At 41.2% G+C, this 144,179-nt stretch overlaps 1 protein-coding gene across 7 annotated transcripts; it reads left to right on the top strand.

Moving 5' to 3' along the window:
• The first annotated feature begins 75,764 nt into the window (after window positions 1-75,764).
• Window positions 75,765-126,000, top strand: ELAVL2 (ELAV like RNA binding protein 2). 7 transcript variants are annotated; one of them, XM_009979691.2, is made up of 8 exons: window positions 75,765-75,790; window positions 77,948-78,038; window positions 80,482-80,722; window positions 102,769-102,872; window positions 118,908-119,061; window positions 121,577-121,802; window positions 125,155-125,193; window positions 125,670-126,000. In XM_009979691.2, exons 2-8 carry the CDS (start codon window positions 77,967-77,969, stop codon window positions 125,998-126,000), a joined length of 1,167 nt encoding a protein of 388 aa, XP_009977993.1. In that variant the 5' UTR covers window positions 75,765-75,790; window positions 77,948-77,966. The 7 variants fall into 7 exon arrangements, with proteins under 7 accessions (XP_009977993.1, XP_086484799.1, XP_086484798.1 ...); XM_086628673.1 differs by lacking the exon at window positions 75,765-75,790 and having other exon boundaries at window positions 77,967-78,038; window positions 80,485-80,722; window positions 125,673-126,000; XM_086628672.1 differs by lacking the exon at window positions 75,765-75,790 and having other exon boundaries at window positions 77,967-78,038; window positions 80,485-80,722.
• The last annotated feature ends 18,179 nt before the right edge of the window (window positions 126,001-144,179 follow it).

The raw sequence follows: 144,179 nt of genomic DNA, 5'->3' as shown, positions 1-144,179 counted from the left end.
ATGCAGGCTGTCCAGGCCAGGGGGAGCCAGCCCCGCCGGGCAGCCGTGCGGAGGGGAGTGCCGCTGGTGATGGCAGTTGCACCAAACCAATTAATTGTCTGCGGGAGAATGAGGAGAAAGGGGGAATATCTCTAGAAGAGCTTGAAATAACCGGGGATGCTCAGATCCGACGAGGTGAGCCCTAGACAGCCAGTCGGTCGCACGGCGGGCTGTGTCGCCAGGGGCGGCGGCGACCTGTGAAGACCGCGGGTCCCGGCGGCGGTGCGGGCTCCGGCGACGGCATCCCCGGGGCTCGGCCGCCGCGCAGACCCGCCCCCGCGCCGGGTCTGCGGGCAAGAGCGGCTCACTCCGCATGCCGGAGGGTTTTGCCGGGTTTTTGTTTGTTTGTTTGTTTGTTTGTTTGTTTTGGTGTTTTTTTAGGCGGCCGCTTCCTGCAGTCGGACGGGAGCGTAGATCCCTCCCCTCTTCCCGCGCCTCTCCACCCACCTCCCTTGCTTTTCCTGTGCAGTCTGCAGAGCCGTGGGGGAGTGTTTGGTCCGGGCTGCTCAGCTCGCTCTCCTTTTGTGCGGTGATCTGTAGATGTACTTTACAGCGCCGGCAATTCTCCCTCCCTTCCCTCTTTGACCCTAGCACAATTAGGTTTGAAAACGCATAAATACGTCTGTGTCTGTGTGTCTGTGGTTTGGTTTTTTTTTTTTTTCCTAAGGTTTGTCATAGCACTATGAGGTCAGAATGGTAAGTGCATTTTTTTTTTTAAATTGTTTTAATTTCTTCTAGAATCGGGTTAAAAAAAAAAAAAAAAGGCAGCAAGCACCGTCGGTGGGGGCGAGCGGAGGAGAAAATCCTCGCACATAAACCTCGTGTCTCCCCGGGGTACAAGCCTTGATGCAGCCGAGAGAGCGGGAAGCTCCGCCGCTGCCCTGCCGGGCCGGGCCGGGCACCCCCGCGGCGGCAGCGGCCCCCCCGTGGGCGGCGGTACGGAGGGCAGGGAGGCGGCGGGGGCTGCCCACGAGTGCGGATGGTACCTCGTCGAAGCGGGCTCCGCGCCTCGCCACTGCCGTTAAATTCCGGGAGGGATCGCACCTTCCCGACGGCACGTCGGGGATCCCTCCCGCTCCGCCGCCCTGCCGGCCTCCGCCCCCCGGGGATTTTGGAGGGTGGGTCGGGGCTGTCACGGTCTGCAAGCGACCTTCACGTCGGTCGTCTGCGCTTTAGAGACCGCTGCTGAGGAGGGTGGGTTTAGGAAGAGAACCTTTGCGCCTGAAACGTGTATTTGTGCGGCAAAGAAACCCGTCTCACTCCTGAGGAGCAGGAGCTCACAAAACAAACCGGGAAGTGTAATTTGCTGTTTCTTTTCTTTTTCTTTTTTCTTTTTTCTTTTTCTTTTTTCTTTTTTCTTTTTTCTTTTTTTTCTTTTTCTTTTTTCTTTTTCTTTTCTCTTTTTTCTTTTCTCTTTTCTTTTCCTTTTTCTTTTTCTTTTCTTTTCTTTTCTTTTCTTTTCTTTTCTTTTCTTTTCTTTTCTTTTCTTTTCTTTTCTTTTCTTTTCTTTTTCTTTCTTTCTTTTTCTTTTTCTTTTTCTTTTTCTTTTTCTTTTTTTTTTCTTTTTCTTTTTCTTTTTCTTTCTTTCTTTTTCTTTTTCATCAGATTTTAGTTACTTTAAAATAAAATAAGCAGCTTATTACAGCTTACTTACAGCTGCTTGAACCAGCAGGAATAATAAGGAATTTTCCTCACGTCATGATTACCTGAGATAACTTTCCTCATTGTAACATTTAGCAATAGGTTAGATTTTACGTCGTATGGTAGGCAGAAGTAATTAACTTGCACTGACTTTTTTCTGTGGATATCAGAATCATTTCTATAGAAAGTAGCTGTAAGTCTGTATTTGACTTCACCATTACTTAAAGCAATACAGATAATTGTCAGCAGTGGTAAATCTAGTCACTGTTCTGATAAGACTTTCAGGCTCTTGCCTGTTATTGAAAGTGTCCAGAACTTACATATAGTCTAATATGTTTAAATGGGGGACGGGGGGGAGAAAAAAATAATTGACATCTGCAATGGTTGAGGAGAAGCTATAGACTTCTAGCTGTAGCTACAGACATGGTTGGGTTTTTTTCCTAAGATCATTTCATCATTAATAAACAAGGTTTTCATCCTTTTTTTTTCAATATTGTCTGTCCAAGGGCAGTAATATTTAGGTTAATATTTCCCACAAATACAGCTAGATGAACATACAGAAATTCCAGCATTAGCTTGCCTCAAACTGTCTTCGTTTCTTTTCAAAAATATTATTCTTTCTCTGATGAAGTCAATAATCTGTGAAATATAAGTAGGTGAGAACATTCAGTTTAATATTCGTTAGGGACAGTAACTTCAGTAGATTTTGACCCTGAGCTGGCTGCAGTTAGCTGAACTGTTGTAACAGACTTCAGGTGGTAAACTGTACACGTATTTCTGTAGCTGGTTGTTTTGTGGTTTTTTTTTTTTTTTCTCTGTCAGAAAGGCTGTTTTTCCAAGGAAACTGGATCTGCCACATGTATTAATATTTTCCTTTCATAGCAGCCACACAGAATATAAGTTCTAGAAGTATTATGATTTTGAAGTCTCTTTCACTAATGGCTCGCTTAGTCTTTATGTCAATTATATTTTAAGCATTGTATAGGAGAAAAGTGGTGAGCATGGAGAGTAAAAAATGTTGAATTTGCCAGGAAACTCCTCTAACTAGAAGAGAACTCACTTTTCTTGCAGATATTCTCCACAAATGCCATTAACTTCATGGGTAGGGAGTAGATAGATTTACTTGTGCCCACCAGTCTGTTTTCTCATCACCTCTCAAGCAGGTGCACTCAGCCTCTGTGACAGCAACCACCCACCGATCACGCAGCCCTTTCATGCTTTCTGCCCAAAGCCCACCCATTCTGCCGCAGCGCAGGGGCACAGAGGGTACCTTCATTTACGCTCACCTGCATCTGGTTGCTGAGATATCACAGGTTATGCATTAGTGACACTGGACATTAAAAAAAATAGTAATTAAAAAGTGAAGAATGCAATAGATCAAATTTAACCCAAACTGCTGATTAAAGGCTTTGACAACCAAGCAAACTGGAAGATTTGGGGATCCAAGATTTGATAGAATTATCTTGCTTGACCACGAGTAAGAATTTCATAGCCTGGGTAGATGACAGTAGAGGAAAGGCTTTATGTTCCTCTGTGATGAGAAATACCTGGGAAAAAAAGCCTGTGTGCTTGTGCAAACACATTGTGTACGTTACCTTCCTGAAGAAAGTAGGTATGGATATTCTGACGGAAGTGTTACTGAAAATTAGGACAGTGACTGTGAGCAAAATACACACAGAGACTTCTATGTGAAATCACAAGGAGTGGGGTGGGAAAACCATGTGTACACCTTACATCAGACGAGTAGGAAATGAGCTGAAATTCTTTCAATCCGTGTGGATATCACACTTTCTTACTTCAAAGTCCAGCCTTAGTGCTAAAAAATGAGAATTCAAGTTGAAGGGCAACAGCAAAAATACCCAAACTACATAAATTAGTAAAGATTTTCTTGAAAATTTAAAGAAAAGGGGATTGTCTGGAGCTTCCTGGGCACCCTCTTCTGCTTCCTCATGATGCTCTGAGATTATTTCCTTATGAAACCACCCAAAAGGTGTGAAAGTCTCTGTCAGTTGCTAGATATAAGAGCCAAAAATGCACAGAAGACATGAGATATTTATTCTGTTAGTAGAAAGAAGTTATTTACGGAAACAGTTTTATATTTAAGACACAGAACTAGCTAGCTAACAAGCACCTCTTGTTTTAGCACCTTAATATAGTTGTTCATTTGTTTTATCTTGAAGGGTTATGACTGTAAAATGATTATACAGAAAGATATTCATATCAAATAAGCACAGTTCAAATGCTTTCCTATCTTCCAGAGTATTTGTATGACTTTATTAGGCCTCGATTTGTGATACTCTTCAAGTTTATGTTTTGCAGCTTATATATAATCAAGGCATGATTTCATATCAAACTACTTACTGGTTCAACTACTAATTTTCAGTAATGATTCTCCTCCTCAGAAAAGAGTTTGAAATTTTGGGAATCAAAGTTCTAAATGAGATTCCTTTGCCCATTTTTACAAAACAGTTTGGAAGTAATGGAAAAATAAGATTGCAGTTGTTGCGGGGTCTCTGTCTTCAAATAATGCAGAAGCCTGTCAGTCAGAAGTGTGAGAAACATTTAAGAATTTATCTCACCCTAATTTAGGAAGTCACTGCAGCACCTTAAAAATTTTAAGCTTAGTTAATTGCATGCTTAAGTCTTCCATCTTCCAGGATTTTACATGTGGAAAACTGAAAAATAAAAAAAATCACAGTTTTGTTTAGAAGCTATCTATCTGGGTCTTTTTGGACAAGTATTGTTAAAGCCAGTTAACCTTCTTAACTTGAATGTTTGGTAATTCATGTAAGGAAAGCTGTTGACTCTAACCTTGCAAATAATTCTGCATGCCTGTAAAGTCAACGGAGCTCTAGAAGTTTTCTTAGAGAAATGTATATATCTTTGATGTCCCCACCAACATTGTGAGGTATTCTGAATTTGCTTCCATTCTATATTTATAACAGGATATTGGCAGATATACTTGCATGGATACACATGCCTTGTATTTAGTACAGAGAACTAAATATTTGTAATTTTGCCTAGTCCTTGGAATTAAATTTTTTTAAGCATCATAGAATTGCAAAATGCATTAAAATATATACTTTAGGAAGTAGTCTGTAAGTCACCAAGTCTTTTAAAACCTCAATGCTTAAAACAAACTTTGCTTTTTTAGGCGTTGGTGATATTAGGATTAGTACTTCGGATTTCAAGCATTCAGAGACCTCTGGCATTAGAAGAAAAGGTACATAAGTATCTGTAAAGAAGAATCTGTATTGAAAACGAATCATTCAGACAGCAGAGTGACATTCATCAAAGCTGTGTTTTTCTTGAAAGTTGGCTTCATGAGTTGTGTTGCTTGCCCTGGGTGTTGTTTAGTGACCTGGTGACACAGATGTCAGGCTAACCTACCTCAGCAGAAATAAAGCTGTATTTGTTAGAAATTACGGGTATAAAAATCAGGGTTAATGTGACCAGGGTGTTATTCTAGTGAGCAGACACTAAGTAGTTGTTTTTATGGATGGACAAGTTGTTTCTGTGAAATGCACAAGGTGTTTCTCATCCTTTTGGTAGTGTTGCGATGTTGGTCCCTACGCTTTTTTCAGGGTTATGAGAAGAAGACTCCCTTCCCCTGTTCACCTGATGCTTATATTCAGTCTGGGAGTTTAGACTTATATCTCTTCCAGAAATGAAATCTACACAGTATTCTGTGACCACAGAAGTGAAAAATTGGCACATTTCTGAGAACTCTTTTCTTCTAAAGTCTAATGTCTAAAGTGACATCTAAATACTTAATGTCATTAAAAATGTCACGAGATATGGCCACATACAGCCTAAGCATAGGGACAAATCTGCAAATATTCCCATTTCAAGCCTTTTTTTATTCCTCCAACAGCATAATTTAATGTGAATAAAGTGTTTTCAACTTCAGAGATTACTTTTTCTACATTGTCTTAGCTGCTGGGGTCAGCATGGTCTGAAGTAAAACTGGTTATTCCCTCTAGGCATGATTTCACACTTTCTTGTTCCTATAGCCCTATGACCATTCAGACAATCTGCAGAAGTGGTAATTTATAAACAGAGTGGCAGGAGTGGGCATTGAGGCCCAGAGAGTACAGGATGCTTAGTTTTAGCCAATATTTACCAGTAAGTCAAGGTCTCGATTCTTCTGAGCTATATGAAACTCTTAAAGCTCGTTGAGTTCATTTTGTCTCTCTAGTTATGAAATATTCGTTAAAGCAGGCTGGGTTACTAAATCCAGATGCTGTAAAATGTTTAATATATACATTGAAATATAACAATAAAAAATACATATAAACCAAGACCAAAAAATTACATAAAATTTTTAAAAATTACAAGGGCTTTTTTTTTTTTTTTTTTTTGTGAGGTAGGGGGAAGAAACAAGAGTAAAGCTAGTTCTCTGACTAGTGTCCCACCTTCAGTTATGATTTCTTTAAAAATGAGTGACCATTGGATTCCACATTAAACTGAATGTGCTGTGATGCTTTTTACATCCCATGGTACACTATGTTGTTCAAAGTGTGCAGAATATGAAACAGATGGCTTGGGAAGACTGTCAAAAAGACCTGCTGGGCCTTCTCTGGTATTACCTTAAACCAAGAGAGAGGATGAGTAAGTGTACTGTAATTTTTGGCCTTAACACAGCATTCAGGAAATTCAGGCTTCTGAAAGAATGCTTACTCAATCACAGAAACACATATAAAAACAAGTATCTATTTGAGGATCATGGAACAATGACAAGTATTTTAAATTAAGATTATAATGAAAGGAAGAAAATGGAAAATTGCAGTGGAGGAGGGGGGGAAAGGCAAATATTTGCTTAAAGATGCTCATCACAGGGCTGAGCAACACAGAAAAATAAATTTATTCAGGAGCTTCACAGGCCATTTATAAATATTTTTATGCACAATGTAGTAGAAGATAAATCCTGCAATCTTTGATTTTTGTTTTTTAAAATATGATTTCAGAGGTCTTCTTATGGAAATAACAGTTGTGCCTTCAAGACCTACTTGGTTTTGGTGTCAAAATCTCTAAGCATGTAGTATTTTCTAATCAAAGGCAAACAATGTATTTTATGCTAGAGAACCTTAGGCATGAAAATCAGACTCTACTGTATAAACTTGAGTTTGCAAAAGTCTCTTTTTAGGAGATATTTAATATACTGAGAATACATGCTTGCACTTTTTTGGTATTATAAATAGCAAGCAATCTAAATTCTTCATGTTCTTGTCCACAAAAAATTTTTGGAAGAAGTGGGTTTTTTGGAATCTCATTGCTGCAGCTGCACACTGTCTTATTTAACCTTTGCTGAGAATAAGTAAACCTAGTATTTCAAGTCAAAATTACTAAAAGCACTACATATTCAGCAGTATTAAAAAAAAAAAAAAATCCATCTTTGAGTTCACAGTTTACTGAAATGAAGATTTATTTCCAGAAGCTCAAATTGTTAGGTAACAGTTTGAACTGTGGACATTGCAGCATAAGGAAAACAATTTTATTTACTAATTGCTGGATTTGAGTTAACTATAAAAATGGCCATCTAAAATGATCACTGAAACCTTCAGATTTTTTATGCTACACAGTTAGTGTCATCGTTTGCAACTTATATTGCTGTCTGTTGTTAGTTTCCTTTAGGTGTTATCATTGTTTAGTTGTCTGATAAAGCTGAAATGTGTAACTATCGGTCTCAGCAAAGTTGTTATTTTTCAGCTCTGGAGTATAGCACATGGCTTTGCAATACGGTTATGTCAAGAGCTTTGGGAGATTAATACCTGCTAAAGATGGTGTTACAATACCTAAGTTTATCTGTTATTTTGAAAATACACCTTTAGCCTATTTTTACTTGGTCTTTTTCTTGGTATTGGGTTTTCATTTCCATGTTTTAGGAAAATCCTATAAATGTTGTTGTGTTACTACTTTGAAGAGGAAAAGAAAGGAAGAAACATGTAAAATACTCTTGAACTCATTTTCCTTGTGATTTTGAATAGCTTTCAAATTAGAATGATTTTCCCAGATTTTTATAGGCTTGCCCAATCCAGCTGTATATTTTATATGCTAATCTAAGTTCTATTTTTGTTCCCCTTGGGATTTTAAGTGATTATAATTGTTGCTCTTCAAAAGCCAAACAGATGATGATTGCTGCTTCAGGAATATACCAAAAGAAACTGGCTTTCATTAAACCTGCTCATCCACTTCATAATTATCTCCATTTTATCTCACTAAGAAGCAGGAAAATGGCAACTACAGTTCATTGAAGCCAGTTCAGTTATTTAAACATCACTTTACTGAGATAACAGGAGGTGTTAAAGTGGGGAGGCTTTTCCCTTTCAAACACTAAAATGTAGCCAGTACTATAATAGATAGGGTTGCCAACTGGGAGACCAGACCCTCGGTGTCAGCTTGAAATACAATCCTAGAGGCCAGAGAAGGCAGAAGATACTCTGGTCTCCACTGTGGTTGGGGCCGCTTCTGGAGGACAAAACATAAAGTAGATTGACAAGTATTTTGCAAGGCATCTTCTGGTCTGACCTCTCCACAAGAAAAGGTAAATCAAAGCAGAAACATGCAGGAGGAGGAAAGGAGGTTAAGAGCAGGCACAAGCATAGAGGCTAAAAAAGATAAACAGTAGTAAAAAGACCTAGAAACATGTAACACTTTAGTTCACATAATTGGTTAAAAACCTCACACTTTCAAATTTCTGCATGTACCTTCTAATGTTTTCCTTCTCTTACAAATGTAAATAGTTTTTTTTCTACCTGTTCTCTGAAGTGAGCCTCCTGCAATTTGCAGGAAGAAGTCTGACCATATGTGTTGCCATTTGTCCTCCGATGCTTTCGTCATGCTGGCAATCAGTGCAGCATTTTTGTATAAATCACAGCTTACCACTCAAGGGGACCGTAAAAACCTGGTACCATCAAGTTTCTTCTTCAAAGATAGACCACAGCAGCTGTCTGAAAACTTGGTTCTTTAATCAAAGAAAGTAAGAATCTTTCACAGCTTTAGTCTCCCAGATGACACACTTATACCAAGGAGATGACCAGGAAAAAAGTAGGAATTCTCAAAGGGATGAATATGGATTTTTATTTCTTGAATGTAAGTACCTATATGAGAGCAGAGGTTAAACTTGGCCAACCATCAAAAACTCCTTTCCATCAATTATGGAAGCAAAGCTTTTGTCAACTTGTGTCTTTCTAGCTTATCGAAAACGTTCCTAAATTTTGGCTACAGTCAAATGTAAGCTGAGAGAAAAATTGCAGGGCTTACAGACTGGAGAAAAAAAAAAGTCTGTTTCAAATAGAGAGAACAGAGCTGAACACCCACTCATCGCAGTTTTGTTGGTACAGCATTGGGAGTCAGGCAAGAGTTTATCAGAGCTACTTTTCATTCATTATCAAGAAACGATTGGTTACGTCACTGCTGCCTAAAAACCAGAGCTCAGGGGTCAGGAAATCCTGAGCTGTGAATCCCATCTCAAAGTTTTACTTCTTTGCTTTGCTTTCCATTCTCTCTCATCTAATATGAATTTCTATTAAGTCAAGCTCTAAGTGTATTTAGGAATCAGTTTTCCCATTGCTGGGGATGCAAATTTGTATTTGCAAAACATCATGCACTTAACAAGGAAAGGAGCAGGAGGCACTTTTAGGAAAGCAGATCAGAGAAAGAGAATTTTGCATTCATTCTTTTTACAAATGCTTTATTAAATGAAGCACTATATCTAGGTTCTAAATTTATTAGCTTTTCTAAGGTAGCTTAATTGCCTATCTGCTTCCTAAACTTTTCAAGATGTGTTTCTATGCTAGTGAGTTTATAGCATAACGATGTGCATTCTGCCATTTCACTCTCAGATCAAACTCTTTGTAGACAGTGCATTTTCACAATGGCAAATGTTACTTCATAGTCCTCATTACGAACTAGCCACACTACATACTTGTAGCAACAAAGTGTTCCTAGATTCTACAGATGGGGAAGTATTTATGCAGTTTCTGTAATGACTGACTTAGATTTACTTCTTGTTGCATTATCATTCAGAATAAGCATCTTATGCCAAATTTACAGGGACGGTATTGGAAACATATGCAAAATAAGCATGCAAAGAAAACTGTGCGAAAGTAGAATATTTCATAATGAATTGCAAAATACAATTTTCCACATTAGGAATACCTCATTAAAATGGAAAACAACTGTAGTTTGTCCTTGGCTTTCTTTTTATTAGTTTTCAGGTTTTGCTTTATTTATGATAGATACTTAATCTTAACCCTGCATTGTCTGCTTCTGGTGTGATTACCTTGTTTAATGAAGAACTGAAATTTGCAGAATTAGAAAATATTCTTACAGAACCAGTAAACACTAATAAATTAGAAGTAATGTTACAAAGAAATTGATTAAGACAATGCCTCAGTATTTACAGCTATGAATATAAACTGACTATATACGTTGTTGATGAGGGTTTATTTTCAAAGTATGGTATCTTTATTCTCAAGTCTTTTTTGCCAAGTTCTATGAATTAAAAAAAAATAAAGAAGCACAAAAAATAAAAATCTAGTACAGATAATGGTAATAAAACCAAGAGAAGAAAAAAGAAAAGGCTGAACTGAAAATTACCAGCATAATAGGAGTTAAACAATGTAAGACTAGAAAGGATTCTTCTTTCCTCTGAAACCTAAGGAAAGCACAGTTAAGTATAAAAAGAGATGTTTCACGGTACCTAATGTCAGAATAATTCATGAAAATGTCTGTTTCTGCTCAAACAATTCAAGAACATCGTTATTACAATTTACATTAAGGCATTTAGCTTATGATTACTAAAGCGGTTCCTAAAGCAACAATAATATTTCATTTCTCATATGAAACTGCAAAATGAATGTGGTGGTGTTTTTGGTGTACATTGCTATTCTGTTTGAGAACAGCTCCTACATACAGTACAAAAACTATCTCATGCAAAATAATACCTGTATGATATTAAGTGATACATGTTCTTGGCACTTAAATAGACGAGAAGTGTTCTGCATGTTTGACTTCACACGCTATAAATATTTTAATTTATCTCCATAAGATTACCATAACAAGGAGAGCAAAGTTGAAGTTTCCATAGTTTCCATAGCTCTACAACACCACTGCTAAGCCTTACCCGACTGGAAATGACAATAGTCATTTTCCACAAAAGCAGCAAAAGTTATAAGCAAGGAAGAAAACATTCTTTCCACTCACTGGGATTATGGAAACATTTTCTGTGTTTCTGTCTTTGTTTTTAAGGAAAAATAGAAAAGCATGAAATCCTGTAATTCTCTCTTTTTTTCTGTCCAAAGCATTTTGACTACTCAAGACAATACTCGGGTACAGCTGAACCAGCACTTCACAATGCAGAGTTGGAGGAGGGAATAGATAGATGGGAGGGAAAGTCAAGAGAAGCAGCAATTATGTGAAGACTAATCCCAGTTTTGTTATTTAAAATAAACGTGCTTCTCCTTGTCTCAATATTATCAAGAACCAGGAAAGCCATAGCCCTGTGGTTTGATGGTAGATGTTAGGAGATGTCTCCAAACAGCAGAACTTGATCAATTATTCTCATGTGCTCTGGAGATGTAAGAAAGGCTGAGCCTCCCCTCCCTCTTTTATTAGCTTGGGGATGAAGTTTCAGGGAAAAATTTCAGTTCTGAGGAATGAAAAAGATCTATTCTGAATTCAATCTGTGCTTCTCCACCTCACTGACGTAAATCTCTCCTGCACAAGCTTAACTGGAGTAACATCTCCCTTTTAAAAATTTGTTAGGTAACTCCTCACATATCGAGAGTCTCTATTTCTTGCTGACTTCTCTCTTGTGTGTAAACAAGGCAGTCTGTCCCAACTCAGGTAACTACAGCCTAAAATACTTTCTTCACTAATTTATTTTCCTATTCTTGAATATCTTAATTTTCTCTCCATGGAGAAGACATTGCACGACCTCACCCTCGCAGCCCACCCAGTTGGTGGTGTTGCTGGTTTCCTGCCCACACATCCCAAGCTGATGCAGCCTTGCCACAGGTCCGCACCAAGTTACGGCAAACCGGGTGGTGATGCTGTGTAACAGGCTGTAATGAGAAACTCTTTTGCTTATGGCTTTAACAGCCTTTTTATCCCATGTTGTGGATGTGGGCAGCACGTTAATAAACCATCGAAGTATGCGTTTAAATACTGATTCTCTTAAGATGTACACTATATCGAAACTATGGTGACTCTACACAGGTACAAGATATAAATAGTTCATTCCTCTGTCTTAGTCTTTCCACAGAAAATGCAATTATTCCAAATGGAAAATGCTGCAGAATTAGTGACTGCCCAAACATCACTTTACACAATGTATTTGCATGACACAAAATGCTCATTTGCATAGTTATTGCATAGTAGGCTTTTCAGACCTGAACCACTAAGTCAAAATAGAAAAATACAAGAAAGTATTAGCCTGTCCGAACACTCTAAAGAAACAGGGAGATCTGAATACATAAAAGAAAGACTGGAAGAACTAATAAGATTCCATTTGAAGGCACACAGGTATCACACATCTAAGTGGTATAAAGCGAGAAGATGGGTGTAACTTTCACAGTTCAATTATTATACTCTTGTTCTGAATGCTCAATGGCAGTTACAGGGATGTTTTACAAGGATTAAGGAGAAACTGTAGCCAAAAAATATTAAAAAATTATTTGAAAAGTAACTTGATATTTACCTTTTGTCTTACTCTAGCACCTAGGAACACTGATCAAGTGCTTAGCTAGAATAAATACATCTGGTATAAATCTTGTCAATTTCAAGATTTGCCATATGGGGAAAAAAGAGGAAAAGGACTGTGAATGGAAAGATTAAGTAAGCCTTTTTACAGGATTTGTAATAATTAGGGCTTAATTGGTTTTGTTGCTTTCATCCTCTTTCATGCATATTGGAAACATGGACCTCATCTCATGCCCTTGGGAAGGAGCAACATGTTTTCAGAATCTGAAAGGCAATATCCAGTCACCTTGTAATGCTAATTGTCTCTCTTTTTGGCCTGTCAACACTTTTTTAAAAATAAAAATAAATTAAAAAAAAAAAAGAAGAAAAAGTTAAGGTCTATACAGTTAAAGGTGACTTGACGGAGGAAGGCAGGTCTTAGGTTTGGAATGCAAGTTTGAGTAGCAAGGCATGTTTTACAGCTTCGTGACACATGTCATGACTTTACTTTCTGTTTTGTGTTAAATATCACATGATTTAAATTAGCTTTAGGTCTCATAATGTATCTTCAATTTCCTGTAAAGGGTGAAGAAAATAACCTAAGTATGATTGTGGAAACATCTGGGAGGAAAATCTAGTAGAGTTTTGCACTATCCAGAAAGTACTGTGGAAAACCAATTCCCGTCATTAGGACCTGGTTTTAGACCATGAAAATTTAATCCTGACCTTTAATCACATGTAATTCAGGATTTTGTTATTTGAAGGTAAAAATCCTTCATTGTAATTTCACTTTCTATAGATTATAGGTGAATCTTTGGCGTTGTTGATAACTTCTGATAATCATGTCCAAAATGTAGAATTTTTCCTTCTTATGGAGATGGAATTTGGTAGGTCTGTGCATTTATGCTACCGATGCAGTGGAGTTTAGCCCAAAGATTTCATTAGTAAATTCATATGTCACCGTTTTTAAGTGCCTAAATGGCAATTATGACAGGACACATGATTCTTCGGAATGCAAATTGTCTGCAGCTAGCTTAATTCTGGATTTCCATGTCTCAAGTGGACCAAAAAAAAAAAAAAAAAGGCAAATTAAAAATCAACAGCCAAACGCTGAAAGGCACTTTGAAGATAGAGGTCCAGGAGATCAAAAAAACAATCAGTCTTTGAATTCATCTGGAAAAAATGCTAGAATGCAAATGGCTTTGTTCATCAGACTTGTATTTGCTTGGTTTCAGTGCTTATTGACAGAAGAGGAAAAATGCGTGGGGAACTTATTTAGTACTTTACAGCTTTTTTTTCCTTGGCCTATTAGATCTATTCTTTCTTGGGGTTTTTTTTGTGGATTTTTTTTCTCAGACGTTCAATTCATTATAAAAGACAAAAAGGGAAAAGCGTGATTTAGAACTTGAGTCATTTTAGTGGTGGGGAATGATACCAATCAGAAGTGTAAATCCCTAAGGAGCTTGAAGAGATCAAATAATCTGTCCTAATTCTCTGAGGAAAAATAAAGCGTGTATCTAACTTTGAACCTCAGCAATTTGCTGAAGTAATGTAGTCCAGTACTTAACTACTCTGAGGGAATGTTTTCCAGTTGTTAATCTAGATTTTACGTGTTTTGAATTAAGCCATTTTCATATTTTTTTGAATTACAATGCACATGAAAACTATTTGATCATAATCTGCCAATAATTATTACTTCTAAAAGCAATTTCATATATCCTTTGTCACTGTTCCTGTTTCTAAACAATTTCACTCTTAAAATATATTCATAACTCATGTTTTCTAAAACCTTTACTTTTAAACACCCTTTTATGGGCTTTCTCCAATTTTCTTAAAATGTGGAAAGACTGGATACAGCGTTCTGGTTTTGGTTCATCAATGTCAAATAAGAAATGTATTCATGTAGACCTTTTCAAATCACACTCTTGTTTAAACATCTCAGAGTGAAATCTCTCTTTCTTACAAAATCATAGTCTAATGGCTCTTTTAATATCATGCATTAGTATTCTACAACCTCTTATTCAGTACTGCTGCTATTCTATGGATTGTATTTGCACATTTGATGATGATATTATTTTTCTAAAAATCACAATAACTTGCCCCTTTTCCTCATTGAGCTTTATCTTGCTGGTAAGTTTCTCTGTTCCATAAATATCATTTTGTATTCAGCAATTAACCACCAAATGTTTATAACCATTCTGCTTGCTGCAGTCCACAGTTTTCACAATCATTCACTATGTTCCATCTTCCAAAACATGGACAGAGATACTACCTTGACCTTAAAAGATATACTCCAGTAGGTCCTTATTCGATACAGCCATTCATTTGGCAATGAACTATCACTAAGTATTCTCTAGATATACTTTTGCATACCCTTCTTACAGTAGTTTAATTAACACTATGCTTCCTTTCTATCCCATGAGAATGCAATGCAGGTTGGCAACAAGCTTTTAAAAATCTACATATACTACTTCTCCACCTTAGGTGACACACTATGATTGTAGAAGAAAATAGGATTTGCCCAACAAGTTGTCCCTGGCAGATCTATGTTTCCTAGCGCTGTAATTTTGGAGCCTTCTTTTGAACTAAAAAGCAGAAATAAGACTGAATAGTCTCCCTTTTCCTGAATCTCTGTTTTTTTTAAAAAAAAGAATATAGTACCTTTAAACCCATTCTACAGCGTATATATATATTACCTAATGACCAGATATATAGGAGAACTTTCAGCAATGAGTAAATATCCATGACATCATCAGAATCATTTGCTGTAATTTTATCAGGTATTTTATTCCACTAAACCATATTACAATGCAGTACATTACTATTAGTTTGAATAACCTTTTCGATATTAGCAGGTACATCATAATTTACAGTCTGGATTTTGCTGATGACTCATTTCCAGCAGAATCAAAGTAGTACAGAGCTACGCATAATACTTCTGATGCAAAAAAAATGAGTTGTGTAAGCAGAAGAAACAAAACCTCCAGCCTTTAAAGACAAGAAAACTAGGCCAGTACCAGTGAAAGACCACTAAGTCATCCACAAGTGAGTAATTTTGACACTCAAAAGAGGAAAAAGTAGCTATTTAGACAATTTTTAGTCTGATCCTTCAAAGTAAAATCTTTATGATCAGTGTAAGATAAGGGAACTGCTTTTTTAGAAGTGAGATTTGATCTTCATAGCTAGTAATTGCAAGGAGTAATCAACAAAGTCTAATTCTACTGCTTTCAAATATTGAGCCACTTCCTTAAAAACTAATTGTAACATATGTAACATATAAAAGAAAAGTGTGAAAAACTGGGTGAAGTTATGTGACACACATGAAGGGGTACATATGAAAAAGGAGATAACTGCCTTTAAGGTTATGCTAAGAAAAAAGCTAAAAAAAAGAAGACCTTTATTTGGAGGAGGAGGAGAGTATAGTACTTTTATACACCTTCTAAACTCCCACCCTTACACCTTAGAGCAGAACACCACATGTACCCCTGCTGAATCATAATTGCCAGCTGGATTCGTATTATCTTAATTAAACAAAACAAAAGATTCAAGTTGATACTTAAAATGATGTGGAATGTATTTAAAGAATTGCTTTACAAGATCAAAACAGAAAAATCCATCTACTAAGCGTGTGATCTGATTATCTGAAAATGATCCAATTACATATTATACAAACACTCAGGAATTTATAAGGACTTTTTCAATAAAATAACAGTAACAACAGCCACTATTTTACTCCACTATGCTGTCAGCAGGAAATATGCTGGCATACTAAAAAAGCTATCTTAGTAAAATATGTGCTTTTCCCTCAACAAATGAAAACAAATACAGGCTTTTGAAAAAGTAAAATCCATCTTTTAAGTCAATATTCCCATAGCTTTAATACCATGAGAGGATTTACTAATTACAGTAAGTTTATAACTATACATCTCTTTACTGGAGAAACCTATCGTTCTGGTGGAAGTCTAACCGAATTGACAGTATTTGGGATGATTCACTGGAGAATTTCAAAGGACTTGTTACTTTTGGATAACAAACAGCATTAAAAATATTGATTACATTTTTGCCTTTGATTGTCTCTTTTACACAAGGTTACTTCTCCTCACATCCATACAGTGCTTCACTGGCAAAGATATCAATCGCTTCAGGCTCTGGTTACATATTCTCCACAAATTAGAAGGGGCAAGGGAGAATTGTTGTAGTTGAGTTCTCTGGCTTGTGACCTTCATCAGATTATCTACTTACTTGTGAACTACTGAAATGCATCTTAAAAAACAAGTGGTTTTCTGCTTTTGGAACAGCCACTTGGCGCTAATTCGCATGTGTTAAAACCGCACAGTCTACCTAAGTCACTGAACAAGTTTGACCTTATCCACACCTGCCTTCTGCTCTCTCCCAGTCACCTTGTGGTTTTACTCTCTGCCACATCATTAGACAAGCCCCAAATTTCAGGGACAAGCGAAAAGGTGTTTCCAACAGAGCGCATGTTCCAAAGACGCCTTCCTTCCCACCCCACTCATTTCTGCCTTTCCTCTTGACTCTGAGAAAGCTTACTGTCTTAAAACACGAAAGAAATGAGTCATCTTCTGGGTCCTTATTATTCCTCTTCCTCATCTTTCTTGATAGCTACCACTGCCAGATATGTTTAAGTGACAGGCGAAGGCCAAATATATGAGGTTAGATTATCAGGAGGGTAGAACTCATCTCACATCTCTGCCCTCCATTTAACAAGTCTGACTGGTAGGTCTATGTTTCTGTTCAGGCTTCAGGCTCCTCTTCACATAAGTGTCTAGCAACTTGTCTTTTGTTAAGAAATAAAGTTAACCTTGTCTTAAATTATTATCCAAAGAAGATGGAAAGTTGGCCCTAATGGCCAAAATTAAATAACATAATGGCTTACAAACCCATACAGTTACTTGGCTCTTCAGGAATCAATCACAAGGAGTTAAGTGAATGTAGCCATCCCTTCTTTACAAAATAATGCTCTGTGACCTCAGGTTATATACTCCATCTACATTGCTTTTAATTGCATTTTCCACAAAGCTTTGTTCAAAAAAAACCCAGATCAAAGGTAAACTGAACTCAATGTAAACCAAGTATTTCTGCTGGAAAACAGTGGAGCTACAGTATTTTAATTTGACGACATTAGTCAATCAAAAACCAGTTTGAAACAGACTTCCTGCTTGTATACAATATTTTAGCATGTCCTATGGCTTATGTTTTGTCAAGTGAATAATTCCAAAGGTCATTATAGATCCTTTTCACATCAGCAATTAATTTTTGTTTATCTGTGCTCACAAACACATGCTTCTATTGTCTGTTACAGAATTGAGCTTGTGTGCTTTAATGTAAGCTTGACTGTTGTTTATTAAAAATCACAGTGCAGTTCCTTCTCCTGCAGAGGAAATGGGGAATTGAAAATAAGTCACTGCAGTTTCAAAGTGGAAGTGTTTTGTCCTTTGTAAAGAACTTGACAGCTAAATGGACAGTTTGCTCTGTCTGACTCAAAGACATGTCACGACAATGAAACAGATGAGGAACCCCCACCCCAGTTCAGGTACTGCTGGGACAGCGATTTGGGATGGGGATGTTAAGGTGTTTTTATTAAAGCAGCATCGAGTAAGAGAAACCTATTTCTCTTTGCTGAAAACATCCTAATGACAGTTTACTTCACTGGATTATCAGCAACATGCTGGCTGTGCCACCTGAATTTCAATTTCTTAATTTACAACACAGATAAAACAGAATAGAGCTGGATCTCTGCTGCTCTTTACACTGGGCTGGTCTTCTCAAGCGTGAAGTTTGGCGCATTGCAAACCTATTCAAGTCATTATCTGTTGAGGACCTCTTGAGCCATCTCCATCTCTGCAATGTGCTGATAAGACAGCTGTTTCTGTAGCTGCAGCATCTCTCTGGGCCTCTGTCTTCTTTTGGTGCAAACTACAGCTTTGTCACTGTGCCCTGATGCTGTCACTTTCTCTGTTGTGCAAGCGTTTGATCCGAGCACAAAAGAGGTTGATGGCAGCGATTGACTAGCAGGTGACACAGTCTTATTGTTTTACATTTAAACGTGCTGTACACACCACTGGCCATATAAATCCTCAATAAAAGAAGCTACCTAAGCTGCGGTGCAGCAGAAATCTGCCTTTGCCTGTTCACAGCAGGAAACAAGCAAAGATACAATAATTTTAATAAATAGACAGCTTCTTTCAGGTATTATATTTATCTGGATTAAGGTTCCACAGTTGTCTGTAGAAAATCTGAGCAGTTGAGGTCCCGTTGTGTGTAACTGAGTTTTTAGACACCTTTTTAGTCTCAACCGAAAGAAGTGAAACACGACCCTTTCCTCTCCCCATCCAAATGCTAACCTTTTTTTGAAAAATAGTTTTTATTCATATTCAGACACTGCTGCGTAATAGAATAGCGTAGAATATAGCAGCCACAGTCGCAGTGTTCATACTATTGTAGTTTTATACAACATCCACATCTTATGACCACAGAGAGGATCAGAGAAGAAGGAGGTAAAACAATCAACGCACCTATACTGAAGTGCAGACTCCATGCAGGTATGTTTTGTACCAGGAAGTGTCTGTCTGAAGTCTTGATCTGAAGCCTTCGTGCCCGTTACCGTTTATTTGTTGAAGTAACGGGAACAAACAGAAGCTGGCAGCGCAAAAATGACCCGTGGAGTCCCCCGGGGTGCAGTAACACACAACACACACACACGTACCCGTGTGAGCATACATTTTCGCGCACAAACACCCTCAGGCAAGAAACATTTGTCCGAAGAGCCTTCGAGAGAGCCAAGCCCACAGCGACATCACATACCTTACGGGATTTTTTCCTGGGGGAGAAGGGGGGGAAGGGGGGGTAAATTCCCGTTTGGCGCCATGCTCTTGGTTGCCGCCGTGCCAGCAAGCAAGCCAGCCAGTCGCCGGCTCCGGGAGCGGACCCCCGCCTCCGCAGCAGCGCCCGCCGCCGCCGGCAGCCGCGGGCCGAGCCGGGCCGGGCCGGGCCGGGCCGGTCCGGGCCGCGCCGTCGGGGCGCGCCGCTGTCCGTGGTGCTGACGCGGCGGCCGCGCGGCCCGCTCCCGGCCCGGCCCCTCCCGCGGGGAGCCGCGGCTCGCAGCGCGCGGCGAAGCGGTGCTTTGCTGGCTTGATTCCGTCTTTTTCCTGCTCCCCCCCGCTGCTCTCCCCCTCCCCCCCCCCCCCCCCCCCCCGCCCCTTTACGCTAGTTGTTGAAGCTCTTTTCGCCAGCACGTTGCAATTGCCGCTTCCACTGCCGTTCTCTGACCTCCCAGTCCCGGTCGGAGGGTTCAGCATGCCTAAAAGAGCAGTCCCCTTCCCTCCTCCTATGGCTTTGCCATGTCCGAAGACTATTTAATAAGCCATACACGTTTTAGCTTAAGGCTATGTCCAGACAACCAGCTACCGCTAATCATAAAGACTTATTTCCAGACATATTACCTAAGCAAAGGGGAACTCTGCAGAAAAACGTGCTTTCTCCTGGGAAAGGGGAAAATTTCGCTTTCCTCCTTCTGCCACTGCCGGCATCAAGGGCCTCTGCAAAGGCACCGGAGATGAGAAGGGCCGATGACAAGACAATTCACTTTAACAGCTATTTTCTGCCTAATTTCACTTTACCACCATGTATCGACAAACATGACAGATGTGAGTGCATTACTGGTAGAGATATTAAGCCTTCAAAGAAAATGCATGAAGTTTGGCTTTTGTCACTAAAAGCTGGTCACTAATTACAGCTGGAGTATTGTTCCTCTGGGGGAGGCGAGTCAGGGGCAGGACAAAATCACTATCCTGAGTATCAGATCTGACAGGGAAGCTGCTGCGTTTCTTAATTTCCTGAAAGTTCAGAAAGACACGTTTCTGGTTTCTAATGTAATACATTTTGGCTTCCCCTGTAAGCCAAGTTTATTTAGCTGTGTATTCATGCAGTCTAAAAAAAAAAAAAAATATTTTTTGGGGGTCAATGCATTGAACAGCTTAAGAATTTCAGAGAGCGTATTTATTTCCTCCTCTCTTGTGCTTTTTTTCTTCTCATACATTGCTGACGTTCTGCTAAAGAATGCTTTCATTTGCTTAAACACATTCAGCATAAACTGGACTAGCCAAGAAAGTAACCAGCAACTATATATAGTGATTCCCAAGACAGCAACACAGCGCACAGGCTTTACAGATGTTTTCTACTTGGTCTCTGCTCTAATCAGTGCTTCAAAACTCAGCCTAGAACAAATAATCACTTTTTTTTTTTTCGAAAGGTGTATACAAAACTTGTTGATGTATGTACCCACAGCATAAACGACACAAGCAAGTTCGTTGTTAATGCTGGTATCATTAAGAGACTTTCAAAAGCAGTTTTGCTGTATCAAAGGATAAAAGTTGCCATAATTTGTCAAAAGTGAGCATCAGACATAAGCTGAAGAACAGAGTAAACTCAAAGGACCTTCTTGAATACTAACAGGCACTGTTGAGAGCACAGTTTACACACACAATTCCACAAACTGTGTGTGATTAGGCATTACTTCATGAAGGAATTTTGTATGAGCAGCTTTGAGGGAGTAGCCACCCCATCCCGTTCTTTATTCAGTCCTTCGAGCCACTAGCCACTAGCCACTACTAACACCAGAGAGTTATTCCCTTTTTCCGAGTGCTGCTGATTAAAAACATTGGTGATAGATTGTAAATAATCAGCTAAAGACTGCGTGTTCTAGAAAAACATCAGGCGCATTTGGCATATATCTAATTACATAAAATGTAAAATCACGCCCTGTGTAACACTCAGTTATTGTCACAGTGGTAGGACAGGGAGATTATAGGAAACAGACGATACATAAACAAGAATGTTTTCTCTTTCATGGTATTAATCATTTATAAACACTCAAGGACACTCTCAAGGAACACTTTATGTCTCTATTTGAAATCACATGCCTCTCTATTTTTGCACCTTGCTACATCCAAATACCAGAATATTCTAAATAAACATTTCCTTTTTGCAAGGTTTAAGTGCTTTGCTACTGGAAATACATTACGCACACTTGCATGTTCTGTGTCATAAAAGACACAAAAGAAAAACCATGTCTAGGAAGCACTTCGGATTCTAAAAAGACATTACAATCAAGTGTAATGAAGGACAAGTAGTATAAGGAATAAAAGGCATGTTTCTGAATATCATGCATAATTTTTTTCTTCCATACAACAGAACCACCTTTTTTCTGTGAACACTTATCATCTGTGCAAGACATAAGAATCGATCACATAATGAGCACAAGCTCGCTCTTTCCTCTCTTTCCTTCCTCTTTCTTGTCCTTTCCTCTCTCCCTCCCTCCCTTCCCTCCTCTCCTTCCTTTTCCTTCCTCCCTCCCTCCCTCCTCCCCTCCTTCCTCTTTCCCTTCCTTCCTTCTTTCCTTCCTCCATCCTTTCTTCCCTTCTCTTTCTCCCTCCCCTTTCTCTTCCTTCTCTCCACCGAGAATGCTTGTTACAAGAACTGCCACTCATGAATACGTCCACTCTCGGAAGGACAAATCCTAAGAGCAGTCCCTGGGCACTGATATAAACTTTACACGCACGGTGCCAACGCACGTATGGACAGAGCTGCGTGGAGCGGAAAGGGGGGGGGGGGTGGGGGGGGGGGGGAAGGAAGGAAGGGAAAGGAAAAAAAAAAAAGGGGAAAAAAAATGAAAAGCGCTGCTTTCCTGTCATCCCCTCATGCGAAGGCACTGTCCACAGCAAGCCGGCCGTTCCGGGCCGTACCGTGATACACCGCCCCGCTCCCACGTGGCTACCCGAGAAGACACGGGCCGCCGCTTCCCCACGCAGCTCCTCGCGCTGCCGGAGCAGCGCCCCGCCCGCCGCCCCGCGGCGCGGCGTGGGAAAGGGGACGCGGGGCCGCTGCGCCGCGGAGACACGCGTGACCGCGGGCCGCGCTCGCCCGCGGAGGCGGCCCGGCGCGCCTCACCGCAGCCTGAAGCGAGGCGCCATGGGGCCTGCCAGAGTGGCGGCGCGCTCGACCAATGGGCGGCCGCCGCCTCGCGGGGGCGGGTCGAGTGGGCGGTGGCCGGGCCAATGGGAGCGCGCGGCACCGCCAGCAGGCTACGTTGCGCCGGGGTGCGGAGACGCTGCCGCGCGTGGCGCCGGGGTAGGCGAGGGGCGGCTGCCGGGCGGCGGGGTGGGGGTGGGGGGACGCGCAGACGCCCGCGGACACGCGCCCCCTGCGCGCACCCCCACGGCCGCACCGCCGGGCGCGGCACGCAGACGCACGCACTCCGGCGCGGCGCGGCGGCAGGCAGGGAGCCGGGCGGCGGGGCTGCTATAAATCTGCGGAGCGGTCCGCCTCCCTGCGAGGCACGGCACGGCACCGCACCGCACGGCGTCCTCCCCCCGCGGCCCCGCGCGCACTCCGCGATGCAGCAGCTGGCTCCGGCAGCGAGCCGCTAGGAAGGGACCGGCAGGCAGGCAGAGAGGGAGAGAGAGAGAGAGAGAGAGACCGTCCGTCTTTAAAATCGCCCTTCCGTCCCTCTTTTCTTTGTTCCTTTATTTCTCCCTCCCTCCCCTCTTTTTGTTCGGTTGGGTTGCGAAAGGAGGGTAGTCCTGTCACAGTCTTTCTTTCTGAGTTATCCTTTTTTATTTTTTAATTTTCCATTTTTTCTTTTTTTTTTTGTCCCTCCCCCAGTGTTGGACTGTTGGGGGAGGGGGGGGAGAGGATTTTTTGGTTTGGTTTTGGTGTTTGTTTTTTTTTTTTTCCTTCCGTTTAGAACTGTCCCCAATTTAGCTCTTGTGTGTTGTCTTGAGAGAAATATCCATCTGCCTCTTACTCCTCTTTATTGGGAGAACTGCACCGTTACTTTTTTTTTTTAAGCCGAGGATAGGAAGGTAAGTCGTGGCTTCATTCTGTCCGTGATTGTACGTGTGGGATAGGGTCCACGCGAGCGCCTGAGGTGCATGCCGTGTAGAATTGCGTTGATTACCTATCTTTGCTCCATATTGACACCGTTCGTGCCGGCGGCGCTGGGTAAGGCAGTTCGTGCCTCTCGCACCGTGCCTGCGGAGCTGAGTTGCTGGAAGTGTTTGCAGCCGCGGAACCCGGCGGACCGCACCGCGCCCACGCAGGAAGGCGAGCGCGTCCTTACCTGTCCTGGCCCAGCTGCAAAGTTCCCGACACCGCCGTACCCTTCCAGCTCCGGGATGCGTCCCCTTGGTGGGGAGCGTCCGAAAGGACGGACCCGCACCCCGCGGGCGCAGGGAGGCGTATCGCTTTGAGGAGATAAACCTGCATTTGCAGATTAGCCGGGATAAGACCCCCGCGCCTAATTGCATTAGCCGCACGGCGGTCCGTGGCTTGCTGTGGGGCGGGAAGACGGCGGCATGTCACGGCGCACAAAGACGCGGCCGGCCGGAGCAAGAACGCGCGGCGCGTATTGTCAGCGGGTGCAGAGAGCGGGCGGCGGGATGAGGAGAGCCGGTGAGCTCTCCCTGGGAGAAGTTGGTTACCGTCACGGGAGGAGGGGGACACGACACTGTCTTTTCGTGGAGATGATTAACCCACTGCGGGAGAGGGGCGCGTCCCTTTGTTCGGGTCGTCGGGGCGCTGCGCGGCGGTGCACGGGCGGCATAGGCGGGGCGGCGTGCGCGGTGTTTGCGCGGCGGCTGCCCCGATCTCTGTCCGTGGTCCTACCCGGGCGGCGCGAGGAGCGGTCCCCGGTGTGTTCGGGGGGAGTTTACATCCGGCAGCCGCAGAGGGGATCCGAGCGGGGCTCCAGGCAGAGGGACAGACGGGGCGTCCCGTCCTCGGGCGCATCTCTCGTCCTCTCGCCCTTCGGTCCCCCCGGCGGTGGGAGGGTCCGAGGAGGAGGCGATGGTAAACGCTGGCGCTGCAGCGTGGGCTCCCGGCAAAGACCGGCCCCGGGCGCTTCCATTGTTGTTTAATTTATGCCCAGCACGTTGCTCCGTACCCACCTATTTCACAGACGAAAAAAAAAAAAACCGTGAGACCTATACAAGCGGGGCACATTGGTAGTTGGACGTGTTCTGTCACCTTCTTTCCAAGGACCAGTGGTGATGCCGACGCTCTGACGGTTTGATTAGTCCTTAAGCTTTAGAGCGCCGGGAGGGCGGAGGGCAGACCCCGGGCGGTGTCCCCCCCCCCCCCCCCCCCGCCGGGAAAGGGAGCCTCCTCTCACCGTGACACGCCCTCGGGCGCTCGCTGCAGGGGGGGCAGCGAGTGGCCCGCAGGAGCGAAACCTCGAACTCCGGGAATCTCCGCCGTCGGACGCTGCCGGGAATCGGGACGGTGCTGTCGCAGCGGCTGGTGCCCGCCGCGGGGTCTCCGAGCCAGCACGGCTGCCCGGAGAGGGCTGCGGAGCGCTCACTGCCGCAGCGCCCCGTCGGGCGGGCGGTTTGGGGGTTCGTCCGCACCACCGGGCCGCTTTCGGGGAGGACGCAGCGTAGGACCACCAGGACTCGGCATTTGGCAGGGAAAGGCATCAAGCCGGGGAAACGAGCAAGCACTGTGGGGGCCCTGCACCTGACCCCACCGGGGACCCGACGCCTGAACATCGGCGGGAACGGGGAAAGCTCCCCCGTCCTGCTCAGGGCAGCCCGCTACCGCGCTGACCTCGCCGCCGCTCGCAGGTGCGCGGGGGCGGGGCGGGGCGGGCCCGTCCGGCTTTACCGCTGCGGCCGGGAGCGGGGCGGGCGCCGCAGGGTGCCCGCTGGGCCCGGGGGCGCGGCCGCGCGGGCACGGGGCTTCTTGAGTGGCCGCCGGCGGCGTCACTCAGGCGGCGGCCGCGGGGGCGGGCGGTGGGTTCCTTTATCAGCCTGCCACAGCAACCCCCATCTCTTCTAGCGGCGGGGCGGTTCCGGCGCGTTCGGTCGGCGGGCGGCACCGGCACCACCACCCCCCAGCAGGTGAGGCACCGGCGGGGCGCTGCGCAGCCCCCTGGGGGCAGCGGGTCCGCCGTCCGCTGCGTGCCCCGGGCGGTGGCAGCAGCCGTGCTCCGAGGGACCCGCCGCCGGGGCGGCGGGCAGGGCAGCGCGGGTCCCGGGCTACTAAAAGGAGAGCGGGTCGAGGGGCTGGGAAGGGCGCGGCGACTTCCGGGGAGCCGTCGGTGCGGTCCCGGCAAAGGGGTGGCGGGACGCTGGGCCTGCCCACCGAACACGCGTGGAGGAGAAGCGGATCCGGAGCGTGGCTGGAGCTCGCGCAGGGAGTACGGCGGGAGGAGGGGCGGCCTGGGCGGGGGGAGGCTGAGTTAGGGGCCGCCGGTGCCTGACCGGGGCCCCTCTGAAAAAGGGGTGAAAACTCGGCGTGTGCGGAGACCTTCACCCTCGCTGCTTGTTGTAGGTGACCGATGGCTTTCCGTCGATGCCGGCTTGTTGCACTCCCGGTTGCAAACTCCAGGGTATTTGCAGCGTTACATCAAGAGGGTCTTCTTGTTGCAAATTGCTTCCCCCCCCCCCCCGCCCCGTGAACGGCTCTTCTCTCTTCCCCATCTCCCTTTCTCTTGCTGGATGGGCTTCATCGCTTTTTGTTTTACCCTTCACGATTTTCCGAATGTCTCTTCTTCCACCGCCTCTCTCCCCATTTTCTATCTGGTGCTAATTGGGCGAGTTCAGCACCTGTTCTCCCTTTGTTTTGTCTGCAGCATCCATCTGAATGACTTTCTCCCCCACTTATTACCTTAGCGTGACCCCACCACTTGAGCGTAGCTCCCATTCTTCCCGCAAGCTGCACCTCTCTTTCCCTCTTGTTTATGTCTGGCCTTGCTCTAACCGGATTGCTTGTGCCTACAATAGTGCATCTGCCGTCTTCTGACCGCGCCGTCTTGTCTGGCGGAGGAGCTGCTGCCGCCTGAGCCCCGGGGGCAGCAGCGGGGCGCGGGTAAAACTGCTCGGGGGCCGTCGCTTGCTGCAAAGAGGCTGCACAGGGGCGCTGCAGCCGCAGGGGTGTCGCGGCGGCCCGCAGCTCCCGGCGCACCTGTGCAGCTGCGGAGCGGCGGGGGCGGGGGACGCGGAGTCGCGCGGCGGGCGGGGGGGACCCGTCGGCGGAGCAGCGCTCGCAGGCAGGGCCGGCCGCTGGCGGGACTTCGGGACGCGGGGCTACCGCGGCCCGTGGCGGCACTCCTTCCCATGGAGGAAGGCGCGGTAGCCCCGGGCCGAACACCCCGTCTCTCGTCTGGTCCCGGAGGCGGACGCCTGCCTTGGCGGCGCTGGGGAGAGGTGGTGCGGAGGGTCCCGTCTGCGTCCCGACTCGCCGCGCTGGGGAAGGGAGCCCGGGGAGGGTGGGAGCGGCTGGGGGCTCAACTACGTGCACGGCGCGTTCGTCATCTTACTTCAGTTTATTTCGGGGGTTGGTTCACGCTCAAGATGCAGAGCCTGTCGCCGACTTGTCGCGGCCGACGTGGGCCGGTCTGAGGAATCACCTCGTCACCCCTTCTTTTGGCAAGGGGGGCTCTACCTAGGGTGTGTACAGTATTGCCCGCCTTTTCGGTTTGTCCTGCCCTGGAAAAATGAAGTCTTCCCGTTCTGGCGTTGTGTGCGTGGAGAGTGAGGTGGCTTTGTTTCGTCTGCATAGCGCTGGTGGCAAAGTAGCTGGTCCGAGCAGCGAGGCAGCTCAGTATGCCTTTCGCCTCTGTAACCCCCTGCCTACAGCTGTTTAAATACAGGTATAATTTGTTAGTGTAGTAAAACTGGTCTTTATTTAAATGAATAATAATAATAAAAAAAAACAAATACAAAAAGATACCCAACAGAAGCTAAGTAAAATAGTCTTATTGTAGTTGATTTATTTGAAGTCTGCAAGACTGAAATGCGTTGGTGTTATTTATGCAGTTTTGAAGACAACTTTGGTAATACGGTTTAGTAGCTACATAGGACTTCAGTGTCTGACTTTCTTACTGGAGATATTTGATAAAGTAGTGATGCCTGATGAATTGAGTATTTCACAAAACACTATGAGTGTTTTCTTGAAAGATAAAAGCTTCCCTTTTTTTGTGCAAAAGAACCTCCATACCGTTTGACTTGGGTATTTATCTCTGTCTTAACGGCCAATGTTAAATTAAAAAATTAAACTGAGGGAGTCTAAAAAATACTCCAGTAAGTGGGACTGTTGAGAAAAGACAGGAGGGTATTAGCTAAAGCTTCAGTTTTACAGTTTCCTTTTGATGCCATGGATTCTGAATCCTGAAAATACTTTCAGTTTTCCTGCTCCCTCTCTTCCCTGGCCTTTTTGAAATGATGTATTGGGGGTGATGGTTTTAAGAGTGCATTTTGAATCTGGTTTATAGCTGTTACACATAAATAATTTTGTTTGCAAATACAGACTTGGTAATTCTGCATACTGTATAGGTTATTACTTAGTCAGAGGAAAATGCAGATATTTGAAGTTTTTGCTGTGATATATTGAGAGCATTTGCAACTATGGACACATCCAAATGACCTTGAAAGTGCTAAGGAATTTTATCACATTTGCTAATACCTGACAAAGCACATCTTTAATACCCCTTTGTCTTGTGGCTGTACCTGAACTGATATTTCCACTCAGCAATATCTGTCTTAATTTTGTATGGTTTTATTCTGGCGAAGTGGTTGATCTCTTCTGTACGCAGTAGAGATTTTTAATTGCTATAGTCTTCACGACGGATACCTCTTCAATATGTTCATATTTGCATAAATCTCTTCCTATTATTGGCTTATCCATACTAGTGTAATATTTCTGCAAATAAATTTATTGGGACTTTCCCATACTAATGTGAACATCAATTTTAATTCTTCTCCCTGGATTCATTTTAAATGCTGTTTTTCAGTGAGATGGGAAGAATTTTTTATCAGTGTGGTTTTTTTATCATTAATATATTTATTGCTGCTTCAAAAATTGAACTGCCACACCAGATTGAGCTGGTTGATCCAGGTGTAGTGAGTTGAAATTGTTCTAAACAGCTGCTAGATCTGGAGTATCTTGTTGTTTGGTTTTGTTTTTTTTTTTTTAAAGAGAAGACATAAAGGCTTTCAGATTATTTCCCAGGTTTCTGGATGGCAGTATTCAAACTATAGGGAAGCCCCAGGCTGAATTTATTAAAGCCTGCCTATAATGCTAAGCTAGATTTTTTGAGGGACAAAGATAAACTTGCTTTATTGGGGAACTAAGTAGGAAATATGTGATACATGATCTAGTGTTCTAAAAGCACAAGGAATACTTCAGCTTTCCTGTGCTTCTTAAAATAAGTCAATGCGATTGCAGAGGTGGACTTTGCAGGTAAAAATAGTACAAAGATGCAAGTGCAAGCTCCTTCCTAGTAACAGTGATGTTGAAATGCTGCTTTTGTTAAGTAAAACTTTTGCTGTCTTACAATGATGGCTTTTGATTATATTTGTTGCCACTGATGTTCTTGATAGCAATAAAACCTATTGTTAGCTAGTGGATAAACTTGATCTGTGATGAATATGCATTTCAATCTTGCTTTAAAGCGATCTTTGCTTTTGCTGTAATGCTTTTCTGATAGACGGTAGTATCTACAGAGGGCAGTGAATGTTACCAGCTGTTGCTAAGACCTCAAAAGTGAGAAAATGTTGCCTTTGTGCACAGAGCTTTCTTTTCTTGACAGCCCCCAAATCAATTGAAAACTCAGAATAGTATCCAGCAGGATTAGCTGATGGTACTTTGGGTTTCAACATCTGTAGTTCCAATTCTGAAGGAAGCCACTACATGTTTTTTGATCTGTTGCCTGTGTAAATCTACCTAATTTGACTTACTCAGAAGGATTAGTTCTGGAGAAGCTGGTATAACGGAGTTAGAATTCATAGCTTTTAGCTACTACAAGCAGTGGGCCAGATCAAGATGTTTTGTTGCCTAATCCTTGTTGTTGAAATTTAAAAAAAAAATGTCATCCTGAGTTTCTGGTGGCAAAATAACACACAGAGGCAGGCTCTTTGATTCCCACTGAACCTCAGAGAAACTGCCAATATTGAGCAAGCCGCTTTGCCCAGTAGGCATTGCTGTTGATTTGTAGGGACTCCTAGTATCTAATATTTTGCCACTGAGTGACTGAAACACCATGCTAAATTCGACAGAGGTTTTGGCTGGAGAACAGCTAATTGTTGGTCTTCCCTGCATTTGGAAGTGCTTACTGTTTCGCATAGGCTTTTTGGCATACAGCTCTGCAGAAAGTAAACCTTGGAAGGATGACCTCAGTGAAACGCCTGGCTTTAGTAGTTTGTGTTTTTGTAGGGAGTGCAGGTTTTCAGCTTTAAAACTAAGTGAAATAGTTACAAACAGCTTATGGCAGAAATATTAAGGAAAAGCATGCTTTCTCAGAAAGAGACTTAAAAATTCTAAACCCACATCAAGTTTTTGGAATAGCTCACAGTCTAAATCTGACTTCACTGGCAAAAAGTCTGGAGTTTTAGGAGCAGTAATTATATAATGACAAAAATTGTAATGCGAAGGTCTTACTTGCATACATTTGACAAATGCGAACTGGGAACAAGCTGAAGCTTTCCAGATGGAGCTTGAACTACTGTCACACTGTTTTCTATTCTGTTGGAGCCAGTGTTCCTTGTGGTACTCCAGTACTGAAGCAATAGGGGTTTTCATGTGTTTTGATAGTCATGGTAAGCCTGGACATACTGCAGGTTTGGAAGAAGCTATAGTTTCCTAACATAAAGTGAGCATTAGGTGTTTACATGTCTTAGCAATGCTTCACAATTGCGAGTGCACCAGCCTAGGATCAGAATGAGAATAGTTCTAGACAGTCCTAGGCTTTACTTCATAAAACACTTGTGATACTGATTTTCCATTCCCTCATACGGTCCTGACATTGCTGATGATTCCGCTGGTGCTGCTGCTGATCATAAACTGCACCAACAGATGCTTAGACTAGATGAGGCTGTAAGATGTTGCAAAAATGAGTATCTTGGTTTGCTGTGTTTAGTAAAAAACCAGGTATATCCCAGTAAACCTGCAATGGTTGACCAAATGACTCAGAAGCTAGAAAATACTAAAGCGCTGAGGACACTTTAGGATGATCTTGAGGACTTCAGACTCTTTCTTTGGTCTTCAGCTGAGTGTGGAGTAGACGTAGAAAGTGTTTTATGCTGGATGTTTACTGAATTGCTAGAATGTCATGTAAAGTGTGCAATTTCTTGAATACTTAAAACTACCTGAGCGCTTGTAAAATAGAGAAAACTTAAACCTTCAAATGCTTTGTTAAAGAATCTACAGAGAGATAGGAAAGGCTGTTGAAAGTGTTCTGGAATGTTCACTGTGATGTATTAAGCAGCCTTTCCATAGGTCTGTGGTAGCTGCATTTGCTTTCAGACTCCTAGGAGTATGTTTGTTTAACCAAGTACTTACTCAGATTTAACTGAATAAACTTATAAGTATTTTTGTGGAATGAAACTGCCATTGCATGATTGCTGGAGTACTCATGTTCTTCTGTACTTTAAATCTTAATGACAGAAATTAAATTGGTAGGATTTGTTTTACAGAATCAATGAACAGAGTTAATTTCTGGGAAATTCAAATAAATACTTGTAGACAAATGCCTTAGTCTTATTAACTTATAAGAGTTAAGAGAAGGAGATTTAAGTATGAAAAGGGAAAAGTAATATAAATTCAACTTCTCTACCAGTAGCGTCCCTGCTGATAATATTTTTCAATACTATTCTTTTTACATATTTTTTCAGAAGTAGAATTATGGTCTGACGGGGTACTTGGGATCAGCTTCCCTGGGGCTTTTCTTTAGTTGCCTGTTGCTTCTTATTATATTGATTTGCTGAAGTTTTCTGCCCTGTTACCTGGAGTGAGGCAGGGGAAAGAGGCAGAACAGAAGACGGGTGAATACTCTTTATGCCGTTTCTGCATGGCTGAATTGCTGGGATGAGGTGGTGATTCTGGTGGATTTTGCAGATATTCAGACTGTACCTACATGCCACAGGGCTTGAGCATGTGAAAGAGGCCCCTTAGGCTGGCCTTGTGTTCAGTTTCGAGATGAATAGTGGATACATCCAAGTGTTAACAGTCATGGTATCAAAATTGAGTTTGGTAGGAAAAATGAGAGTTTTGGAGTTTTGAATCTAAAGATGCATCTCTCTGTATGCTGGAATTTGGACAGTCAGCCTTTTGTGTGCAGGGGGGCTGCAGGGTTTTGTTTTTGTGTAATGATATGGGAAGCTTACTGTTCCTATGCTTTAATGGAGGTAAAACCAGCTAAGGGTTTCATGGTTGTATCTGCTGTTAATAATGGAACTATAAAGTGTCTTCGAGAAATAGAGTTCCTTGTTTTAGGCTTGCTGCAGTGGATACCAAGAGCAAGAAATTAAATACCTAAACACCAGAAAAAGGGCAAGTGTTTGCCTGGTGTTCGGACTTAACCTTGTGAGCTTGACACTTTTTGCTTTGTAAATGTTTGGCATGTGATTTTAGCTTCAGTACCAAAGCGGAGCGCTCTTCCACTTCTTGTCTGTGATTGACTTCAGTGTTTTTAGGATGTCTGCATGCATTCTTGAAGTTATGGTCTTCTCCCTTATATGCTGCAGAAACAGCTGTGCCTGGACTTACGCATCACCTTTGAGAGGAGCAGGCTTAATGGCCAAATAGCTTTTAATAGCTTATGGAGCCAGTGGGGCACAAATGCACTTCTTTACCTACAGAAATCGTTGAGGTTTCTGCAACACTGCTCCAGGTGACCCTGTGACTAACGCATGCAAGGTGGGGAGGAGGAGGAGGTCCCTTGGAGCTCTGGTCTAGTAAAGAGGTGTTTCTGATGAGGAAGCTGGGTGCAAGAGGGAGTAGGTGTTGTGACTGTCATGGCAGAGAAGATGATTGTTAGGGGGTATTTGGACTTCAGAATTTGCTTTGAGAATATACATGTGTAGCCGTTGCACTGAAATGGGTAATGTGTTGCCTGAATGGTAGCAGCAAACATGCATTGGCTATGTTCCCATTTTATTTTTGTAATAGAATCCTTGTTTCAGTGCCATCCATTTTGTTCGTCTTCCTGAAATGCCAGAGAACTAATGCTGTGACCTCTGGTTTTGTTCAGCCGTTAGCATTAAATTTCATATGCATCAACCCAGTTTAAAGGCAGAGCAAGATCTTGGGATTTATTTACTTTTTCTCTATCTGCTGTTCATCTCCAATCTTGAACTACCAAACAAAAGTCGGTAAAGGTAAGAGGTGAACACTGTTGCCTGCATATCAAGGTTGATTCAAGAAGGGCTTTTAAATCTTCCAAATTTAAATCTTAAAATCCTAATACCAGTGATAATTATAATTAAGGATATTTTTATCTCTAGTAACATGCTTAGAAATCTCGTCAGACTTACTGCTGTGGTTCCTTTCTACCCAAATATGCATTAGAAGCTGCTTTCTGTTTCCAAAAGAGGGACAACTAAAGTCGTAACTCTAAAACACCATATGCTTCTTGTAACAAACTATGCATATACTGCATGCATGTGGTAGTGAAGAAATTAGTCTATTAACAACTTTAACTTTTTCCTTTTGATGTGCTTGCACCTTGAGCTATAATCCAAAATTGAGTTCCTGACCTAAAACTGCTGTTGCTATTCTGGCCAGAGCACCCGTTCTGAAAGGTACTGGAAAATTGCTGACAAAGTGAACTGCATGAAGTGAGGAAGACTTTAGAAGCTGCTTTTGCATTCAGACAGCTAAACTGTGAAACTTGGCATAGCAATAGCACTTGCCTTGGACTGCATCCATGCTTGAGATGTTGGTAGGCAAGATGAGAATTACAGCCTCATTAACCAACTGAGTAGCTGAATTTTTTTATAACAGTTGAGCAAACTGAAAGAAAATTAAATGGAGTCATGCTTGTCTCTTGATGAAGGCTATCTTTATAAGGAGAGTGGTTCTTGTAGTGACATTCCTCTGAACCAGCGCAGCTGAAGGATATAAAACTAGCCATCCTGATGGAGACCAAGGCTTTTTTTTATATAGCTCTGAAGATCAAGGATCTCCTCTCTGCAGAAATTATAACTGGGCTGTAGGGTTACTTTTTTGTGCAGAAGGTTTCTTGTGCAACTCAATGTTTGAGATGGTGACTGCTTCCATATTGAGTGCTATAACACAGACAACGCATACAAAGATTTGAGCAACCTAATGTAGTGGAAGATGTCCCTGCCAATGGCAGGGGTGTTGGAACTAAATGTTTAAAGGTTACTTCCAACCCAAGCCATTCTATGGTGGTAAAGTATCTGTAAGGGAGACATTCTGTCCAGGTCGGGTAATGTTAGGATAAATGTAGATTCCTTTATTAATTTTTGGGTTTGTTAAGATGGTCTTTCAGAGCTAGCTGTTACAAAAGGAGTAGATACTGCAGACTTTTGCTGTGACAAAAGTACAACCTGTTTTTCTTTTGTGGGTATGGCCTTCTTTGGTCTTTGCCAGTACAGCATGTGTGTATCTTAGTGAAGTAAGAATTACCTGTTTTGAAGTGTGTTCAGGTGTTTTGATATAAGGGTATCAGTGTTCCTGAGGAAATGCTAAGTCAAAATGCTTGTCTTTGGTATAAATTGCATAGAATGAGCAAATGCATCAGATTTCCTGTTCAAAGCAATGCATGAGAACAGAAAATGTATTGATAGTTTCTGTAGGAACAGTTTCCTTTTTAACTTAAATTAACTTTGCAGTATCAGATTTAACTTACACTTCTGCATATCAGTCTCACATAATCTTGGCGTGTACTGTTAAGTGTGCCAAAGATCAGGGGCTCATTTTAGTGGCTGTTCTAGTACTTGCTCAAATATGCTAGTACTGAAAATTAATGACTGTCTAATGGTAACTATCTTCCTGTTTAAATTGGGTTGACTTGCCCTTTTGAAAACTGATTTATATATCTTTTCATGACTTGTTTACCTAAGAAGGCTGTATTCCTTTCATTTGTGTACATCTGAAAAATCTGGCTGCTAGAAAGAGCTGTAGGCTTGTCATTTTAATCATGTTTAGTCTAAATTAAGGTAACTATGAGAAAATTCTCATCAAATGCAGGACTTTCCATCAACCTACATAAATGGATATGAAATGGTACACTTGAGTACAGCATGATGTAGACAACATCTAATGCTACTTGGGTCAGCTTTGAACACTTGAATGTGATTGGTAGGTGTTTGTCATGTGTAGTGTATGTGAATTGAAGGTTATTTAATCCTCAGTGGAAAAATATGGAAGTGGTACAACAGTTGTAGCAGCATCAATTTCTTGAAACATAAGACTATTTGAAGTATTGTGGATGTAGCAGAGATATGAAGATGCCTTTCATATTTGAATGCAAGATGAATAGTTTGAGCAGTGTGCGTGTAAAGCTGATCAGTCTCTTGAGACATCTGTTAAGGTATACCTGACTCAATGTAACTTGTAATGCTCTTGGAAAACTGAGCAGAGTGAGTGCAGCTCATGAGTCCTTAGATTCTGGAGGTGCCCTTCCTTCTGATATGTGACAGTTCTGTTTTTTTTCCTGACCTGAGGAAGGTGATGCACCTATTTGCATGCTTATGACACTAGTCTTAAGGCAGTGACAACATGTAAATCAAAACTTTGGTGGCTTCATCATGCTCTCATTTTAAACATTTTAAAAGGTTTGCTTGAAGGCTTATGCTACTTGATGATTTGCTCACTACAGAGGTTTTGCCTTGCTTTGACTTGAAGATGGATGGGCAAGCATTGAAGATTTTTTTCTTAATCTTAGATGGTACTTTTTTATACGTCTTTAAGTTTGACCAGGGAAGTGTGTAGCAGAAGACTAGATGTGACGAAATAGCGAGAACCTATTCCTATAGTAGAGGGACCTCTGTGCCTAGCTCCCTGCTTAGATAGTTTATGAAGCAAGCTGCTTCCTTGTTTATTCTTCTACGTGGATCATCCCACGGACTTTACATGTGTCTCTACCTTGTCGTGTGTCCCATTCTCCACGACTGTCCTCAGGCTCAGGCATCTCTTCTCCAATGTGGGCTTCTACCCGGGCTGCGAGTGGGTCTCTGCTCCATCGAGTCTGTCCTGGCTGCAGGGGGCCGCTGCCGTCTCACCACCGGTTGCAGGGGAAACTCAGCTCTAGCATACCTCCTCCCACTCCATCTTCACTGACCCGGTGTCGGTGTGGCCGTTTCTCTCAGATCTCAGTCCTCTCTGGGTGAACTTGGCCCAGCAGGCAACCCAGGAGCAAGGTGCTCCCCGAGTTCCCCAGGTGGCTCCGCCGCCACCATCCTCAGTGGGTGGCGCTGGCCTGGCGTGGACAGCTGCCCAGCTGGGAGCTGGGGAGCGGGGACAGTGTCCTCCTCCCTTCTCTCTTCACCCCTGGGCAAAGCACCCTTTCCAGTTCCTTTGTCCCAACTTAAATAGGGCAATTTGCAGAGGCGCCAACTGGCTCAACCCCGAGGGGCGCGGGAGTCCAGTCTGGTGGCTAGAGTCGGATCTGAGCTGGTTCTGAAACCAGGGAAGTCGCAGGGAGCAAATCCCCTCTCCTGCCACCAGAAACCTCTCCACACAAGCCCAGCACACTTGGGTGTCCAAGGCGTGGTTTTGCAGTGGGGTGAGCCCTCTGGAAGGAGGTCCAGGGCTGCGCATACCAGACATGGCTGGTTCCAGCTGGATCACAATGGCCTCACTGCTGTGGGACCCAGCCAGGCCTGTCAGGGGAGTCTGGTGCTTCCATGAGAGAGAACCTGCTGACAGAAGGACACAATAGTGTGCAGGTGGAGAAGAATGAGGGGAAAAAAGTGTGAGGAAACAGCCCTGTGAGCACTGAGGTCTGAGGAGAGGAGGAGGTGGTGGCACTGCTGGCCTGGGGCAGGCATGGCCCTGCCACTTCGGGAGGAGACCATGGTGGAGCAGGCCTTTCCCTGTGGCCCATGGAGAGGACCATGGTGGGGCAGAGTCATGCATAGCAGCCTGTGGAGGACCCTGTGCCACAGCAGGTGGATGTTTTCTTGTTGTGGTTTAGCCCAGCTGGCAACTAAGTGCCACACAGCTGCTCGCCCAGCCTCCCCCATCTCCTGGGGGATGAAGAGAATTAAAGGGATTGTTCTTACCTCAACCCTTGTGGGTTGAGGTAAGAACAATTTAATACTACTACTAATAATATATGAAAATATATATGTATAATAAGGATGATGTATACAAACAAGTGATGCGCAGTGTAATTGCTCACCACTCGGTGACCAAGACCTGTCCCATCCTGGACTAACAATCCTGAAACAGATAAGTCCTGACACCACAGTCATGGACAAGCGAGAGGCCTGAAGAGAGAGCACTCAGAGTCCAAGAGTGAGAGCCTTTGGAAGAGGAAAGGCCCTTCTTTCCAGTTAACCCCCATCTTTATACTGGGCATGACGCTGCATGATTTGGAATACTTTATTGGCCAATTTGGCCCTCAATCATAAGTCTAAGTACAAAATCATAAGGAGAGTTGTGGGCCCTCTGTCCTGGCTGCTCCGCCCTGTCCTGTTGTGCACCTGCACACTGGCAAGAACACGGCAGCTGAAAAGTCCCTGAGGTCTCAGTGCCAACTATAAACATCAGCACGCTGTCAAGATTCTTCTCATAACGAGTCGCAGATGAAAACCAAAACACAGAGCTCTTCTAGCTGCTAAAAAGAACTAACTCTGTCCTAGCTGAAACCAGGACATTCCTGAAGGAGCTGCTGGCTCTGCAGGGCCTTTGCTGGAGCAGGGTAAAAGAGTCTGTAAACCTTCATCCTCCTTGACTTCATTGGAGGATGGTGGGAAGGAGGCGGAGGAGTTGGGAATGAAGGATTGGAATTGAGCCAGGGAGGTTGGGGGTGGAGGTGAAGGGAAAGCTTTTTAATTTTGTTTTTTTCTTACTAGCTAAATTGATTTTAATTGGCAATACACTAATTGCATTTTAATTGACAATACACTTGACCTGAAGTTGAGTCCATTTTGCCCATGACACTAATTGGTAAGTGATTTCCTTGTCTTTTTCTTGACCCATGAGCTTTTTCATCCTGTTTTCTTTCCCTGTCCTGTTGGAGGCTGGGCAGGTGTCTAGGACGCTCACTATGCAGTTCACTGGTCAGTGGCTTAGGCTGTGCCAGAGAGCAGTGAATCTCTGAAAAACAGGCTATATGCTGGTGGCCAGGCATAGTTGACTAAGCAGAATGATACATAATGGTGAAGATGGTGGTGGTATGTGTTAAAAGACTTTCAAATTTAGGTATATCTGCTCTAATGTTTGTGTGCCTGTGAGATGTGACTTCTCCAAACTCTTTCACCTAGTTAACAAGGAATAACTAAGCTTCAGAGTGGCCCAGGAATGTGCATCCAGGGTGTTATTAATGAAAGGCTTTGTATTTTTTCTGTATTCCCAAGTTGTACTTGCAGGGAGAGATGATTGCTGTGTGTAAGTATTGTAAGTCCTCAGGCAGGATAGCTGCTAGGTGCGTTTCTGTATGAGTACCTGACCTGACAACAGATTTTTGTCTTCATTCATACTGGCATTTGAAGTTTTTAAATGTTTGTGGGACAGGTATTCCTGACAGCCATAGATCCTGTCCTTCTCAAGAAGAGTCAGAAGTTGGAAGTTTTCCTAATTTTTAGATAGGGACATATGACTTGCTCCATTCTTTTGTTTGCTAAACAAAGAGATCAGCCATTGAAGTTGGTCCTGTCACCTCTATGTGGTGTAGGCAACTGTTGTTAATGTGGTGTGTTCACTGCCATGATTAAAATAATGTAGTTGTTCTTCCCCAAGAGTGACAGATCTTAAATCATCTCTCTGCTAGGTCTTTGTCACTTCTTTTGAGCATTGAAGTAGTGAGGGTATTGATGTTGGTATTAGGTGGTACCTCATATGGATAGTATTTGCAACTTTGGTTGGCCCGTCAGTCCCCCCTAACGTGGCTGAGTAGTAAAACTTGCCTACTCAGTTGTCTTTGCGCCAGTGAAAAACTGATCGGTCAGTCCCCATTGCTGTTCTGTGTCCTGTTTTCAGTATCCATAGTACATGAATGAATGGTGACCTGAATCTACAGCGTCAACGTAGAGCCATGATAACCATGATTGTACAGAAGTAGAGGCTGATGGTAGTTATAAGAGATTGACTTTGGTGAGGCGCAGGGACATCTGCCTTATAGATGTGTGGTTGTGGGAGCGTTGTTGCTGTCAGATCTGTGATTCAGGATGCTCTAGAAGGCTTGGTGAGGCTCCTCCAGCTCCTGGACAGTTGCCTGCTGTTTGGTGCGTATCCCTGTGAGCAACAGTGGCAGCCAAGGGAAGACTGAAGTAAATCAAGTGAACAGCAGAGCTTTGGGAGTGCAAGCAAAGGACATGTGAGCTCTGGAGGCGATCTTCTTAGTCCTGCAGTTAAGAGTTTTGATGGAAGCAAACGCTATTTGACAGTTAATGGATTTGTGGCTAGTGGTGTGTACAGCGTTCTGCCTCTTAGGATAGCATGTCCTTCTTCGAGGAATGAGGCCTGAGTGAGATGTGAGACAGCTGACAAAGTGAGGCAAAAGCATCTTTGCCAAAGGGTTTGCCAACCCATGGAAAAAGACTTTTAACTGCATATGGTGGGTGGGTGTGGGCTCTAGTAATAGCTTGCAGTTAAGTGAGGAGAATGGCAGTTGGGGCTCTAAATAGTTATAGGAATGACACTATGGCAGTGTTATAGGAATGAGAGAGTCCTCAGGAAGGATAAAACAGGACAAAAGAGAGCCTGCTTTGAGAGCCTGTACACAAGTGTGTGCAGCCCAGGTGACAAGCAGTGGGAGGCAGAGGTCTTTTTTTAGGTCAGAGCTGTGAGACTGCTGGAGGAACTGAGATGTAGTGGGACTGCTCATGTGGCTGCTGTGCAGTGATGTAGGTATACAGGCCCTCTTGCAAAGAGCAGCTCAGATGTGTGGAGCTCTTCCAGCACCTAGCCTGATATGACTACGCATTTTGCTTGGTTGTACAGTAAACTCAGTACTGAGTTCCAGTGCAAAAGGGGTATATAGGAGATGGAAGTGAGAACAAGACATAAAGGAGAAGCATTGCCAGTGAATAAAGGAGTGGCGTTAGAACTAAGCTAAAGCTCAGCTGCAGTTGAAGGGTGTCAAGGGCAACAAGGTGCGTTTGTACCAATAATATAGCAGCAGAAGAATAAAAAAAGGAGACTGGGCTTGCTGCTGAATGGGATGGATGATTTGTTGACAGCAGACAGACAAGACTGAGGTTCCCAATGCTCTTATTCTCTCAGTCTTCCCTGACAGGGCCTCCTAAGATCTTTTTGCATACTGAGGGGGGGGTGCAAGGAGGAGAATAGCTGCTGGGAATAGAAGAGGATTGTTTCTGGGATCTCTTGAGAAATCTCATCTGTTTAAAGTCTATGGGACTGAGAGTATTGAGAGAAGTATCTGCTGTCATGATGAGGTCACTGTCTTATATTTTTGGCAGATCAAAAAGATCAGGAAAGTTCCTGATGACTGGAGTAAAGGAAGTTTTACTGTGATTAAAAGTGAGTGCAGTAAGGATTATATAGGAAGCCTTACTGTAGTCCCTGAGTATATCATTGTGGGTCTACTTCGAAGTCATTTCTGTGCAAATTAAAACAAAGGTGATTGGAAGTAGCCAGTGCTGATTTAGCAAGGGTAAATTGTAGTGGAACAAAGTATCTTTGAAATTAATAGGTCTGTGGATGAGGGGAAGAGTGATAAATGTCATCTACGTAAGCAGGTCAGTAAAAAAAGATAGATACGTCAGTGATAAAAGGAGGACTAGGGAAAACGTGGACTTGCTCCGGAAGGAAATGGGGAACCTAGTTACCCAGGATATGGAGAAGGCCGAGGTACTCAATGACTTTTTTGCCTCAGTTTTCACTGGCATGAACTCTAGCCACACTGCCCAAGTCACAGAAGACAAAGGCAGGGACTGGGAGAATGAAGACCTGCACAGTGTAGAAGGTCAGACTCAAGACCATCTAAGGCAACTGAAGGTGCACAAGTCCATCGGACGTGATGAAATGCATGCATGGATCCTGAGGGAACTGACAGATGAAGTTGCTAAGCCGCTATCCATCATATCTCGGAAGTCGTGGCAGTCCAATGAAACTCCCACAAACTGGAAAAGGGGAAACATAGCCCCTATTTTTAGAAAGGGGAAAAAAAGGAAGATGCAGGCAACTACAGGCCAGTCAGTCTTACCTCTGTGCCCAGCAAGATCATGGAGCAGATCCTCCTGGCGACTATGCTAAGGCACATAGGAAATAAGGAGGTGATTGGTGACAGCCAACATGGCTTCCCTAAGGGCAAATCCTGCCTGACTAATCTGGTGGCCTGCTATGATGAGGTTACAGCATTGATGGGTAGGGAAAGAGCAACTGACATCGTCTTCCTGGACTTATCCAAAGCATTTGATACTGTCCCACACGACATCCTTGTCTCTAAACTGGAAAGACATGGATTTGACAGATGGACCACTCAGTGGATAAAGAACTGGTTGGATGGTCGCATTCAAAGACTGTGGTCAGTGGCTTGATGTCCCAAGTGTAGACTTGTAATGAGTGGTGTTCCTCAGGGGTCAGTACTGGGGCTGGTGCTGTTTAGCATCTTTGTTGGTGACATGGACAGTGGGATTGAGTGCACCCTCAGCAAGTTTGCTGATGGCACCAAGCTGCGTGGTGTGATTGACACGCTGGAGGGAAGGGATGTCATCCAGAGGGACCTTGACAGGCTTGAGAGGTGGGCCTGTGTGAACCTCATGAAGTTCAGCAGGGCCAAGTAATGGGGTAATGGATTTAAACTGGAATAGGGTAGACTTAGATTAGTTATAAGAAGGAAATTCTTCACTGTGAGAGTGATGAGGCACTGGAACAGGTTGCCCAGAGAAATTGTGGACACCCGATCCCCTTGAAGTGTTCAAGGCTAGGTTGGTTGGGGCTTTGAGCAACCTGATCTAGTGGAAGGTGTCCCTGCCTGTGGCAGGGGGGTTGCAGCTAAGTGGTCTTTGAGGTCCCTTCCAACCAAAACCATTTTATGATTCTACCTTGAGTTTGGCATGACTCCTCATGTCATGTTATCTGCAAAGTCTTTTAATAACTTTGGGATATGAAGATTTAGGTAGGTGGGCAACTAAATACGTGGAAGATAAGTACGATTTTGGAGCTTTAAGTTCAGTGGTTAAAACTTCATGATCTTCCTGGCGGTTGTTACAAGTGGAAGTCTTGCCACTTATGTATTTGATTTTTCTTCAGTGACCTGGGAAAAGGGAGAGAGTTGACTGTTGTCAAGTTTGCAGACAGCAGTTAAGGGGTGTACCTGATGTTCTCAAGGGCAAGGCTGCTGTCCAGAGCAACCAGTACTGGTGAGAGGAAGAGGCTGCCATGGACCCTGTGCAGTTCAGGCAGGAACAATGTTCAGCTGTGTCCTGGGTGGGCAGAGACCTGACAGTAGTGCCAGCAGGACTAAGGGGAGAAGGTGCTGGGCCCTGGTGAGCTGTAAGCTGAGTAGGGCCAGAAAAGCTAGAGATAAGGGAAAGCTTTTCCTCTGCATGAACAGCTGGGCAGTGGGCCTGGGGCCCAGGAAGATGGTGCTGTCTCCCTCCTCAGAGGGTTTCCAGCTTACATAGGATAACGCCCTAAGCAACCTGGTCTGACCACATGGCTGAACCTGCTCTGGGTGGGAGTTGAATTGGAGACCTCCTGAAGTTCTTGCTGGCCTGAATGGCTTGAATCTATCTACCTCTCTTGCCTATGAAATGTGTTTATTGGACAGATCTGAGGTGTGGCAGGGTCATAAGCTGGAATGTATGAGGTTCCGCTTAAACACGAGGAAGAACTTCTTCCCATTAAGAGTAACAGAACACTGGAACAGGCTGCCCAGAGAGGTTGTGGAGTCTCCTTCTCTGGAGATGTTCAAAACCTGCCTGGACGCCTTCTGTGATCTGATCTAGGTGGTCCTGCTCCAGCAGGGGGATTGGACTAGATGGTCCTTTGAGGTCCCTTCCTATCCCTAACATTCTGTGATTCTGTCATTTGGTTTAAGCCGTATAAAAAGAACCACCAAACTTAATGGTGGTAAACAAAGCCATTATTTTCATAGTGTGGTTGAAAGATCTTTTTTTGTGTGGGGGGGGGTAACTTTGATTTGCTGTGTCTGAACTAAAAAACTAGAATTGTATTGGAGGAACAGGCTGGGATAGGTAGAAAATGTCAAGATCAGATTCTGCTTTGTCATCTGTACTCTTTCAGAGGTCAGTGATTTGGAAGATGTGCTGTAACTTTCAGTTTCAGATGACCTGAGCTTTATGTAGAGAAGAAGCTGACAAACTCAAGCTGGAAAATTTTAATCAGAAATGCCAGCACAGTATGAAACTACTGATGGTTCTTAAATGAGTGCCTTTCAAGGTGAAATTCAGTCCTTTGCACTGTTCAACAATTATAATGCTACTTTGACACTCTATCCCTGTCCTCTCCTTCAGGCTGTAGGTATTTGGAATAGTAGTTAAACACTTAGTATTGTTAACCACTATGTGAGCAGCTGCCCTTATGAGCCTACTTTACACTTAGTGCGTATCATCAGTTAACAGGTTTTCCCCAGGCTGTTTAATGAATAGCAGTAGAGCCAAACGTTTACTGATTCTGAGGGGCTGTATGATGTAGTTGTTCTGAGAGGAAGGAATTTGATTCTTTTTCTCTCTAAGTTAACCTATTCAAAGAATAAATAGTAATCTGTCTGAGCTTGTTTTCCTTGTGGGGACCAGCCTAGAGGCAAACAGGGTCTATGTTGTAAGCAGTCTTCAGAGTCCTTTTGGAGCTAAAAGGATGCACCTCTCCATGAACTACTCTCCTGGGGGCAGTGGCTGTGAGAAGGGTTTTCTGGAAATTCTTAAGGGCAATTCTGGGCCAAATGAGGATCCTTTGACAGCAGGGGTGTTCCGTGTGGGGGTGTTAGTGATGCTCTTTCTGGATAAGAAGTGAGCTATATGAGAGTTACTGGCCAACACTGACCCAGTCTGTGTGTGCCAAGTAGAAGCTATGCAGAGTTGTTGCTTATGTATCAGTTTAAGTGTGGGGTTTGGCTTTTACTGGTTCAGATGGCAAAGGGGATTTAGGGCGCAATTCTAGGAGAACATGTCTGAGCTTTGGCTAGGCTTAGGCTTTTTCAGAAGCAGGTCATCCAGTGTCCTGTGGATCAAGCTGACTTGGTGTGAGCAATATCCATCTTTGTTAGAACAGTCTTTAGTGCAGTAAGAGAGGAAATGGAAAATGGAAATATGTGGCTAATGAGTCAGAAGACTGAAGATGGCTGTAGTGATCGGAGTAAACCTGTTTATGCAGCAACATAATGTAAGTCTGGTTTATTTTACGGTGTGTTAGACTTGGATATCCCTGTTCTTCCAGAGGTAACTCTTTCTTCTTTTCCAGCATCTTGATTTGTGGAAGCAACTGTGGCATCATGTAGTTAATGGCAACTTAAATAGGAGATGCAAAGGACTAGCTGCTCTTCTGTGCTTTTATGCAATAGAGGGAATTCTGTGTAGCAAATCAAAAATGTGAAAGCTTTGTCTGTAACTGCTTACTTTTGACAGTATTGCTTCTGGCATGTACTTCTGCTTCTGGTTATGAGCTGGTAGTGTTGCAGAAATCTTCTACAATTAGCAGTCTGTGGCCAACAACTTGCTTGTATCAACAATACCTTACTTGGTGTCCATTTTTCTGTGTTATATAGTACTGCATGATCTCGGGAGGATTATGATGCAGAGATACAGTGAAGAGCTCTCCTGAGCATGAAAGGCAGTGAAGGCAGAGAGGGAGGGAAGGATTGTGAGTAGTTAAGATATTACCTGTCGCTCAGGTACTTTAACAATAGCTGAGTGTCCTTGTTCTTCGTTCACTTCACTCTGCTGCAAAAAATATTTAACTTTAATTGATGTGGGCAATTTTCTTAGGACTTGGAGGTAGGAAGGAACAGAACACATGTTTAAGCAGCCTTTTCTAGTGCCTTCTGTGAGACAAACAGTAGTGGTCTTGAAACCAGATGACTACCTGGAGGATTATGGAGAATTGTAAAACATTACTATTTTAGAGTGCATGGCTAATGGTTGTGCTTCAGCTTCTTTGCCTTGATACTGATATGTTCTTCACTGCCTGCAGTCCTTTGAGTGCAATGCATACCTTATGTGAGTGGCCTCTAAAGACACTTAAAAATAAGGATCCCAAACTGCACTTCTGATGTATTCCACCTCATGGCCATTCATTCTACTTAGCAGTTGGGATTGTCTATGCAGATCAAAACCAAATGGTTGTTCTCTTCTACAGTCACATTACCTCTTCAAACCAAAAGATAGCTCTTAAAAGATGAACAAGAAATTGTTCCCCTTAAATGGGAGAAGATAAGTGGATGTAAAACTGCTCATGTGGGACTGCTAGTAACCAGCCATTACAATGTTGAAATGTGGCGCTTTTTGTCTTGGGCTTTATAGAACTAGAACATTAACCAAAGTTAATGTTTCAGTCTAATAAAATAGAATTAGTGATAAAGTCTTGTTCTCTGTGCCTTCCTGATCTCCACTTTTCTGAGGAGAAGCTTATTGCTCAGGATTTAATCCTGAGACTAGTCTTGATGCATCAGAGTTGAGTGAGGTAGACCAAACAGGTTGTGGTGGGGCTAGCAGGAGTGCAGCCAGGCTACCAAAATGTGGGAGTGATGATGTTCAGAAACTTGATATATCCAAGCTTCTGAATCCAGTCATGTGAACAGTTACAAAGGAAACTTGAGAAGCCTAGAATTAGACTGATATCATAGGGAGGGAGAAAAACCCCAGAGCTATAGTAGTTGGAATAAACTCTTGGATGTCCTTATTTAATCCTTGTTCTATGACTAGGTGTTCATAGGTTGTTCTATCACAATAGCTGCTCTCTGATATCTAGGCAAGACCTTTTCGAACTCATCCTTTCCAAGTGATGTCAAGAAGGAATGATATAAAAGGAATGCATGATCACCCTGTTCTAAAGAAGCTTGCCTGAATTTTTATACATCTTTTCAGTCCAACAAATCTTAAACCTGTCAACTTCATAATAAAGAATAGCCTCTCCTCAAGGTCCGGTTCTGCATTGAACCAGGGTGATGTCATCAGTTTATTAAGGAGAGGGGTGTTTGGAATACTCATAATGGTGAGCAGCTGGCAATCTCTGTGGCACTTCCTCTAAAAGCACACTTCACAACAGTTATCTGCAGTATATTTTCCTTGAAATGCTTTGCTGTTCCTTGATTAGGAAGTGCTTATAACTTATTGTGCTGTGTGGGTGTAGCCAGAGCACAGCTCCTTGCTGGCTAATCAACATTTTCCTGCTTTTTTTTTGTATTATGAAACTCATCTTGCTCAAGCTAAATGTAGCCACCCTTAAAACCTGCAGCAGTACCACTGTGTATCAGTAAAACATCCTTGGAAATGGTACAAGAACACAGACTTGTGCTTGTTTTCTTCCCTTCTTCTTCCACCTCAAATATTTAGGTAGGGAAAGGATTGTGTTAACATATGGGTTGTAAGTCACCTGGAGTTGACATGTTTTCCACTTTTCCGTGAGAAACAAGGTGTATGTTCTGTGAAGTTGTCTACTTTACAGGTAATATTGTCTGATTTGGAGAAGGTGAGTGGAACCTGTGAGGACTTCAGGTAGCCATGTTCATTGTGGAGCCTCCTGCCAATGAGCAAACAATTGATATTGTAGTTGTGAACTTTACAGTCCAGTAGCAATAAGCTACTGTTGTTCATATTAAGGTATCAGCTCTCTTTTTCCTTTTTATGTGTGAATCTTATACTAAATTTATGTAAGATGAATCAAGAAGTGAGATATGTAGCTGTGCTGGAGTTCTCACCTGCCTGATGCTTTATGTGGAGTTCCTGGAAGCAGAAGTGGCCGCTTGTGAATAGCTGTGGCTGGTTCTGGTACGTGCTGTTTCTGATGACAGCTTTCTCCCTCAGCATAAGCCAGGACACTGGCAAGATTATGAGAAGGCCAGGGCCACTGATTATGCAACACCAGGATTGTTCATCAGTTTAGTGTTTCTACTTTGCTCTTAATGCCTCCTTGTGCAAACGTGTATGGCATTTGAAAACCCTATTCTATATGTAAAAAATGTGTACCGAATAACAGCAAAGTTAAGAATAGTGTGTGTTTGTTCGACGTTTCTAGTTATGGTTCTGCTAAATAGACAGGCTCTTCTGTTTTGGGATGGGTGTTTGGTGAAAGTCAGATTGACTGTAGATGTTAAGCTAGAAATAATTAGAAGATGGCTAATTTGAGTGGTATCACTGAATTGTTGTCCAGTTGCTTTGTTCTTCAGCATTTTGAAACAGTGTCTTGAAATTACTCATTGTGGCATCCATCAGGATGGAGGGTGATGAGTGGGAAGCAAAACCACTGTCAACAGTTATCTAAAGTTGCAGGTGCTTGGTAGGTGAAGCACCTGTAAAGGTAGTTGTATCAGAAGAACATAGATATACTCAATCTAACAAGTGCTCCAGTCAAGAAAAGGTTCAGATGAGGGGTGGAGGTGGAATTACTTCAGTATAACACAGCTGTAAATGTTCTTTCAGATGTCAGTGGACAGTCTGCTTGGTGAAGAATTCCATAGGCAAGATTGGGTATGTGGAGGGAAAAAAATCCCAGAAAGCCAGAACAGGGATGATGAACTTGCGCAATGGATCAAGCAACAGTTACTGTTCAAGGCAATTTCCTTCTGCTTCAATTCATTCCCAAGTGTGTTTTTTCTTTTCTGTTTATAGCTTGCATACAACTATTCCTTAACATTGAAGAATTCAGTTCGGAAGCCTCTGTAAAGGCGTGACACATCTTGTCTGTCTCCAGTTGATAAGGAAGCTGTCACAAACAGCCTTGAGGAGGTAGACTCTGCAGTGGAAATGTCAGGACAGAACTGGGGAGATAAACCAATCTGATGTATCAGGAGTTGTATCTTTATATAAAAGAAAACAAGCATAAAGCTTTATTGCTCAAATTTCCCTGTTAAGTCCATTAATTCACTGAGAGCCTTGACTTAGAAGGTAAGGGTAGTATTGGCAGGACTCTTTTGAAAGAAACATTGTCTTGACACAAGTCTTGCTATTGCTTCCTTGTTTCTGCTGGAAACTGTGGCAGGGCTGTAAGCTTGGGGACAAAATGGTACTCATTACACAAAATGGGCTATTTTTCTGAGCATAGGTGGAATGCTTTCATGTACTCCTGAGAACACTGTTGTCTTGGGCCATGTTCCAGAGTGTGTTTTATCTGATAACTGGACAGTAGGATTGCATGGTAAATGGAGGACTGCATAAAGAGTTGTAATCTAATGAGTGTGTAATAAACAGTATTGAGATAATATTTTAAAAGTTGAATGCTACTTTGCCAAATAATTTTGCTGGAGTCTCAGGTGTGCAAATTCTTCCTCCATATATGCTTCTGAATTTGAGTAATACAAGTCTATCCATTGTTTTACTGTTGGTACTTTATGTAAGAGACACCTTGAAGGTATCAGTCTATCCGCAGTATGTAGGGGTGATACAGAATCATAGAATTACAGAATGGTTAGGGTTGGAAGGGACCTCAAAGATCATTTAGTTCCAACCCCCCTGCCATGGGCAGAGACACTCTTCACTACGCTAGGTTGCCCAAAGCCTCATCCAGCCTGGCCTTGAATACCTCCAGGGATGGGGCAGCCACAATTTCTCTGGGCAACCTGTTCCAGTACCTCACCACCCTCTGAGTGAAAAATTTCTTCCTTATATCTAATCTAAATCTGCCCTCTTTCAGTTTAAATCATTGCCTCTTGTCCTGTCACTACCTGCCCTTGTAAAAAGTCCCTCTCCAGCTTTCCTTTAGGCCCCCTTTAAGTACTGGAAGGCTACTAGAAGGTCTCCCTGGAGCCTTCTTTTCTCCAGACTGAACAGCCCCAACTTTCTCAGCCTGTCTTCATAGCGGAGATGCTCCAGCCCTCTGATCATCTTCGTGGCCCTCCTCTGGACTCGCTCCAGCAGCTCCATGTCCTTCTTGTGCGGAGGACTCCAGAGTTGAATGCAATATTCCAGGTGGGGTCTCATGAGAGCAGAGTAGAGGGGCAAAATCACCTCTCTCAATCTGCTGGCCACGCTTCCTTGGATGCAGCCCAGGATACAGTTGGCTTTTTGGGCTGCAAACGCACATTGCTGGCTCATGTTGAGCTTCTCATCAACTAGCACTCCCAAGTCCTTTTCCTCAGGGCTGCTCTCAATCCATTCTCCACCCAGCCTGTACTTGTGCTTGGGATTGCCCCGACCCATGTGCAGGACCTTGCACTTGGCCTTGTTGAACTTCATGAGGTTCACATGGGCCCATCTCTCCAGCCTGTCAAGGTCCGTCTGGATGGCATCCCTTCCCTCCAGCATGTCCACAACACCACACAACTTGGTGTCATCTGCAAACTTGCTGAGGGTACACTCGATCCCACTGTCTATGTCACCAACAAAGATGTTGAATAACACTGATCCCAGTATTGACCCTTGAGGAACACCAGTTGTCACTGGCCTCCACTTGGACATTGAACCGTTGACCACAGCTCTTTGAGTGTGACCATCCAGCCAATTTCTTATCCACCGAGTGGTCGATCCATCAAAACCATGTCTTTCCGGTTTAGAGACAAGGATGTTGTGTGGGACAGTATCAAATGCTTTGGATAAGTCCAGGTAGATGATGTCAGTTGCTCTTCCCCTATCCATCAATGCTGTAACCTCATCATAGAAGGCCACCAGATTAGTCAGGCAGGATTTGCCCTTAGTGAAGCCATGTTGGCTGTCACCAATCACCTCCTTATTTCCTATGTGCCTTAGCATAGTCGCCAGGAGGATCTGCTCCATGATCTTGCTGGGCACAGAGGTGAGACTGGCTGGCCTGTAGTTCCCTGGGTCTTCTTTATTTCCCTTTTTAAAAATGGAGGCTATGTTTCCCCTTTTCCAGTCATTGGTAACTTCACCAGACTGCCAAGACTTCTGAAATATGATGGAGAGCGGCTTAGCAACTTCATCTGCCAGTTTCTTCAGGACCCGTGGATGCACCTCATTAGGTCACATGGACTTGTGCACCTTCAGGTTCTTTAGATGGTCTTGAACCTGATCTTGTCTTACAGTGAGGGGTTCTTCATTCTCTCAGTCCCTGCCTTTGCCTTCTGTGACTTGGGCTGTGCAGCTGGAGCTCTTGCCAGTGAAGACTGAGGCAAAGAAATCATTGAGAACCTCAGCCTTCCCCATATCCCTGGTAGCCAGGTCCCCCGTTTCCTTCTGGAGAGGGCCTACATTTTCCCTAGATCTCTTTTTATTGCTGACATATCTATAGAAGTTTTTCTTGTTGCCCTTGATGTCCCTGGCCAGATTTAACTTTATCAGGACTTTAGCTTTCCTAACCTGATCTCTGGTTGCTCGGACAGTTTCTTTGTATTCTTCCCAGGTTACCTGTCCTTGCTTCCACCGTCTGTAAGCCTTCCTTTTGTGCCCGAGTTGGTCCAGGAGCTCCTTGTTCATCCATGCAGGCCTCCTGGTGTTCCTACCTGACTCTCTTTGTCGAGTTGCACCGCTCATGAGCTTGGAGGAGGTGATCCTTGAATATTAACCAGCTTTCTTGGGCCCCTCTTCCTCTCAGGGCTTCATCCCATTGTACTCTACTGAGGAGATCTCTGAAGGGGCCGAAGTCTGCTCTCCTGAAATCCAAGGTAGTGAGCTTGCTTTGCACCCTCCTTGCTTCCCTAAGAATCTTGAATTTCACCATTTCATGATCGCTGCAGCCAAGGCTGTCCTTGAGTGTCACGTTCCCCACCAGCCCTTCTTTGTTGGTAAGAACAAGGTCCAGTAAAGCGCCTCTTCTTGTTGGTGCTTGGAGAAGGAAGTTATCATCCATGCATTCCAGGAACCTCCTGGATTGCCTGTGTCCTGCTGTGTTGTCCTTCCGACAGATGTCGGGGTGGTTGAAGTCCCTCATGAGGACCAGGGCTCGTGAACGTGAGGCAGCTCCTGTCTGTCTGCCATCAAATATGCCATCCTATTTTCACCCAACATTCATGTGGATTATGACACAGTAATAATTTGAAACTTTACTGATGGCGTGACCTTGGGCTGGGAATTTAGATCTCAGATAATCCTTAAGTCTCTCTTCCCCTCTTTCTCATTGCCTTATCTTGCCTGTTAAGAATTGTTACTGTTGACACAGTTGTGGAAGGTAAAAGTTCATCTGTAAATTTAACATAATGTATTCCTCTACCTGCAAGTGCATTTGAATGCTAATGAAATAGAGTATAAATGAGCTCTATTTGCCATTGCAGATAGAATAATAGTATGACTACAGGATGGTTCCCTAAGTTTCTACCACTTCTGGATGGTGGAAGCCTCTCCATAACTCTTTTTCCAGTTGTGGGAAACTGGAAAAGACAGAAGGACACAGACTTAATGTATTCTGCTTGTGTTCAATGATGGTGTAATGGTTACAGCCAATTCTAGTGGCGAACAGCCCTCTACTGCATACTTTAACTTTTTTTAGTCCATTAAAAGCTGTGGAAGGTGTGTTAATGACTTAATTGGTTATATTAATGGCTGAAGTGACTCAGGATGGCAGAGGTTGGCAGGCATCTTGGGAGATTTTTCTGGTTCAGCCCTCAGTTTAAAGCAGGGTCAACTTAGAGCAGACTGACCGGGACAATGTCCAGTTGGGTTTTAGATGTCTCCTGCTCTGACCAAAGAGAGTATGCATCCTCTATGGGCAAGCCGTTCAGTGCTTGTCCATGTTCACTGTGGACCTCAGTTTTCCTATGTTTAAACATGTGTTGTCCTGAGACTGGATACCTCTGAAAAGAGTTTGGCTTAGTCTTCCTTACTCCTTTCCATCTGGCATTTGTACTGGTCCTACTGATAAAGATCAAGGTGAAGACAACATAGACTATCTCAGCCACTTTGTGTCCTATGTCAGCAGGTTCCCTGTGCCATTCAGCATGAGGCCCACGTTTTCTGTGGTCTTTCTTCTGCTCTTCTTTTTCCAAATATCCTTCTTCAGTTGACCTAAGTCTCTAGCAGTGCTGGTAAGTTGAGTTAACTTCCACAGTTTTAAAGAACATGTTGTGTAATAAGCCAACTTGCTAGTACTTTAAAAAATAAAGAGCTCAGAATGCTCTTTCCTCCCTCTATATTAAGATATAAGTGCTTGATTTTTAAGAGCTTGTTTTCACTGGCTGTTTTTAGTTCTGCTTTTTACACTTCTTACCATCCTCAACAAAAAAAGCTATGAACTAAAGATCTGTAAACTAAGTTTTTCTGACTTACTAAGAAGTTGCCATGCTTTCTGTCTTATCGAAGAGGTTAATGTCATAGAGTGGTTTGGGTTGGAAGGAACTTTAGAGATCATCTAGTTCCAACTGCCCTGCCGTGGTCAGGTACACTTTCAACTAGATCAGGTTGCTCAAAGCCCCAACCAGCCTAGCCTTTAACACTTCCAGAGATGGGGCATTCACAGCTTCTCTGGGCAAGCTGTTCCAGTGCTTCACTACCCTCACAGTGAAGAATTTCTTCCTTAGGTCTAATCTAAATCTATCCTCTTTCAGTTTAAGTTTATTGCCCCTTATCTGTCCACTATGTGTCCTTATAAAAAGCCCTTCTGTGGCTTTCTTGTAGGCCCCCTTTAGGTACTGGAAGACTGCTAGAAGGTCTCCCTGGAGCCTTCTCTTCTCCAGGCTGAACAACCTCAACTCTCTCAGCCTGTCTTCAGAAGAGAGGTGCTCCAGCAGGCTGTTAGGCTATAGTTAGAAACTTGCTATGGTATGGAGTGCATGACTGAGTGTTCTTTTTGAAATTACTGTTTTACTCATAATCCACTTCTATACTGAGTTGCATGAGAAGGAAGCAATAGTTACTGGAGATCTGGTTTTTGAAAGCTCTGGATGTGTAGTACCAGCTACATTCTTCTTTTGAGGACTTGCTTAGAGAACGTATCTGGTAGGAGATCTGGATGAGTATCTTTTTGACCTTATCAGAATGTCAATAACGATCGAGTATGTCTAGAGTTTGCTTTTCATCTCTACCCTTTACGGGAGACACCTTGTACTGTCTAAATAATAGTTTACATTGATATTACATGGAGGAAAAAAGGAATCAACTCTGATGTTGCACAAGAGGAGTAAAGTGTGTAATTTATCCTATCATCAGCAGCATCTAATGAACTGATGAAGAGTGAAGACAGTTGATGGCTAAGTAAATGTGTTGTCTTTGAGCCTGTAGAAGAAGCTAAATCTCAAGACAGACCTTTGCCTAGAAACTTTGCTGTCTCAACATAATTTCTGCAACCTTTGACTGAAAGTTTGGGGGTAGGAGGTCTTTCATCTGCAAAGTACTTTACAGATTTAAGGAACTGGTTTTCGTTAGTGTTTGGGCTTTACTGCTAACAAGTAATCCTCAGAGTTCTAATCTGCATGCAGGACCACTTGGATTCTAGTGGAACCTGAAATTGTAGTAGACTCTTCTTATTTAGAGAGATGGCTGTTTCTTTTGATAAGTTTGTGTTTTAGTTGAAAGCTAATGGAAGAAATTGTTTGTAATATTCCTTGAAAATTTTGTTTGCATGCTGGCATTTATCTTTTGTATTGGTGTTTGCTCTTCTTTTTGCTTGGTTTTTGCATCAAGGGTGCTACATGATGGTTTTCTGTCTGTGAACTGATGTACCAACAAAAATCACAGATAATGTTAAAGGTAAAAATATTTTTCTTGTTACTGAAGTAGTTAGATATCTTACTTTACTGAGCCAGTTCTTTAGCATCAGTCTCCTATTTTTGACAAACTCAAGCATTTCTCCACCTTAATTTGAATGATTTCTAATTAAAGGACAAAAATACTAATGATGGGCAGGAAATAAACTGTTATAAATCTTTGTGCTCATCAAGAAAGTTTTGTAGTACTTCTCAGAATCATTTCTGTAAGAGCTCTATTTTGATAATGTTTTCCCCCACAGATCTTGAGAATGAGTAAACTTACAGCATACCAAAGGTGTGATGGTTAGAGGTATCTCTTTGTATTTCTGGGAAGATTTTATAGAAAATACTGTAGATTCTGGACCTTTTCTGTGTGAGAGAAAAATCTCAAGTTAAACCCTTTGACTTATGTTTGTCCTGAGTGGACTGAAGCTTGAACTGTTTGTATGTTTCTAGCAAGACTGAAGTATCTTGGACAGAAACCTTGTGTTGCCTGACTAGATGGATGTTGGCCAGCTTATCTTTTGTGGCACAAATAGGAACTCCTGTGCTCCAGCGGGTTTTGAGTCAATAAATTGTTTCTTTTGTGTAGAAGAAACAGCAGATATCTGGCATCTGTTTATGTAGTAGAAGATGGTTATGAAAAGGTAAAAGACCGAATGTGCGTAGATGAGTCTTCCTGAGTAAATCCACACGACCTATAGCTTCAGAGCAATAACTGCAGTTGATGGGTTCATTAAGTTCCCTGGCTTACAGAAAAACAGGCCTAGTAAGCACATCCAGGCTTGCATGGCTTTCTCATAAGCCTTAAACTCACAGGAGAACTGACCATCTGTTTTAGGTTGTGTATAACTGTCAGTGTTTAAATAACTTAATTCTGTGCCAAAACTTTGTGTCCTGTGTATGAGTTAAACTGAGCTGGTGCAAAGAATAGAAAATAGAATTTAAAGCACTTCAGCAATCTGTACAAAAACAAAGTGTGTTATGAGCTAAGGAAAAGTTACTATTTTGTGCCTTATGCCCATTAACACTTCCAATAAGCTTGAATCATTCATTATGTGAGATTTCCTGGTTGTGAGACAGTGTTACCCTTGTATGACAGATTGTGCTGAGGAGGAAGGTAAGAGTTTAACTCACTGACTTAATGAATTGAAAGAGATTCAGTATAAACAAATTTGAATGGCAGTAGAACACTTGATGCATGAAAATTACTCTAAAAACTGATTTAATAAAAGGGATTGGATATGGTGGTAATTTGGGAAAAGTGAAGTAGTGCGTTGACACAGCCTGGCACAGTTAGTTTTTTTGGAGGTCAAGCTTCTCTTCAGAAGCCAGGTGATATGGTGTGCAGTGTGCAGCGTAAGTATTTGGTGTGTCAAAACTTTGTACTGAATGCACACAAGTTCTTGAGAAGCAGGTAGACTGAAAATATTTGTTTTAAGAGCTAGAATAAAGATGGGACTGGACTACCTTATTTTTGAACTCCAGTTGTCTCTTGGTGAAAGCGACTGTTTATAAAGTGATATTTTTTACAGGGAATATAAAGGGAACCTTTTAGAAGTCTCTTATTTGACAATTTATCTGCTAGAATTGGGTGAGATTGTTGGTACTGGTTTATGAAAGATTAAAGGAAATATACTTGAAGAAATAGCTTGTCTCTTGCAGCGTTTCTTGTGCCATAGGTTTATTGGAGCAGTGCCAGGAAGCAAATGTTTTGTCTTAGATTTGAGACATGAACTGATGATGCTAGTAGTTATCAGTAACTTTTGGTGCCTATATGTGTCTACTGCACTGTCAAATTTGGGATTTCCTGGTTTTATACAAACACTATACAGTTTAGACTTCTGAAACTTCACATTTAAAGAAGTTGCCTTTTGAGTGTGTTTAGAGTTGTAGCTGGAACTCTAGGGATTATTGGTATGAAAAAGCAGAAAAGAGAACTGCAAGGCTGTTGGGTGTTTCACCTGATAGTGCCCTGGGTAATTAACCACAGGGTTATGATTTTCTGTCTTCATGATTCATATCTTTTTTGTGTATGTGTATTGCTCGTAAGGAGGCAAGGAATCATTGCCAAGCTCTGAGACTTAGCACAGTGCCCTAGGTACAGACGGATCTCTTGTGTGACGTTGGGGAAAGAAGTGCTTTCGCAGCATCCCAGAAGTGGGACAAAGGAGATTTTGGATGAATGTCATATCAAATTCGAACATAACCTCCTGGGTCATGGTATCTAGGGTTTATATCGTTAACAGCTGCAATCAGATGATCTATATTCTGCCCATCTTTCAAGGAAGCCTTTTGCAAGTGAATCATGGGGACTGCTTTCTTGTTTCAGGTCTTCTGGATTTTTGGGTTCTTGTAAAGCCTCTGAAACGATAAATGATCTAGCTATCATCACAGTGGAAGGCTTCAAATGACTTTTGCTCACAGTGGAAAGTTAGAAAATTACTGATCGCTTAGAAGCAGGAACAGTCATCTTAAGGTAATAACTCTCCAAAACTTGACCAAAATGCTCTGATTATGAGATTGTTGGGGAGTGATAGCAGTGAGTTGAGTCTGTTGCATTGCATTCTTACAATGGTGTAGATTTTACTAAAGTCAGCAGCCACTAGTATCTGACATGGATAGTGTTTCACATCCATTGATATGCTTCCAGCTATTTTCGCTCTTGTTCAAATTGTGGACGTAGGTTTCTGTGTTTAGTTATTAGGAATGAAACAAATTTAACTTTCTGTTTAATGAAGCCTCTACCTGGCTTATGCCTAGAGGTGGACACTTTTTTCTGGTCTTCTGAGGTGGAGAGATGTGGACATACTGGAGACAGTCCAATGAAGGGCAGTGAAGACCAGGAAGGCACTGGAGTATCTCTGTTATGAGGAAAGGTGGAGAGAGCTGGGACTGTTTAGCTTAGAAGAGTGAAGTCTCAGAGGGGTATCATTAATGTATATAAGTATCTGCAGGGAGAGTGTATAGAGATGATGGAGCTTGACTCATTCCAGCAGTGCCCAGTGATAGAACCAGAGGTTACGAGCACAAACAAATACTTGAGAAGGGATGCTGGGGAGGTAGGGGAAGGGCTCTTTACATTAGTGATGGGTGATAGAACAAGAGGAAATGGGTATAAGCTTAGTCAGGGGAGGTACAGGTTGGATGTTAGAAAGTATTTCTTCTCTGAAAGGGTTGTCAGCCACTGGAATAGGCTGCCCAGGGAGGTGGTTGAGTCCCCATCCCTGGATGTGTTTAAGAACAGGGTGGATGAACTACTTAAGGATATGGTTTAATGGGGGATTAGGGACGGTTGGACTGGATGATCTCTAAGGTCTTTTCCAACATAGAAAATCTATGAAACTGAAACACAGGAGGCTCCACGTGAACATCAGAATACAGTCTTTATTGTGAGAGTGACCGAACATTGACACAGGTTGCCCAGAGAGGTGGTGGAGTGTCCCGTCTTGGAGATGCTCAGAAGCTGTCTGGACATGGTCCTGGGCAACTGTCTCTAGAATTTGAGCAGGGAAGTTGGACCAGATGATCTGCAGAGTTCACTTGCAACCTTGAACACTCTGTGATTTAGTTGGTCAGGTGTTCCAAGTATAGTGTCTATGATGGTTTATTGAGCTGCATTTCAACTTTGGAAAACCTTTCAGAACAGAAGATGCTACTTCTGGAGCAGCTGAGGGAGTTGAAACCTGGTAGGGTCTGCAAAATTAGGCTTGCAAGTGAAAAGTCTCTTCTGTCTGTTCTGTGTGTAGATTCTGAAGTCTTTTCTAATAATTCAAATTCAGTTAACAAGTTTGGTATTTTTGTTGTTGAATTCTGCTTTTTGCAGGTGACTGTGCATTTGATTGACACTGGGATTAAGCACTAATGTCCTTTCCTAGGACTCTAGTCTATTTTCACTTAGCATATCAATTTTGTCTTGTTACTAAGTTTAGAAAGCCCCCCAAAGCACTCTAACTAGAGAAGTAGAATGATATGGACAGTCTGGGTTTCCAGACAGGATGGAGGCATGCTCTTTCTAGAAGCAATGATTTGGTTGACCATTCAGTACCACTGACAGTCTTGAGATGACTAGCATATGTCTAAAAGCTGTTGAGACGCATCTGACTATAGCAGGCTGTAAGGATTGATGACTGGTGGCTTTTTTAAAGGGGTAAACGAAACATATGAATATGCAAGGCTTGGAAATAAAGATTCTTGTAATAGAGGGCTCCCAGCATCTTAGAACTCACCAGATGAAGATTCTGTTCATCTCACTGACATCACTTACCTTCACAGAATCACAGAATGTTAGGAGTTGGAAGGGACTTCAAAGGATCATCTAGTCTAATCCCCCTGCCGGAGCAGGACCACCTAGATTAGATCACACAAGAACGCATCCAGGCAGGTTTTGAACATCTCCAGAGAAGGAGACTCCACAACCTCTCTGGGCAGCCTGTTCCAGTGTTCTCTTACCCTTACTGCGAAGTTCTTCCTCATGTTTAAGCAGAACCTCCTATGTTCCAGCTTATATCCATTTCCCCTTGTCCTGTCATTGGATGCCAGTGAGAAGAGCCTGGCTCCATCCTCATGACAGTCATCCTTACCATATTTATAAATATTAATGAGGTCCCCCCTCAGTCTCCTCTTCTCCAAGCTAAAGAGACCCAGCTCCCTCAGCCTTTCCTCATAAGGGAGATGCTCCACTCCCTTAATCATCTTTGTGGCCCTGTGCTGGACTCTCTCAAGCAGTTCCTTGTCCTTCTTGAACTGAGGGGCCCAGAACTGGACACAATATTCCAGATGCAGCCTCACCAGGGCAGAGTAGAGGGGGAGGAGAACCTCTCTTGACCTACTAACCACACCCCTTCTAATACCCCCCAGGATGCCATTGGCCTTCTTGGCCACGAAGGCACGTTGCTGGCTCATGGTCATCCTGCTGTCCACCAGGACCCCCAGGTCCCTTTCCCCTGTGCTGTTCCCCAACAGTTCAGTCCTCAACTTATACTGGTAGATGGGGTTCTTCTTACCCAGATGCAAGACTCTACACTTGCCCTTGTTGTATTTCATTAAATTTCTCCCCACCCAACTCTCCAGCCTGTCCAGGTCTCTCTGAATGGCAGCACAGTCTTCAGGTGTGTCAGCCACTGCTCCCAGTTTAGTGTCATCAGCAAACTTGCTGACCATGCACTCTATTCCCTCATCCAAGTCATTGATGAATATGTTGAACAATACAGGTCCCAATACCGACCCTTGAGGGACTCCACTGGATACAGGCCTCCAACTGGACTCCGTCCCATTGACCACTACTCTCTGGCTTCTATCCTTCAGCCAGTTCACAATCCACCTCACTACCCGATCATCGAGACCACACTTCCTCAGTTTAGCTGTGAGGATGCTGTGGGAGACTGTGTCAAATGCTTTACTGAAGTCAAGACAGACCACATCCACTGCTCTACCATCATCCACCCACTTGGTGATGTCCTCATAAAAGGCTATCAGGTTTGTCAAGCATGACTTCCCCTTAGTGAAGCCATGTTGACTGCCCCTAATGACCCTCTTATCCTTGATATGCCTAGAGACAGCACCAAGGATAAGTTGTTCCATTATCTTTCCAGGGATGGAGGTGAGGCTGACTGGTCTGTAGTTAGCTGGGTCTTCCTTCTTCCCCTTTTTGAAGACCAGAGTGACATTTGCTTTCCTCCAGCCCTCAGGCACCTCTCCTGTTCCCCATGATTTAGCAAAGATGATGGCGAGTGGCCTGGCAATGACATCCACTAGCTCCCTCAGCACCCGCAGGTGCATCCCATCAGGACCCATGGATTTATGGATGGCCAGGTTGCTTAACTGGTCCCTAACCAAGTCCTCATCAACCATGGTAGACTCCTCCTCTATCCTGACTTCCTCAGGAGCCTCAGGGTTCCGGTGCTCATCAGGATAGCCTCCAGCTATCTGATTGTACTGATATGGTTTAACATTTTATGTCAATTTTGACTTGGGATATCCTTTTCTTCTTGGAAGCTGCTTCTTGTAAATATTAATAGTAAAATGGTATGGTGTTGAGTCTTCAGTTCATTTTGTTTTTTAAAAGCTTTCAGGAGCACCTGTTTCTTCCTAGAAAACTTGACTAGTACTCTTTTTCTGTTTTGCCGTCTTGTGCTGCTCCAGTGTTTGGGGAGCACAGCTTTGTGGGGTGAAGATGTTTGTTTCATGGAGGTAATAGTAAGAGCATTTCCCTCCATAATGGACTCTCAAGATCCCATGATTATGTGGTGTTGAATCACCGAATCACAAACAGTTTGCTGAAAACCAGAAGGAACAAGCAGTCCCAGGAGCAGATTGCTCCCTGAGGTGAACCGAGTCTGCTAGGTCAGCTTACACTGGTGCAGTTTATTCTGGGTCAGGTAATCCAATTGTGATAGGCTTGCAAAACAATTGATGCCACTTTTCTCCACTTGCTTGTCAAGTGGGCTCTCTCAGCCAGCTGAATCACTTCTCCCACTTACTCCTTTCTGAGGTCTGTTGAAAGATTCCTGCTGCTTCTTTTCTGCCACCTGTCTCAATAAATGCAAAAATCCACCCCCGGAGTCATACCTCTTCTTAGTACTTCAGAGAAGAGTCTTTAATAATGTTAGTCTGTATAGCTAATCCACTTACTGTAGTGGATTCTGTAGAGAAATATAACAATCTGTACTTTGTATAAGCAAATTAGAATGTAACAGACTGGCATGACAGTTGGGAGACTGTACTGCTTACTGTTTTTTTAAATATTGGAACTAAGGATAGTTTTGGTGTTTTATTTTTTCTCTGCCATTTTATATTAGTTTCTGGTTTACTGTTTAAAGACTGTTTCCTGTCCAGCACTGTTTTTGCTGGTTTTGGAGGGTGGTAAGGGAGAGGAAATATTTCCTACCTGCGCTGTAAGGCAGCTATGAGGAAGTGCCTCCCTCAACAGATAGTGCTTACAGACTCTTTATGTCCTATTCATCTAGAATTTCAAAAATGTTTCTGGTGCTGTATAAAAAACTGAAAGAGTGATTCTGGGGGAAACAATTCTCCTAATTTTAGGCTGTAGTACTTGAGCATACTAACATACTTCTGAAATACCTCTTAGTGGCTCTCCAGCTGGAAGACTGTTTAAAGGCACTGTTGCTGTGCATTACAACTTGGTGCGTGGTTGATACACCTCTCTTCCTCCTTGAGGTTTACCTGACTTCCTTCCAAAGGGTGTATTTAAGGATGCAGACTTAATTGTGTATTTTCCTTGACTAATGAAGTAGAAAGCTCAAAACTCTGTATGACAGACAAAAAAAGTAGTTTTCTTGTTAAACATCCTGGAAAATAATGCTTTTTGTCTCTCTCTCATTCTTTGTCTCCCAGTGGATTTGTGAATCTTTCTGTATGTTAAATGCTACTGCAAAGCAAGGAGTGCAGCTGTCAAGAGTAAGTTGGTGAAGCTTCTTGTATTTAGTGTGTCACTTTCCTGTTACCAGAGATGGGAGAGAGACCTTTATTTAATCTTACTGATTTTCTGTATAGACAGTGCTTTTTGAAGCACCTGGTGTGGATCAGGCTTTGTCAAAGCTGAAAACAGAGTTGCTTCTGAAGCTTCTCCTGCACCACATCCTGCTCTTCCCTCTTTGCGTTCTGACATAGAGGATGAAAGAAGATGAAACAAATACCTTTAACTTAATCTTGAATACTTCAGATTATTTAGTATGTTTTTAGATTTATGTATTTTATGTACTGTACTGTTCTCTTTAGTATTGGATACCTTGAAATCAAATGACTCAGCAGACACTCTGGAGACCAAAAGTGTTTCATAAGACTGCAAAAATGCTTGTAAAATTTTGGAGGAGGATGGTGAACTTCCTGACATGACCTTGGTCTTAAACAGTGACCTTCATAAAAGCATACTAATTTATCAAAGGCCCGTTGATGGCTCCCAGTTGTTACCAGTAAACTACTCAAGCTCAGGTTTAAGAAGTTCTTGGTGGAGACAACTGACAGTGTTACAGAGTCTTGAGTTTGAGTTTAGTAGTCTGTCACTGAGACTTAATGTGTGCTTTGCACTTCTTTTCATTTCAAGTGAAACTTTTATATAGTTCTCCATGAGAATCCTTGAATGATTCTTTTTTATAGAACTAATGCATGGATCTGTTCTTAACCAGTATTTGTCCAAGTTGCATCAAGACTTGATATTTTTAGATCACTCAGTCACTTGTTGGAAGGAGACACCTTGGGTTGTTCACTTGATTTCAGTGTGGCTGATCACAAGCTCCTATGCTGAAATCTGTATGAGTTATCTTTACAAGAAGGACTTCTGACTTTCAGTGTTTAAAGTAGGTGAGTACTTCAGGGATTGAGCAATGCAGACATACTCTGCCAGCAACCATCTGAACATCTCGGGTAGCATACCCTCTCTGATATTCCTTTGAGTGCGTATCCAAGAGATTACAAACGCAGGGAGGGTTGTATGTGTTGGACAAACACGAGGAGGGTCGTTGTATGTGTTGGTTTTACATGCTTAGTTATAGTACGGATAGCATTCAGTAGCTAATGCTGAGTACAGCCAACAGAAAGATCCTGGAAACCTGGAGAGTGTTCAGCTGCTGAGCTCTGAATTGTGTTGCTTTTATTGTCATAATAAGCTTTTCTTCGTGGTTCTTTAGATGCAGTTGTGAATTAGAATCATCTTAAATATAACTCAGCTGATCTGCTCTGAATGCTGTAGGTATTTTTGTCAAAAGTTACAGGCTTGCTTTCCTGTCAGGGTCGATTCTAGGAAGAACGTTTAGTTATGGAAGCTAAGCACACTTTGAAGGAGACACAGTTTTTGAGTTTGAGCTATGTTAGTTCTAAAAATTATTCCAGCTTGCCTTTTCTTTATGCAAATGATAAAAATCAGCTGAGGAGCTGGTAGTATGGAGACACCCATGTGATTTCTCTAACCTTTGATACTTAACAGTCTAAAAATAGTTACCATATGGGATGTCTTTAGTGTGAGGACAGCCTCTGCTACTTGAGAACCTTTCTGTGTTTCAGCACTTTCTGTGCCTAAACATTTTTAGCTATTTCTTCAACTAGATGAAGTCGTCATATGGCTTTGAATGAGAGCTGCTGTCATTGTCCACAGAACTAGGAGGAAAGGAAGTTACTTTCTCAGAATTCGGTAGGGGTGGATATGGCAACATTCTGTGTTTGATTTTTTTTTTTTCTACTGGTTCTGTTTTAGATCTCAGTTAAAAACAAAATGTAAAAAACTTTGATCTTACACCAGTGCAAAATACAACAAATTTTAATCTTAACACCTGACTTGTATCTGTTTCGAGCCTGTCTGTTAGACTTGTTAATCTTCTAGCAACCTACTGTGAATTTGTAGCTTCAATGGAGGTTATGCAGAGATGTGCCAAATAGACCCTACTTCAGTAGCAGTTCTTGCTGTTGTAGCGAGTTCACAAACTGCTGAGAGAAATACGAGAATGTTTGATGCTTGCCTGTGCTGAGTCCCCTTTCAGTAAGCTGTTACATACAAACAGAATAATCCTTACAGAGCAGTTGCATGTCCTTTCAAGATGCACGGTAAAAAAGCAAAATCTAGCTTGCACTCACTTGTGTGGCACAGTTTATAATTAGTATATGTAATTTATTTAGTATTTTTCTGCTGGCATTTTGTGGTAGGTTTGGGAGATAAGTTACCAATAGTCTGCTTTATGCAAACTGGAAATAATTACTACAAGGTCTTTTTATCATCAGTCAAGTGATGTTTGGCAGGTCCTCAGTGTCAGGATGCTGCTGTTCAGGTTTTACTTGTGCAGTATCCTGATCTCACCCTCCTTTTGTCCCTGTTGCTCCCTCATGGCATGGACTTTTATCTAAAGTGATTTGTAGGTTCGACTTGAACTTTTGAGTTCATTTTATCCAGCCTTCCCGTGCACTGGCTTTCTAAAAGTCTTTGCAACGTTAGGCTCCAGACCTTTGGTATGGTTAAATGACCTTCTACAGTCATAAGTCTCAAACCAATGCCTTTTAGTATTTTTTTTCCTATGGATTAACAAGTCTACTGCAGATACAGCTACTTGCTAGCCTTAGGCAACTAGTCCTGATGTGCTTTATCTGCCTGGAGTAAAAGGATTGTAAAGCTGTTGCATTACCTATTATCCATAGGCCGAGCACTTGCAGATCTTTCTGCTGAGGCACTGTCTTGCAGAGCTGACTTGAAGATAACTTGTAATGTCCATTCATTTTGTACAGTATTTATTCAGAATTTGCAGTAAAAAAAAGTTTAAATTCCTTTTTTCTTACCACTGTTGCTAGGAAGCATACTTGAACCTATTTTTTCTACTACTTTGCCCAAAAACTTTACAAAGCAAGGAATAAACTTCTAAAGGTTAAAAGCTGAGCATTGACTGAAATTAAATTAAATATTGAATACTATAACATGCCTGCAGAGTAAATTAAGTAGATGAACATCCTTTTGGACTTTCCAGTTGATTTAAAAATAACCTAACAACCCTATGTTCTTATTCTTTAATGTTGTACCTACATGGGACAATGAAATACAGTTTTGACCTTTCAGATGGAGATGTCATTGATATGAGGGCTTCAGGATTTAGGGATGCTGGTCCATGTATTAGAAACAAGTGCAAGATAGTTTCGATATATTGACTTCTTTTTGGTAGCAGGAGAGGAGGTGGAATGATGGCACTACTTCCAGGAAAATGTAATGTCTTTAAGTAGTTAACTACAATTAACTGGCTTATTTCAAATTCTGGCTATCCTGAGTTCATTTCCAGAAGTCGATGATTGTTTCTTATGCCTATGTCCTTATGTTCTTAGTTATGCTGTTCTTTTAAAAGCCTGCATTTAAAATGTGGACAAAAGAACTTAAAGGAACAGCTCATCCAAATGAATAGAGTGGAGTAAATAGCTTTCTTCCTGATAGGCTTTCTTTTAGAGCTACACGTGCTGACCCCTGATGAAACAGACTTTTTCAAACTCAAAGTTGCTTCTATTACAAGTTGTTGAATAATCTGTTCCAGTGTAATCTGAGTGTCAGTTTTTTGAAAACGGGATCTGTGGAAGCTCAACTCCTACAAACTACTTAAGTAGTGTTAACTTCTACCTTTTTAACTGCTAGAGACTCCTGTATATATTTAGTGGGAATATATGATCATATAGGAGAGTGAGAACCCATATCTTATACCAGCAAGGTCTTTAATAATGATAATAGAATGCTTTGGGTTGGAAGGAACTTTAAAGATCATGCAGTTTCAACCGCTGTGCCATGGACAGGAACACCTTCCACTCGATCAGTTTGCTCAAAGCCTCATCCAACCTGGCCTTGAGCACTTGGAAGGAGTACCTCTTATCCTCACAGTGAAGAATTTCTTCCTTATATCTAATCTAAATCTTCCCTTTTTCAGTTTAAAGCCATTGCCCCATATCTGTTCACTACATGCCCTTGCAAAAAGTCCCTCTTCGGCTTTCTTGTAGGCCCCCTTTAGGTACTGGAAGGCTGCTAGAAGGTCTCCCTGGAGCCTTCTCTTCTCCAGGCTGAACAACCCCAACTCTCTCAGCTTGTCTTCAGAGGAGAGGTGCTCCAGCCCTTGGATTGTCTTTGTGGCCCTTGTCTGTACCCACTCCAACAGCTCCATGTCCTTGTTCTGTTGAGGCTGCCCCAGAGCTGAACATCATACCAGGTGGGGTCTCATGAGAGCAGAGCAGAGGAGCAGAACCACCTCCTTTGACATGCTGTTCCTGCTGCTTTGGATGTGACCCAGGATACGATTGGCTTTGTGGGTTGCAAGCACACATCGCCAGCTCATGTTGAGCTTCTCATCAACCAACACCTGGAAGCCCTTCTCCTCAGGGCTGCTGTCAATCCATTCTCTGCCCAGCCTGTACTTGTGCTTGGGATTGTCCCGACCCATGTGCAAGACCTTACACTTGGTCTTGTTGAACTTCATGAGGTTCACATGGGCCCACCTCTCCAGCCTGTCAAGGTCTCTCTGGATGGCATCCCTTTCCTCCAGCGTGTCCACAACACCACACAGCTTGGTGTTACCAGCAGATTTGCTGAGGGTGTGCTCGATCCCACTGTCCATGTCACCAACTGTCGTGGTTTAGCCCAGCTGGCAACGAATAGCCACCCAGGCGCTTGCTCACCCTCCTCCACCACCAGGGCATGGGGAAGAGAAAGGGGAAAAGGGAAAGACCTGTGGGTTGAGTTAAGAACAATTTAATACTACTGCCAATAATATATGAATATATGCACATATATAATGACAAACAAGTGATACACAGTGTGGTTGCTCACCACCCAGTGACCAAGGCCTGGCCTGCACTAACGATCCCAAAACAGGGAAGTCCCGTCACCGCAATCCCGGACGAGTGAGAGGCCTGAAAAGAGAGGAAGAGAGGGATAGCTCTCTGACTCTGAGAGTGATAGGCCTCAGGAGACCAAAGGCCCTTCTTTCTGGCAAACCTTCATCTTTATACTGGGCGTGACTGTGCATGATATGGAATACTTCATTTGCTGGTCCTCGATCCGATGTCTTAAGTTCAAATCATAAGGGGAAATGCAGACCCTTTGTCCTGGCCATTCTCCCCCCAAGCCTATTGTGCTCCTGCACACTGACAAAAACACGGAAAGCTGAAAAGTCCATGAGACCTTAATGTCAACTGTAAACATCAGTGTGCTGTCAGCATTCTTCTCCTAATGAGTCCCAGACTAAAACCAAAACACAGAGCTCTTCTAGCTGCTGAGAATATGAACTAACTCTGTCCTAGCAGAAACCGGGACATGGACAGAGATGTTAAACAGCACCGGCCCAATACTGACCCCTGAGGAACACCACTGTTCAGTGGTCTCCACTTGGACGTGGGGGCATTGACCACAACTCCGTGTACGACCATCCAGCCAATTCCTTATCCACTGAGTGACATGTCCATCAAATCCATGTCTCTCCAATTTAGAGACAAGGGTGTCATGTTGGGACGGTGTCAAATGCTTTGCACAAGTCCAGGTCGATGATGTCAGTTGCTCTTCTCTTATCCTCCAGTGCTGTAACACTGACATAGAAGGCCACCAAATTGGTCAGGCAAGATTTGCTCTTAGTGAAGCTGTGTTGGCTGTCACCAATCACCTCCTTTTTTCCAATATGCCTTAGTATAGTTTCCAGGAGCATCTGCTCCATGATCTTGCCAGGCACAGAAACAAGACCAACTTGCCTGTAATATCCTGCGTCTTCCTTTTTTCCTTTTGAAAAATGAGGATTATGTTTCCCTTTTTCCTGTTCGTGGGTGTTTCACTGGGCTGCGACAACTTCTGAAATGTGATGGATAATGGCTTAGCAACTTCATCCGCCAGTTCCCTCAGGTCCCACTGATGCATCTCCTCAGTTCCCATGGATTTGTACAACTTTAGGTTCCCTAGATGGTCTCAAAAGAGATCTCCTCATACAGAGGGTGGTTTTTAGTTCTCCCAGTCCCTGCCTTTGCCTTCTGTGACTTGGACTGTGCAGCTGGAGCTCTTGCCAGCGAAGACTGAGGCAAAGAAGTCATTGAGTACCTCAGTCTTCTCCACATCCTGGGTAACCAGGTCTCTTATTTCCTTCCAGAGAGGGTCCACATTTTCCCTAGTCCTCTTTTTATAACCAACATACCTATAGAAGTTTTTCTTGTTGCCCTTGATGTCCCTGGCAAGATTTAATTCTATCAGGGCTTTAGCTTTCCTAACCTGATCACTAACTGTTCAGACGAGTTCTCTGTATTTTTCCCAGGCTACTTGTCCTTGCTTCCACCGTCTGTAGGCTTTCCTTTTGTGCTTGAGTTTGTCCTTGTTCGTCCTTGGAGCCTCCTGACTTTATTTTTGTTGGGATGCACCCCTCCTGAGCTTAGAGGAGGTGATCCTTGAATATTAACCAGCTTTCTTGGGCCCACCTTCCTTCCAGGGCTTTGTCCCATGGTACCCTACCAAGCAGATCCCTGAAGAGGCCAAAGTCTGCTCTCCTGAAGGCCACGGTAGTGAGCTTGCTGTGTGGCTCCCTTCACTGCCGTAAGGTTCTTGAACTCCACCATTTCATGGTCACTACAGCCAAGGCTGCCCTTGAGCTTCACATTTGTTACCAGCTCCTCCTTGTTGTAGGAACAAGGTCCAGCCTAGCAGTTTGTTCCGATTTCTCCCTAGCACTGATGTTTTTTGACCTGTTGTCAGCATGTCTCCAGTGTTTACTTTTGATTTATTTTTTTCTGCTGCAGTAAAACACATTGTTTACTTGATGCTGTTAAAGTATATGTATAAGTTCCCCTGTGCCTTAGAAGATTCAGTATAAACCACTCATCTTTTCTTGGCAAGATAACAATGCCAGGAAGTAAGATGTATACTGTTTCTGAGCAGCCTTTATTAATTTATTGATGCCTGTTGCTACAAGACGTCCCCTTCCCTCCGCAAGCACAGCGTTTACCCTGTGAAAGTGGTCTTGTTGCTGTTTTGGAAGTAATTCATTATGAAACAATGACAAAAACTTCCAAACTCATATTTCTTCCTCCATGTCAGAGAGATGCTACAGCATAAAATCTGTTATCTGGTTTATTTTGAGATATTCTTCAGCACTGGAGAGGTCAGTCTGTGGGTGCCATGGCAAATAACACGATTTGTCAGGTCTGCTATAAAGAGAGCTAGAGATAAGCAAGATCTTAACATCCTGATTTAAACCTTGAGTGCTGGGTGAAGGCAGCTCCTCTTCTCACATGCCTCAGTCCACGCATTGCCGTAATGAAATGGCAATACAAATATGCAGGTTAGCCCATACAGGAAGCAAGGGTATCTTAAGCCAGATAGCATCAGCATTGCATTTTCGACCTGTTGATATTCTCAAAGTAAGTTTTTGGTTGTTGCTGTATGTCTGATTTTTCTGTCCAGGCTCTTTTTTGTCCTGTAATGTGTGTTACATGGAGGTTTTGGGGGCCTAGGGGACTTTCTAGTGCTTGATGTGCACTGATACAGGGCAGGGAAGTAAGCTTAATCAGGCCTGTGTCTTGTTAGACTGACTTTGGTTTTGCTATCATGCTGTCTTTGAGACTTGTCACCAACTTTTTTTGTAAACAATTCTCTTGATTTTGCTGTGACATTAACGTTTGAAGATGTGCACAGGAGAATTAAATTGAGAAAGGTAACAATTCTGAGTATTTGGATTCTGAGTTATTTGGGAGCTCTGTTACAGTAGTGTACTTCTGTGACTACTGTTTCTCTCGCTATTGAATTGGGCATATAATTAGTTTTACTGTGAAAATGAGGTATTACTTCAGTTTTTTGATGCAATGAGATAAATCTCATAATACAGTGAAGTCAGCTTCTCAAAACTAATTTGAAAGAAAATTACCTAATCTAGACTTTGCTGCTACAATGTCTAGATTTCGGTAATATGTATATACAATGTTTAGTGAGTTAGATGTTGATAATAGAAATGTCTACTGCATAAATATATCAAGTTGAAGTTTTAATAAGTTTGCATATAACATCTAGCATAGGATAATACATGGAATAATATAGCATAAGAATCAAATAAAAGCATGTAGGTTAGCCCATGTAAGGATCAAGGATATCTTAAGTCAGTTTAGTGATACTTAGTTTAATGGAAATTAGAGGACTGGAAAACGCTAAAGGTGAAAGACAAATTAGATAGAGCTTTCTGTGAACAAAAGGTTGGCAGAAAGACCTAGAGTGTATGGAAGCCAAATAGCCCCAGAAACTTTGTATTTTCTGGACAGAATGATAGGAAAATATAATTATTGGCATTAATTATGTTGTATCTGTTCTTAGATTTAACAAAGGGTTCTGGCATCTTGGCTGCAGTGTTTCTCTGTTCTTGAATTTATGTTTGTGCAGGGATTCCAATCCACAGAGGTCAGAAAGCTTAAGACTTGGACAAGATTTCTGTGCTCACTGAAATCAAGAGCAAGATTATTTTAAGATAGGAAAATTTCTTAAGTATCCATATCTCTGCATTTTTAGTTGGATTATACAAATATTTCTGCACATCAGTCATCTCAGTACAGCATATGGATCTGTCGTGTTGCATTTTTCATTACTCGTGGTTAAGCAGGATTAAGAAATGAGGTTCTCCATCTTCTGATGAAGATGATGAAGACTGGAAGTCTTTGTGCTGCATTCATGGAACTGCAGTGACTTCCTACTCCTGGTGGGGCAGGCAGGGAGGAGTCCTAGCTGTCTTTAAGCTTGTTTGTGTTTTTTTTTTTCTGAAAGATGTGATTATTAACTTAGACTGTTAAGAATGCTACTTAGAGACTGAACAGTCAAGTCTTTATCTGTAATAGGTGTTCAGAGTAAACTGGCTTTGGCCATATTTTTTCATATTAGTTCATTAGGAATTGTTGGACAAGAATGGCTTGTCTTCAGTCTTTCTGGATAATCTTAAATCTTTTAAGATGTCAAGCAATGGAAACCTTATAAAGCTTTAAGTGAAGCCTGTGCTACTCTTGACTGAAGAGGGCAGAAAATACTGACTGGAAATGTTTTGGTTTGAACATGAACAGTGTTCCTTTTGCTTTTGCAACCCCTTATGCCCAGCTGTGGAAAAAAACGTGGAGCTCAAGTTAGTTGGTGCCACAAATCCCTATTTTTTTGTCTTACATGCTACTTTGAGGCCTTTCCCCAATGAAAGAAAGCAGATATTTAGTATTTGAATAGTATTGAACATCTGTAAGATGTGATCCTAGGTCACTGAAGCTATTTTGGACAGCGTTGTGTCCTGGGCTGTTCAGATAGTTAGTTTGCTGTCATATCTGCTGCAAGGCAAACTCCAGTGCCTCTTGCTCTGTCTTGTGATTTGAGCTCTTGTCTTACTGAAGAGCTCTTCTTCCCCCGAAGGTTTAATGGGAGGGTTAATTTTTCCTGTGCAAAAATGACTTGATTCTATGTGTATGTAAAGGTGCATGTTTCCGTTTGGTTTGAACACTTTTGTGTTCTGTATAAGCTTTGCTTGTCATGAGTTTTAGAACTAGAAGAAGGATGCCGACTCCATCTTCTGACTTGGGCTTCTGTCAGGCCACTGGTGATCTGGGCTGGTGGAGTCATATCAGTGCGCATGCTTTGTGTTCCTGTCCCTGCTCAATGCCACTTTGAAAGGACTTGTGAAGAAGGGTATGGAGGAAGAAAGAGGCGTGGAGGCTGCTGGTTTTTGACTTTCAGCTGCTTGCGCTTTTTTCCCTTTTTGTATGAGATTGAGCATGTCAATTGCTTAGCCTAACTAGCTATGTACATGAGGGTTTAAGGAGTAGGGATATTCAGTCATGCAACTTGTTCTTGCTTACTGTACACTTGAGACGAAAGTTTACTGTCGGAGAACAAAAGCTCTTCAGAAGGGAGGAAATTGATAAAATTCATCCTGCTGTTTGAATGATAGGGCTGTGATGGAGATACTAAGCTGTCAAAATTTGGCTCTGTGGATCTGCTGGGACTCGCCTCTAGTGGAGTGTCTGTGATACTACTGGGTTTTGGGCACAACCATCTCTCCAGTTTACCAGGGAGCTGTGAGCAAGAGGAGTACTGCCATGAAAAATCAGTGGAGCAGAAGCATTCCTCTAACCTTGTCTTCAGTCTGGAAGATAAGTCCTGTCATTTGTTGCCGGGCCCTCCATTGCACTAAGGAAAGCTGGGTGCATGAGGGACAAAACTTTTTTAGCTATGTTCTCCGTCGGGGTGAGAAATGGGAGAGTAAACAGAGTAGTACATGGTCTTGAAGGTGACTTGCTTTCTTGATCAGGAAGAAGCATTACTAAGTTCTGTTTTTTGAATTTGAGCATCTCCTCAGAGTCAGACTAGTGTGGTTTGTTTCCTTTTTCGTGGCTGTTAGTAAAACTTCAGCTTTCGAAATTGCCAGTGGGTCAGAAAGAAGTATCTGCTGTGTGAAAGAGGAAAAAGTTTTACACAACCCAACTGGAATAGTGAGGTAAATGCTGAAAAATTGAAGTAGACATCGTAGCCAGTTCAAGTGGAGCAGGCGCTGGATGTCTAAAAGTGAATGTTGAGTTTGAAACCCTTCAAGCTATCAAGATACTGTGTTTGAAGAGTCCTCAAGTTGTCTCCTTTCACCTCATTGAATCTGTTTTCTTCTGTTATTCTCAGGCTCAAGAGGACTGCAGATGTAGAAGGCTGAAGGGAAATGTCTGCAGTAAGATTCTGTTACTTCTTGCAGGATACATCCATATTTTGACAGAATTGTATTGCTTTGGAGAGCGCTTTGCTAGAAGGCTGGGAGCTAGCACATGAGGCTGGGACAGCGTGTGCAAGTGTTTAAATGAATAAGAGCAAAAACTGTAGTTGGCAAGATTTTGTGAAGAATGGTGGGATGCTGTAAAAGTCTGAGCAGATCCCTTCCTTTAAACAATGGTCATTTAAAGTATTAATCAAGTCTGGAACTGTTCACAACTTTTTTGAGATTTGCCTTTATTTCAGGCCTGAACAGCTGACTGTGTGATCCAGTGATAGTTTCGGTGGAACTCTTGCTGAACATCAGCAATATTCAGACAGGCCCAACTTGACATTTAGGAGTTCAAATATAATAAAAGTAATCGTTTCCCCTCAGCTATAAGTAATCCCCCCTCAGTGTATAAGCTAATTAATGCTGCATGTTGATGCTCTCTTGCTCAGGGAATAAGTTGTTTTGTTGCTAGGAGTGGTTATGTGTCTAAATTGACCTGAATAATTGGGAACATAAAAATGGTTTTACTTTATTGCTTGAACTAATCACTTAACAAAATGCAGATGTTTGTTTTCTTTACAGAAAACTATTAGAGCTGATAGTTCTAGTATGGTTTCTAAGATAAATTACCCTATACATTTTACTCCCTTTGCTCCAGCTGACAAGATAGTTAGTGATTACAGTCAGACAGAATAGCTCCTTCATAGTCTCTAGGTTAATCCATTGTGAAGTAGTGTCCTCAGTGTTGTTCATGCATTACTTTTTCAGAACTGCTTGAAAATCTTTATGCTAGCTTCTTTTCCAACACACTAGTAGTATTAGTGCAGCATTGTTTAGAACATCTGAATAGGGTCTTAGGTGGTTTACGGGAGTGCCAAGTTTTCAAAAGCATTGCATATTGTGTGGAGATGCTTTTAGTGTTCCCTATAAATTTTTACATTCAGTAGAAAACTTGCCCTTTCTTCCTTCTGTCCTTTTAATGCAGTCACCAGGACTATCAAGCACCTTTCCTGATAGCGGAATTCATGCCTGTACTGATGGCTGTTCCTTGTTCAGCTGCTTGTTGTTTTCCACTTATCTTATTGCCTACCTGGAATGGGCAAGTCTGTCTAGCTGCCTCTTCATCCTTGCTGAAAGCTTCTGCAGATTATCTTTTGCAGCACCAATCATAAGGATGAATTGAAATAGTTTAAATTTTAATTACATACCATATAACTTTTTTTATATGCATCTTCCATCTCTTCACTCACTTTCTTGTTGTGCCTTTGAGGCTAAGGTATAGAAGTGTTAAGTGGTGTTACTTGTTTAGTGATTCTTACAAGAGGCAGTGTGAAGAAGTTTCCCCTCTAACCTGTCATCTTAGGTTATGTAGTTGGGTTTTGTTGTTGCATAGGACTCCTCTGCTTTCTGGTCTTAGTTGCTTGTGTTTACACTAGTAACTTTGAAAGGTACTTTGAAAACTTTGAGACTGCCTTACTGTCAGAAGCTAATTCCAAGTTTTCTGTGAGGTTTTTTGTCTTTGATCAGTATTGTATCAACAAAGTTCTTCATGACTTTGCATAAATTAAGAGTTACTCTACTGATTGGTTCTCTTGGATTGAGTAAGTCGTCTTTTGGAACAGTACCCTAGTCTAGTTTGTGCTGCAGATTTTTTCAATAGTGTAATGGAGGGAATGACACAAGTGAATTGACATGAAAGTGGGGAGGGCTGTTAATGGAGAAATGCTGGTTTATGCCATTTTAAAATAACAGTGAAAACATAGACTACGAAATTAGCATTGTTTAGCCTGTTTGTGCAGACTTAGCAAGCACAATATGTGCTGTTAACATGTGGACATCAGAGTAACCATAACCAAGCTTTCCCTGACAGCTATCTTTCCTACAAGGAAACTCAAAAAGAGTGAGTAGTGTTTTGTTCTGACAAGCAAGGTTGTTGACTGAAGATATATTCTCTGGCCTGTATGTGCCTTTACCCATAAAGAAGTTTGGGGTGCTCTAGCAGCCTATGTTGTAGTTTTTCCATGTGCTGGATTGAACAGCCTCCACTATCTCTTATTGTACAGCTTTTTTGAGTATGCATGATTAATGCTGTGCTTTCATGCTCATAAGATATTTAACTATTTGAAGAAAAAAACCCTGAACCCTTCAAATTAACACTGCAGTAAAGATTAAAAATCAACAAAGAGGAAGCATGAGGAATTGCAGTGATTCAAAGTACAAATAACTATGCACTTAATTTTTTTTTTATCTTAAAGTTTCTTGCTGAGTTCTGTTTTTTATAAAGCAAAATTCAGCATCTGGGTTATGTCAGGGCTATTGCCTTTCACTGAGCCCTCAATAATAATAACTTTTTTCTTTGAGGTGTTTAGCAACACCTCACAGACAACAGACAGCTTATCCTAGCTAAATTACTGTCATTATTATTGTGAATCAAAGTAGATGGTATAAATCCTCTGTAAAACACACTGGGTACTGAAATTTAAAAACAGATAATAACTTTATTACAAACTCAGACTAAAGTTCTGGTTTAGACTTTTATATCTGGAAGATGTAAAGGACATTGTACTCAGCCAGGGGTTCTACTTGTTCTGCTGTATAATATTGTGAAACAATCTATAACATCTGCTTGTCCAAATAGGAACATCTGATAGCTGTTGTGTGCTTCCTTTACACTGTATCTAAGAGGGGAAAAAAAGGGCAAATACTGAATTGTAAAGCATGTTCTGAAAGTCTTCTGGTGTGTAACTCTTCAGGAGGGTCTTCAGGAGCATGTTTACAATCTCTTTGGATTTTATCAAGAGCATTGCATCAGCTGTGACCTTTGAGGCTGGAAGCACCTCATGGTGCAGCTTCAGTTGTCTCTGAACAGTGGTAACCTGTTGGAGGAGGCAGATGTGCTTAATATCTGATGTCTGGCCACTTAGATTCAGGATGCTGATTCTTTTGTAATCACCTTTATGTAATCCTTTATGTAATACTACTATTTAGAAGTATATAGCTTAATCACGACAGGCATCTGTGTGGTGATTTTGGTGTGGTGTCTATAAATAGGTTTTATACACAGAATTTATTTCTATCTGAAATACTTTTTTCTCAATGACAAGGATGCACAGGTATGAATAAAAATAAGTGGTAGAAAGGCTTTGGCCACTAGTATGACACACTAAAGGCTTCTCCCTAGAACACGCACCTGAGGTGGTAACAGTGGTTGAAGGCTTCTCTGTTTTGTCACCTCACCCTTGGTTCTGTCAACAATGCCAGGATCCAACCTCAGCTTCCCTTTTTACCTGAATGTAAGCAGTTGAGTATGTTGCATACCAAAATACCTGTTTTGCAGGGAAAATTACGAGACCACTGTGATTACTGTTTTGTTGGTTTTCATTTTGCTTGCTCTGCTTTATTTTCTAAAGCTCTCATAGAAGGATCTACTGTTGATAGAATTGGAACTGTTCTATGGCAACCAGAACTAATTGCATAAACCATATGGCTTTTTAACTCCAGATGTCTTTGGTCTTTGAAAAAAAAAAAAAAGACAACCTAGTTGCTTTTCTGCTAGGCAGACCATACTCATGACTGGAACTGAAGCTAATTAAAAACCAGGATTCAGTTAATGCCACAAACAGTGTTTAAAAGTGTTTGGATTTAAAAACCTTTACTGTACTTGAGGAATTAAAAGTAAGTTTTTTGAAAGGTAGATGGCTCCCGTGCACTGTACGTTAATAAAGGGAACCACTTAGGTGCTGAACTGCACAACTTTGTCTTCAGTTCTACTTCCTTTCAGGACTGTGGAGAAAGAGCAGGTTTCCTTTTCTGACATCACTTAATTGTTCTCATCTTAATGCAAATGCATTTTAAGACAAACTTACATTTCTTTAATGGACATAGAGCCCTGTTTCCTGAACTTACTGGTTTTCTAGGTTTTGAATGCAGTAATTGCTGAGCTATTTTAATAATTTGAAGCGTAATATTATCTCTGAGGCTAATAGTCAAAAACTGTTTTAGCTTTTTTAATAGTGCTGGTGATTCTTCAGTAGTTCAGTATTTTAAAACTTGGTGACTAATCACAGGTCGAATTCTCTGTTAATGTGCTATTTTAATCTTAAAGTACAGTGTTCAGACTGGAAGCAGATTTTTAAAAAAATTACACTTTTCTTTGTAATTAGCTGTGTCCCTTTTGTTTTTTCAGGTCAGGCAGAAGTGTAACTAAGAGTAAGAACTCTAGTTTTTCGAGCCAGATGTAAAAGAGCATTCTGTACAGCTTTAAAAGTAAAAAAAAAAGAAGGTAAAAGAATTGATAGAGCAAAACTTGGTTTTGAGACATAATGGTGCGATAGAGAACTGGCTTGTTATACTTTGATGCGAGTGCCTTGTGGAACACTTCAGTGAAGATAGATGAGTTACGCAAACTGGAAGTACTTACTATGAGAGGTGTTCTTTGCATTTTTGCAAAGTTCTGTGATGCTCAAGGGCACAGTGAAGTCTGCGTACTGAGTACCCTGAAGTCTGTGCACACAAATAAGCTGTCCTACTGGAGTTTTCTGTCTGCAGCCCATGGCTCATAGGAAGCAAATAATCTATCAAGTGTCCTAGTTTTGTCTAGGATAGAGTTAGCTTGAATTTTTTTTTTTTAGTAGCTAGAATAGTGCTGTGTATTGGATTTAGTCTGAGGTTTGCTATAAGAATGTTGATAACAGGAGCAGAACAGACTGGGGGGAGCAAGCAGCTGGAACAGAGGACCTGCAACTCCTAGCTTATGATTTGAACTTAGATGTAGGATTGAGGGCCAGATTGGCCAGTAGAATATTCTATATCACGCAATGTCTTGTCTGGTATATATATATAGATGACGGTTGGCTAGGAAATTTGGTTTCTCTCTCCCTCTCTGAGTTCTGTCTTTTGCACTCTTTTCGGGCCTCTTGCTTTTCCAGAATTGTAGTTTTGGGGCTTACCTGTTTCAGGATCATGTGCTGGGCTGGGCTGGGAGTTAGTCACAGGCTGGTGAGCAATTACGCTGTGCATCACTTATTTGTATATATTACTATCAAGTTGTGGGTCCTTTGTTCTGGCCATGCTCCCTCCCAACTTGTCGTGTTCCTGCACACTGGTAAAACATACGAAGCTGAAAAGTCCATGATGTCTCAGAACCAACTATAAAGATCAGTGTGCTATCAATATTCTTCTCATAACAAATTCCATATTAAATCCAATGCACAGTGCTTTTCTACCTACTAAAAAAAACCCTAACTGTCCCAGCTGAAATCAGGACATCAGGTCATGCTGCTTTGCTGAGAGCCATGGAGATCCAAATATATCATCATATGCACATCACTACAGTCTCTGTAGGACAGAGAATTTTGTAGACTGCTACTTTAATGCAGTCTCCTTAATAAAGTTTGTCTGAGTTTTTCTTTATATAACAAGCAGTTCATCAAACGTACTTGCCTGTATACAACAGAAAGCTTCAGAAGTGCGGTTATTAGCATTGTTTTTGGGTTGAGAACAGAGAAAATGGCTTGCAAGCTTGCAGCTGATACCAAAGCCTCAGTATTTTGCGTAAAAAATAGATGATTAAAGGTTTTTGTCAACCTAAGTTAGAAATAAAGACCAGACGTGAAGTCAGCTAACCATATGGACTTTGGTAGCAAACTGAAATGAAAACTAATTTACACTGTTTTGAAACAGGAAAAGTTATTTTGAAGTATGTGTTTATAAGCCCTGGATGCAGCAGCCTTCCAAAAAGCCTTGTTTTTTTTATCAAGTTTAGACTTACCTCATCTGCTGAGCCAGGGCAAGAAGAATCTCTTGTGTTTACACCAGTTTCAAGCTGTGGCAACAGCCAGGAGTCTTCCTATTTATGCCAGTGTTGTGGTTATATTTAACATCCGGACTACTTGTAATCATCTGCGAATGGCCCGTTAGCTTTGTGGTATCCTCCTGGCACTGTTCAATTCAAATCCAACTGGATTTGCAATGATTCTTTGTTTAAAAACAAACAACAATGTGCTTCAGGACAGAAATACCCTTATGAAGAACTCTTGCATATTTTTCTCCAGTTATTCCACTTAAGAAATCCTTAACTCTACTGCCACTCATATGTCCAGTGATACCCTTAAACAGGTATTGCGAAGAAACTTACTGAATACCATCTGTGCAAGGTTTTATTTACTTAATTTTTAAAACCTAGGATTTTAAGAACAGACTGGATTCTAGCAAAGTAGTTTGTTGTCTTGTGTATGTTTTTTGTGGGCTGGGAAAGGTATGTAAGGGGAGCTCTTATTCAATGGTGCATGGTTATCTTACTTGCTAATGGAAAATCCACTCACTGCGTTTTTTCTTTTCTCTTCTTCCAGTCTGGAAGACTTAAAAGATTTATTTTGTGGTATAGTTCCTTCTAGGCATGATCTGGGTCTGGAGGTAGTTTCCAGGGTAGATGCAGGGGCAATTAGACTGCATTATCTTTTAAATCTTCTTAAAAATAAGCATCTTATTTCATGTAAGAAAAATAACTTTAAAACTGAATTTGGAAAGTTTAGATTGGAATTGCCTCAAATCCAATTAAGCCACACTGCATGGACGTGCTGGGAATATAAATGCAATTACTGTAAATTTGTACAAACTGATTTGTTGCATTATCTTGCTAATCTAACATACGGTACTTTTTGTGTCCATATTGCAGACGGCAACTCCAAACTAACATGGCAGTCAGACTGTGTGATGTGGCTTCTCTGCTTAGAAGTGGTTCGTGGGCAGCAGAGCCTTGGACTGGGGTCTGTGGGATTTTTCTTAAATTCTGTAGGCTACTTTTTTACATGTTAATAGTGCTGAGGCCATACCAAACTCGTTAATTTCTCATTTGGAATATTAACACTCTCCTGTGTTTCATTATAGGCTATAGGTTGTGTCCCTATTCTGCGAGAGCCTAGATCACACTGGCATACCATGACAACTTTTTCTATAATATGGTGATCTTCTGTAGAAATTACACTGCAGTGGCTTGCCTTTCTTTTAATGTCAATTAGAATTTAGCACTAATTCAAAATATCTGGTGGATAATTGAAGAGTAGTATTGTGCTAAAATGGTTTTGGTATGGTCTGAATACTAAATTGCAGTAACTTTAAAAACCTGTGTACTGTGTATTTATGATTACTATTTTTAAAGTATGTTGACAAGTCTTATTTTAAGAAATTGTTTGAAAACTGTAAATTTATCTCTTAATCTATTTTTCTGGGTGCAAAAATACTTAGTAACTGCTGAAGAACTGCTTTGTGTTTTATGAACAGTTATATTCAACCTATCAATGAAATATGCATTATTTGTAAAACATATTAATATCACTTTGTTCAGAGCAGATGGTTCTATAGCTGAGAAATGCTGTAATTTCAGCACACACAGGCTACTGCATCTGTTCACTCGAATGTTGGCTTAGGATCTCGTTCTTGCCACCTGAACATCAAAATAAATGTGCAATTAAGTGAGGATTGTTTGCTGTCCTTGCTAAATCCTACTAATTTTGATCAATGAACACTTTAAATTTGAGGAAAAAAAGGAGGAAAAAAGCAATCCTAGTGAGCCTCAGTCAGAGCGCAGCATTTGTGGCTACTAGCTCTGCCAGATACATTGATGTTTTGAAAAGTAATTTGTCTCAATTTGGATCGTCTGCTTTCTCCTCTCTTCAGCAGTCTTGTTTCATCACAGTGCCAGGAGCAAGCTACCCCTTGGAGTTTGTCACAAGGGAAAAAAATGTTGTTCTAGTTGTAGCTCCTCAGGAAAACTAGATCACATTTTTATATTAAATGTTCTTAATAGATGTATCTTCCTTTTTTTGCATTGTACTGAAGTAATCTTTTGGAAAATACTTCTGTATGCAGAACGTAAAAATGTGTTCCCAGGAATGTCTGAACTGTAGTATAAGACACTCAGCTTGCCCCCGTCCCATGTTTTTAGGAAATTCAAATTTGCGCTCCCTAAGTACAGTTGACCTAATCAGCTGTTTGGGTATGCACTGATTGCATATGCTGCTTTGAACAGGACAGTTAGGACCAATAACCTCCAGAGATCCTGACATTAAACTGTGATTTTACGATAGGCTTTTTTGTGTGAGAACTCCTAGAAATTTTAAGTATGAGGTTGGATTTCAGGGATTGTTGGATATTTAGCGAAACTTCATGATGAGTCTTGCTTATGTGTTGAAATGTTTATTACTGGGGAATTAATTCATACAATTTTCTGTTGGACGTTGGTCTATGTAGTTGGTCTCAAACAGGGTAGGCTGTGCGAGTGTTCGGTATTAAGCTGCCATTAAAAATCCACTGTATTTACCAGTTGTTACCATTAAGTGACTGACTGAGATGGCAGAGAGCCTTTTGTACATGTGATTGCTTGTGGACAAGTGCTGACACTTCTCCAAATGATTGCTGCTGTATCTGCCAGTCATACAGTCAGTTACTTTGAGGGGAAACACAGTAGTTGCTGGAGTGGTGATCACTCCCTTGTTGTTCTGATATCTAAAAATAAATCAAGTTAAAGTATCAAATTTAACTGGCTTTAGGGTGCAGGGAAGGGAAGAAGCAACAACCGGGTATTGTCAGTTTAATCCAGTAAAAGCTTTTAGAAATGTATTTCCAACCTGTGGTGACAGAAGGTTGATCTAGAGGTTGTCAAGGAAGAGTTTGTTTTCCATCCAGTACATTGATACATCTCTAAGTGTCTCTTTAAATTACTAATCTTGCTTTCTGCTATTGCTTATGAGAAGTAGGCTCAGGATACAGTTAAGACCCACCTCATCTTGAAAATAACCAAATACTATCACTTTAAAAGCTACATTTCGTATCATTTTAGTTATCAGTTGTAAGTTAATAGAACTGATTAGCCTTGCAACAAGGCAATTCTGCTTGATAACTTCTCTACCAGAAAGGCCGTGATGCCCCTAAATGGAGGGAATAGGGGAAAATGGAAACAAAGCTTTGAGTGTTGACTTCATTGATAGATTTTGTTTAAGATTTTAGTGACAACTTTATTTACCTGTAATTTTTTTTTTAAAGTATTGCCTTGACTAACAGTTTAAATCTTTCTGTATTGGTGGGGTTTCTGCATATAGAGGCAGTATATGGCAATACCACTTCTGCATAGTGACAGGTCTTCTAGATTCTTGTCTGGACTCTCCTAATAGATGGTGAAATGTGATAGTTCTTGTTTTCTGTGTCTTCCAGCAGGTAATTGCTGCCATGGAAACACAACTGTCTAATGGTCCAACTTGCAATAATACAGCCCATGGTTCAACCGCCATAAACAATTGCTCATCACCGGTTGATTCTGGGAACACAGAAGACAGCAAGACCAATTTAATAGTCAACTACCTTCCACAGAACATGACACAAGAGGAGCTGAAGAGTCTGTTCGGCAGCATTGGTGAGATAGAATCCTGCAAGCTTGTCAGGGACAAAATAACAGGTATGTTGATCTTAGGATTTTCTGCATCTTTTCATTTTCCAAGCAGTGAGCTGTCAGATGGTGTTCTGAAATTCTCTTAAGTCATGGAATAAAGGCAGAAGAAACCAATGCTGATGTTGCTAATCAGAAGGAACTTAGGTTCATTGTTATCTAAATTCTACACCCAAAAATTAAGTGTCCGTGTTTTTATTTCATCTAGGTTTGTGAGAGTGCTATAAATGCTAACAGGGTACTTAAATCTTCTGAGCTTTAGAGTCTTTGGAAAGAAGATTAAGATGTGGAAAAAGATATTTATTCAAGGTTTACTTGAGGTTTTTACTCAACTTCATTGGAGTAATGACTTCATTAGCACTAGCTGATGCAAAACTTGCTTTTTCAAGGTTGCACGTAATTGAACTTGTACCTTGGGAAAAGGATGGACTTAATTTATTCAACTTTGTAGGTAAAGCCGCTTTTGCATTGCAGCACTTGAGCCATTTCTTTAGGATGCACGCTTGAATCAGTATGTGCTTTCTGAGAGTGCACGTATGAACTGTGGTGTGATGTATTCTGTTAGTGCTTTAGTTCAGCAACAGCTGCTGCACAGGTTGGATGTATTTAGACCAGTTGTTTAACTTTGAAAGAGCTACCAGGTGAATGCCTGCACTTTAAAACAGGATGTAGACACTGCCGTGTCATCGGTACAAGGATGATGCTTAAACAAGAATCTGGCAGCAAAAATATATTAGATGGAATACACACTTGGGAAATATTCCCCTTACATCTGCACCTGCTGAGGTTGAGCAAAGTGAGCTAAGCTAGGGATCTCTTCTCCTAAATTTGGCTGACTAGTCTGCTGCGCAGTGAGACTGACTTCAGCCAGAGCTTGTACCTTTTTTGGCTAACAGTGTAGTTTAATTGCCAGTGCTTACACCTGCATTCTGCTAATACACGATTAGTGAAAATACTAATATAATACTGAACAATCATCGTCTTTTTTGAGGATGATTTTTTTTGTATCATTCTCTGCATACTGGAGACAGCACTTGTGAATGTTTCTGGGTAAGTTTTTTACTTGTGCGTACTATGAGAATAACGTGTTACATATAAAGGGATATTTTTGGTATTAGTTGCTCTTGATTATAGGTCTTGGCTACTGTCGTTTTAAACAATTTTATTGTCAAACTGCACTTCTCTGTCACCAGTCACAAAGTGCATTCTCAAGTCCTGCTTCTTGGATCTCCTGCAGTTCAGTTCTATATAGCATCGATCAATTTTGTGCTTGACTTCAGGTACCTTAAAAAGTAGAAACTAAAGAGAAGGAGAAATGTCCATGTTCAGACATGAAAGGTGATGCTTTGCTTCTGAAGCTGCAAGGGTGTGGGGTTTTTTTAAGTCTTGATCTTTTCTACTGACTGTTCTATACACAGTTTGTTGATTTGAAAGCAAATTCCCCCAAAACAAGGGAATCCTGGTTGAAGAGTATGGCTTTTAAAAGATGACTGCCAGAACATATACCTCTGTCTTGGTGAATTCACTAGGCTGTGCCTCATGGCTGTTCCTCATTTTGATTAGTGATTGCTGACAACTTACCCTTCCTGATGTAGAGACCGTTTAGTGGCACAACATGAGTCAAGCGAACAAGCTGCTTGAAGAAGCCCAACACTGATTCTTAGGCTTCCTTCTTACCAAATAGTCTCTGGCTGACTTCTGTGTCTTTGAATGAAGGTTGCTTTGCCTTCCCTTTGCATCCGAATGACCAGCACTTCTTTTCATAGCAGGTGTCTTGCTCTTTAGGACGTCATGTAGTGGAATGGTTAAATCTGTAAAGTACTCTGCTTCAGTATGCTAGCCTTAGCTACTGAAACAACTGCTTTTAGTCCTTCTGAGCTGACCAAACCTCAAAGTAATCTATACCATTCCTTGTGAAGAACACTGAGTGTGCTTGGGGATGCCAAAGAAACTATACTGGGCTGGTGACTTGCTATATTCAGCCGAAGGCTGGTTGAGGCAGAAAACAAGCCTGTCTTCACTATTGTAACGATTTCAGTGCTTCAAAACCAAATGTCCTTTACTGAGCGGGTTCCTGACCTTTTGTTCCAGAAGTGGAAAGACACAACTAGTACTTGATCAGTTAGCGGGATGGCTATTCAAAGTGTTTCTCTGTCTTGCAGATCTGAGTTCACATATTTAGCATTCCTTATTAAATTTGCTTAAGGTTTACATGCTTCTCCCAATTAAGAGGCTGCTGTTGGCACACAGAAGTGAGCCTTAAAGTCTTAATGATGGATGTGCAAATTGCCCACATCCTCACATGATGGTTTTGATAGTTTATATGTTAGAAGCTCACATTACTGCTACTTAGTGTTAAAAGGCTCTTTGCCTGGGAGTAGAATGGAGCAATACTTAATTGCAGACCTCTTGTTTGAAGGTATGATGTCGTCTTTGTACCATAAAGTGATGCCTAAGAAGGATCCTGAATTTAAATTACTTTCTTAGTAGGCGAGAACTCCAGGGTCGTAACTGTTGGAGATATAGTTGGTGCTTCTCCTTTATCGGAGAGCAGTTCGCAACTTTGAAGCGTACATTCAGCTGCCAGCAGCCAGCAAAAACACTCCATCAGTCTTCTTCCAAAAGGCTTCAGCATACATGAGGTTCAGAAACGTGGTGTCTGACCTTATAACTGCATTGGGAACAATGCTTCTGATTTAAGTAGCCTAGAGCAAGATTACTTTGTGTTTGTGGATGCTGGAGAGAGAATGCTCTAGTTCCAGTCCCATTCTTACTCATTTTAAGATTTTCTACAGAGTTCTCGAAAAGCAAATTTTGCTCTTCTTTCTACCATTCAGCTTTTTACAGTTCAGAACAGGGATTGTTACCAGGTTTCTGTGAAGAAAGAGGTTTGGCATTAATTTCAGAACTATATTGGTTTAATTCCTGTGTTAAAACAGTATCATAGAATCATAGAATGGTTAGGGCTGGAAGGGACCCTCAAAGGTCATCTAGTCCAACCCCCCTGCAAGGAACAGGGATATCTCCAACTAGATCAGGTTGCTCAGGGCCTCGTCCAACCTGGCCTTGAACGTCTCCAGGGATGGAGCATCCACCACCTCTCTGGGCAACCTGTTCCAGTGTTCTACAACTCTCATGGTAAAAAATTTTTTCCTAATATCCAATCTGAATCTACCTCCCTCTATTTTAAAACCATTACCCCTTAATTGTACAGTACTTGGTCTTCATCTTGAACTGTCATGAGTACTAGATACTTGGTGAATACCTTTAATTGATGAGAGCTTTTGGAGAGCGTGGAAGTTGAAATACACTTTCATACAGGCTAAACTGCAAATGAGAATTGATAAGGGGCAAAGTTTTGGTCTCTCCTTGACTGTCTAATTCAGGTTGGTCCAATATCGCTATTGCATGTATCCTCTGACTACTTCATGAGGTGAAACTTCATTTATGACATACTGTAACTGAGAGCTGTTTGCCAAGCAGAGGAGACAGCTGCAGAATAGGAATGCTAAGGAATCTGGTAGTACCGGCACGGATGAATGAAATGAAACATGCAGGTGAACCATTTCTCAGCAGTGAAACATTATGTGATGGAGAAAACAAGAAATTCTAACCTACCTGTCTTTATTAGCAGACAGTGTCAGAGTCTCAGACCATACTCCACACACATGATCCACTAGTAAATTTTAAGACATGAAGAAGCCTGCTGCATACTGGGTTACCAGTGCAATGTGTTGAAATTCAGAGGGCTCAAGGATGGCTACTGCCGTCTTGACCCAAATACCTGTCAGAGTATCCTGTGGATTTGAACTGAATTGTCTCCCAGTGTATTATTTAACACTCAGTCTGCAGCCACATCTGCAATGCTGGAGTGCATCTAAGACTGCTTTATAGCAGTGCCACTGTTCCATGAAGCTGTCTGTACAGTTTAGGATTCAGTTTAGACTGAGGGCCTCCCTGCCTCTGGAAAACCTGTTGGAGGGAAGGGAGGCACCCTGGAGTTCAGTTTTCAGTTTTGTGTGAGCGATCTGAAGCCCTGTTTCTGAAGGGTTGTTCTATTTAGTTTCTGTAATGCTTTTACCATGGAGTGGAATTTGTTAAAACATCTTAATTGTTTCAACCAATGGTTATAGTTCCTTCCTCCTTCTACTGTCAACATAGTTTGTGTCCTTTATTGATTTTTACCTAAGGTTTTAGTTGTGAAGTAGGTAGGACAGAAGGCTGAACTGCAGCAGGTTCCCGCTGGTCACTTCCAAGCGTGCAGTTCATGGGCACAGCTTGCTGTCGGGGCAAGAGAAGTATACTGCTCAGCGAATGGAAAAACACCGAAAGTGTTCTCAGCAAGAATTAAGAGCTCATTGCTGTTCTGTTGTTTCACTGAAGGTAGAGAAATTAAACCTTGATACTAATGGAGATTTTAAAGGGTACTGAATAAGAGTCTCTTCATGTGAGGATCCCATCGACAAGAGCAGCAACTGAGAAGTGGGGCATGAGTGTCGCTTATCTTCACTTGCTAACCAGAGAGTCTATCTGGAATGAGTCATTGTGCCCAGATATTTGGAGTCTGATAACTCTTAAGTGCTTTTAACTAATGCAGATATATGTAAATAGAAGGTACAAACTACCACATGAACTAATTATAATTGTACAATAGGTGAGAGACCCTAGTATCAACAAAGCACTGTAACTGAATTGTTATCAGCTGCTCTAGGTAGCTGTTTAATTTAGTTTAAGTGCTTTTACATATTTAAAAGCAGCAGGTAACATTTTATTTAATCTAATGTTAAGAATGTGGAATTATAAAAATAAAGCTAAAAATACTTTAAATGTAAGGGAAGAGGGTAAAACGGGATGAAGTCTAATTACCAAACGGCCCCTGTTCAAGCGCTTAAAAGCACAGGCTCATGCAAGACAGATGGATTTAGCAGCTTTGACAAAACTGCAAGTGACAGTAGTAGTTACCACTTAAAAATTATCACTTACCTTAGTATTGCAAACTGCATTTTCTAGACCTACTTTTCTGAAACTTGAGTGTAGGTAAAAATGGCAATGACTGGTGTCCTTACAAAAAAGACAGCTGCACTTTTTTTACACCCACTGTCTCTAGTGCAAATTCAGTTGTACAATATGGAAGGTAAAGGCTTAGTTTTCATGTTGTGGAATAGTCTGTTTTCAGACCTTTCCTTCTTTGTCGTTTACCCAGGAGTGCTTTTGAACTTGTTAGCTGCACTGAAACTCAGTGGAATTCAGACTGTCATTTCAGAAAGCAGCTGAAATTAGATGCAATAAATTTGGGAGAATTTCTTCTTTCTCTTGGCTTCAAAGCTCCTGTACTGTTCTATTATAGTAATCATATGCTCATAAAATTCACAACTTGTTTTCTCTAAAAAAGAACCTGTTTGATAGGTCAGTTTTTCTTGTCTTTTTGATAGTGTGTTTGAACTAGTAATAATGCATATATGTAGACTTCATTTGCAGTTTAGCATGCCTGCTTATACTGTCTGGAAAACAAGGCAGTATCTGTTTAGAGATCTAGCCCAGAACAGTATTTCACATTTGTAGACTTGCGTAGCTGTAGAGCCCTGGTAATACTGTTCCATTTAGTACAAGGAGCAAGATGCTCCCCACCTGGAGGTTTATTTTTGCATCACTTCCTGCCTTCTAAACCTGAAGACAAAGAGAAAGCCTACCTCAGGATATTCTTGCTGATGGGCCTGTTATTGGGGCCTGTTTTTCAAACTTACCGTCTGCCTTACTGTGAAGCCTGCTTGTTAGTTGAAAGCCTGATCCTTTTACACACCTTCTTCCAAAAGTCTGTATTCCCATTCAGCATGTGGCTGGTAACTATCTGTCACATTACAGTGGGATTTCTTTATGGTCAGCATTATAGGCTGTTAAAGTAAAATTCTTCAGGTTTTATTATGTGACTCTTAAATTTTGTAGACTTCTACTGTCTAGAAATAGTATAGTGTGATGGACGGGCATGTAGAAGAAGGGTCCCATTGCTTTCTCCTTCTGTCCTGTCAACTTTAGTTTTACAGAAACAGACTTATCCAGTTTAATTGTGCATCTTGCCCTCTGACGGTATTAATTTCTCAGATACTTGGAAGTGTTGCCCCATTATTGTTTGGCACATAGTGCAGATGTATAATGCAGCACATGACTCAGCAGGTGTCTAGAACTACAGTTCTAAAAAAGTTGCCTAGAAGTTGAACACTTTGAGGAAATTGTTGATGCAGCTGTAGTCAGTATGTTTGCTATTCAAGTTTGTACAGAAATAGTTTTTAGTTCTTAGTACTGAAATTTCTCATGTTCTCTTTTTGTTGAACGAAGGTTTCTGGGTTGGTCACAGAAGAAAATATAAAACATGTATGGAGTTGAACATGTCATCATCAGTGTTGAGCATATGTTGTTAACAACACTAATATTTCTAATAACATTGATCAGTGTATGCAACGTGTATGTATATGGTCAGTGCAAAGTGAGGCAGGACTCTCTGCTGTCAGATCCTTGGTTACAGAGTACTGTAGTGCAGAGCCTGAGGAAACTTTGGCCTGATGACAATGCTGAATTGTGGTCTATCCAAACAACTGAGGCTGTGAGATGGAGAAGGATTTTTGTTTCTGTGGGGTCGATGCTCTGTCTCAAAAGAACATGGGCGAAACACTGATCTCTTAGTGATAGCTCTTATTATGCTTGCTGTGACTTCTAAAGCAATCTTCTGATAATCAAGGGAAAAATACTGTGTGTCCTCAGTGGAAGCTGTAGAAGTTGTCTGACTGGCTGCTTCAATCTAGAACATGTGAAACTTGTTAATCCCTAGTTTACTTCTATTGTACCAATGCAAAAACTCCTAGCCTGTATTAGTGTTTGGCAAGAGCAGAGTTGTTGGAAACCCTATCCCTTGTCATTGCTATTGCAAAGCTCCTGACTTTTTCTGTACGTGAACTGTAGGTTTCAGAGGGGTGTCATTGTTCAGTTGAGCCTAGGCTGGCAGTTTCTTTCAAGACTCTTGTTGCTGTTGCTCTGAAAGGTGTTTGCTTACTCTTCAAATCTTTCACTTGCCTAATGAAAGACTAATTCTAGGGCATTTAAACTAACCCTTTAGGAATGTGAGAAGAAAGTATGGTCATGTACTTAGATGTTAATCTAGGACGATAGACTTGGTGCCACCTTAAAGTACTGTGGAGATGAGGAAGGAGACAAACTAGGCAAGTTCTTTTTTTTATGTACTAGAGCAAGCAAAAGGAGATAAATAGTATGGCATATCATATCAAATTGCCCAGAGAAGTTGTGGATGCCCCCTCCCTGGAGGTGTTCAAGGCCAGGTTGGATGGAGCCTTGAGTAGCCTGGTCTAGTTGAGAGGCGTCCCTGCCCATGACAGGGAGGTTGGATTAGATGATCTCTGAGGTCCCTTCCAGCCTATGCCATTCTGTGATTCTATGATATCTATGGATTGGCTTAGTCTGCGAAGTGACTAGTTATTTACAGTGTAGACAGTTTTAAACATGCCAGTGACAAAAATTGAAAATTTTAAGTATGATAGGGCAGTGGGTATCATGGTACACTTCAATTGGCAGTTCTTGCAGTGCAGATTTGCCAGGGTGACACCATGTTCCTTTGTACACACCTGCAGAAAAGGATTTATTATTTATTTTCTACGGATTTTTTTGTCTTCATGGAATATGCCATGTGTGAGTAGAAGTAGGTAGAAAGTTGTAGAAGGCAACAGAATAAACGTTCAAGCCTCTGGTTATAGTGATACAATACTCTAATCAACATGTAAAGGGAAAATAACTGACACAAATACAGCTCAGATCCTGCATTTCATTTTGATTCTTTAAACAATTTTTGCAAATATGTCAACTCCCAGAGTTATCGAAGGCATAGCCATGTTATCATCAAGTTTTCTGCAATGTTGACCAGTTGTTCCTGTTACTTTGTTTTTATGTCTGTCTTAATTGAGACATTTGGTAGAACTGACTAAAACAGAAGGAAAATTGTAATCTGAATTCTTTCCTGTCTTCTGGGTTCCTGGAGCTATTGAAGATAAAATTTGCTTTTTCTCCTGGTCTCTGATACCTCTTTGTCGTGGTTTAGCCCAGCCAGCAACTAAACTCCACACAGCCACTCACTCACCCTCTCCCACCCCCAGGGGATGGGGAAGAGAATTAAAGGGCAAAAGAGAAAGACACCTGTGGGTTGAGATAAGAACTATTTAATACTACTGCTAGTAATATATGAATATATACATATATATAATGATAATAGACACAAACAAGTGATGCACAGTGTAATTACTCGCCACCCAGTGACTGAGGCCTGTCCCATCCTGGACTAATGATCCTGAAACAGATGAGTCCCAACAATGCAATCCCAGATGAGTGTGAGGCCTGAAAAAAGAGAGCAAGAGAGCACTCCAAAGAGCCTGAGGGTGAGAGCCCCTGGAAGAGCAAAGGCCCTTCTTTCCAGTCAACCTCGTCTTTATACTGGGCATGACAGTGCATGATATGGAATACTTCATTGGCCAGTTTGGCCCTCAATCCTAAATTCAAATCATAAGGGAAGTTGTGGACCCTTTGTCCTGGCCACGATCCCCCCACAGCCCGTTGTGCTCCTGCACACTAGCAAAAACACATGAAGCTGAAAAGTCCTTGAGGCCTCAGTGCCAACTTGAAACATCAGCACGCTGTCAACATTCTTCTCCTAACGAGTCCCAGGCTAAAACCAAAGCACAGAGCTCTTCTAGCTGCTGAAAAGAGGAGCTAACTCTGTCCCAGCTAAAATCAGGACACTGTGGTTTCATGCAGGTTAAACCACAGCCCTTTTTGAAATGCATTCGAAGCCTAATGTTGCGGCACAATGGCAATGGAGTCTTGCAATTATAGCAAGAGGCATTGATTACACCCCCCTCCTTTTTTTTTAATTAAAAAAAACTTACTTCCAGAAGAATTTTACTGTGTTGCTATAAGAATTACTTTGTGGAGACATGTTTCAAGTAACGAAAATGTCAGCTTTTCTCAGCATATCACATATTCCTCCTGTGTGTATTTGCCAACTACAATGAGAAATGGTTTGTTTTCTGCTGCTTGGTATTGCAGATTAGTAGTTGTTTTTGTTTCTTGGTCAAAGCTATTAAAACTGAAAGAAGATATTCTCCTCTGACATACTCACAAGGACATACTTTCTGAGTTGACAGTTAACACTTAGGCTAGGGAAAGAATTTATCTTTTGACAATTTATTGTTTTGTTACTGTTTTTCAGCATTGGTAGAGCCCAGGAAAAAACCCACATGATTGAAAGCAACACTGCAAGTTAACTTTTGCCAAATGTGTCCTAGGGGTGAAAAACTGTTCAAACCTTTCATCACTGCGCGTTTCAGGATATCATTCAAAATTTGAGATAAAGTAGCAGGTAGAGTCTGGAAGAAAAAACACTAACAATAGAATGTGCTAATGTGCAGTTTGAGAATAGAATTTTTGTTCAAGTGTCGTGCTAGTTTTTACTTGGATGCACAAGTTAATGCATGCTTCTAAACACCACAACAGTAGAACAAAATGCTTTATCCACCTGCTTATTATTTAAGGTGATTAGGTGGTACAATAGAGTAGAGTATTTAACACTGCTGGCCATGTTTCTGGCAAGGAGCAAATTGACTGCAAAAGGCAAAACTTTTCAGCTGCATAGAACATGTTACTAGTAATGGTCATAGAAATTAAAGGATAAAGCCAGCTTTTGAAAAAGTAACTGATTTAGCAAATTCCATGATATACATTCACTTAGCATAGTAAGGAGCTTCTGCTTGTAATACGACAAGCTAGTTTGTAAGAAAGCATGCTCCCTAGGTCAGTCATCGTAATTTCAAGCAGTTCATGGTTGTCACTAGTTATATTTGAACATAAGAGGCCATAACAGGCAAGACTTATCAGTGTTCAGCCTCCTGTAGTGTCGAAAACATACACCTTCCCACGCAGTCCCTGCTTCCAACTATATGTTTTGGGGCCGAGATTTCCTGTTTGGACAGGATGTACCTGTTAGTAACCCTCAGTTAATATCTCTCTGGCTTACTGAATGTCTCTGAACGTCTTTCCAGTTCATATAAATCTTAGCATTCACAATTCCTCCTACCCTTGACTTTCCGTGCCTACTGTGGGGCAGAACTAGAGCTGCACCCTCATTTTTGTATCTGACATCAACAAGCTTGTGTTGATGAAGCAGCAGATGATGATGTTCCTCACGTGTAAAGAATCATGCAAGGTGTAAGGCAAGAGAATGGCACTAAATTGATAGAGTGTAACCTGACTGAGACAAAACTTCAGTTTTCTTACTGAAAGATTCTGACTTTCAGGATAACTTACAGCTCTGTTAATATCTGTTTAATTTCAGACATAATTTTCTTATTGTATGGCCGGATCAACTGTCAAGTACTTTGATCAGTATTTGATACTTTTCGTTCGGTCTTTAACTTTTGTTTTTCCAGATTCAGAGCAATAGCTGAGAAACTTGAGGTTGGGAGAAAGAGACATCAAAGTACAAATATTGAAATCTAGTAATGGTCATGGTTTGCAGGTGTTTTCTCTCAAGCTGCCTAGCTTACTAGCTCAGTGGTTATGAGCATTCAGTAAACAGAATCCATCTACTGGAACTATGAGCAAACTGCAGTTAAATTGGGAATTGCTCAGTGGGTCATGTGGCTTCCTTCATTTTGCTGAAGCTGCTTTTAAGATGCAGTTCAAGCCTTAATGTGGGCTTCAAAGGACTGTGAAACTGTTCAATTTATGTTAAAAGCGTGAAGATAACAACACTGATGGTATTCTGTGCATATTCCTTTAGCTGTGGTGTCTCTAACAAGAAGGACTATGTAGGTAGTTTTAGGTACAGTTCTGCAGTTAAGTGAATTGTATGTCCATATGCTTCTGGCCTTACTCGGTGTCAAATTAGTACTGTGGTTATCTTGGTGGCTTAAATCAGATGCAGTTGACCATGGTGACTTATGAAGGTGCAGTAACTTCTTTGAGATGAATGATCCCCCTTATCATGGCACACAGGTGCTCTGTGGACTTGTCTTGGGAGAATCACACTAGCATATTGTGATGTCTTGAATTTCACACCAAGACAAACAAAGGTTTGATCATTTCATACTCCTGTATCTGAAACTTTTTATCAAACTTCTCATGCTCCTGACATTGGACTACAGGCCGGAAGTGCTGTCTGTCTTCCCGGTGGCCATACTGGCTTGCCTTCAGTGCTTTACTCCTTGACCATTTGTTGGTCAGTCCTTGATTGAAAGAGAATAGTCCATTTCCTAATGAATATTAATAAATTTTCTGCCACCAGCTATGGAAGTGTTCATTTTACATCAAACGCTATTTTCAATAAACTAAACATAACTTTGTTTAAAGCATAAATTTCTGTCTCTATGTATGAAGTAGTTAGTCAAGATCCATTAGAGTACTGTAAGAACAAGTCAGATTCATATCTTTGTAAATGGGACCAGGTCAGGTCAAGTTCTTTTTTTTCTGTAGACTTAACAGACATGGATTTACAGCTCCTAGACTTTACTACTTAACCTCAGAAGTATGTTCTTCAGTGTCATATATTGATGCAAATAGTATGTAATTTTTTTGGAAGGCAAGCTTTTTTAGCACTCCTTCTGTGTGATATTTTAGTTTTTGCTGGTTGTATTCCTTTGATTCATTAAATTCCAATAATATTTTTTTTTCAGTTGAAATAGCCTGAAATGCCGCTATACTGAAATCGATGACTATTGTAGAAGAGTATTTTTTTTAGATGCCTGCTTATTTTATAAGTTTTTGATTGCCCTCTGTGGGAGGTAAATATGCGAATGTGTTATTTGCTATTGAGATTTTTAATTTTCTAAAATAATGAGTAGTGTGTGCTTGTGGCAAATTTTTGTACTAGACTACTAGTTTTATAGCTTAGTGCTATGTATTAGTTTTCAGAGGCATTACCAACAGAATGTAAGTGGTGTTTTGGGTTTTTTTTGCTTTTTATTTAATATGTGTATCAGGATGATAATCTGAAATTGAATTTTAGTTTTGGGTTCTTTCTCCTCTAAGAATTAGCACTGACAGCACTCTAATTGAGTGCGGCTACTTTTCTTATGTTACTGTTACCTGTTACTGAGATCAGTAAGTGGAGGAGGGGAGGTGGAACCTACAAGCCTAACTCTACTTGCTTCTTTAAACGGACCAGATTGTTTCAAGAACTCATTCAGTCTTACCTTATCAGAAGTTGAGTACATACTGAAAGGATTTTGAGAGCTTAACTGATTGTAGTATGTTTTGGCTCTTATTTTTATTATTATTATTATTTATTTATTTTGGTGGAGAAAGCCATTATCTGAAATTGTTGATTGTCTGTGCTGCTTAGTGGGCAGACCTTACAGAAGTGTGTAAGAATTCTAGAAAAGGTGCAGCATTAGCTGTGTACTCCGGTAATTTAATTCCTTCCAAAGGGTGGCTTGCTCAGCCCTTGCCTTGGCTCTGCGACAGCTCTGACGGGAAACCGCAGCCAAGGACTCCCTCGTGTGGCGGGTGTGCCAAGGCTGCCAGGGCTGCCAAGGCATCTTGCATTGCTAAAAGACGATTTTTTTGTTGTTGTTTTGGTTCACGCGAGTTGGAAGAGCATGCTGAAATAACACAAGTAGTTGACCCTGGGAAGCAGGAGATGAAACTCTTCCAGTAACAAAGCTGATAATAATACCACTGTATGCTAATGGAGCAGCGCTGAAAAAAACACCAGCTGTGTGCTCAAGCAAAGACAGAGTTCCACAGTATTGGCACTGGATTTTGTCAGGGAAGACAGGCTTCTCAATCATGCATGTAGGAAAACTGTATTTAGCAGTAGCTATTTAGAGAAGAGAATCATGAGAACATAGATTCAATAGATGCCTGGACAGCAGGAGACTTCAAGAGCAGAAGATAAGTAGGCTTGATATTGGCCAGAAATTTCTGGGGTCAGACTTCATATTTCTGCCCCAAAAAAATTCAGAGAAGACCTAGTAATTTACCAAGATTCTTTAATCAGTCACAAAATAAAACTACTGAACTAATCAGCTGCTCTCTAATCGTGATATTAGGCAGGAAATCAATATTCCTGTTTTTTCAGGAGTAATAAAATGTTGCAAGACTACTGAAAATGCAGCACTTGATTTCAATGTGCATTTGTTAACCTCGATGGGACTTCTCCTGTGTGATACAGCTCTCAGTATTTCAGAAGTAGCTTTTGAAAAGGCTTACTTAACGTCCGTTAAGTTAAAGCTTATACTTGTCCTCCTTTCAAGCCTTTCTTTTAAGGTGTAAGGGATTGGAAATGACACTTGAGCACTTTCAGGCAACCTCCTGTTAACAGAACTGCATAGTTCAGATGAATGAACTCTCTCTCTTACTATGCATCCAGCACAGTAGCATTGAGTAAAGAACTGTTGAAGATGATGCCTTTGGCACTTGTGTCTGAAATAGTATTTCTTCTCGGTTCTGAGATGCCTACAGGCTTTAGGGAATGTTCCTCCTGAAACTGAGTGGTAGCTTATAGGCTGAAAACATACCAGAAGCATTTTACAGCCATTCTGCACTGCAAGGTCTGTAAAATAGATTGTCATCCTTTGGCCACTGCAGAAGGGAGCAGCTATGCAGAGACATTGCTGCATATCTGTCTAGTTACAGAAGTTTTCTCTTCTTACATGCTGTAGTCCCACTTTTTTATGTATTTTCATTTTTTTCCAGGTTTATGTGTATAGTTGTCACAGGGAGAGGATCTCTTTAACTTGGCCTTCAAGGAAGCTGTTCTGATCTGAAAGCTGTTGTCCTTTCTGTCCTTCTTTTTGGAAGTACAGGAGGGAGGAATTTAGCTTTATGGGGGAGGTATATTGAAGCTTCAGAAGACAAGCCACTGTCTGTGGCTGTTGCAGCTGCTTCAGAATAGGAGAATGAAGGAAATGAAGGTTGGCAAGTATACTTTTTCTTGGCAGAAAAGTTGTCAGGCAGGCCACTTTGTAGAGAGGTTGAGAGCAGAGACTGTAAAACATCTTAATTGCTGAACTGGTGTGGTTGGGCTAAATGACTTGATGTAGCTGTTGGTATAACTCCATAACTTAACTGTAGAATCTTAACTGTAGAAAACAGGCTTGGTAGCAATAGGTAATTTAGTTTGGAACGTCTTTCAGTTTTTCTTACGTTCCAGTGTAGTTGAATTACCGTTCGGAAATAATTTCTAGATTTCTCAGAGAAACAGAAAATTTAGAAGATGCATTAAAAATTATTTGAGAAGAACAAACTACTAAGAGGTGGTAATTATATATAGATTATCTAAGGAGAGTAAAACCTTTGTCATGTTATCCTGCACTTGCCTAACTGTTCATTGCTGTTTACAGGTGCTGCCCTCAGTCCAGTTGAGGCATAAATTGATGCCTTGGACAGGTGATCACCACTAGCAGTCCGGCCCTTGAAACTGTCTATCAGTAGACAGATGATAGAAAGGAAACACCAGCAGCTTTTAGAGCGTAAACACTTCATTCGAATCTAGAAAAAAAATTGTGCCCCATCTTATAATCAGAAATATGGTCTTAAAATCGATAACAAAGTAAAGGGTGGTGTGAACGAAATTGAGAATGGCAGCAGACACTGCAGGAAACACGTGATGTCAAAGTCCCCCTTCAAATGGAGGAGATGAGCTGTATTTACTGCGGAAGTGGACTTCAAGTGAAACCCTTAAACTACAGCAACCACCAGGAAAATAGGTGACCTGTTGCCCCACAGACTAAGTGACTTCCTTTTAATTGTCCTAGCAATCTCTGTTCTTATGTGTCAGGTCTCACTAGATAATCTCCCAACACTGAAGCTGAGGACACCTCAGGACATCTAGGGTGTTTCATGCAACAAAGTGTTTCATGCATGAACACCTCTCCGGCAGAGGACTTTCTGATGTAGGAAGATGCATCAGTGATCAGATGTACTTATTTTTCGTTTTTTGTTCTTTCATGTCACCAAGTCTCTTGCTTATCTGTTATGAGTAGTAGGGGTAGTTACAAGGCAACAGGAAAAATTGCCTTGTCTCTAGATCTCCTATTCCTCCCAAAGTTTGAGAGAGCTTTGCATAAGTAATTAGTGGTGATCAAGTGAAGTGAACTGGCTTGTAATTGCTTCTTGGTGTTTAGTAATTCAGCAGTAACCTCTTTTAGATGGTGTAAATAGCTGTGCCTCATGGAAATACATAGTGCAGTGTGTTGAAGCATTCTTTTATTCCACATTCCTTCTGGGTTACCTTAAGGAAAAATTAGACTTGGCTTGATTTTTTGCTGAACAACCAGTTAAGTTTCTCAATCTTTTTGTCACTTCTTTGCTTATCACATCTCCAGTAGTCCAACGTAAGTCTTCATCACGATTTTTACTTCCAAAATTCAGTTCTTGCAACAGAATTCTGGTATAATCTGTCTGTAATCTATGTCCTTAAAAATGCTGAAGCAGTTTCTGGAAATAACCAAGGAGTCCTTTCACATAACTAGAGTTCTAGAGTGAGATTATACCTATTCAGAAAATGACTGTTTTTGTTGTCAGGAGGAGCAAAATGTTGTTTTACCAATTATATTAGAAGGGCTCTATTCTGCTTTAAGCAATATTGATGCTACTTTTAAAGCAAAACATGAAGAATGGACAACAAGTGGCACTTCTGTCACATCCATTTCCTCTGTTGATAATATCCATTTGGGACTCTCTCTGTTGTGTAGCAGAGGATTTTCTTTGGACTTTTACAGCCATGTGCAGTATTTAAATGGTCTCCATTTATAGCAAACAAGTAAACACTTCTGAAACAACTTGGGCAGCATAGAACTAGTTTATTTGTGATTTTTCCTCTGATAAGTATTGTGAATTGGAGCCTATGTGTTTTTAAAGGAAAGAAAGAAAAAAAAAGTGACATTTTTCAAGGCACGGTAGTAAATGTAGGAGCACCGTGGCTACAGCTGTACCTTTCTACTTGTTTATTTCCCTCTTCCTACCAGAAACCTATTTAGTCTTTTGCTCACCAGTGCCTGTGAAGTCTGTCTGCTTTTCTTTCCTAAATATGAAATCACTATGTTCTTTACTTGCTTTTTATTTAATGTTAAATTACTTTGTCTACACTTTTCTAGTGTGCATGTGGAGTCTCTTGAGTAGTCCTTTCAAAGACTGATTAGAATTCAATTGTTTGAAATTACTTTTTGCCTCTCTCCTCTCAAAATCCATTCTGTATATTGACTGTAATGCCAAAAAGTAACTTGGCATTATCAAATAAATTACTCTTTAATTACATCATCATCATACATGATGATCAAGTGACACTTACGAGGGTCATGGACTTGAAACATAAATGGAACAGTTTTCCCTACTGAAGTGAGTAGCATAGTGCTTTCCAGTTCACATTTTCTTGTAGGCCACATGCTTAGAGGCTGAACATTTGTCAGTGACCCACTTAGTGGTGGATATAGCATGCCTGGGTTCAGAGAGATGCCTGACTGAAAGGACTTTTTGCCACTTAACGTTTGAATTTGACTTTGTTGCAAGTGTCACTTACATAAAACATAAAATGTAATTAAGGAATATGGACTTTAAAATCATAACCTTTGCCCTAAGTCATTTGCTGTCTTACAGACTAGTGAGATGCACTTCTACAGCTGTGTGGGTTTGGTTTTCTTTTTAATCAGATTTCATTAAGCAGAATTCAAGTCAAACTGTTTTTCCTTATTAATTTCCTCATTTTGGCTTTTCGTACTCCAGGTGATTTCTTCTTTTACCAATCATTCTGCTGTTGTTTTATTCTACACCACATTCTCTAATATTCAGAGTATCTCAAGTGCAAAATCTGGTAGAAGGTGTACAGAAACAGCTTTAAACAGTGCTGTGAAATGACCACAAGAACTATTGAGGAGAAGCAGCTCAATTGATACTTTAAGGATGTAAGTACATTCTTCCCAGGTGGCCTGGGAAGAATACAGAGCGATTGTCTGAGCAACCAGAGACCAGGTTAGGAAAGCTAAAGCTCTGATAGAGTTAAATCTGGCCAGGGACATCAAGGGCAACAAGAAAAACTTCTATAGATATGTCAGCAATAAAAAGAGATCTAGGGAAAATGTAGGCCCTCTCCAGAAGGAAACGGGGGACCCGGTTACCCGGGATATGGAGAAGGCTGAGGTTCTCAAAGATTTCTTTGCCCCAGTCTTCACTGGTAAGAGCTCCAGCTGCACAGCCCAAGTCACAGAAGGCGAAGGCAGGGACTGTGAGAATGTAGAACCACCCACTGTAGGAGATGATCAGGTTCGAGACCATCTAAAGAACCTGAAGGTGCACAAGTCCATGGGACCTGATGAGGTGCATCCGCGGATCCTGAGAGAACTGGTAGATGAAGTTGCTAAGCCACTGTCCATCATATTTCAGAAGTCGTGGCAATCTGGTGAAGTTTCCACTGACTGGAAAAGGGGAAACATAGACCCCATTTTTAAAAAGGGAAAAAAAAAGACCCAGGGCACTACAGGCCAGTCAGTCTCACCTCTGTGCCCAGCAAGATCATGGAGCAGATCCTCCTGGCGACTATGCTAAGGCACATAGAAAACAAGGAGGTGATTGGTGACAGCCAACATGGCTTCCCTAAGGGCAAATCCTGCCTGACTAATTTGGTGGCCTTCTATGATGAGGTTACAGCATTGATGGATAGGGGAAGAGCAACTGACATCGTCTTCCTGGACTTATCCAAAGCATTTGATACTGTCCCACATGACATCCTTGTCTCTAAACTGGACATGGTTTTGACGGATGGAGTGGATAAGGAATTGGCTGGATGGTCGCACTCAAAGAGTTGTGGTCAACGGTTCAATGTCCAAGTGGAGGCCAGTGACGACTGGTGTTCCTCAAGGGTCAATACTGGGATCAGTGCTATTTAACATCTTTGTTGGTGACATGGACAGTGGGATCGAGTGCACCCTCAGCAACTTTGCAGATGACACCAAGTTGTGTGGTGTTGTGGACACACTGGAGGGAAGGGATGCCATCCAGAGGGACTTTGACAGGCTGGAGAGGTGGGCCTGTGAGAACCTCATGAAGTTCAACAAGGCCAAGTGCAAGGTCCTGCACGTGGGTCAGGGCAATCCCAAGCACAAGTAGAGGCTGAGTGGAGAATGGATTGAGAGCAGCCCTGAGGAAAAGGACTTGGGAGTGCTGGTGGATGACAAGCTCAACATGAGCCGGCAATGTGCACTGGCAGCCCAGAAAACCAACCATATCCTGGGCTGTATCAAAAGGAGCGTGGCCAGCAGATTGAGGGAGGTGATTCTGCCCCTCTACTCAGCTCTCGTGAGATCCCACCTGGAATACTGTGTTCACCTCTGGAGTCCCCAGCACAAGAAGGACATGGATCTGTTGGAGTGGGTCCAGAGGAGGGCCACGAAGATGATCCTCGGGCTGGAGCACCTCTGCTATGAAGACAGGCTGAGAGAGTTGGGGCTGTTCAGCCTGGAGAAGAGCAGACTTCGTGGTGATCTCATAGCAGCCTTCCAGTACTTAAAGGGGACCTACAGGAAAGCTGGAGAGGGACTTTTTACAAGGATATGTAGTGATAGGACAAGGGGCAATGGATTTAAAGTGAAAGAGGGCAGATTCAGATCAGATATAAGGAAGAAATTTTTCACTGTGAGGGTGGTGAGGCACTGGAACAGGTTGCCCAGAGGAGTTGTGAATGCCCCATCCCTGGAAGTGTTCAAGACCAGGTTGGATGAGGCTTTGGGCAACCTGGTGTAGTGGAGGGTTTCCCTGCCCATGGCAGGGGGGTTGGAACTAGATGATCTTTGAGGTCCCTTCCAACTTTAACCATTCTATGTAGCTTCCGAAGTATTGCTCACTCCTGCAAACAAGCAGAGTATTCTTGAAGGTGGTGAGTATGTTCTTACTGGACCAAGTGATAGCTCACAAAAATGAGAAACTCAGTCACTCCTTTCTTAAGGATAAGCTAAATTTAATACTGTTCTTAGCTCTGAGTTAGGTATAAATAGCTAATGTGCACAGATAATCCCTTGTGTGTTGAGGTTGAGTAGGCCATAATTCTGAACGTCTAGGAAAGGCTAAACTGGATATTCAAAATACCTAAACACATAATAGTAGACAGAGCACCAGGACAGCTAACCTAGAGAGGTGTCAGGTTTTTCAGACTATAGTGTCATTAAGCACAAGTTGGAAACACAAAGCTGAGGCAAGAGCCAAATTAATTGACCCTGTCTTAAAACAGTATGAGACTAAACTGCCTTTTGATACACATTTAAATCTGAGGATTATTTAACTTGTGGAAAACTATAGATTTACCTTCTTTCTTCCTTCACTCTGTTGTGTGAACTCAGACAACATAATCTACTTTAAGGGTGTTTCTGGGCTTAAAGAAATGTGTGTTCTGCAGGAGATTTATGCCTTGGCAAATGGAGCTTGCTGTAGAACAGGCACAGATGGAAGAGTCCAGAGCTGTTTTCTGTCTGTGCTCAGTTTAATCTTTGGTTTCGGGCAATACAAACTAGTCACTAAAATTGTTAAATAATGGAAGTTCCTCTTTTTAGGTATTCTAAGTGGTGGCTGATTTGGTTTAAGTGCATCTAGCTTCTACTTGGTTTATCTTGAAAGTAAAAAGTTTAGATATTGAGGAGGGGAAAAAAAACTGCATAGAAGGAAGAACTAGTTTGAATCATATTGGCCAGATATCTCTAATCTCATTAGAGTAAAACTTGTGTGCCGTGGGTATGCTGCTCTTTCTCAGTCAGATCCACAGTCAGATGGGACTTCTCTTTGGCTTGTACAGCCGCAGTGGTACTGGCATAAGTTTGAACTGAAGTCCTGTACATCAGTGAAACACTCAGGAAGAACTGAGCTTCTGAGTTGTTGAAACCGTGTTGGCACTTTCCCACCGAGTGAGAAATACCTCGAGCTGTCAGACATACTTTGCAGTAATAGGGATACCCAATGGGTCATTCGAAATAGTTGCTTCTGCTGCATTTTGTGAAACGCTTGTCTGGGTTTTCTGAAACTCAGCCATCTGTATATGAACTGGCAAACCTCTTAAACAAGCGTCTTCCCTTAAACCAAGCAGGAAGACTTAAGAGTGGTCCCTCAAGCATCTGATTCCAGAAAATCAGGTTCAGTTTCCAATTATATTGCTTGTTGAGAGCTGAGATTGATCTATCTTATGTGCTTCTGTGAAGAAAGTGATTTTTGACTCTGAATTATTGGTAATGTGTAATTGAACCACTAATCTTCAGGCAAAATTTTGATCTCTTTAGGAAGTTTTACCTTTTCTTAACATTTTCAAATATATAAGGCCTTTAGAATACTGGATCTGAACACCTTTGAATTTCTGATGATAGCCCAAATTAAACAAAACTGAATTATACATAAAATCATTCACAGAATCATTGAGGGTGGGAGGGACGTCAGGAGATAAATATAGTCAACTCTCCCACCTCAAGAAGGCTTTCCCTGAGCAGGTTGCCCAGGAACGTATTTGGTCAAACTTTGAGTATCATCCTGAATGGGAACTTAAAGACCTCTCTGGGTGGTCTGCTTGTGTGTTCCAACACTCTCACAACGAAAGCTTCTACAAATTGCTATTTTGCAGAGTAAACCTGCAAAAATGCTTTCAAGATTGTCTTGAATAAATTACTGGATTTCGTTTGTGTGGCTTCCTAGATTAGTCTAATATTCATCAAGCTTAACTAATAGAGTGTCTGCAGAAGAACCAGTCATGAATTGTATCCTTTGTAACAGCTGGATATGCTCTTTGCCTGCTGTGGTCTGGGTGTTTTTAATGTGAATAATAGATCATGTGAACAGAGGGGTAGTAGAAACAAATTGTGCACGTCTTTTTCTGCTCACTCTGGAATTAGTGAGTAGTGTATTGGGAATGTCTTACGTGAAGTAGCTTTCTCTTAAAGATTTTAATGTCTTTTATGGTTGTTGTTTGAATGGGCTTCTTCCTAGGAGATTAGCGATAACACCAAAAATCAGCGTTTCTGTGTTAGGAAGTAAGACTAAAATAAAAGCCTTGCACAAGAACAGGCATTCTTTGAAGTTGGTATTTTTTGGAGATGCTGGAAAGAGTTTCTGCAGACAGTGGGAGTGATGGAGGTGACAGGTGCTGAAATTACTCTAATGTCATGAAACTAATAAGGAAAAAGGCACTTCTAGGATAAGGAGCTTATCTGTATGTACGTAGAGCTGTAAATGAATACAGAAATGCTTCTGCATGTTTCCATATTGTTTGTTACAGGAACACAGGATTGCTGAGGTTGGAGGCACTTCTGGGATTCATGCAGTCCAACCTCCTGCTCAGAGCAAGGTTGTCTAGAGCAGATTGCTCAGGATTTTGTCCAGTTGAGTTTTAGATGTTTTTTGTTAATAGCTTTGCACATATTAACCTGTTCATGGCTTCATTGGGCCAATTGACTTGTGTTTGTTTATACTGTTTTGAGGAGGAGATCAGGAAGAATGTTACTGACAGACTGTATTTACTATGTGAATAACACCTGTAGAAATGTTCGGCTTCAAATTTGGCTCAAATTCTGATATTGAAGTATGTTGAAAACCCACATTTTCAGGCACTGGTTCAGAATTTTGTCACTATACTTGCTATGTTCAATTAAAAAGTTCAAAAGTGAGAGGTGGATTTCTGATGTTGTCTTAACCTTGAAGCTCCTGTACTTCCTCACTTCCTCTAGTCTCTTAACAGATCATAACAAACTCCTGAACCTATTTTGCATAGCAATTTTTAAGCCTTTCATTAAACCGACTGTAGCCATTCCTGCATTGAACTTAAGGCAGTCCATGGGAATGGAGGAAGCTAGTTAAACACTAAGCTTGCTGGAGAAACTAGGTGTTGTGAGCCTTAAACTTTTATCAGCGGCAGATGCTGTTCTTTAATATAAGCAATTTTTGCTCAGGGTGCCTAAATATAGGTTATAAACATGGTGAGTTACCTGTTGTGTAGCACTGCAGTACTAATGATCACTCTTCTTCCTCTTTCTCATCAGGACAGAGCTTGGGTTATGGTTTTGTGAACTACGTTGACCCCAAGGATGCTGAAAAAGCTATCAACACTCTGAATGGATTGAGACTTCAAACTAAAACCATAAAAGTATGTAATGTTAATTATGATTTAAAGAAACTGAAGTGTTTTGACTTCTTGTTGATCTGATGCATGATGTGTTTTCCCTTTCCAAGTGTAACTTAAGCATTCTGCTAATGTCAATAGAACAGACTGGGATTTCACCATGTAGCAGATGGTTAGTCCTTTGTAGTCTGTTTATATTTAGATTATGATTAAGTATAGAACATTTCAATTTTTTTATGCACTTGGTAACATTTTAGATGTGAGCTTGAATTGTTTTAACTGAGAAACTGCATTGTGTGCTTTAGTTGCAGAGATGCAGTATTGCATATGGTCTGAACACTGCACTATGTGCGCTCTCATTACTGTCTCAGAGAAGATGGTATAACTTACTAATAGTCCCTTTTTAGGTTGCTAATGTCTTTTTTCCTCTTACAAATCCTTAAAAGGAAATGCTGAAATAACTGTTTTGGTTATCTGTAATTACTGGAGTCCTAGGGCTCTACTCTCTAGGTCCACTGTTTGGGATTCCTGTTTTTTTGTTTTGTAACTCCTGCACCTCTCGTTTATTAAATTCACTTTCTTGAATTTCTAGAAACAGAAATCTTAAGTTACTTTTTCTCATTTACTGTCTTATTCTATTATCAAAAGAGTGAAGATACTCATTTGAGCAATTGTTTGGGCTCTGAAATCTTGAGAGGGTGAGGAAATGAAATAAAATTTATCAGGGAATGCAGACTTTTGAACACGTTTCGCAGGTGTTGATGCCTGAAGGCAGTCCATGTTCCAACCAGCCCATTCTTCTTCATTAAACAGCAGGATTTGCTAGCTGATCACTTGGACAGTGACTGCCCTCTAACTAGGATTATACTTGAGCCATAAAATAAAGCTCACCTCTGAAAAGCTTTGAACTTAAAAAGCAATGCAGAGCCACTTAAGGATGACTGAGACAAAAATAAGATGTCAGTAATTATGGTTAGAATGCCCTACCTGTTCTAGATTCATAAGATTTAATAAAATGGATTACACTATTAGAAACTTAAATACTGCTGTTCAACAAACAGTGAATTATGGCTAACAATAACAGTGGATGAAAGACATGGATAGATGCTTTGCTGCAGAAAGCTCCCTATGTGCTTCTGGCAGACTTCTTGCCCATTGGCAGTCTGTCCCATTTTCTGCTTTGGGGGAAAATTGAGGAAAGTAATTTCATGCTCCAGGTTTTTGAGGCTGTCTTTTTTGGTGGTTGTGAGAAAGGGAATGGGTTTACGTTTCAATAGTATTGCAGGTACACTGTATCTTTGCATTTAATGTCTTAAATTGGACAAATTGCATCTGTCCAGGGTGGTAAGTTGGAAGTTCTGGTGACTATATAGCCAAGCAAAAAAGGATGATGTTAGAGACTCAAGCCAGGTCTCCCAAATCAAAATAATTCCCTAAGGGGGTTTCGAGTGACTTACTTTATGCTGCAGGTATATGTATTCTTAATCCTGTTTTATCTTGCTAAGTGATTAATGCAAACAGTCACTGTATTTCTGCAACTGAAAATTGATTGTAATAAAAGTCTATGGGGAAAAATAAATAAGAAAATAGAGTAGGTGGATGTGGGTGGTGACACTGGTGGTTTTCCTTTCTTGTCTTCTCAGGACATGAAAGTAGAATTGTAGGCTGTAAATAATACCAGACAGTGACTCTTGCAGTGAGACTAAAGCATACATGTAAATTTTCAGGGATTTATGCCTTAGATGTCCTTAGCCAACAAAAATCTGAAACATTTTGAGTTGTTACAAACTGAAATGATGACCTCTTCATCAAAATGAAAAACATCTCTGTTTAGTTAGAAAAAATAAGTATCTGTAAATGTTTCTTGTTCATGTTACAGGTAAAATTCTGACTCTAGCTACCCACATTCAGCCCTGTTCAACTTCAGTATCATCTTTTGGTGTTAGTGTGCATGACTTGAGGGTCAAAAACTGCTTCAGTCCTTTCTCCTTTACTCTTCTTCCTTCTTGGACACAAGCTGGGTTTCAGGCAAGTTTTCATGACTAAATTCTGAGATGCTGTTTAAGAGGCTGATTTTTACCTTCTACACTGCAGGAGGGGCAGAAGCAAGGGGGAACCCTAATATATTTGAAGACTGAGGCATTTGTACATTGGACAGTTGCATCTCCCGTTAAAAGAACCAAGATACCTGTGTGGCAGTGAGTTGAAAGGAGACTTAGCAAGAGCATTTGCCTTTATCTGTGAGCGAACAGAAATGCCCAGCCTACTGTAAAGCACTTTGTAATTTACATATTCCTCTGAACAGCCTGGAGGCAATACTGACCAGAAGTAAAAGTCGATGTCTGAGGCCTTTGCTGCCTCTGGGGGCAACATTTGGGGTGGAGAGAGTCACTTATGAGATCTCAGTGCCAGGACCTTTACAGAGACTCTCTACAGTTTGTAGACTACACTGTTCTTTGTCCAGAGTTGATATTTCGATTTAAAACAAAAACAAAAACAAAACACACATAAAAAAATCTGACAAGCTCAGAATCCAACCCTTGGATGTACTTTCCACTTTAGAAAATGGATGTCATTGAGCTTTTTATACATACCTTTATATAAAAAATGATGAGATAGGATAGTGTTAGTGGATAGTTTGACTTCAAAAGAAAAAAAAATAGATTTTGAAGGAAGGTGCTGCTGGGAAGTACTTTGGCTCTGTTCTATTTGAGAGCCAGTGAAAATGCAGATTTCTGTGCCTGAAGTGATTTTTCTACTTACCCACTTACTTGTCCATGATTTTTTTCTTTCATTTGGGTTGTCCTGGAAAGATCAATTCTTCCCAAATGTGGAAAACTTGGAGGACCAGACTGTATATAAGAGTCACTGATGTGCACATAGTGATAGGAAAATTCAGTGCATGTTTTGTTGGTTTGGCTTCTGCTTGGGAGAGGGGAAATGCTCAGTGGTTTCCCCTCCACTTGCTCCTGGGAAAACTCCTTCAGAAAAACAGATGCAGGTGAATTTACTGTGAGATAATCTGAATAGATAATCTAAATTCAGTGTGATGTAAAAGACTTCTATATTAAAAAGAAAGTGTAGTAAGATCCTCTGACTAAAGAGGAGTGGGCAAACCTTGACCTAGCCTTGAACTGGTACAGAGCTGTGTAAGATGCTGAATGGGAGGCAGCTATTTACTGAGACTATTAAGAGTAGCAGGAGAACACAGGAAAAAGCTCTTTGGCTTTTCTCTGTGGATGCCACACTGCTTGAATGATGGACATGGTCTTTTGTGGATGATGGCTGCTAAGAGGACACTGCAGATGGCAGTAGGGCCATGCTCCTTCCTACCTGGCAAGGTGAGCTGGGGCTGACGAGCTTCTTGCTGTCCTGTTCCCCAGCTCTCCAGTGCAGGAGGGCCTGAAGTGACAGAGCCTCTGCATGTGGAATCTGGCAGACTTTTCTTATTCATGCTGGTGATAGATGTGTAGACATGTATGCAAATTTGTGTTGGAAAGGAGAAAGAAAATAGTTTGCCTAGGCTAGAGGCCCAGGAGTTGTCCTTTTTTATAAGGTAGCATTGATTATCCAGCTGTATTTTACCTAGCCTAGTGCTTCTTGAAAATCAGATTTAGTAAGGTTTCCTTCTCTTAAGTTCTTTGAACTGTTAGGGTGTTTACATGGGTAATTATCACCTGTCAGGGGAATAGAGGTTTGAGAAATATTTTATCTAAAGTATTAAATCTGTAGGTTTTCTTCCCACTCCTTAATAGCTTTGCATATATTTAAAAAAAAAAGGCTTAACATGTAACATTCTGCCAACTTCCTGTTGGAATGAAATTTGACAAATTCTTTGACTAGAAGCACAGATGTCCTACTTTGTTGTCATCACCCGGTTAACTGCTCTACTGTAGAAAGATATGTAATGAGAAGAGCTAGTTATGACTTCAGTAGAGGGGTGAATACTGAATTATCAGCTTTATAAATGCCCAAAGTAGTGCAGTACAGCAAGGGAAGCCTTGAAGTGAGATGTGCCACAACTTCATTTGTGCCCTCTGAGGCAGCATCCTTAAAACTTGGCATTATGCAATGCAATTTCACTTGGTGCCTTGAACTGTTACTTAGATTTACAATAAGATTCACTTTAGAGGAATTATCATCTAATTAACTGCTCAAGATCTCTACCCTTAACTTATACTTAAGATAGTGCTCTTGAAAACACTGTGCACTTAATGGAAAATAACAAAATGCTGCAAAAAGAAACATGCTAGTTTAATTCTGAGTTAGTGCAGCGGGTATAAGATTGAGGTTGTTCCTGGCCTCATCACTGATACTTGTAGAGGAAAAATTTGGTAGTGTCACTTTTTTAGTAATTTTTTTCATTAATGTCCCAGGGGAGCAATGAAATATATTTGAGTTGTGTAAAAAGTCTATTAAAATACCAGAGGCAAGTGAGCTGTGAAGGTGAGAGAAACCCTCCTTACCTTCTCAGTGCTCTTTTTCCAGTGCTAAAGAACATTGATCCAGTGAGTAGCAAAAAGGGATCCTATTTGGAGGTTTAATTAAAGCTAGTGAGTTTTACTGATGCTATCAATCAGCAAAGATTGAGAGAGGGGGCATGGTGCCAGACTATTTAGTGGTCTTGACAGGGTAATTAAATACCTCAGGACTGTATTCGTAAGGTAAAATTGAAGTGCTCTAGCAGATCTGAAGCAGAAGAACAATTTGTCTTGGAACAAAGGTAAAGGTGCTTTTTTCCCTTAAACTTCTGCAGGAGTTATATAAATGGTAATTATACAGTCTTTTAGCTATGTTACAGTTAAAGCTTTGACAGCATTTCCATTCTAAACCCCCTCCCTACCCCACACATGCCTTTTCACCCCCAGGTAAAATTTGTTCTTCACTGAAATTCAAATCCCCTCAGACCTTGAATGTTACTTAATCAGCTTAAGCTGACAGCTTGTTTTTCATGTTGCTGGATAATATTGAGAGGAAGATTCACTTCTGAATGCATATTGCTGTCACTTCCTGTAAACCACATTACGGCCACATGGTTGTTGATTAATGCCTAACCACTCTGAGGAAAGTAGCACAGCGTGTCAGACTGAACTACAAAATGTGCTAATCTCACCTTCAGCAACTACATAGCATGTTTTTTGTTTGGATCCCAAACATACTGTGTTGCCAGTGATTAGAGTTTTTTGCAGGAGTCCATCCCTGCCTTCCCTGGGGCAGAGGATCCTTAGACCAATGCAGCTCACCCTGTGGCTGCTGAGCAGTTTTGCAGCCCAAAACCTCAGTGGTGCAGTAAGGTCCTTTCTGAGCCTGCATAGGGAGTTTCTGACACAGAAATGAAGGTCTTAGTGGTCAACAGTACTGTGTGGGGCTGAAGGAAGACCAAGCATTGCTCAAAAGGTCAAGCTCTAAGCAAGCAAAAAAAGCCAACGAAACCCACAAAAAACTGCTTGTTACTACTGAGATCGATGATGCACCTTCCTGTCCTCTGCCTGATGTCTTCCTGTCCTCAAGGCTCCTTCAATCTAAAGCAAAGAGCATCCATCTAACTGGGTTCTGTCAGCATAAGGTGGAGAAGGGTTCATTAAAAAAAGTCACTTTTGAAACTGTTGCTCTGTTCAAGTCTGTTATTGCTATGTGTATTCAATTTGATACTATTATTTATCAGTATTGCTCCTGCCTAGTGATGAGAACTGGCCATATTTTGTTAGAAAACTCATGACATAATGGCTGACTTGATGGTGACAGGGAAGATGCCTTGACTTTCTGATGGAAGACTAAGAGTTTGTTTTACTCATGTCAACATGAATGCTCAGGTACTTTACATAGCAAGTCTTCAGCATGTGGGAAAAGATATTGGCTTCACGAGGAGGTATTTTGAAATGTTGTTTCAAGATAACCTTGGGAACGGCACTATTTAAAGTGCTTCCCAGACTGGAGAATCCCATGGGTTCTCAAAAAAATTTTGATCTCAAGAATTAATTATGGGTTTATCTCAGCATCTCAGTCTGGTTGTCTTTAGTGTCCTGCTGCTGTCCTAGGCCTTCATCAGTCATCTTGTCCAAATGAGACCTGCTCATGGTCCGAGTCCCTCTTAAAACTTATGTTACTGTACTGGACTTGTTGTTGCCTGTTCTTTAATGATGACTAAATCATGTCTGGTTCTGAGGAAATCACAAAGGTGAGAGGGAAGAGTGGATTAAAATGCCGAGCTGAGACTTAAAGCCAGAACTGAAACCAGATTTTTCCTTAGATTCAGTGCTGATCCAAATAATCTGAGCAGATAGCTCAGTTTCTTAGCTTTGTTGTGGAGTTAGGGCTTTTGACCCATTGTCTGATGGAAAACAAGGTGATCATGGGCTGTGCTGCAGACAAGCAGCACAAGTGGCTGTGGTGGTTGCTTCCTGACTGACAAGAGTCAGATACAGAAACATGGTCAAAGAGGAATTAAACTAAAAAAATCTTTGAGCTCCAGTACTCATTGTTGTGTAAATAATGCTCCTCTGTCCAGTAAATAATCTGAAAATTGATGGAAGTCTCAAATGCTGGAGACCTTATATTCAGTGTCCATACTGTGCATTAACAAGCTTAAGAGTGGAGGTGGTAAATATCTGAAGCTGGAAGATGTTCCTGTGAGCAGTTATGTAATCTTTTGCAGCTTTTGATCTGAAAGGAGACTTCAGTTTATTTTAGTAGAAGTAACCTGTAGAGAGGTCATGCCTTAGTTTTGAAAAACACATGGCTGTGTTATTTTTTTCCCTCAACTCAAAAACGATGTTGAATTTGTATTTGTGGTGTGGATGTGGTTTACTTAATAGATGTGGTGTGGTATACTTAGCCTATAGCTCTTTGACAAATTCATACTATCTAGATAAAATTACTCTAGTTCAAAGGAGGAGCTTTATAAAATACAGTACTCCTATGTTGGCTAGTCATACTCATGAACTACTATGCCAATCAGTAATCACTTTGAACATCATGTTTTAATTCTGTTCGTATAAGAAGCTTGTAAAGGAACTGGAGCTTCAACACTGTTCTAGGTGAGCTGTTGATTTGGATGTGGAAATGGCTGTCTTGGTCAGTGTAGCTCTCCTTGTGTGCCGGGATTGTAGTGGATCCATTGTAAAGAGTGCATGTAGCAACTGACGTAATTACTCTGCACTGCAATATCCTGAGACAATTACAGACTTTACAGGTCCTTTATATAAATGTATCCTGTTCTGTGCAGTCTTTGAAGAGGAAACTCTATCAGGCCAATGTATTGATGAGCCATTTGTCTCTGAAGTGTAGCTCACCATGATCCCCCACCAGTCACTACTTCATGGCCAGGTCTGGTTCTAATGGCATCTGTTTTGTGGAGGAACAAACTGTCAGGTTGGTCCGTTCATGCCCTCAACACCATGGGCACAGAACAGATGTGGTTCTCATGGCTGACCTCAGGCCTGCAACTCTGGAACTGGTTGTAGCTTTCAGAGTTAGCATTTTCATGAGATATGGATTAAAATAGCAAAACCTTTCCTCATTGTAGTGCTGAAAGGCTGTCAATTCTCTGTCCGACGTTTGAATGTGTTACTTTTTGCAGGGTAGGCTGTAAAAGTAAAGCCTGTATGGGATATAATTATATTCATTAGCTTAAACCACACACATAAGTGAAGCTCTGTTTAGTATGTCTTTGTACTTCCACAGAGTTCGAGTCTGAATTGCCTTTACAGAGGGAAGACTATCATGCTTCCAATTTGCTTTACCTGCATAAACAAATACTACTGCAAGCTTGCACCATGAACTTAAACTCAGCACAGTATGTATGTGTTTAACAAGGCAGTCTTGTGTATAGTGGAAGAAGCAGCCTTCAAGCTTTGTTTGAAATGGAATGTATTTGGAACTGTCTTTCATTTGGGGGGCAACAGGAAGTAAACTTGATGAATAAACAGCAATGTACTTTCAGACAACCTATTGCTAGCCAGTGACAGTTGAGACCTGGTCTTTGCTGTGTACTGCAACATCTTGTTACTGGAAATCAAATTAAGAAGAGTTCTTGAGTCATGGCATCTTACATACTAATTTCAGTCTAAGTTAAGAACACTTGCCTGGAACAATGGTCTCTGAGAGCACTGTTGTAATAAAACCAAAGAAATACATCCTTGTTTTTAATGTGCTTGCCAAGGGGGCTTACATATTCCTAATGTATTTCTCTTCCCAATATAGATCTGTCTGGTTTGCAGGAAGGCTTAACCTATTTTCATGGACGCAGACTGGGTGGTGATTTAGTTGGATTTTTTTTTCCACTGAAACAGTAATTTTAAAAGGATCAAATACTAGCCTGTAAAAGGCAAACGGTATTCTAAGCTAAAAGTTTAAACTAGAAGTTATTAAATGTAAATTTGCTTATTGAAATCCTCATTTTAACATTTAAAGATTTCAGATTTAAAGACCTGCAAGAGTACTTTAACTAGAGATGTTTAGAATTTAATATCACTTTTTCCTGAAGTTCTTGTAGGTAATACAAAGACTCTGTTTGCCCTCTGTACTACTAATAAGCAAAAAGATAAAGATGGAAGTATAGTACTGAGGTTCTAAAGATAGTAGCAGATAGTAAGAAACTGAAACATTCCTTTATAGGACTGGGTCTCTTTATTCTTTTTGGCAATTCTTTATTTAACCTGTTAACTTTCACAGTTTTAACATGACAGCTGTGAGTCAGTTCATCTTGATGTTAAGAAACAAAATACTAAAGCAGTGAAAATGCTTGGATTTGGTGTTCTAATGTTTGCATTTCTAGAAACAAGTATCTTTCCTACTAACTGCAGTGGAAAATTCCAGTAAAACTGTTTTTAAATTGGTGTCTCCAGAGTAGCTGTGTTCAGTGTTGTACAGTGTGTATCATCATTAAATATTTAAAACTGTAGGCTTTCTGGCTGCTTCTTGACTTGTATTGTATTTAATGGTTTTGACATTGAATAACCTTAACGTTTATTAAATATTCACCTGTTGAAGTAGCTGTGAAGTAATATTTTAGTGCAGCTATTAATTCAGTGCATGTGTATATTGTTTGAAAAGACTGAGTCTAGAACTATCAGCAAATAATTACTGAATGAGCAAACTGACAGGATACAGGCAGGGAGATGAACTTGGAGAGTCTCTGCTTTAAATCTGTATCATAAGTGAAATAGATGGACTTTGAAATGAATAGTGAATAGAAACTGTATATCCCATAGTCCAGGCAAGCTTCTTTTTCATGGGAATTAGTTCCCTTATACCAGTAACATTTTATGGTGTCCTTGTTTTTCTCTAGTGATTCTGGCTTGCAGTAATCACAGATAACTAGTAATGTTTTGCCAAATAAAGTCAAACTTCAGTGACATTGAGTTTCTGAAGTTCTGTATTTCTTTCAGATCTCTTGCCTGTCCAGAACTCCTGGTACTTAGCGAGATGGCTAGAGTTTGAATATTGGTAATGAAGTACTTATTTCTGTTTGTACGCTATTCCTGTGACTAATCTGCCCAGATTCCAGAATACATCATCAAGATACAGGAGTAGTCCCTGGGATACTTTCCATGTAGGATGATCTGTGATCAGTGTGTGTTCTTCAATGTGAAAAATACCTTGTAAACAAACTTGAAGAATTCGAAAGGAATCACACTCAAACTGAACTTGTAATGGTAGTATTCACTGGTTAGCACCTACTGCTTTTGTTTAGTTGCGTTCTTTAAATTGCATTTGGTATAGGCTTTGACTGCTGTGTCACATTCTGTTCCAAATAGCTTTACCAGCTAGGACATGAGCAATAGACATCACTGAATCCACTGTCACCGTGAAAGAATTAGAGAGAGAATTCAAAGAATTTCCTTAAGATCTGTTACGTATTGTTGCAGAATCACAGAATGGCTGAGGTTGGAGGCACCTCTGGAGAGCTCTAGTCCAACCCCCTACTCAGAGCAGGTTCACCATAACCGTGTTGCTCAGGCCTGTGTGCAGTTTGATTTTGAACATCTCCAGGGTTAGAGTCTACAATCTGAGTAACTTCTTCCAATTCTTGACCACCCTTTACCGTGAAAAGGTGTTTTTCTTATGGAATGAAATCTATATGGAATTTCCAGATGAACTTTTCTGTGTTTCAGTTTGTGCCCATTGCCTCTTGTCCTATTTCTTGATGCTACAGAAGAAAGTCTGGCTCCATCTTCTTTATTCCCTTCACCAGATTTTTATGGTAGAGATCCTGCTGAGCTGCCTTTTCTCCAGACTGAGTAATCCCTTCTCTCTCAGCCTTTCCTTGCGTCAGAGATGCTTCAGTCCTTTAATCACTTTTGTGGCCCTTCACTGGGCTCACTCTAGTTGTGAATATCTGTCTTGCACTGGAGAGCCCAGAGCTGGAGACAGCACCCTAGAATGTGCTGTCTCACCAGTGCTGAATAAAGAGAAAGGCTCACCTCCCTTGACCTCCTGGTAATGCTTCTACTAATGCAGTCCAGGTCGCTGTTGGCCATCTTTGTCACAAGGGTACATTCTGCTCGCTCCTGATCAGCTTGGTGTCTTCCGGACTCCCAAGATTCTCTGCTAAGTTGCTTTCCAGACAGTTAGCTCCCAGCATGTACTGGTACGTGGGATTATTCCTCCCTTCTGCTTTTCCTGTTGTTGAACTTCTACGAGGTTCCTGTTTGCCTGGTTTTCCAGTCTGTTGAAGTCCCTCTGGATGGCAGTACAACCCTCTGGCCTATCAGCCAGTCCTCCAAGTTTTGTATCATCTGTGAAGTTTCTGAGGGTACACTCTGCCCTATTGTGCAGATGATTGGTGAAGGTGCTAACCAGTTTTGGATCCAGGATCAGTGGAGGCCAGTGGGTAGTTTCCGACTGGACTTCATGCCACTGATCGTAGCTCACTGAGCCTGGCAGTTCAGCTAGCTTTCAGTCTACGTTGCTGTCCCACTTAACTGATACGTACTTAATACTTATCTAGTATGTACTTATGTACTCATAGGTGTACTTAATGTGTTCTTTGTGAGGGTATTATGGGAGAGAGTGTGAAGTCTTACTAAAGCTGAGATAAACAACATCCACTGTTCTCCCCTTGTCCACCAAAGTAGTCATATCATTGTAGAAAACTACTAGGTTGGTCAGATATGATTTCTCCTTTATAAATCTGTGCTGACTACTTTGGTCACCTTAGTCATTCATTAGACTGGAGGGGATTTTCATGATTAGTTGCTTGATCACTTTCCCAGGGATTGCCTTGAGATTGACTGGCCAGTAGTTCCCCAGAGAGCAAGAGAGTTTCTTGGCACTATTGAAGATGGGTGATACTTGCTTTCTCCCACTCCTCAGAAATGTCTCCTGTTCCCCATGACCTTTCAAAGACAACCAAGAGTTGCCTTGCAATGACATCCGTCAGCTCCCTCAGCACTTGTGGGTACAGCTTTTCAGGCCCCATAGACTTTTGTCTAATTTAAATATTCTTCAGTGTGATCCTCTTCCACTGAGGGTAAGTATTCCTTGTTCCAGACTTTCTACTCTCTTGTGGGCCTGGGATCCCTGAAGGTAAATTTTACTGGTGAAGACTGATGCAAGGAAAGTACTAAGTATACAGTTATCTTCTATGTCCCTGGTTAGCAGTTTCCCTGTCTTGTTCAGCAGTGGGTCCATGTTATCCCCAGTCTTCCTCTTGCTGCCAATATATTTGTACAGGTCTTTTTTGTTGCCCTTCAGATCTCTCACCAAATTCAAATCCAGGTGGGCTTTAGCTTTCCTAACCTCATCTGTGCATAATTGGACACCGTTTATATATTCCTGCTTTCATATCCTGTCCACTTTGGTTTTATGTTGGAGTATAATCCTTTTTTCATCCACACAGGCCACTGGTCACCTTTTCTTGATTTCCTGATTGCTAGGATGGACATTTGTCTTGAAGGTGATCCTTCAGTCACTGGAGGTGGTTAGCAGGGATATCAACGTGGTTTCCAGACCTATAAAGCTGTTCTAGCAGCTAACTTTCTAAGAACAGTGATACCCATGCCTGTGCTGCTGGGCCATGGTAATCACCAGGGGGGTCCATCAGGGTGATGTATGGGTAAGAAGGGAGAATTTTAATTACATTTTCAGCTCTACTGAACTTCAACTGTGGATCAGGCAAATCTTGTGAATTAGTTAACTTGCTTCTAGCCTACTTTTAGTATCACTGACGAGGAGGGAAAGAAGTTTTAGGTATTAAACATTGCCTCACAGGTCACTTATTTGCCTTAAGATTTTTTTCTTTGCTTTTTGTGTGTGTGTCCTCTCTTCATAAAGAACACATTCTGCTTACATTGTGTTCAGTTTTATTCTATCTAATGTGTTGAATTAGAATGATTTTGACAATTAGCCGTGGACAGCTGGATGGAAGGTCCAATTGCTGCATTAGATTGCTTAGAAAATGAGTTTTTTAATCTATCAACATCTATAGAACTACTTCTAGAGCAAAGTCTAGATAGTTTGAAGACTGGGAAAGAAGTGGCACCATAAAGTATGGCTTAAGGGTTTTGGCAGGCCTTTGGTATCGTCTGTTCATACAGACTTCTTCTAGCCTGTTTGAAAAGAGTTTGAGAGAGACAGATAAAATTGAGATGTGCTGCTGATACGTGCAGCTATACATCTATCTTAATCTGGTTTATCTGTAAGTAGAGCCTGTCCTCTTCTGCTTCCATTGATGTGAAACTTTCCATTAATAACAGTTCATTGTGTTCAGCTACAAAATGGACTTTGCTGTTGTGCCGTCCTACCATAGAGAGTTAAATTTGGGGATGGAAGTGTTCCTTTTGAAACCAAACATTTACTTAGCTCTTCAGAACTACTTGGTTTTGGTGATTAAGGATTTTATTGTGTCTGGTCCCCAAGGCAGTCTGTCTCCATTCTCTGGCCTTGAGTCTCCTTGAGGTCATTGTGCCATGGAGCTTTATTTCTTAAAGAAGCTCATAGCCAAACGGGAAGTTGAGCAAGTTCTTTCATTCTTTAACTGTTGTATTTTTTTCTGCCTCTTGGGTAGCCATCGCTGTCCTGCTTCTTTGGCTGAATGCAGGGAAGCTTTAATCTCTGTATTCCCGTCTTATTCTGGTGTAGCTTACCTCTCAGACTCTCTGTGCACCTGGGAATATCATAGGTGTATACTTTTGCCTGTAGAAAAGTGTGAAAATGACTCAAGATCTAGAAACTGTTATTTCAAATATGGGTATATGTAGTTTAAGGGTTGAATATACAGAGTAAAAAAAGAATTTAGTTTCAAACACAACTTGGAAGTATTGAGCTTTGGCTGCACAGCTGTATAATGGTAGCAGATTTACCACTTGAAGGAAGGAAAAAAAACCCAAAACACGTTTTTACAAAACTTCAGTGTTAAACTCTTGGCACAGAACTGGCCAAAATGATCTTTTGGATCTTCCAATGCAGCTAGTAGCTGAAGTCAGTCCCCTTCTCTTTGTCTGACTTGTGAGACCATGCTTTCTCCACATCTTTATTTCTGTAGTTCTGCTTGTACTCGTCCTTGACTTTGCAAATACTCATCTGAAGAAAGGGCATGATTGGTTAAACAAAACCAGGAAAATGATAGAACAGTAGGGTCTCTCGTTTCTTCCTCCGAAAGAGCTAATGTTGCTGATGAGATTTGGACTTGAATATTCAATCTACTCTAGCAAGTTCTAAGAAACCAGAATTATGTATTTGTCTTTCCTGAAGAACCTGTTAAGTTTCTCAACTACCTTGTGAAAAGCTCTTGGGAATCAAGTATTGTGTCACATGCAGGAACATGACTGCTGTTCATTGTAACATCTATCATCTAGTGTCTTGTTTCCAGTAGTTTTCAAGATTCCATCATTGCTGTAATTTAAAGTGGTACTGCATAGTATATGGATAAATTACTCACAATGCTGCAAAACGGCCATAATCACTCTTTACGACTACAATTCTGGTAATTAGAGAGGCTCCTTTGGTGGTTTACAGGCACTAAAGTCTTGGACACTCCTGCTATGTGAATCTGACTCTAACTAATAGCTGATGGTGTCATCTAGGGATAATCCTATGTTGACTTCCTTAAATGGCAAGAATCAAGTCAAAATAGAAAATCTAATCTATCAATTCCCAGCTAGTTTGCAAAATGAACTAGTACTTTCTTTTCATACTGTGTCATGAAAAAATTAAGAGATACCACGTTTTTAAAGAAAAAAAAAATCTGTGCAGAGCCACGTGGCAGATTCCAGCTCTGACTGGATGTCAGGTATTTTTTGTGTTTGGGGTCTTTCTTTGGTTGTTTTCTTTTTTTTTTTACACTTAGTGTCATAGACACTGAATCCATTTTTACCACAGGGTCTGGGGCTTTGTACATGGCACCTTGATGGTGGTAAACTTCATGAGCTCTTCTGTGAACAGTTCCCCAGTCATATTTCTACTAATACAAAAAAAAAATGAAGGGACGTGTAGAATAAAGAGGACTAGGTAATTTTTAGTTCAGTGGGCCCAGCTCAACTGTTCTTCAGTGTGGCTTTACTAGAGTGGAAAGAAACTGTATAGAAACTGGGAAACTGTCATTCCTGCTGTAAAACTGGACAGCGGCAGCTTTTCAATTATGATTAAATTGGCATATTTTCACCAAAAAAAAGTTAATTAGGAGAAAAGGCTGAGGTTATTCCCAGCTGCCTGTGTGGGAGATCAGAAGACAAGCACTTTGAACACAAGTCTTTAGCTTCTATGTGGCTCTTGTGTTAAAAAAGCAAGGCACTGTGGCTCAGAGCTCTGTGTTGTATAGTGTATTATCCTGGACAGCTCCAAGTTTTTTGTGGATCAGCCCTGTTCAGCCAACTTTGGAAGACACGTTGCACAGAGCTTCTAGGTAGAACGTGGAATGATCACAGCAGTGTTCACGATACTCCTTGTTTAGTCTTCAGGGTGCTCCATCTCAATTGTCTTTTTTGTTTTACTTCCACAGGACTCTTAAGAGTCTGATGATCTGCATGGAAATAAGACAGGGGAAGGATTTGAAAATAAATGTCAAAGGGTTAGGCAAAAAATACATTCAGAGAGTTAAGTTCCAGCTGCCCAGATTTGGCTGATCCTGCATTGCAGGGAGGACAGGAAAGGAGATAAATCTGAATTCTTCTTGCCTTTATATTTTGTATGGTGAAAACCCCAAATAAATTACTTTGTCCTGTCCTGTTCCCCAAGCATGGATATTATTTTCTAATCTTTTCTGTAATAAGGATAAACCACTTGTACAGGCTTCAGTGAGAGTTACTGAACTCTTCAACAAGCTGTTTTTGTAATGTATCTAGGAGTTGAACAACCTGATTAACTATCTTAGTATATCTGATTGACACTTTGAGGCAGCAGGTAAAATCTTCTGTCCAAAAGGACCTGAGAAGCTCACGGTTATTTGGTCGTAAGACCTCTGTGTTGCAGAAATCGGCAATCTGTTGAACAGCTGAAATGCAAGTTGCATTCCTACTTCTCCTGTTCATTCTCAGGTCTATAAAAGTGATATAGCGGAGTTTATCTTGACCTCCTGAATGATTGTGTGTCATTTGATAGCAAGCTCAACACATGTACAAAGGACAGAGCACTTGAAAAACACTTGCAGACCTCTAAGTGCTTTGAGCTCTCTTTCTGTGTTTTTGACCCAGATGTCAAAGTGAAATCTTTATCCTTTGTATTTTTTAATGCTTTTTAATGGTATTTAAAAGGAGAACATTCTTGAATCTTCTTAACTTTATCTTTTTAATCTTATAGCAAGCTAACTGAGAACACTTTTTCCTCCACCACAGCTCGCTGGAGTGTGTACCTAGCTTTTGTCCTTTATTTGAAAGTACTCCTTAAATTATAATTTATATGTGAGTTCATGTAGTTAGCTGCTTCTGGGTGGTCTATGTTGCATTTTTGCAGTGTTTCACAGAAGCCAGCACCAAAAAAAAACAAAAAACGCTTAACTGGCTTTGCAAGGTAATTTTTCTGGCTGCCTTTAAACATTTCAGTATCTCAGAACAAGTGACACTTATTGCCAGTTTTTAAAATGCTTGATTTCTGATTTTTTTTTACTTTCTTTTTCTAAAGGTTTCCTACGCACGACCAAGTTCAGCTTCTATTAGAGATGCAAATTTGTATGTTAGTGGACTTCCAAAAACAATGACCCAGAAAGAACTGGAACAGCTCTTTTCCCAATACGGACGCATTATTACTTCTCGTATTCTGGTTGACCAAGTCACTGGTAAGTACGCAGTTTTGCACTTCCTCTCATTTTGGACTGGCAGTTTAAGAAATACTTCACCTTTCAGTACAATAGTCTTGTCTCTAGAATGTATGAAAGGTGTATGTAGGCCAGAAAATGCAATTTTCTGCTGGAATTGTTCATAAATATGCATGGACAAAAATAGATTGTGGCTTGTACTGAGCCAGCTTGAGTCATTCCCACCCTGAAGGTGCAGGTTTGAAGCCTGTTTCATGGCTTGTAATAAATTTACAGCTACTGTAATCTTCCTTTCCAAGCTACTATGTGAAAATAGTCCCTATGCACCTTATGGAATGCTATTAAACACTTTTTTATAAAAATAAAATGTGATGCAGAAATGCACAGCTGGTTCTCTGAGGCTAGGATTACAAAGACCCAGAGTGGTAATTGCTGTTAAGACTATTTTCAAGGTTGCCTCATTAACTTTGGGAACACTGAAGAACATGAACTTTGAGTTCCTCAGGAGCAGGTAGGTTCTGTGTTTGGCAGTGCCTTAAAGAACTAACCTCTAGCAGGTTAGTTGCATTGTTACAGTATGTATCTTAACCGGTGAGTGGATGTCAGTGACACTCTGTTGTTGCTCTTCAAACTTGGACAATAATGCATGTGTTTTTCCTGGCTCAAGTGGCTGATCTTGAGGAACTTTATAATTCGCTGCCTCACCTTCTTCCAGTGAGCCTGTTCCAAAAATAAGCAATCAAATGAAATGCCAAGTACGTGACAGAAGTATTGAGTGTGCAAAGCAAAATACAAAGAAGCAGGGCTCTCCAAATTCTCATCTTCCAAAAAACTGGGGGTGCAGGGCGGAAGAATTAATTTACTCGCCTAATTATTCCCTAAATAATAAACTAGCTTGGATTTTTTTTCTATTATAGCTGTACCCTTTAAAAGTTGCATGTCATCGTGGGTTACAAACAGCTTTCAGTGGTAGGAGGTCATAAAGCTTTCAAATGGCCTTTACTTTAAAAGGTTTGTGCATGCTATTGTTTGATACTTGACTGACCTGTAGAGGACCTTGTATGTACTCCTTTGCACTTCTGTTATATTAACAGAAATCTCAATATTGACACAATACTCAGAGTGTTTTAGTAGTGTGAGTTGGTGACAGTGCAGAGATGCAGGGAAAGGAAAGCTAAAGGCCAAATAGTGACTTGAAGAAGCAGCAGTGTTGTGGGTCAGATTTCCAGTCTTTGTGCAATAAATAGCTGTTTGCAGTATGTTCCTATATATTCGTGCATAGAAGTGGTGGGATTTGACAAATGGGCCAAGTAAGTATGTGTAATTAAACTTTTAAATGTGTACTGTAATTCTAAGTACTCATAAATCCTCGTGTGTGACAGTGGTTCTCTGGCATAGACTGTTGTTCATGTTTAAGCTTTCTTCTCTCCTTTTTCTCAGTGGTTTGGAAGAGATAGACTCAAAACGGTATGAATAATAAGGTTTTGACACAAACTGACAGATGTAAAATGCAAAGTTGAAACTGTGACATTTGCCTCTTTAAAGCTTTCTTACGCCTGCTCATTGTCACTTTGATGGTTTAAATTGTCGTTGTTTATGAACAGAATACATTTCTTGTCGTTAATGTCTTTCTCAAGTGAGGACAAGCAGCTAACCTGTCTGTTTATTCACGAGCCAAAATATAAGAGACCTTTAAACAGATTTAGGAATATTGCAACACAGCATGCAGCTAACTCATGTTGGCTGTAGTAGCTTTAATTTTAATTGGTTCAAGTATTGACACTTCACTGTGTTTATATTTAAGCCATAATATAAATTTTGAGGTGTGATGTTCCTAAGACCTTCTGTGAACGCTTGCTGATTACTTTGCATGTTGTCTTTGGCTTTTCTATACCAAGGAAGAATCTATGGCCCAAGGAAAGTTTCCTTCAAAAATAGTACCTACAAAAGTATGGTGGTATGCTGAAATTGAATCTTTCACTTAGAGGTAACCATGGACTGTTAAAACAAGGCCATAATTCCCATTACAATCTAGAACATTCGCTCCTTTCTTTGTCCTCAGCATATTTGCTCCAAAGGGAACTTCAAAGGGTGCTGCAGGAGAGCATAAGCTGTTTCCTGCTGCTAGGGAGCAGATGACTAAGCTGTTTACAGAATTTCTGTGAATTTAGGTACTGTAGAGTAGCATGAACTGAAAAGAGGTTACAGTGCAGCTAGTTCTGGGTTCACTTCCATCCCCACTTCCCCTCAGATTGCTTTGTTTCAGAATTACCCTTTGGCTTACTATGTTTAAGTTCTCCACTGTGTTTTCCCTCAATCTTCCAAGTTTTTTACACTATGTATCTTACATCAGTTAAATTAAAAAAAAAAAAAACAACAAATATTAGAAAAGTCTTAACCAGTTTGAGCAACAGCTCAGTTCTAGTAAGCTCAAAATTCTCATGTGTTCCTAGCAATTGGCTATGAAAATCAACTGTTAACATCAAATATTCCAGTCTCTGAATTAATTATTATGTACTTTCTTCACCCGGTGCAGGAGTATCAAGGGGTGTGGGTTTTATCCGGTTTGACAAGCGAATTGAAGCAGAAGAGGCTATCAAGGGTTTGAATGGCCAGAAACCTCCAGGTGCCACAGAGCCCATCACTGTAAAGTTTGCTAACAATCCAAGCCAAAAAACCAATCAGGCTATCCTTTCCCAGCTGTACCATTCTCCAAACAGAAGGTATCCAGCACCTCTAGCACAGCAGGCTCAACGTTTTCGGTAAGTCAAATACTTACTTAACTTGTGTGCAACTGTGCTGGAAGCCACATGTTCCCGTAGCTTTGTTTCTCTCCATTCTTCCCCTTCCCTCCTTGTCTGATTTCTGTGTGTGAAGAGAACACCTAAAAATGTTGAACTTCGGCTATGGTCCTACAATACAGCTAAAGCAAAAATGCATTCATCCTATTGATAGCATTTCAGTATCTAATAAACCTACTTAATAGAGTTAAACCAAGATGACATCTTTTTCTATGCAGTCACTAAAAAAAAAAAAATCACTCTTTCTTAGATTAATGTTGATTAATGTTCGAGTTGATTCAGTTAACATCAACTTAGGCAATTCAGTTTTCTTTTTTAGCCATATGGCATGCCGTAGCCAACCTCTTCTTCCCTGCCCTCTGGCTTTCATTTTTTCCCCAGTCCATTGTCTAAATCCTGCATGCCACACTGTCTTCTCTTATTACAAACTTTTGCAATGAAGATTCTTCAAATATTTTCTGAATGTTTTTTTGCGGATAAATGTCCCTGTTGTGTTGAAACTACAGCCGTGCGGTTCCCTGGGATATTTAGTGTATTGAAAAGGACAGATAGTGAGAATAAAGTGAAACAAATATTGTTTTATCTACATTCATGAGCACCTCGAATCTTTTTTAGTGATTTTGATCATTTCTTCCCACCTTCTGCCCCTGGGCTATGTGACTGGGATGTGTTAAACAGTAATGCGGTCAAACAGTTTCTGGTTTATTTTTCAAGAAATAAAATCAGATGACAATTTTCTTCAAAAAGAATATACCAAACTTTAAAAGCTCAGCATTGGCTACCCTCACTTTTAGGCCAGATATTCAGAGTGCATGGACTGCACTTCTGACAGAACTTCTGAGTTCTTCTTTTCTTCAGCTTTTCACTGTCATGTGCTGTAAGTGTCTCACAGGTGTGAAGGTCAGCACTGGAGTAGGCTTTCTGCCCTAAGGGAAAAGATAACCAGTTTTATTCATTATTTGGTGGCTTTTTTTATCACTACTTAGGGAATAAAAGGGTTAATTTAAACAGTGTGCTGAATATCGAATAAAAGTAGTCTTGCCATTGTTCCATAGGCAGAGCATAGGGCCAGAAGTTGCACTTACAGGATGGACTGCAGTGCATTATAATCAAATCAGATAAGGGAGCTGTTGTACAGCCTGTGTGTTACAGCATTCAACATATTCTGGCGAGTCTGACCTGCTGACACCTTGAGTTCTTGGGAGTGCACTTGTTCCCAGATGCTTGGCTGTTTTTGGTATTACTAAGGAAATGTATTTTTATGAACACCTGTTTACATTTCACTGGAAGGTGGTTGGGTTTTTTTTCTTAGATCCTAGTGCGAAGTGATGCCTGAAACAACCATAAGATATATTGTGATTTGCTCCACTTAAAAGTATAATGGTAACAAAAAGCACTGAGTAGGGACCAAGTCTGTAGTGAGTATGAGGGAGAGTAAAATCTTTCTCACTTTATTGATGTGGAAGGAAGAACAAGATTGAACCGACTGGTCAAAAGGTAAACTGGGGTTGCAGACAAAACTAGGTGGGTTTTTTTAATATTTTTTTGCGGGAAAGCCTTCAGGCTTCTTTCTCTTCTCGAAAAGAGACAACCTTGCCAAATTTTAAAATTTTATAACCGTCAAGGGAAATTTGTCTTGTTTTTTTCGATCTTTGCTTTGCAGTTGTTGCAGCATTCCAGCTCTGCTGACTACGTAGTTCAGATTGCTCCAGTGCTTTATATCTTGCATGTCTTTCACATGCAAGAAATCTTGGCTGTCGATGTTTGAGACAAGGTTACATGATGCAGTTGCCCTGTCTCAGTTAACAGTTGACAGAGGCCCGAAAGCGGCGTCAGCATAAACTTTAGTAGTAAAGAACAATAGAATCAGTACAATGCTGGCGCTTTTTCTTGCTTAAAAACAAAAATCTTGAGGTGGTCTTTCAAAAACAGCTGTATATAATTGTTCCTCATTTCTGGGGGATGTGTAACTTAAAGCATCTTCAGAATTTGTCCAGTGAATGTCCCAGAGAATTTTTCCAGAATATTTTTAAGTTGTCCAGGCAACTGATGAAAACAGTTACGGTGATACCATTACTGTATGAAGTCCTCAACTGACTAACTCCATTAGAACCTGTAAGTGATGATGTTTCTGGAACTCTTCACCTTCCTCTTCACCCCCAAATGTTAATGACAGTAGACCTCTGTCATCCACACTACTGATAGTAGTCAGGTGTTTTTTAATTTCCTCTTTCCTGCTCTTTTTAGGAGTTCAATGTCTTGCTTTCTTGTCAGTGCATCCTGCAAAAATCCTGCTCGCCGCAGAATCGTAATGCTCTGTAGTTTGAGACCTTTACTTAGCTGCAAACAAAACCAGATATTTTTTCTTCAGTTTTTTTTTTTGCCCAAATGTAGTTACATGATTGTAGCACTTGAATTTAGATTCTGTATACTAGTGTTGGTTCTTAAATCCTATTGCTCGTTAACTGGAGAGAAATCACAGTAAGGCACACATCTGTAAGATAGCTGTAAGCTAAAATCTAAATTAAGTATACCTCTTTTACCTAAGCTCATATTTTGTGGAGTTCTGAAGAGAATCTTAGACAAGACTTTCTATTCACATGTCTAGGCTTTTCCAGGAAGAAACTAGAGCTGCTTCAGAGTAGAAATTTTCTGAGAAGCATGTTAAGGGTCTTCAGGAATAACATTAATAGAATGGGTAGACACTGCATGTTCCAGTTATTGGCTAGGTAATTCCAAAGGGTTTAGAGTTGTGGTGTCATACTACAGTTTAGCATCTTGGGGGAAGGTGAGCGAAGAAATACATGCGGAAAGTTTACAGTCTAGTATATGTGTGTGTGTACGTTGTAAAAACACTTTATTCTGGAAAAAAGTAGGAAAACTAAAAATCTTTTTTGCAGTTCATATTCTAATGTTTGTTGCTGCTCAAAAGCCCCGCGTCTGCCTAGATATTCGTGTCAGCACACTGTCAGAAGCCTCCGTAAAGTCTCCGTCCAAAACAAGTTAGTAATCTGGAAAATTTCACTGAGGTGATCACTGACTGTAACTTTATGCCAACAGTATTTGACTGAGGCTAAACTTGTGGTAGCGGTGCACTTTCTGAACTGCTTATGGTTGTGGATACTACACAAGAACATCTATTTTGTATTCACTGACTTTATCAGTTGTAATAAGGTGCCACAACTCTTTCAGTGGTCGTACTTTAATTTTGCATGAGATTCTGTACAGTACAGGGAACGCGGCAGTAATATACCAGGTTTCCTTAAAGGGTGGAAAAGTCTGAAGACTGAACACTTTGCTAAATGTTTTGCAGGTTGGACAATCTGCTCAACATGGCTTATGGAGTAAAGAGGTAATAAAGGACTATTAGGTTCATAATATCCAAATTATTGTTAAGTATTTTGCATACTCTTTCAGTGAGACTTATGTTGGATTTTTGCATGTTGAGACTTCAGTTGAGGTTGTTCATTTTGGTGCATTGTGTGTGAAAGAGACAAACCTTTTGTAGCAGTTCTGTGGAGTTTGTTTCAAATGACTTACTAATCCTCACTGAGTTTATAGCATGCGCTTTTTTGTTTTACTACATCACTTCATTTCTGACAGACCTAGCATTGTTCCCCCTACTCATACATTATAGGATTCTACATAGTATGTGTGCAGTTAGGGGAGGAAAAAAAATATTGGTGATTTCACCTGAGATTAATCAGGCCAACATGTTCATACTGTGAAAAGCCCTGTATAATTTTCTTTTCTATTTTGAAATTTCTTTACTGGGATATTCTGTGAACAGCTACTTTTATGATTGTTTTGTTTTCCCCCATTCTTTAGTAGATTTCCTCCAATGACCATTGATGGAATGACCAGTTTAGCTGGAATTAATATCCCTGGACATGCAGGAACTGGATGGTGCATTTTTGTGTACAACTTGGCACCTGATGCTGATGAGAGTATCCTCTGGCAAATGTTTGGACCCTTCGGAGCAGTAACCAATGTGAAGGTCATCCGTGACTTCAACACCAACAAGTGCAAAGGCTTTGGATTTGTGACTATGACAAACTATGATGAGGCAGCTATGGCAATAGCCAGCCTGAATGGATACCGCCTTGGGGACAGAGTATTGCAGGTCTCTTTCAAAACAAACAAAACGCACAAAGCCTAACAAGTTATTCTCAGTGCATTAATACATTGAAACTATACAACAAAGGCGATTTACGGGAAGCTTTGTGCGTTAGTAAATGCCTTTGTTGTATGCCAGTGTGGAAATGGGGATAAAATGACTACTTAGCATCCTAAGAATATGTGAGATTTTTTTATTGCTAATATTTGAATTCAAACTTCTTAAATATCTTTTGTGTTTGAATATTGACAAGAGGTACAGGGTTTTTACCTGTCACAATGCATATTCTATTGCCTTCTTTGAAGAAGGTGGACCTTTTAAAATGTTTCAGCTAAGGGAAGAAGTTTTTTCTTTTTACATGACTGCCTTTATCCTATGAGTAAATATTGAGGCTTTGTGTTATACTTTCAGTTTTTGTTATTTCTTGATTTGCCTTGTGTTTAATTTGCATTTCAATGCATTGCTGTTCTGTTGTTCAAGAAAAGTATTTGAGGTTTACATTTTATTTATGAAGTTATGAGCAGTATTTATTTTATAATTATCATTTGGGTTGGGGAATGGGAACACATTATAAAAGCTTATTGTAAGAATACTGGAGAACTTTTCGTAAAGCAGTACCTTGCCAAAGAGATAAGAGCCTCTTTGATGTGGGTTTAAAAAAGCATCTATTTTTATAAAAAAAAAAAAAAAATTTGGAGAAACTTTTTACTGGTCCTGGAACAAATATTTTGACTTGAATACTTTGAGAAATCTCTTCATATGACACCTAGTGAGCTTTTAAAACTTACCAGGAAATTTGCAATTGTTGGGGAAAATTTAGAAAGATTTATGATGTAGAAATACTTTTGAGACCTTTGTATTAAGAAGTAGAGTCAATGGGATGCACTGTTGGTTTCATTTTTGTAATCATCAGTGGAGTCTTTGATCATCCTGGTTATTAAGTGATAGGTGGCTCACATTAATTTGTGATTTTGAAACAAATGAAAAATTTAAAAAAGAGTATAAAAGCAAGCAGGAAACTTAAAATACTGAGAGATGGGGGAAAAAAAAAATCTGTTCTTCCTAAAGAATTCCCTTCAGATAGAGCTCATGGTGTTTAGTGATGTACTTGCTATTGTTTGAAGAGTTGTTTTGTCTTAAGAAAGACATTGAGTATGATTTGCACCGTAGCAAATCAACAGAAGTGGCCTGAGTTGGGTATGTTTGGAGGTATTTTGAAAGTTATGTTCAAGGCTAACACCTGAGCTTTGTGTAATGTAAATAAGACCTTGAGTTATGAACCTTTCAGCTAATTTTTATTTAAGTTTATTTTTTAAGTTACATGCCAAGTGATGTTCAATTTTGAATGTTTTTGTATTAGTTTTTTCTTTGTAAATGGCATTAACATTGTTACTTGAGGTCTGCTTATTCATTTTTGTTGTCCTGAGGACTTGAATTTACAGTGCATCAGATCTGTTGCTATTTTTGTCTGTAGATAGTTTAGCTTCAGCTGTTTATGGTGATGCTACATTTTTGTTTATAAATATGTTTGTGGTAAAAAAACAAGTATAATCATAGATTTTGAAAAAATTTCCTTACATTTTTCATACAAAAACCATAAATACCTGTATGCTATTGAAATTTAACTTTGTATGATGCTTAAATCACTATTTGGGGAAATAGAAGTCTTTACCATGTATTGAAGAAATTTAAGAAAAAAAATACAGAATATTTTCTGATTAGCATCTAGCTTATAATTAAATTTTTAAAAAAAAAAGCTGAGGGTTTGATGCCTTCACCAGGATGCACTGACAACTATGTAGTTACGTCCTGCTTTTTGTATAAACTGAGATGCTCATATGCTTCCCCTTAGAAAAAGCAATGTTCTATGCATAACATAGTTGTACACTATCTTTGCAGTTGCTTTTGGTTCTTATTCTTTTAAATTGTAGTTATAAATTTTTCAGTATAGTACAGTACGTATACTGTGAAGCGCGTGCTAAAGTGAATAAGCGAGTTTTCATGCTGACCCACTCAATGCTATTCAAAAACCAATTGGCTTCCTGAGCACTTCCTCATTCCTAGGTGCATTTAGATTGTTAAAGCTAATCCTCTGCATTAAAAATTGTATATACTATAGAAGTCACAAACTTTCCAATGTGAGGAAAACAGTAGCTACATGCTTCTTTCCTATACTACTGTAGCAACTAACGGCATTGATGAGAAGGCATGTAAATTGGGCTTCACTTTACAGTGTTTATCAGAGCACTTAGTAAAATATAAGGCTGGTATTTATTTGAAGTTGTATAGTATGACTTAATTCACATCTGTTGGAATAGAAAATATATTCTGTTGAGTATTTAAGAGGTTGTACATGTTTTCTTTTGTGTTTGGATCCTTTGTACTTTTTCATGTTCAGTACATCAATAAACAAAGTTGAAGGGAAAACAGTGTCACGAGCAGGTCTTTGACTGCATTGTCCTCTGATTTGATGGGTAAGCAACCTGAGTGAAAGGTTTCCACAAAGCTCTCGAGTTCCTTTTCACTTAGCTTAGGGTCCTAGTTACCAACAAGGAGGTAAGATAGTTGAGCTGTGTATCTGTTCTGTTATGTTAGAACAAGTGTTGAATCTTTTCACTTGGGTTTTATATGAGCCCCTCAATACTTGGGCTGATACAATAAATGAGGGTCATTAAATATGTTCAGTAAAAAATAATTTGTTGTCTGTCTAGCAGACTGCTATTCAGTGTTCATTTGCTTTGCTCAATTGAATGAGGGTGAATTTCCACCGGTGAGAATACAATTCCAGAAGTGGCTTATGCAGCATAGTTTTTATTTTTAACTGTTTTCTTTCACCTTCTCTTTTACATCTTTACTGTGAGAGTTTTTGATACAAAACCTTATAGCATGTGTTGTGGTGTGGAGCATCTCCCATCAGTACAGTGTGATGGAGTCGAGTTTATTTGGATGATGGAGTCATAAGTCTGTGAACAAGAGATGTAGATAATAGTCCCTGAAGATGTCAGTCATAACCAGTGCTAACAAACTGACTCTTTGTATTTACTTACAGAAACAGTGTTTACTAATGACTCTGCAGTTAATGTTCTTTGGTGGCTGGAGTAATGAAAGGATGCAAGACACAGTGCTTGGCAGCCACTGGGGAGCTGTATTGGGAGTTGGTATTCCAGCAGGGACTTCTGTGTGTTCAGCTTGTGCGCTTTCACAAAAGGATAGTTTTAGTTTTCAACTTACACCAGTTTGGCTACAGTGTAACTAGCCACAGTTGAACAGTTTTGCTGTATGGAAATGAGGACAAAATGTGTTCATGTGCCTTCAGTTTAAAATCAAAACTGCTTATATTTTGAGGGTTAGCTACAGATAAGCAGGCAGTTGAGGAGCAACAGTTATAAGTGCAGTTGGCCAGAGGGAAAGGTCAGTGCTGAAAAACACAAATTTGATTATATGTAGCTGAGCATCTCTGGGTAGTCAGAGCTCATGAGTCAAGGGACCTGATGCACATTCATGCAGAGGTAGTGCTTTTCTTCCTATATCAAAGTTTTGTGATAAAGCTAAGGAAGAAAATGTCAAACTGCTTCATGCAGTATGATGGAGGAGGCCTTTTATTACCTAAATAGTAAGAGTCCATAAACATCCATGTGGGACTAACAGTGGTGAATAAGACAAGCTGGAAGTGTGACCCTGGCAGAGGGTGATCTGTAAATGGGGTATGTGAGTGTTAGCTGGGGAAGGGCTTCCTTGCTGCAGAAACGTGCTTGAGGCTTGCGTGGCCTCTTCTGCAAAAGACACATGCAACGAAGTCAACCGCAACAGGTGAACTTCCCACCTGTGTCTAGAAAAGCCTGCCTTTAGCAAGAAAGCATTTTCCCAGTGTGAATGAAAAAGCTGCATTTTTTTAAAGCGGGTGGCTGTCTGTTAGGGTGGTACATGGTATGTATTCATTGCAAAACACCCAGGGGTCATCAAGTACTAGTAAGTCTGGGTTACTCTTAGCTGTACTGCTGAGCAGGCCCGATTGATGTTTAAAATCTGTTTCCCTTTGTAATGTCACTTCCAAGACACTGCATGAAGGTGACTAAATGTGTGGGAATGGTGACTTAAGTTAAAAGCAGCAACTGGTTAGGACTTACTATCAAAGAATGTATAACTTCATGACTAGCAGAGAGTATCTCAGGTTTTATTTACTGCAACAGTTTGAGAAATGAACATGATTTGAGATAAGCTCCATCATGGGTAAAATAATAGCCTAGGACTGTGCTATTTCAATGCTGTTGATCCAACTGTGCTTGCACTTTCTTTAACACTGGGCTTTGTCTGCCCAGTTGTATCATTTGGACTTCATTTCAATGTGTGCATCTCAAAACCAAGAAGAATGCAGCTGTTTTTACACTGAAATTTTCCTAGTTAAACATTGCTGTAGAAGCACCTGCCTACAAAACTGCTGCTGTGATGACTGACGCTTTGGGCCAGCAGATGTGCTAGCACATCAGAGGTCATCTGGGCCGAGCAGCTTAAAACGAAGCTGTGGGAGAAGTCGGGCCTTTTGGTGGGAGGAGGTGGAACAGGTACACTGTGATAATGTGAGAAGTCTGCTGCTTTTGAGGTGAAGAGCAAGCAGTTTTAATCTCTAAAAGCTTGATTTGTTGCCCACACTTGCAGCATCTATGACAAAAATTGAGGGAACGATGTAAACTTTCAGGTACCTTCAAAGCAACATGGGTAACTTCAGTGGGTTAAGAGGTGGCCTAACTTTATGCTGTAAAGTCTGATGCATTACTGTCTTGTGTAATTTAAGGGCAACAAAACTAGTGAAGGATTTAGAGAACTTGTCCTATGAGGAGCAGCTGAGGGAGCTGCGACTGTTTAGTCTGGAGAAGAGGAGGCTCAGGGGGGACCTTATCGCTCTCTACAATTACCTGAAAGGAAGTTGTAGGGAGATGGGGGTCAGTCTCTTCTCCCATGTTATGAATGACAGGACAAGAGGGAATGGCCTCAAGTTGTGCCCGGGGAAATTTAGGTTAGATATCAGGAAAAATTTCTTTACAGAGAGGGTTGTGAAGTATTGGAACAGGCTGCTCAGGGAGGTGGTGGAGTCCCCATCCCTGGAGGTATTTAAAAACCGTGTAGATTTGGTGTTGAGCAACATGGTTTAGGGACCCTGACAGTGCAGGGTGAATGGTTGGACTCGATGATCTTGAAGGTCTCTTCCAACCAGACGATTCTATGATTCTCTCCTATTTTCTGTTTTTGACCAACATTCTGCTCTGAGACATAAATGGGAACAAGGAAGACATGATTTTTTTTAATGCTTGTAAGGCCACTCTAAAAACCAAGCATAACTTTGGAAAGTTAATAAAACATCTGATTTCTTATTTTATGTACTATATCATGTGACTCCTACACATAAGTGAGTATAAGTCAACATGACATTTTTAGTGACCTTGTAATACTGTAAGGAAAGTTGCTATGAGTGCTGGCAGAGTATTGATTATAAGCACTGCATACTTTACAAAACATAAGAAGAGCTGAATTTTAGTTTAAAGCAGCTCTTTACTAAATTATTCTCATTGATGCAGTAGGACCCTTGCTTAGTACAGCACATGTATTTCTTTGAGTGTAAGGAGATGTTCTTAGTTTCAAGTGTTTGCCTGAATGTTCTGCTGATAAAAGCTTCTGCAGGTCACCCAGCTGCTGATGCAATGGGACTGTTTGCCAACACTTACGAAAGACAATATTCTCTAATAAAAAATTAAACAGCTCTGAGAGCTAGTCCACCACTTCACAGAATCACAGAATGTCAGGGATTGGAAGGGACCTCAAAGGATCATCTAGTCCAATCCCCCTGCCTGAGCAGGACCACCTAGATTAGATCACACAAGAACACGTCCAGGCGGGTTTTGAACATCTGCAGAGAAAGAGACTCCACAACCTCTCTGGGCAGCCTGTTCCAGTGTTCTCTTACCCTTACTGGGAAGAAGTTCTTCCTCATGTTTAAGCGGAACCTCCTATGTTCCAGCTTCTATCCATTTCCCCTTGTCCTATCAGTGGATGCCACTGAGAAGAGCCTGGCTCCCTCCTCGTGACAGTCACCCTTTCCATATTTGTAAACATTAATGAGATCCCCCCTCAGTATTTATAAACATTAATGAGATCCCCCCTCAGTCTCCTCTTCTCCAAGCTAAAGAGACCCAGCTCCCTCAGCCTTTCCTCATAAGGGAGATGTTCCACTCCCTTCATCTTTGTGGCCCTGCGCTGGACTCTCTCAAGCAGTTCCTTGTCCTTCTTGAACTGAGGGGCCCAGAACTGGACACAGTATTCCAGATGCGGCCTCACCAGAGCAGAGTAGAGGGGGAGGAGAACCTCTCTTGACCTACTAACCACACCCCTTCTGATACCCCCCAGGATGCCCTTGGCCTTCTTGGCCACAAGAGCACATTGCTGGCTCATGGTCATCCTGCTGTCCACCAGGACCCCCAGGTCCCTTTCCCCTGTGCTGTTCCCCAGCAGTTCAGTCCCCAACTTGTACTGGTACATAGGGTTGTTCTTACCCAAATGCAAGACTCTTCACTTGCCCTTGTTGTATTTCATTAAATTTCTCCCTGCTCAACTCTCCAGCCTGTCCAGGTCACTCTGGCAGCACAGCCTTCAGGTGTGTCAGCCACTCCTCCCAGTTTAGTGTCATCAGCAAACTTGCTGACCATGCACTCTATTCCCTCATCCAAGTCATTGATGAATATGTTGAACAATACAGGTCCCCGTACCGACCCTTGAGGGACTCCACTGAATACAGGCCTCTGACTGGACTCTGTCCCATTGATCACTACTCTCTGGCTTCTATCCTTCAGCCAGTTCACAATCCACCTCACCACCCAATCATCGAGACCACACTTCCTCAGTTTAGCTGTGAGGATGCTGTGGGAGACTGTGTCAAATGCTTTACTGAAGTCAAGATAGACCACATCCACTGCTCTACCATCATCCACCCCCTGGGTGATGTCCTTATAAAAGGCTATCAGGTTTGTCAAGCATGACTTCCCCTTAGTGAAGCCATGTTGACTGCCCCTAATGACCCTCTTATCCTTGATATGCCTAAAGACAGCACCAAGGATAAGTCATTCCATTATCTTTCCAGGAATGGAGGTGAGGCTGACCGGTCTATAGTTATCTGGGTCTTCATCACTTCTTGATGTCTACCTGTCTCAAAAGTTTGGTGTTAACTTACAGAAATACAAAGTATCCTGTAGTAGCCTGTTTTGTCAGAAGAAAGGTGGCGATGGGTCAAAGTGAAACACTTCTTTGCCGGTACTAGCTGTGCTTTGTGCCATCCTACAAAATAAAACAAGCAAAAATGTGGGGACAGACTTTCTTTCATCTGTCGGTGATTAACATTGGCATTATTCTGATGGATCCAAAACAGTTCAGTTGTACCCTTCAATTCAAGCTCTCTGTCTTCTCAGAGAAAATCAACTATTTAGCAAGGAAGTTACAACTCCAGAGATTTTCTGGTTGAATTACTTCTTTCTTGAAGTGATGTGTTGCTTATTCATTGCAAACAGCTACAGTATCTGTTTTTATTGCCACAAACACCTGTATGTTATACATCTGAATTTTGAAAGTAAATGTAATGCTTGCCATAAATAATGCCCACTGCTGGTGGGCTTTTTTTTGTACAGGCAAAATACTAATAAAGTGAGCTTAGGCTTCCTCAGGTTCCTGTTTGTTGCGCTAACGCCCAGCGGCCACGGATGTTGTGTGTTTTGCCCCATCCTACCTCTCTGATCTGTTATTAACCAACCCACTCCTTGTCACGTCCAAGCCATGCAAATAGGCCTGTACAAGTAACAGAGGAAAAATATAGGAACAAGGACATAGGCTGTGTGTTTTACAGACTTCTAGGAAGTCCAGAAAGGGTAAAATTAATCTTCAAATTAGTTATGTTACCTATACAGGACTTACATAAACTGATCCATAGCTCATTAACAACTTCCTTTCTAGTGAGAGCTCTTTCCTGGATGCTACTGCTTACTTTCCTGATTGAAAACAGGGTCTTCCGCATTCTAGATAGCTTAATGATATTTGTCATAACCCTGGAGCTGATGCCTTAGGAATTCATATGGCCATCCCTCAGAACAATTGGGGAAAGAGAGGAGGGAACCTCAAAAGGGTCAAATCTGGACCAAAAAATAAAGTTGTTGAAAATTCAAATTATATCTGAAGCTCATCAAGACTTCTCTTGCTTCAAAGACTATCCTCTTCAGTCCTTTGGCTTATTCTTGCTTTCTTTAGGAAAAGGAGTATTTCATTTCCTGCTACCAAGACGGCTTCTCCAGAAAAGCAGAAGCAAAGCAAAAGAAAAGGATGTGAAAAAAACTGGAAGCAAAGGCAGCAGAAGCCTGAAAAGGAGCTTTCAAATTGTGATACCAAATTTCAGCAATCCTGTCTGTTGATAGTGGGATTCTTTAATCTATGCAAAGCACAGAGAGCAGAAAAAGCTGAATTGAAAGTAAACTAAAAAAATCAGATGTAAACTTCTAACAAAATAATATTCTAATAAACCAGATTAGAAGTGAACTTCCTCTTTGACTGAATTGCCACCTGTGAAGTGTATATTTCATTAGGACTGCATCTTGTCGTGGTAAATCTTTGAAGAGCCTTTGAGAGCCCCTGCTTTAAGCATTCACAATAAAATTCTGTAGCTATTACCTAAACAAGGAAATGAAGAGATGACAAAACTTCCTTCCTCATGACAGAATTTGAAGTAATTATTAGATATATAAAAATAAATTACCTTGTTCTCTGTTCCACACAGATGTTTTTTCTTAGCAGCGAGAGTAGATGAGGATTTCTGTAGGACACTGAAATAATTGGTCCATACCAGGTACTTAAAGGCAAACTCAGTTTTCTTGGAAAAAGTTGATATTTCTCCATATATGTAAAGTTCCTGAAGACTCTGCTTCAAAGTCTTTCACCTCTTGTCTCTGAGAACTAGCAGGTACTTTCTTCCATTGATGAAGACCGATTTTGTAAAATAGTCCAGGTGGGAATGTTTTTGTTTTACTTCAGGGTACTAAGGCTGAGGTCATCTTATAGCATTATGTAGTTCTTAATCTCTTTCTTTTATAAACCTTGAACTGTAAAGAAGCCTTACAAAGTCTAATCCAGCAAATACATGGTATATGATTTCAGGGAGTCTTGTCAAGGCGTTATGTGACCATGTTTGCTGCTATTTGGCAACGTTTTCTCCTTAGATGATTCCTAAACATGAAAGGTCCTTCAACTAGTATGGCAGTATTGTGACAGATGTCACAAAATACACCTTCTCAAATTCTGATCTTTTGCTTTTCCCAAATACCCTTTTTAGAAAACAATCCTGCAGTCTTATGAGTCTACCCTGTGTCATGTGTCCCTTCAGCAGAAGGGGATTGGAACAGTTGGGTAAACTTGCAAATTCAAAGTTGTTTGGCAGAATCCAGGAGTCATCATGGTAACAGGTACCAGCAGATTTTTGGACTGGAAGCTTATTTGAGGTTTTGTGTCGTATTGGGCAAAGCAGTCTTCTGCAAGTGTCCATGTGTTGGGAGAAAGTAGTGTCAGGCTCTGGGAGAGACCTTGTTCCTGTCGTCATCTGGTTTCACTTAGCCACCAAGACAAGTGGAAAATTAAGAGTTGTGACTTTGGGTTCAGAAAATTGCTTTGAACTTCTCTAGTGTTTCTCCAGGGATGTATACACTATACAGTGGAAGTCACCAAAATGACAGTAACAAATGGGATGAAGTGAGCAGCTCTGGGTTGGTTATAGAAGCCTATTTAGCCAGAACAGATTCACTTCAACTTCTTAAACAGCTCAGCCTGGCTGTGGAGGAGAGGAGTCTGTTGGAGGCATCCATTCTGAATCTTCCATCGGACTTGCTGACCTGCTGTTCTTTACCACTTGCACACTAGAGCTTTGGGAAGATAGGTACGTTTTTCTTTGTGTCGGTACCATCATCTCTCCACCTTGAGTAACTCCAGACTGCCATAGAACTTTGTCAGAGGTCTTCCTACTTTAATTCTTGCTGTCTATCCCAGCTCCTTTGCCTGTAGATGAGCAGGAGTGTCATGTTCACAGTGCATGGCACTTCACATTGAAGGCCATGAAGTTTTCATTTCTCATTAGGTCCCCTTAAATGTTTTCAGATATTAGCAAACCTTATAGTTTCTGAACTGTTCTTTCTAAATCCAGACAGCTGCTCACCAGCTGAGTTCTATCTGCCCTCTTAAAAATCTGATTTTCTTAGTAAATGAAGCAAAGCCCATTTAGGGGAGGTTATGTGGTTGGTGGTGGTTTTTTTTTTTTCTTCTCTCTCAGCCTTAGCTGACCATATATTGTTACTTCCAGCTTTGGCCTGAGACTTTGTGCATAATGCTTTATGGAAGGAGCATTGCTTCACATTCAGATTTACTAATATTAATATTATTGCCAGTATGATGTTTTCAGACTCTGGAGAAAGAAAAGAGCAGAAGGATATGAGAGTGCCTTTTCACTTTGAACCCTGGTATGTTTTTCTCTGCTTTTGGCTGCTAACATGAGCTTGCAAGCTAAGCATTTTTCACCAAGGCTGTGCTCGTTTTACAATCATGTGAACTGAAATGCAGCATTCATCTCAAACAAGTCTGTATTCTTAATTCCCTTCTGTCCTAAAATTACAGCAGCATCCTACTGCTTGTATTACGATGGAGTTAGAAGATCATAAATTCCCACTACTACAAATTAAGTTATTAAAGAAATTGAGTGCTTTGGAACTACCGTGGCTTCAGTAGATAAGCAAAATAAAAATAAATCTCGAACATAAGGGAGCAGTTTGTGGTGGTGGAAGGTTTAGGAGAGAATGAGAGTTACCTTTGATGTGTAAATGCTAACTTTTTTTTTTACTTTAGACTGTACATACTTTTTCTTTGCTGCAAGATGTATAGGTGCAGTTGACAAGATGCATCTGTTCAAGGTGCTGGTACAGAGAAGACCCAAAGAAAGCAGATCCACTGACCTCGTCGACTGGAGAGGGTGGAAAGACTCTTTTTTAAGCAATGGGAAGCTCTTCAGGATTTCCCTGCCAGTAGTGGTCTTTACAGGTAAGAAAAGGTTGCATTGTTCATGACTTCAGTGTAACCTTTTTCTTTCTGTGCATTTAAGCACAATCCTTTTACTCCTCCAGAGTTGAAAGGAAGGTTTGTGGCGAGCGTAGAAGCAACAACCCGAGTGGTTTTAAACGTCAGACATAGCACTGATGCTTCTGCATGTTTTAGCTTACAGAGGCAGAGATCCCTCATAACGTAGGCAAATCCACCATATACTTTTGCATTTGCTTATATATTCCCATGTAAGCACGGCACTTTTCATGCCACTCTTCCCCCAAAATGTATTTCTGGCATGTGTGCTCTTGTAAATAACATAGTGAATTTTTAACAGGACTAGGTTCCAAACATGCTAAAGTGTTCACAGCTATAACAGCTCCCTAAAAGCACGTCAGGAAATCATGAACTGTTGTACAGTGTGAAACAGGAATAGCTACATGGGAAGAGCGAAACAAGGCTCTCGTTCTTTGTGTATGAGAGTTCGAACGTTGTGTTGGGTATCTCCTGTGCCAGGTATGGCAGGCTGGTTTAAGGAACCTGTCAGCCTTTGTGCCCTCCTCTTCCTCAGAGCCAAAGTGGCGGCAAGACAAAACCCGACTTCAGATGTAGCATGGGAGCATGGGCATCTCTGATTAATGGTCCAAAGTTTGCTTCGTCTCTTTAGTTCAAAGATTGCATGTACAGGATCAAACTGGTATTGGAGGACACTGTGTGTCCTAGTGTGGCTTCTGTCTGGCCACAGGACTATTGCACTTGTGGTAGTTCATTATCCGATGCATATCTTGGCAATATGGCAGGCCTAGCCTTCAATGTTTATGGGCAGCTACTCCATCAGAAAACTGTTAAAGGTTTTTTGGGAAACTGACGTTTAAATAGATGATAAATGCTAATAGAACTTACTGGGATAGTTGTTTTGTTTTGGTTTTAGGAGCATTTGTACTAGGAAATTTCAGAAATTCACTGTGAAAAGTAGAAAATCATGTGATAGTGATGACTTCAAAAGAGAAAAATGGCACTGAGAGAATTGCTTAATTTCTTCTAGAACAGAATTCATTCTAATTATAGTCATTTTTCACTGTGATCTTGTTAACCCTTTTTTCTGTAGCTATTCATACTCCTCGGTAGATTTCAAATTATTTGTAAGTATATTGAAATTTTTAGAAGCTGCTTTAGAAGGTGATTGTTTTTCCTGAAAGTAGGCCACTTACTGTGTTTCAGCAAAGATGTTAGAAATTACATCTGAAAGGTTAAGGTCAAATCACTGATTAATGAAACTACTAGCCTGTGTGATGGTGTGTTCTCTTGGTGTTCAAGAATTTTCCAAGAGCTTAATGAAGCATAGAGCCCATTGTGAAATCAAGAAGTTGATTTTCACAAAAAATATATATGGAAAAATGCTTAAGGTTAAACTGATCTTTAAAGACCTGTATGTACCAAAATGTTTTCTTTTTCCCCAAGACCTGAGATCAAGTGGAGCTGCACTTGTTTACTGTTAGGTATTTGGAAATACTAATAATTCATTGTCCTTCAGTAAGAATGATTATCAATTGTTCTGTTTGGTAGACGTACGAGGATTCCCTCTTTCCCAGCATAGTAAAGGGAAAAATATTTTGACCCTATCTACTGCAGGAAAATCAACTGTGCAAAAACAAACCACCATTTAGTTTGAGCTCTGTTATGTAAATTCCACTGCTAATGATTTCTTTATTGCACATTGTCACTGTGGAAAAGAAAACCAGACTTCACACTGATGTCTGCTGTACCGCTGGCAGGTGAATCCATATGCAGTTTCACTGAAATTGCAAGATCAAAGGCAAAATGAGCCTTCCAGTTCTATGCTGTCAAAACAGTAGTTTTGTGCATAGCAAGAGATGTTATATGATGAGCTGGGTAATCTGCTGAGACAATCAGTTGAGTTTGATGCTAAATTCTGAGTCTGAGAACACTGCAGCAAATACTCTGTGTAAAACCAACAGGAGGGAGAAGAAAAGAAACAAAGCGGTTAAGAAAATGAAATCTTTATCCAGGCATATGCTATTCCAAACAGATTTGTTCTGTCCAAGGTTCACTGGAACATGGACCTATTGCATGAAACAGAGGCAGATAGGTAAAAGTAACTAGAAGCCTACCAGTTAGCAGAAATAATGCTTGAAAACAAATGGATTTTCCAAGTTTTCTTTAAAATTTTGTTCTCAAAGCCATCTGCCTCCATTTCCTGATCAAGACCAAGACGACCTCCAGGCTTCAAAGTGTAACACTGATCAGCCATGATAGTTCAGATAATGCCAGAGCACAGCACTGGCCCCAGTGGCATCCCATGGATGTGGTCACAAACACAAACAAAGGTTCCATGTGTGTGAGAGTGGATTCCTTCTGCTTTTTAGGGGGGAGGTTGGGGGCATCATGAAGCCCTTGCATATGGGCAGAACCAGAATGAGCCCCTAAAACGCTGAGCCTTGTTATCACTCCTCTCCAGCAGACGGGCTGATTTCCTCTGACCTTTATGTGTAGTAATCACTGGAGGATCTTATTACAACCATTTTTTTAGTACACTTGCCATACCATGGCTGTGGCTAGGTCCATCACTTCTTATCATTGATTCAACTGTAAGTCCTGCTGCTTTGAAAAGCTGTTATGAAACAGTTCTTAAGTGAACAGTATTTCATAGAATCACAGAATGGCATAGGCTGGAAGGGACTTGAGAGATCATCTAATCCAACCTCCCTGTCATGGGCAGGGACGTCTCTCAACTAGACCAGGCTACTCAAGGCTCCATCCAACCTGGCCTTGAACACCTCCAGAGAGCAGGCATCCACAACTTCTCTGGGCAATTTATTCCAAAGTTTTACCACCCTCGTACTGAAGAATTTCTTCCTAAGATCTAATCTAAATCTATTCTCCTTCAACTTAAACCCATTTCCCCTTGTCCTATCAGTGGACACTCTTGTAAAAAGTCCCTCCCCAGCCTTCCTGTAAGTTCCCTTCAGGTATTGGAAGGCAGCTATTAGGTGCCCCTGGCAAAGTCTTCTCTTTTCAAGGCTGAACAATCCCAGCTCCCGCAACCTGTCCTCATAGCAGAGGTGCTCCAGCCCCTGGATCATCCTTGTGGCCCTCCTCTGAACACATTCCAACAAATCTATGTCTCTCTTATGGTGGGGACACCAGAACTGGACGCAGTATTCGAGGTGGGGACTCACAAGAGCAGAGTAGAGTGGGAGAATCACTTCTCTTGACCTGCTGACCACGCTTCTCTTGATACATCCCAGGATGCGGTTGGCCTTCTGGGCCACATGAGCGCACTGCCGGCTCATGTTGAGCTTCTCATCTATAAACACCCCCAAATCCTTCTCTTCAGGGCTACTCTCATCCCACTCTGTGCCCAGTTTGTATTTGTGTCTAGGATTGGCCCGACCCAGGTGAAGGACCTTGCATTGTGACTTGTTGAAGCTCATGCAGTTTGCACTGGCCCAATTCTCAAGCCTATCAAGGTCCGTCTGGATGGCATCTTTTCCCTCAAGTGAGTCCACGGCACCACAGAGCTTGGTGTCATCGGCAAACTTACTGAGGGTGCACTCAATGCCGTCATCCATGTTGCTGACAAAGATGTTGAACAACACTGGACCCAGAACAGACCCCTGAGGGACACCACTTGACACTGGTCTCCATGTAGACTTCGCACCATTGACCACAACTCTTTGACTGCGACCTTCCAGCCAGTTCTTTATCCACCGAGTGGTCCATCTGTCAAATCCGTGTCTCACCATTTTAGAGACAAGGATGTCATGTGGCACAGTGTCAAACGCCTTGCACAAGTCCAGGAAAACGACGTCCATTGTTTTACCCACGTCAATCAGCGCTGTAGCTTTGTCGTAGAAGGCCACTAAATCAGTCAGGCACGACTTGCCCCTAGTGAAGCCATGTTGGCTGTCACCAGCCACTTGGTTATTTTTTGTGTGCCTTAGTACTGGAGAATCTGTTCCATGATTTTACCTGGCACAGAGGTAAGGCTGACTGGTCTGTAGTTTCCCGGGTTGTCCTTGGTCCCTTTTTGAAAGATGGGGGTTACGTTTGCCCTTTTCCAATCTGTAGGAACCTCACCAGACTGCCAGGACCTCTCAAATATGATGGCTAGTGGTCTAGCAACTTCAGCCGCCAGTTCCTTCAGGACTTGTGGATGTATCTCATCAGGTCCCATGGACTTGTGCACCTTCAGGTTCTCTAGGTCTGCTCCTACCCTGGGTGGTTCTTCACTCTCCCAGACCCAGCCAGCATCCTCTGTCATTTGGGTGGTGTGGTTCGAGTGGTTGCCAGTGAAGACTGAGGCAAAAAAGTTGTCGAAAATTTCAGCCTTCTCCATGTCCTCAGCAACCAGGTCACCCGTATCTTTCTGGAGGGGCCCCACATTCTCTCTCGTTTTTCTTTTTTCTCTCACATACCTATAAAATCCTTTTCTGTTATTTCTAATATCGCTGGCCAGGTTTGACTCTGTCAGAGCCTTAGCTTTTCTAACCTGGTCTCTGAGTACACGAGCAACTTCCTGTACTCATCCCAGGTTACCAGTCCCTGCTTCCATGCTTTGTGTAATCCCCTTTTGTATTTGATTTTAACCAGGAGTTCTTTGTTTATCCATATAGGTCTCCTGGTATTTTTGCCTGATTTCTTCCTTTTAGGGATGCAGTGCCTTTGAACTTGGAGGAGATGATCCTTGAATGTCAACCAGCAATCTTGGACCTCCCAGTCCTTCCAGGGCTTTATCCCATGGCACACTACCAAGGAGGTTCCTGAAACGATGAAAGTCAGCTCTTCTGAAATCGAGGGTTTTAAGCTTGCTGAGCTTCCCCCTCTTAGCTGCCCTTAGGATCTCAAACTCCACCATCTCATTTAATATTTAATTCAATTTGAACTCAAGCAGTACTATAGTAAACATTGGTCAATAGGAAAATACTTTTGAAGAATTTGCTTCCAATGGTGAGAATAATCCCTACTTAAAAAGCTCTTAACATCAGAACTTAATTAATTGAAATTAATCTAAGAATATTACCTTAAAGTTGCTTCATATATTTTGTCCAGCCTATGAACAACAGCTTGGCTACAGTGATTTCATATTTTCTTCACTGCTAGTCTACACTGCTGTATTCACTTTGCTGGAGACATACAATAATATATGATTTTGTGCATAATTGTGTGCTATTCTTCATGACTTATGCTGCTAAAACTGCGGGGAGCGTCTTTGCTAGTGCTTTCAGATTGCTGTACCACTTCAAGTGATGCTGGATGCCTCTGTTTTGAAATGCCTCATCAGTGACTGCTAAAAAGCAAATCTGTGCTGAAGAATCACTAAAGCAGCTGCATTCATCTGGGATGAGGCACACCATGATGTCATGGAAAATGTGCTCGCAAGCTCAGTGAAGAGCAATTCCTAAGAAGTTACAGTTATGAGCAGATTTCTGTAGGAAATGAGAGAATGCACAGTTTAACCATGTTTAGGGTATGCTGTAAAAGATTCCTATGAACAGGTGGTGCTCTACAAGAGTAGACAGTCTTAGATAAGCAATACTCTGTGAAACAGGAAAAACATAAAGCTGTTTTCTGTAATGAAGTTTGACTGAAAAAGTAAGTGCTAAAGATTCCCTGAAATCTTTCCTAAACCATGCTACCTCTTTTGCTAATCTGTAAAAACAGGTAGAGGAACAGCAACTTACTGAAGGAATTTTACCTTTGAGAAAACTTGGACCAAGATTGACAGCAAACAGCAGCTACCTAAAAATGCATTAATATTTCACTGGCAGAGAGCTTTCTTCCTGTAGTGATTGTTTATTCTTTTTGTTGCTGGGTGTAATTAGCTATAGCAGTCACTTGCAGCTGTTAGATACTCTGAGCTCCAGCGGAGGTCATCAAGGCTTTTTGTGCATTTAGGTCCTGCTTGGAAACCAGTGAGTCTCCAGAGTAGTTGACATAAGGGAGTGCTTTTGGCAATTGGTGGGTCCACTGAAACAAATTAGATAAACTTATGCTTTTAATTTTCAGTTTAGTAGCTGGGGTCTTGCTGTGTAATCCAATTTGATGTGTGTAAAAAAAACCCAAAAACCAACCAAACAAAAAAACCCCAACAATAAAAACAACAACCAAAAAAACCAACAACAACAAAAAAACCAAACAAACAAAAAAACAACCAACACAACCCACACCCCAATAGATGGATATACAGACTGACCTGTATGAATTTCCTAGATTTTTTTTGTCTGTACACCTGGAGGATGTCTAGTTTAGACAAAAAAAAAACCTGAATGCCCACCAGGCCAGATGAATGGTTGTATCATAGTATGTCCTTTTTCGCTTGTGTGTGTAGAAAGACACAAGTTTTTTGTATATAAAACTGTTTTCTGCAATAATAGATGTGGCTGTTTCTCACCTGGAATGAGACAAACATGAGCATCACTTGTTGCTGGGTTTTTTTTTTTTTTTGGGGGGGGGGGGGTTGCCTTCCTGCAAGGTTGGGAAACTGAGCTACTAGGAAGCCAGAGTTTAATTTTAGTCGCCTGCCCTCTAGTATCAGTGTGCATAAGTCTGATTCAGAAAGCAGGGGAACTTGTTTATTGTTCATGACCCTACACTTTGCAGCAGCTAACTGCAAGAAGATTTCTGTGTAGGAAACCTAGTTTCCATTGCAGGTTATTCTCACAAGCAACATGAAAATTCTACTGTAAAGTTCTATAGTTTGCTTAATATTGAGTTATCTTTGAGGAAATATCATATTATGTGAATCCATAATAATTTCTTTATCTATTTAGATTTAATGTAACTGCCCTTTTCAACAAGTGGAAGAACACCAAAGTTGAGAATTCTTTGTGCTCTTTGTTTGAAAAGAACTGGTGGTGGTGCACCTTTGATTCTTTTAGTACTTTCATTTTCACCCCTGTCTGGGAAAGGAACCTCATTAACTCACTAGCAAACCAGCAAAATTTAAACAGTTGACAGAAACATGACTCATTTCACTTGTTTGGGTTTTTTTTTTTTTTAAAATAGGGCAGTTAACAGTAGCTTTCTTATCCTGACAGCTGGTCAAAGCACTTAAATTTCTGAAATATTTGTCATGACGGAGATGATGTGTT

This window comes from Tauraco erythrolophus, chromosome Z (genome assembly GCF_009769465.1).
Source record: "Tauraco erythrolophus isolate bTauEry1 chromosome Z, bTauEry1.pri, whole genome shotgun sequence".
Classification (NCBI taxonomy): domain Eukaryota; kingdom Metazoa; phylum Chordata; class Aves; order Musophagiformes; family Musophagidae; genus Tauraco; species Tauraco erythrolophus.
The sequence above is the reverse complement of the archived record's forward strand: the minus strand, read 5'-3'. Positions and strand labels throughout refer to the sequence as shown.

Coding starts and splice junctions, on each gene's coding strand:
- ELAVL2 (XM_009979691.2), top strand. CDS start 77,967: ATGGCAGTCAGACTGTGTGATGTGGCTTCTCTGCTTAGAAGTGGTTCG. Junction 80,723..102,768: donor TGTCAGGGACAAAATAACAG/GTATGTTGATCT, acceptor CTTTCTCATCAG/GACAGAGCTTGGGTTATGGT. Junction 121,803..125,154: donor CAGCAGGCTCAACGTTTTCG/GTAAGTCAAATA, acceptor AATGTTTTGCAG/GTTGGACAATCTGCTCAACA.